Here is a 113,411-nt window from a genome sequence, read left to right on the forward strand (position 1 = left end):
GGCTGAATAGTATTCCATTGTGTATATGTATAACATATTCTTTATCCATTCATCTGTTGGTGGACACTTAGGTTGTCCAAATCTTAGCTATTGTAAACAGTGCTGCAGCAAACATAGGGGTGCAGATATCTCTTCAATATACTGACTTCATTTCTTTTGGGTATACCCAGCAATGGGATTGCTGGATCATACAGTAACTCAATTTTTAGTTTTTTGAGGAACCACCAAACTGTTCTCCATAGTGGTTGCACTAATTTACATGCTAGCAGACTCTCTTGATCGCCTTCTGGGTTTGCATGCATGAAGCAAGCAGCCATGCTAGGGAGACTCAGTGAAAAGAAACTGAGGGTGGCTGCTGGCTGTCAGCTGCAAGAAATTGAGGCTCTCGGTCCAACAAAACATAGGGAATTGTATGTTGCTAACAACCACATGAACTTGGAAGCAGATCATCCTCTTCGGTTGAGCTTTCAGATGAGATCACAGCCTTGGCCAACACCTTGATTGCAGCCTGATGAGAGACCTTGAAGGAGAGGACCCAGTTAAGCTATGCCCAGATTCTGTGAGCTTATACAGACAGTCCTTGACTTACTATGGTTCAACTTATGATTTTTGTGACTTCATGATGGGACAAAGGACGTAAGTATTCAGGAGAAACTGTATTTTGAATTTTGATATTTTCACAGGCTAGTGATATACAGTACAGTATTCTCTCTCCATGCTGGGCAGTGGCAGCAAGCCACAGCTCCCAGTCAGCCACACAATCAGAAGGGTAAAAAACTGGTACTCTATAGTGTACTGTGGTTCCAGATGATTTGGCCTGATTGTGGGCTAATGTAAGTGTTCCAAGCATGTTTAAGGTAGGCTAGGCTATGATGTTCGGTAAGTTAGATATATTTAATGCATTTTTGACTTACAATATTTTCAACTTATGGTGGGGTTCTTGAGATGTAACCCCATTGTGAGTTGAGGAGCATCTGTAAATGTGAACTGTTTTCAGCCATTAAATGTGTGGTAATTTGTTACACAGCAATAATTAATACACAGTTCTTTGGTTTTACTTACATCATTCCCCTCTTCCTAGGACTGCAATATAAGTCCTTGGAGACTGTTTTTAGCAATAAATATAGTTGTCAAACACCATTCTTTGTTCAGAATTGTCCCTTCTGTCCCACCAAGGCTCTGTTACTGAATCAGCTTGTGCCTGATTTCTTTAAAATAAGTTCTCTTTCAGGAGCTATCTCAACTCCTCATACAAAGAAAGTTTTATGGGGCCTGCATATATAATCTGCATTCTTAATTTAAAAAAAAGTTTCATTTGCATGGAACACCTGTCTAAGAGCATCACAGTGGTGCCAAAAGGCAGGGGTGGAGAAAGGGATTTATTCTTCTCATCACAGATATTCAACTTGATCCCAAAATAAAACCAGGAGTTTTTAAAAGACATAAAACTCAATAAATGGTATTGGATGGACAGTTGTGCTATGTCAATGGCATGCTTCTGAGAAACCAGTTTTAATAAGGAGGTTAATATAAAAGAGGTTAACCTAGAGTGATTATTTATGGACCAAGCTGCTCCTAGTAATTACCATTTGTTTTTCTCATGAAACATTATTGAGTTTATTCATTTTAGAGTTTGAGCTTGCTATTAAGCTCTGTTGTTTGTAGAATTTAATTTACTCTTTTTGAAAACCAGAACAGCATTTATCCAGCTCTGGCTTATAGACTTAAATATATTTAATCCTGAGAAATTCTCATATGTTATCCTTTTAGCATAATTGAAGCAAGTTTGGTTGTGAAGCGTGTTCAATTTCGACCAAAAAGACAGTGGGTAAGGGGAGGAGGATAGTTGATATGCTTTGGCTGTGTCCTGACCCAAAATCTCATCTTGATTTGTAGTCCCCATAATCCCCATAATCCCCATGTGTCAAGGGTGGGATTGGGGGAGGTAATTGGATCATGAGGGCAGTTTCACCCATACTGTTCTCACGACAGTGAGTAAGTCTCAACAGATACGATGGTTTTATAAGCATTTGGCATTTCACTTGCTTGCACTCACTCTGTCCTGCCACGCTTTGAAGAAGGTGCCTGCTTTTCCTTTGCCTTCTGCCAGGATTGTAAATTTCCTGAGGCTTCCCCAGCCATGTGGAACTGTGAGTCAATTAAAACTCTTTCCTTTATAAATTACCCAGTCTCGGGTATTTCTTCATAGCAGTGTGAGAACCAACTAATACAGTAGTTCTGTGCAGAATCGATCAATTTATAGAAATAGCTCTTGATGGGTAACTTGCTGTCCAAAGTAAAGTATGCTCCAGTATTTGACCCTAAACCAGACTATTCCTCAGTATGAACTTGCCCATGCCGCCATCTTCTGATACTTCAGTCTTTATTCCCCACCTCTCCTCCACCTCTGGTTTGGCATCTCAGCACAAAGAAACCTCCGTTGTTCAGTGAGGTGTAGAAGACTTAGACCAGAGGCAATATTTGAATTCAGATGAGGTGTCATGGTGGTTTCAAAAAATCCTTTTGGTCATGAGAACTCCAGCCAATGACTGAGGTGTGAGAAAGAGGATCTCATATCCCAGAGAAAAAGCTTAGAACAGGCTACAAAAGTTATCATGGGAGGTCTCTAACGTTTCTGTAGAATAGTAGGAAGGGAGGCCCAGGCTAAAGCCCAGGTGCACAAACGGGGTCAACAAAGCAGGGACAGAGGCTGGCATACTTATGGAAACACATATGCCCAGGGCACTTTGGATATTAAACCTAGATTTAGATCCTACTCACTGGAAGGGCTGAACTCCCGATATATTCCTGCATCTTTGATTAGCCTCATAGAAAGATGGGACTCAGGTAAATCCTTAGAGCACTAAGACAGACATGGAAAAGGCAAAATTGGGGGTGGAAGGAGGGGCAAAGACTGACCTATCAGAAGACCCAGCGTGTGCTAATTTATGTGGAGCAGTAGTTGGATTTAAGGTTGGAGATTCAAAGATGTGGATGGATTATTAATTAATTAATTAGCCCAACAACTGTTTTTTGTTTGCTAAGCAGAGGAGTCATAAAGTCTAGTAAGACATAGATCTGGCCCACAATGATCTTAAAGTCTCAAGTGGAAAGCAGATAAGCCTAATTCATCAACTGATGAGATGATAATGGAGCTGTGTTTTGAAGGACAGGAAGGAATTGGCTAGATGAAGATGACGGAGAATCCAGAGGAAACATTAGGTGGGACAGTCTGGAGACATGAAGCTGCCTGAAACATCTGGGGCACTGCAAAAAATTTTGAATGATGGGAGCAAAGAATGTGTGTATGCAAGTGGCAGATGATGCCAGAGAGGTAAGCAGGGTTCATATTCCACAGGGTTTTGAGTGATATGTTACAGAGCTTGGACTTGATCATGAAAACAGGAGATTTAAAATATGAATGCTATTTTAAGCAGGCAAATATTTTAATCAGAGAAATTATATGATGATTTGTATTTTAGAAACATACAGCCATTGTTGTGTTGTGGATGGGTCAGAGAGGGTTAAGATTAGAGGCAGGGAGACAAGTCAGGAGGTAAGAAGCAATGAGGACCTAAATTAAGATAGTGGTAGTGGGAATAGAAAATCATGAAAGAATATGAATAATTATGGAGGTATTTTTGATCAGAATTGATCAATAAAACGTGGATGCTAAGTGAAAAGAGAAGACTATGAATAATATCAGGTTTGTAGCTTGGAGAATGGGTGGTTGGAGAAATAGAGTTGAGAGTGGAAGTCTGAGAAACATTAATGTTTAAAGCCTAAAATTTAAGAGTATAAGAAGAAGTCCATGTGGGAGCCTAAGTACAGGATGTCAGAGCCATTGGAAGAAAGCTAGGAGAAAGTGGATACACCAAAGCTGAGAAAGTAAGTGTCAAGAAACCTGGAGTGAGCAATAGTATCCAATGCCACAAAGAAATCAAGTAAGATGAAAGGAAGTTATAACTTGAGTTGAAGAAGGCTGTGAGTGGAGCAGATTTGGAAGTAGGGGCAATTAAGTGGTCAATTTTGGACATTCTGAGGTTGAGAGGTCTATTAGAGGCAATAGAATAAAGGAGTAGAGAGCTGAGCAGAGGAATTGGGGCTAAAGATATCTTTAAGAGTTGTGGACATACAGATTTGTTTACAGTCATGAGATTGAATATAATTTTCAACAGAAAAAGTATAAGAAGAGGAGCTATTCAAGAACTAAATCTATCCTAATATTAAAAGGTCATGGAAAAATTGAAGAGCCAGCAAAGGACAAGAAAGATGAACCAGCGTGGTTTCAGGTTCACACTGAAAGTGTGGTGTCCTGAGAGTCAAACGAAATATGTCAAGGAAGAGGAGACAATTGATGATGTCAAATCCTCCTAATTTGTCAAGTAAGATAAGCAATTTTAATTTAACGAAGCGGAGGGCATTGTTAGATCAAAGTTCTAGATCAAAGTTCAAGACTCCTTCAACTAAAGTAGTTTCCATGAAGTAGTGAGGATAGACATATATTTGGGTGGATTTAACTGAGTATAGGAAGAGAAGAATTGGAGTCAGGGGATGTGATGGTTAATTTTATGTGTCAACTTGAATGGACCATAGGAGCCACAGTGGTTGTTGTTGTTGTTGTTGTTGTTTTGGCAAAAGGGTCTCACTCTCATTGCTCAGGCTAGACTGCAGTGGCACATGATCTCAGCTCACTACAGCCTCGCCTTCCAGGGCTCAGGTGATCCTCCCACCTCATCCTCCCTAGCTGCTGGGACTCCAGGCATGTGCCATGACGCCCAGCTAATTTTTTTGTATTTTTTTAGTAGAGACAAGGTTTTGCCATGTTGCCCAGGCTGGTCTTGAACTCCTGGCCTCTACACACCTCAATCCCGAAGTGCTGGGATTACAGGCAGGAGCCACCGCACCTGGCCAAGATTAACATTGGAATTGGTAGACTGAGTAAAGCAGATTATCCTGCCCAATGTAGGTGGGTCTCATGGAAATCCACTGAAGGCCTGAAAGGAACACAGGGCTGAGTAAGGCAGGATTCTCTCCCTGCCTAATGATTGTCAAGCTAGGATGTCAGACTTTGGACTGATACTCAGACTGGTACTCATACCATTGGCTGTCCTTTGTGCTGACTATAGATCTTGGGATATCTGTCTTCATAATCACATGACCCAATTTCTTTTTTTTTTTTTTTTGAGTCTTACTCTGTTGCCTAGGCTGGAGTGCAGTGGCACGATCTTGGCTCACTGCAACCTCTGCCTCCCAGGTTCAAGTGATTCTCCTGCTTCAGCCTCCTGAGTAGCTGGGACCAGAGATGAATGCCACAGCTAATTTTTGTATTTTTAGTAGAGATGGGGTTTCACCATGTTGACCAGGCTGGTCTTGAACTCCTGACCTCAAGTGATCCGCCCACCTCGACCTTTCAAAGTGCTGGGATTACAGGTGTGAGCCACTTCACCTGGCCCAATTTCTTGTAAGCTTCTTTATATCTATCTATTTATATCTCTTAGCAGTTCTGTTTCTATGGATAACCCAGACTAATACAGATTTTGGTACTGAGAAGTGAGGTGCTGCTGTAACAAATGCTTAAACATGTGGAAGTTGCTTTGGAAATGGGTAATGGGTAGAGGCTGGAAGAGTTTTAAGGTGCATACTATAAATATAGATATTAAGGGTGATTCTTGTGAAGTCTCAGATGGTAACAAAGATCATGTAGGAACCTGAAGGAGAGGCAATCCTTGTTATAAAGAGGGAAATAACCTGACTGAATTGTGTTTGTGTTCTAGTGTTTTTTTGGAAAGTAGAACTGGTAAGCAATGAAACTGGAAATTTCCCTGAGAATATTTCTAAGCAAAGTGTTGAAGGAGTATCTTAGTTCCTCCTGACTGTTTATAGTAATATGTGAGAGGACAGAGATGAACTGAAGAAAGGATTGTTAAGCAACAAGGAACTAGATCTTAAATATTTGGAAAATTCAGCCTATCGATATTGCAAAAAATGCAAAAGCATATTCTGAAAGGAACACCAAGGGTGTGGCTGGACTTTCACTCAATAAAGAGTTTATGATATTATAGGAGCAGAAGCACTGTCAGCTTGAACTGAGGGATGGAGGTTGGACAAAATGAAGAAAGGATATTTGACTTCTTGGATTTTGAAAGACAAGATGATAGAGCTATCTGGGTATAAATGTGCACTGTTCAAAGACAGAGAAAAATTGCCCTGAAGGCAATTCAGAGATTATCACGGTCACCATCTCAGTTTTAAAAGGCCAGGTGGCCTCTGACCAAAGCTTGGGAGCCAGGACCTCTCTGCAGAGCTGTGGGGCCAAGACCACCATGTACAGCCTTAGGGGGATGACCCCCTCACCCCAACACCACCAGGCCTAGAAGGCAGAGTGTTGAAGAGGATTATTCTCCAGGCTTAAGATCTCATGGAATACCTTGTTGGGTTTTGAACTGGCTTGAAACCAACTACCTTTCCTTCTTTCCTGCTTCTTCTTTTGGAATGGGAATGTTTATTCTATGTCTGTCCCACTATTGTATTTTGGAATCAGATAACTTATTTGGTTTCAAAGGTTCACAGCTGGAGAAAAATTTTGCCTCATAATGAATTACATTTCAAGTCTCGGCAATATCCAGTTTAGATGATTTTTAGAGAGACTTTAATAACAAACCTGCACATGTACCTCTGAACTTAAAAAAAAAGTTAAAGAAAACCTTATTAAGTTAAGAAAAAAGATTAGACTTTAAATGTTAGACTTTAGAGTTGAAACTGGAATGCGTTAAGACTTTAGGGGCACTGGTCACTTCCAAGATGGCCAAATAGGAACAGCTCCGGTCTATAGCTCCCAGCAAGATTGACAAAGCAGATGGGTGATTTCTGCATTTCCAACTGAGGTACCTGATTCATCTCATTGGGACTGGTTGGACAGTGGGTGCAGCCCATGGAAGGCAAGCTGAAGCAGGGCGGGGCATTGCCTCACCAGGGAAGTGCAAGGGGTTGGGGGATTTCCCATTCCTAGCCAAGGGAAGCCGTGAGTGACTGTACCTGGAGGAGTGGTACACTTCTGCCCAAATACTGCACTTTTCCCATGGTCTTCACAACCTGCAGACCAGGAGATCCCCTCCTGTGCCTGGCTCAGCAGGTCGTATGCTCACAGAGCCTTGCTTGCTGCTAGCGCAGCAGTCTGAGATCAACCTGGGATGCTGGAGCTTGGTGGGGGGAGGGGTGTCCACCATTGCTGAGGCTTGAGTAGGTGGTTCTATGTTCACAGTGTAAACAAAGTGGCAGGGAAGCTCGAACTGGGTGGAGCCCACTGGAGCTCAGCAAGGCCTACTGCCTCTCTAGATTCCACCTATGAGGGCAGGGCATATCTGAACAAAAGGCAGCAGACAGCTTCTCCATACTTAAACATCCCTGCCTGACCATTCTGAAGAGAGCAGTTGTTCTCCCAGCAGGGCATTCGAGCTCCAATAACAGACAGACTGCCTCCTCAAGTGGGTCCCTGACCCCTGTGTAGCCTGACTGGGAGACACCTCCCAGTAGGGGCTGACAGACACCTCATACAGGTGGGTGCCCCTCTGGGATGAAGCTTCCAGAGGAAGGATCAGGCAGCAATATTTGCTATTCTGCAGCCTCTGCTGGTGATACCCAGGAAAACAAGGTCTGGAGTGGACCTCCAGCAAACTCCAACAGACCTGCAACTGAGAGGCTTGTCTGTTAGAAGAAAAACTAACAAACAGAAAAGAATAGCATCAACATCAACAAAAAGGATATCTACACCAAAACCTCATCCGTAGGTCACCAACGTCAAAGACCAAAGGTAGATAAAACCACAAAGATGGAGAGAAACCAGAGCAGAAAGGCTAAAAATTCCAAAAACTAGAACACCTCTTCTCCTCCAAAGGAACACAACTTCTCACCAACAAGAGAACAAAACTGGTTGGAGAATGGGTTTGACGAGTTGGCAGAAGTAGGCTTCAGAAGGTCGGTTATAACAAACTTCTCTGAGCTAAAGGATCATGTTCTAACTCATTGCAAGGAAGCTAAAAACCTTGAAAAAAGGTTAGACAAATGGCTAACTGGAATAACTAGTGTAGAGAAGACCTTAAATGACCTGATAGAACTGAAAATCACAGTATGAGAACTTCGTGAAGCATACACAAGCTTCAATAGCCGAGTCGAAAAAGTGGAAGAAAGGATATCAGTGATTGAAGATCAAATTAATGAAATAAAGCAAGAAGACAAGATTAGAGAAAAAAAAGAGTGAAAAGAAATGAACAAAGCCTCCAAGAAATATGGGACTATGTGAAAAGACCAAATCTGTGTTTGCTTGGTGTTCCTGAAGGTGACGGGGGGAATGGAACCAAGTTAGAAAGCACTTTTCAGGATATTATCTGGGAGAACTTCCCCAACCTAGCAAGGCAGGCCAACATTCAAATTCAGGAAATACAGAGAACACCACAAAGATTCTCCTTGAGAAGAGCAACCCCAAGACACATAATTGTCAGATTCACCAAGGTTGAAATGAAGGAAAAAATGTTAAGGGCAGCCAGAGAGAAAGGTTGGGTTACCCACAAAGGGAAGCCCACCAGACTAACAGCGGGTCTCTCTGCAGAAACCCGACAAGCCAGAAGAGAGTGGGGACCAATATTCAACATTCTTAAAGAAAAGAATTTTCAACCCAGAATTTCATATTCAGCCAAACAAAGCTTCATAAGTGAAGGAGAAATAAAATCCTTTACAGACAAGCAAATACTGAGAGATTTTGTCACCACCAGGCCTGCCTTACAAGAGCTCCTGAAGGAAGCACAAAACATGGGAAGGGGCCAGGCGTGGTGGCTCACACCTGTAATCCCAGCACTTTGGGAGGCTGAGGTGGGCAGATCACGAGGTCAGATCGAGACCATCCTGGCTAACATGGTGAAACCTTGTCTCTACTAAAAATTATAAAAAATTAGCCAGGCATGGTGGTGGCTGAGGCAGGAGAATGGCATGAACCCAGGAGGTGGAGCTTGCAGTGAGCTGAGATCACGCCACTGCACTCCAGCCTGGGTGACAGAGCAAGACTCCGTCTCAAAAACAAACAAACAAACAAACAAAAAAAACCAAAAACCATGGAAAGGAGTAACTGGTACCAGCCACTGCAAAAACATGCCAAATTGTAAAGGCCATCGATGGTATGAAGAAACTGCATCAATTAGTGGGCAAAATAACCAGCTAGCATCATAATGACAGGATCAAATTCACACATAACAATATTAACCTTAAATGTAAATGGGCTAAATGCCCCAATTAGAAGACACAGACTAGCAAATTGGATAAAGAGTCAAGACCCATTGGTGTGCTGTATTCAGGAGACCCATCTCATGTGAAAAGACACACATAGGCTCAAAATAAAGGGATGGAGGAAGATCTACCAAGTAAATGGAAAGCAAAAAAAAGCAGGGGTTGCAATCCTGGTCTCTGATAAAACAGACTTTAAACCAACAAAGATGAAAAGAGACAAAGGAGGCCATTACATAATGGTAAAGGGATCTATTGAACAAGAAGCGCTAACAATCCTAAATATATATGCACCCAATACGGGAGCACCCAGATTCACAAAGCAAGTTCTTAGAGACCTACAAAGAGACTTAGACTCCCACACAATAATAATGGGAGACTTTAACACCCCACTATCAATATTAGACAGATCAATGAGACAGAAAATTAACAAGGATATTCAGAACTTGAACTCAGCTCTAGACCGAGTGGACCTAATAGACATCTACAGAACTCTCCACCCCAAATCAACAGAATATACATTCTTCTCAGCACCACATCACACTTATTCTAAAATTGACCACATAATGGGAAGTAAAACACTCCTCAGCAAATGCAAAAGAAGAGAAATCACAACAAACTGTCTCTCAGACCACAGTGCAATCAAATTAGAACTCAGGATTAATAATCTCACTCAAAACTGCACAACTACATGGAAACTGAACAACCTGCTCCTGAATGACTACTGGGTAAATAACAAAATGAAGGCAGAAATAAAGATGTTCTTTGAAACCAATGAGAACAAAGACACAACGTACCAGAATATCTGGGACACATTTAAAGCAGTGTGTAGAGGGAAATTTATAGCACTAAATGCCCACAAGAGAAAGCAGGAGAGATCTAAAATTGACACCTTAACATCACAATTAAAAGAACTAGAGAGACAAAAGCAAACAAATTCAAAAGCTAGTAGAAGACAAGAACTAAGATCAGAGCAGAACTGAAGGAGATAGAGACACAAAAAACCCTTCAAAAAATCAATGAATCCAGGAGCTGGTTTTTTGAAAAGATCAACAAAATAGACCACTAGCAAGACTAATAAAGAAGAAAAGACAGAAGAATCAAATAGACACAATAAAAAATGATAAAGGGGATATCAGCACCGATCCCACAGAAATACAAATTGCCATCAGAGAATGCTATAAATACCTCTATGCAAATAAACTAGAAAATCTAGAAGAAATGGATAAATTCGTGGATACATACACCCTCCCAAGGCTAAACCAGGAAGAAGTTGAATCTCTGAATAGACCAATAACAGGTTCTGAAATTGAGGAAATAATTAATAGCCTACCAACCAAAAAAAGTCCAGGACCAAATGGATTCACAGCCATTCTACCAGAGGCACAAAGAGGAGCTGGTACCATTCCTTCTGAAACTACTGCGATCAAAGAAACAGAGGGAATCATCCCTAACACATTTTATGAAGCCAGCATTATCCTGATACCAAAGCCTGGCAGAGACACAACAAAAAAAGAGAATTTCAGGGCAACATACCTGATGAACATTGATGTGAAAATCCTCAATAAAATACTGGCAAACTGAATCCAGCAGCACATCCAAAAGCTTATCCACCACAATCAATTCAGCTTCATCCCTGGGATGGAAGGCTGGTTCAACACACGCAAATCAATAAACGTAATCCATCACATAAACAGAACCAATGACAAAAAACACATGATTATCTCAATAGATGCAGAAAAGGCCTTTGACAAAATTCAGCAGCCTTTCATGCTAAAAAGTCTCAATGAACTAGGTATTGATGGAACATATCTCAAAATAGTTAGAGCTATTTATGACAAACCCACAGCCAATATCATACTGAATGGGCAAAAACTGGAAGCATTCCCTTTGAAAACTGGCACAAGACAAGGATGCCCTCTCTCACCACTCCTATTCAACATAGTATTGGAAGTTCTGGCCAGGGCAATCAGGCAAGAGAAAGCAATAAAGAGTATTTGAATAGAAAGAGAGGAAGTCAAATTGTTTCTGTTTGCAGATGACATGATTATATATTTAGAAAACCCCATCATTTCAGCCCCAAATCTTAAGCTGATAAGCAACTTCAGCAAAGTCTCAGGATACAAAATCAATGTGCAAAAATCACAAGCCTTCCTGTACACCAATAACAGACAAATAGAGAGCCAAATCATGAGTGAACTCCCATTCACAATTGCTACTAAGATAATAAAATACCTAGGAATACAACTTACAAGGGATGTGAAGGACCTCTTCAAGAAGAACTACAAACCACTGCTCAAGGAAATAAGAGAGGACACAAACAAATGGAAAAACATTTCATGCTCGTGGATACGAAGAATCAATATAGTGAAAATGTCCACACTGCCCAAAATAATTTATAGATTCAATGCTATCCCCATCAAGCTACCACTGACTTTCTTCACAGAATTGGAAAAAACTACTTTAAACTTCATATGGAAACAAAAAAGACAATGCTGGGCAAGAAGAACAAACCTGGAGGTATCACACTACCTAACTTCAAACTTTACTACAAGGCTACAGTAACCAAAACAGCATGGTACTGGTACTAAAACAGATACATATATATAGATGAATAGAACAGAACGGAGGCCTCAGAAATAACACCACACATCTACCACCATGTGATCTTTGACAAACCTGGCACACACAAGCAATGGGGAAAAGATTCCCTATTTAATAAATGGTGTTGGGAAAACTGGCTAGCCATATGCAAAACATTGAAACTGGACCCCTTCCTTATACCTTGTACGAAAATCAACTCAAGATGGATCGAAAACTTAAACATAAGACCTAGGACCATAAAAATCCTAGAAGAAAACCTGGGCACCACCATTCAGGACATAGGCATGGGCAAAGACTTCATGTCTAAAACACCAAAAGCAATGGCAACAAAAGCTAAAATTGACAAGTGGGATCTAATTAAACTAAAGAGCTTCTGCACAACAAAAGAAACTCTCATCAGAGTGAACAAGCAACCTACAGAATGGGAGAAAATTTTTGCAATCTATCCTTCTGACAAAGGGCTAATATCCAGAATCTACAAAGAACTTAAATTTACAAGAAAAAAGCAAACAGCCCCATCAAAAAATGGGCAAAGGATATGAACAGACACTTCTCAAAAGAAGACATTTATGCAGCCAACAGACATGAAAAAATGCTCATCATCACTGGTCATTAGAGAAATGCAAATCAAAACCACAATGAGATACCATCTCATGACAGTTAGAATGGTGATCATAAAAAGTCAGGAAACAGCAGATGCTGGAGAGGTTGTGGAGAAATAGGAATGCTTTTACACTGTTGGTGGGACTGTAAACTAGTTCAACCATTGTGGAAGACAGTGTGGCAATTCCTCAGGGATCTAGAACTAGAAATACCATTTGACCCAGTTATCTCATTACTGGGCATATACCCAAAGGATTATAAATCATTCTACGATAAAGACACATGCACATGTATGTTTATTGTGGCACTATTCACAATAGCAAAGACTTGGAACCAACCCAAATGTCCATCAGTGATAGACTGGATTAAGAAAATGTGGCACATATACACCATGGAATACTATGCCGCCATAAAAAAGGATGAGTTCATGTCCTTTTTAGGGACATGGATGAAGCTGGAAACCATCATTCTCAGCAAACTATCGCAAAGACAAAAAACCAAACACTGCATGTTCTCACTCATAAGTGGGAGTTGAACAATGAGAACACATGGACACAGGGAGGGGAACATCACACGCCAGGGCCTGTGGGGGTTGGGAGGGCTAGGGGAGGGATAACATTAGGAGAAATACCTAATGTAGGTGATGGGTTGATGGGTGCAGCAAACCACCATGGTGCATGTATACCTATGTAACAAAACTACACGTTCTGCACATGTAACCCAGAACTTAAAGTATAATAATAATAAAAAAATACTTTAGGGGCTATCAGAATGGCTTATTTTGCATACAATAAGTGTAGGGAAAAGAAAGAGAGATCAGACTGTTACTGTGTCTATGTAGAAAAGGAAGACATAAGAAACTCCATTTTGATCTGTATCCTGAACAATTGTTTTGCCTTGAGATGCTGTTAATCTGTAACTTTAGCCGCAACCTTGTGCTCACAGAAACATGTATTGTATGGAATCAAGGTTTAAGGGATCTAGGGCTGTGCAGGATGTGCCTTGTTAACAATATGTTTACAGGCAGTATGCTTGGTAAAAGTCATCGCCATTCTCCATTCTCGATTAACCAGGGGCACAATGCACTGCGGAAAGCCGCAGGGACCTCTGCCCAAGAAAGCCTGGGTATTGTCCAAGGGTTCTCCCCACTGAGACAGCCTGAGATATGGCCTCGTGGGAAGGGAAAGACCTGACCATCCCCCAGCCCGACACCCGTAAAGGGTCTGTGCTGAGGAGGATTAGTAAAAGAGGAAGGTCTCTTGCGGTTGATATAAGAGGAAGGCCTCTGTCTCCTGCATGCCCCTGGGAACGTAATGTCTTGTTATAAAACCCGATCGTACATTCGTTCTATTCTAAGATAGGAGAAAACTGCCCTGTGGCTGGAGGTGGGATATGCTGGTGGCAATGCTGCTCTGTTACTCTTTACTACACTGAGATGTTTGGGTGGAGAGAAGCATGAATCTGGTCTGCCTGCACATCCAGGCATAGTACCTTCCCTTGAACTTATTTGTGACACAGATTCCTTTGCTCACATGTTTTCTTGCTGACCTTCTCCCCACTATCACCCCGTTCTCCTGCCGCATTCCCCTTGCTGAGATAGTGGAAATAGCAATCAATAAATACTGAGGGAACTCAGAGACTGGTGCCGGTGCAGGTTCTCCGTATGCTGAGCGCCGGTCTCCTGGGCCCACTGTTCTTTCTCTATACTTTGTCTCTGTGTCTTATTTCTTTTCTCAGTCTCTCATCCCACCTGACGAGAAATACCCACAGGTGTGGAGGGGCAGGCCATCCCTTCAAATAAGGACATGCATTTTGGGGGGCCAGTGGTGGAATGTTATGGGCCAAATGTTTGTGTCTCCCCCACTTTCATATGTTGAAGCCCTAACCTTCTCTGTGATGTTATTTGGAAATGGGGATTTTGGGAGGCAATTAGAGTTAGATTTGGCCATAAGTGTGGGTCCTCACGATGGGATTAGCGGCCTTTTAAGAAGAGAAAGAGAGAAAGATCTCTCCTAGGGCACACACTGAGGAAAGGCCATATGAAGACACAGCAAGATGGTGGCCATCTGCAAGCCAGGAGAGAGAAACCTCAGAAACCAAATTAACACCTTCATCTTGGACTTCTCAGACTTCAGTATTGTGAGAAACAAATTCCTGTTGTTTTAGCCACCCAGTCTATAGTATTTTTGTTATGGCAGCTAGAGCAGACTAATACAAGGAATATAAGCAATTCTTTGCTTTTGTTTCTTTCTTTTTTTTTTTTTTTAATTTGAGTTGGAGTCTCGCTGTGTCACCCAGGCTGGAGTGCAATGGTGCGATCTTGGCTCACTGCAACTTCCGCCTCCTGGGTTCAAGCAATTCTCTTGCCTCAGCCTCACAAGTAGCTGGGATTATAGACATGCGCCACCATGCCCGGCTATTGTTTGTATTTTTAATAGAGACAGCGTTTCACCATGCTGGCCAGGCTGGTTTCGAACTCCTGACCTCAAGTGATCCGCCTGCCTCAGCCTCCCAAAGTGCTGGGATTACAGGCGTAAGCCACTGCGCCTGGCCAGGAATATAAGCAATTCTTATATTTTGCCACAACAAAGAGGAAAAAAAAGTCGTGGTGATGGGGCAGTTGCAGGTACAGGAAATAGTATCAAGGAAAATTTTGTGGAGATAAACAGCAGTTTGTATGCCAATAGAAATGAGCCAGAGAAAGTGAATGGAGCACTTCTCTTAGTGGATCACTATTCTGGGCACAGTGAAAACAAGACTAACAAGGCCTCTGCTCTTTTGAAGCTCACATTTAAATAGAGGCATGGTGCATAGTGTGTAAGGGAGACTGAGTCAAAGAACAAATAAACATGAAAAAAATTAAATGAGTTTAAATCCAAGTAATTTTAATGAACCACACCATTTGTTCTGTACAGCTTTCGAAGGCCTTGCTCTCTACCTTTAAGGACATATTTTTGACAGTCTTTTTAGGGCATCTCTGTTTGAATCTATCATTTGACACCTTCTCTGTTGAGAGCTGCTTTATAAACTGAGGAAGACCAAGGCTTCAGGTGAAGGACATCGGTGGCTAGAAGAAACTGGGACCGGGGATACAGAGGTTGCTCCTCACCCTCTTTCTCGTTCCTTTATTCTCCCCTGATCATGTTTGTTTTAATCTCTTCACTTTCAAAATCATTCTGTTCAAGAGAGAAGAAAACAGGTGTTGAGAAGTTCTATTTTCCACTGCCATCTTTTAATTTACCACCTGCCTCTTTTAGGCAGATATCTTCCTTATTTTTGTACTTTAAACATTCCTTAACAGGCAAGCCTTTACTAATCTTCTTAGCAGTCTTCATTGAACAATATTAAAATAGTCAATAATCATAATATAAATCCTGTTTATAGTTTCAACTTTGAAATCAATTTATAGGTAAAACATGGATGATATAGTTATGGTTACAGAATAGAATATAAATGTTATCCACCTGGACCATGTGGGAGTTATTGACAGAAGATAAGAAGGGAATGTAAATGGAATGTTGGAGGTCCTATTATCCTAATCTTCTTCTTATTTATTTATTTTAAACTTTATTTTATTTTTTATTTTTATTATTTTTTAAAGGCTACTCAAGTGAACCAGTGGGAGTGGAGAAGGGACAAAGAAATCTGTGATTAATTAGTTGTAAACATCACTGCACTTGGACCAGCCTTATTATCCTAATCTTGTATAGGAAAAATTCAAAGGATAATATATATATTTGAGACAATTATTAATAGAAGTTTGGAGCTGGGCGTGGTGGCTCATGCCTGTAGTCCCAGCACTCCAGGAGGCTGAGGTGGGCAGATTGCTTGAGCGCAGGAGTTTGAGACCAACCTGGGCAACATGGCAAACCCAAATTCTACAAAAAATACAAAAATTAACTGGGTGTGGTGGTGCATGCCTCTACTCCCAGCTACTCAGGAGGCATAGGTGGGAGTCCAGGAGGTGAAGGCTGTAGTGAGCTGTGATCATGCCACTACACTCCAGCCTGGGCAACAGAGTAGGACTCTGTTTCAAGAAAAGAAAGACAGACAGACAGACAGACAGACAGAAATAAAGAAAGAGTATTATATTAAGTTAAGAAAGAAAGGAAGAAAGAAAGAAAGAAAAAGACAGAAGTGTGAGTATTATATTAAGTTAAAAAAGTAGCCAATTCAGGAACTAAAAATAGTGACATGAACATACAAAGAGTGGAGATGAGCAGGGGAGAGTAGCAGGAAATTAATAAAAAATACCTGAAGGTATTATATAAAAAAGTAGTAGGAAGGGTATATTATTAAAAGAAATGGAAGTAGCCACCAGAAGAACTAAAAGAGACATATGTAAAAGATTCGCCTCCAGGTTCAGGGACTGGTGGTAGAGGACAGAGGAACACAGAACAATTACTTTTTATTACATATCCTTCTTTATTATTTGATTTTAAAAACAACTTGCTTCAGTTAGAAGAGTCTTTCTCTTAGAATAATGTATTTACCGAGAGCTTTCCTTGGGATGAGGTAGCATAGGCAGATAAGGTCTTTGTTAAAGAGATAAGCTCTTTGTTAAAACCACACCTCCTGCCTCCATTGTTTCTGCAGTACTGAAGTAATATCCTTAAGTTATTGAATGATGTCATAAAGTATAATTTTCATAACTATTTAAGTCCTCACACATTGCTGGTTGGAATGAGCAATGATGCACTTCGGAAAATAATTTTGTAGTTTGTTAAAATTTTAAATATAACTTATAGTCACATTCCTAGGTATTTACTTAAAAAGAATGAAAACATATGTGCACACAAAACCAGTATGTGAAGTTTATAGTGGCTTTATTCATAACTGCTCTAAACTGGAAACAACCCAAATGTCCTTTAGCTGGTGAATGGATAAACAAACTACAATACCTACAGTGGAATATTACTCAGCAATAACAAGGAATGAACTTCTGACACAGGCATCTTGGATGAATCTCTTAGGCATTATGCGAAGTGAAAGAAAATAGATGCAAAAGGCCACATAAATGATTCAGTTCATAGGATAGTCTGGAAAAGATAAATCTACATGGAGAAAAACAGATCAGTGGTGTTATGGATTAAATTGTGTAGCTCTAAAATTCGTATGTTGAAGTCCTAACTCAACAAATGGTACCTCAGAAGGTGACCTTATTTGGGTATAGGGCCTTTACAGAGCTAATCAGGTTAAAATGAGTTCACTAGGGTGGGCTGTAATTCATCATGATTGATGTCCTTGTAAAAGAGGAAAATTTGGACAGAGATATGCATAGAGGGAAGATGGTGCAAAGAGACATAGAAAGAATACAGCCATCTGCAAGGCAAGGGGAGAGGCCTGGATAAGATATTTCCCTCATACTCCTCAGAGTATGTAACCAGGAACCAACCCTGCCAAGACCTTGACTTTGGACTTCTAGACATCAGAATTGTGAGGCAATACATTTCTGTTAGGTAAACCACTCAGTCTGTGTTATTTGGTTATGGCAGTCCTAGCCAACTAATACAAGTGGTTTCTAGAGACGAGGTGAAGCAAGGGTTGACTACAAAGGGGCACGAAGGAAATATTTAGGGAGGTGGAAATGCTGTTTGTCTTGATCATGGTGGTTACAGGACTGCATGTGCTTTCAGAATTCATAGAGCTGTACATTAAAAAGGGCACATTTTACTTAACATAGAATTATATCTCTATAAGCCTGACATCAAAATCTAACAGAAAAACTAGATTGGAAAAACCAAAATTACTTTTAAAAATTGAAAATTGGAAAAGTGACCCAAGATACGTGTGTGTGTATGCGTGAAGATCTTCATATTAACATTGGTCATAATAATAAAACTGCAGAAGTAAACACTATGTCCAAAAGTAGATCATTCGAACAAATATTAGTTAAATCAATCAAAAGACAAAATTCTTTTCCTGGTGAATCTTACATTATAGTAGGTGAGGTAGCTAATACATAAATAAAGAAATAAACATATAAAAATGATGTCAGGAAGTGATAAATTCTGTGAAGAAAATAAAGCGAGGTAAGGAGCTCTATTTTAAATACAATACTGTGATAGTTGTATCTGTCAACTTCTCTGGGCTGTAGTCCTGTTATTCAATCAGACACTAATCTAGGTGTTGCTATGAAGATATTTTGTAGAGGTAATCAAAGACCATAATCAGGTGGCACCAAGAAAGGGAGATCATCCTAGGTAATCTGTGGGCCTGATTCAATCAGTTAAGAGCAAAGCTGAGGCTTCCCTGAACAACAAGAAATTCCAGCTCTGGACAGCAGCTTCAGCCTGCATATAAGAGTTTCAGCCTACGCTTCTTGACAGCCTACCCTGTGGATTTCAGACTCGCCCAGCTAGCCCCCACAATCATGTAAGCCAATTCCTTGCAATCAATTTCTTAATATGTATCTCCTACTGGTTCTGTTTCTCTAGTTGAACCCTTGCTGATCCAAGTAGTCAGGGAGGGTCTCCTGGATATGATACTTGAGTAGAAACAGAATGAGGAGGGTACAAATATCTGGTGTAGGGGCGAGGGTGGTAACGGTAGATTCTAGGAAGAAGAAGCATCTAGTGCAAAGACCCTGTCATGGAAATGTGTTTGGCTTCATAGAGGAAGAGCAAGGAGGGCAGAAAAGTTGGGGAACAGAGTGAGGCAGAGCATGGTAGTGCTGAGTTTGGGAATGGGGCAGGAGCTGGATCATGCATAGGTCATGATAAGGACTTCGGATTATATTCAAGTGAGCTGGGAAGCTAGTAGAGGGTGTTGAGCACAGCAATGACATGCTGTAAATTTAGAAGGGGCACCTAACCTGCCATGCAAGAGAAGATCAGGGAGACCAATTAGAGGGCTATCACAGTTGTCTAGGGAGGAAATACTGGTGGCTTGGAATAGAGTGGTGATGGTGAGGAAGGTTAGAAATAGATAGATTTAGGACATATTTTTATTTTTGTTTTTGAGATGGGGTCTCACTCTGTTGCCCAGGAGTACAGTGGTACAAACTCAGCTCACTGCAACCTCCACCTCCTGGGCTCAAGCAATCCGCCGACTTCAGGATCCTGGGTAGCTAGGACTACAGGCAGGCGCTGCCATGCCCGGGTAATTTTTTATTTCGTTATTTTTTGGTAGAGATGGAGTTTCACCATATTGCCCAGGTTGGGCTCAACCAATCTGCCGACTTCAGGATCCCGGGTAGCTAGGACTACAGGCAGGCGCTGCCATGCCCGGGTAATTTTTTATTTCATTATTTTTTGGTAGAGATGGAGTTTCACCATATTGCCCAGGTTGGTCTCAAAGTCCCGGACTCAAGCAATCTGCCAGCCTTGGCCTTCCCAAATGCTGGGATTACAGGCATGAGCCACTGCACCTGGCCTGATTTAGGACATATTTTAAAGGGAGAGAGAGAGCTGAAAAGATTTGCTAAAGGGTTGAATTTGGAGTGATAATATAAAAGTGGAATATAAAAAGAATGATTTCTAGGGTTCTAGCCTGAGAAACTAGAAGAAACAACATGGTGGTGGCATCTGTGAGGATAGGAACATTAGTGAGAGGGAGGGGTAGAGCAGCTCTGAAAGGTGGAAAGCAAGAATTCAGTGTTGCACATATTAAATTTAGGTGTCATTAAAATATCTAAGTGGAGGTGTCTGTTTGATACATATTTCTGGAGATATATTAAATATGTTTGTGTCATTGGCACTTAGGAAGTGAGCATGGGCCAGGCGCAGTGGCTCACGCCTGTAATCCCAGCACTTTGGGACACCAAGTTGGGTGGAGTGCTTGAGCCTAGGAATTGGAGACCAGCCTGGGCAACATAGCCAAACCCCGTTTCTACAAAAATACAAAAATTAGCCGGGCATGGTGGTGCACACCTGTAGTCCCAGCTACTTGGGAGGCTGAGGTGGTGGGAGGATGGCTTGAGCCAGGGAGGCAAAGGTTACAGTGAGCCAAGATCACACCACTTCACTCCAGCCTGAGTGACAGAGCCAGACTCTGTCTCAGAAAAGAAAAGAAAAAAAAAAAGAAAAGAAAAGAAAAAAAAGGAAGTGAGCATGGATGGAAAAGAGACTAGGTATGAAGAGTGTGCCTTGGACACACTAGTATTTGCAGGTTGGGAAGAACAGGTGAATTCAGTAAAGGAAACTGAGATTAAGTGGTCTGTAAGGCAGGCATAATACCTAGAGAGACTAGTGAGCAGAAGGTGCTTCCAGGAGGCAGGTGTGGTCAATTGTGTCAAATGACTATATTAGGGACTAAGAGCTAAACAATAAGTGTGGCTTCTCAGAGTCATCTGTGGACCACCTGCATCAGAATTACCCAGCAAGTTTCTTAAAATGAGATTTCTGGACCCACTTCAGGCCTACTGAATCAGATTCTCTTGGGGAGAACCCAGGAACCTGCACTTAAACAAGCACAAGATTAGGATTATTGGAAAACAAAACCGAAACAAAAGTACCCGGTGGTTCTTGTGAACCTGGAAGCTGCTGCCTGAGAGTCTTTGTTCATGGAAGCATATCAATCTTTTCTCTAGACTAGTGGTTGTCAGACTTTAACTTATCTCAGGATCCCCGATGAGCTCCTTAAAAGGATTACTGGTTCCCACCCCAGAGTTCCTGAGTCAGGAAGACTGAGGTGAGCCTCAAAGACATGTCTAACAAGTTCCCTAGAAATGCTGATGTTACTGGTTGGTGGACTACACTTTGACAACCATTGGGCCAAACATTTTAAAATACGCCCTTTAAAAGTAGAATAAAGATATAATTAAGAAATGTGGTCTCTACTGCAAGTCATAGACGTGTGTGGGATATCGATCCATTTCCCTCATCTTCATTTTCAGTTCCTTCCCCTCAAATTTTTTTTTTTCGAGTCTCACTCTGTCGCCCAGGCTGGAGTGCAGTGGCGTGATCTCAGCTCACTGCAACCTCCACCTCCTGGGTTCAAGCGATTCTTGTGCCTCAGCCTCGTGCGTAGCTGGTATTACAGGTGTCCACCATGCCCGGCTAATTTTTGTTATTTTTAGTAGAGACAGGGTTTCACCATTTTGGCCAGGCTGGTCTTGAACTCCTGACCTCAGGTGATCCGCTTGCCTTGGCTTCCCAAAGTGCTGAGATTACAGGCGTGAACCACTGCACCCGGCCCCCACAAAATTTTGAATTAAAGCTTTTATGATGTTGGCCAATCACAGAACTGCTTTAGCAGAGGTTAATTTGACCCTATGACAAAATTTAGAGATATCAAAAAGCCTCTTAGAAATTTTAAGTTTGAAAGACTTTTCAGGATGTCCCATTTTTTAGGTGGGGGTGGCAGGGGTTAATTTTTTTTTTTTTGACAGATGAAAGGCATTTAAGTAAAATAAAAATGAAAAAGGCCTTCTGACATTGTGTACTTGATGGTTCTGTCTTTGCCTATAACAAATCTCATTTTTGTTACCTGAATGAAACTGAATGAAAGAAGTAAATCCGCCCCAGTTCTATGTAATTAATTCCATCTATTTGTCATTTCTGACTGGAAAACTTCTTACTTCCATACCTTGTTTGATATGGAGAACAAATAATTGGATTGTCTGATAAGTCTGCCAAGAAACTGTCCAGAAACATCAAGTGAAATAGTCCCCACTATATGAATTTTATGGTTTGTCTAAACACTAACATTTTCCCCTTCTGTAGTTGTATGAAAAAACAAATATTGTTAGCATAGTAAACATTGCAATAAAGTACCAGAAAGAAAAACAGATCAGTATCTTTTAGCTGAGAACAACCAATACCCTGATAAATGACTGTATGGGGATTTCATTTGCATGTTAGTCCACAGAGTAGCCCAGAACCCTAAATTTATTCATAAAAGAAAATATTGATTAATTATTGGTCATTCTTCATAAATGTAGCTTTTGATGTGTATGTCTAATTATTTGCTTTTTGAATTTTACTAAAACTGGCTGGGCACAGTGGCTCAGGCCTGTAATCCCAGTACTTCAGGGGGCTGAGGCAGGAGGATTGCTTGAGTGTGGGAATTCAAGACCAGCATGGGTAAAATGGTGATAACCTGTCTCCACAAAAAATTTAAAAATTAGTTGGGGATGGTGGTGTGTGCCTGTGATCTAGCTACTTGGGAGGCTGAGGTGGGAGGATTGCTTGAGCCTGGGAGGTGGAGGCTGCAGTGAGCTCTGATTGTGCCACTGCACTCTAGCCTGGGTGACAGAGCAAAACCCTGTCTCAAAAAAAAAAAGTTATCTCCTAAAATTTTGTAAAATTACTTTTTTTTTCTCCAGGGGAGGAGAAAACATCAAGAAAACAAAAAGAGAAATATCAAAATCATTCTTTCGGTTCTTTTGTGGTCTTCAACCACTTTTGGGTTTTCCCCTTGCAGAAACCACAGAAATATTCTCTTAGAATAAAATAGTTTATCTGTTTAAAAAAAGAAAGAAAGAAAAGAAAAGAAAAGAAAAGAAAAATGTGATAAATGTGATCTCTAGTTTTGTGCAGGGGCAGTATCATAGTATCGTAGCCAGTGAGGTTTATCAAAGGTGTGATTATTGCTAACTAAAAACTTTTCCCAATATCCCTTCATGACAACTAAAAATAGAGTCGGCATTGGCAATTTTCGAATTTGACAGTCTATACGGAGACTGAACAAAGAAACAGAAAAAGAAATGTGGCCTCTTCCTTGGCTAAAAATGTTAACATAACGTGGTCTTGAGAAAAACATGGTCTATTTTTCTCAAGTTTTCTTTCTGTATTCACCAAATTTCATGTTGATCAGGGTTAAAAGAAATAGCACTGGTTCTTGCTTCCCTTGCCCTCGGTGGGGTAAAGTTATCAGTAATTCAAATCAAGAATTTATCCAATGCTCTGTTTTTAGAGAATTATTGCCAGCATCTTAAAATACCTCATTAGAGGCCAGAGAAGAGCAAACTTGGCCCTTTGGGGACAGCAAAAAACAGTCTGTTAGCTGTTTAGACCTAGAGAAGGCAGCTGAAAGTGTTTGGTTACCAAACAGCGTTCCTAAGCACCTAGATAACTGGTGTGATCAGTACTCAACCCTGCTGTTGGCTGATGACAGGGAAGAGACTGGAGTGAGAGTGTCAGGTGAGTGGTGAAAGAAGGAGAAACAAAACCAGGCCAGGATTGGAATATTAAAGAAACTCTGATTCTTAGTGTGCTAGAAGCCAAACTAGATTTAGGCTGAATGCAGTGGCTCACACCTATAATCCTAGCACTTTGGGAGGCTGAGGCAGGTGGATTGCTTGAGCCCAGGAGTTCAGGACCAGCCTGGGCAACATAGCAAGACCTCATCTCTACAAATAATAATAATAAAAAATTAGTCGGGCATGGTGGTGTGCGCCTAAGTCCCAGCTACTTGGGGGGCTGAGGTGGGAGGATCGCTTAAGCTTTGGAGATTGAGGCTGCAAGTGAGCTGTAATTGAACCACTGCACTCCAGCCTAGAAACAGAGTGAGACCCTGTCTCAAAAAAAAAAAAAAAAAAAAAAAAAAAAAAGCCAAACTAGATTTGCCAAGAAATAGAAAAATCAGATCGTTAGATCTTGATTGTTTATCAAAGTAAAACAAGGCAAAGTAAAATAGCAAGTCTGAATTTTTAGTCTCCTGAGGAATCATTTCATCCCCATCTTATACAAGTCATATGTGTGGATGTGGCCAGGCACAATGTCATAGTCTTATGCCGCGTTTGTTACTTTTATTAGGAACATGCCATTCATGTCATTTGTGTGACTGGCTTGTCTAATTCCCACAATATCAGTTGCTTTTATTTCTACTTCCTTTTATCCCTCAACTACTTTTTTCGAGACAGGATCTCGCTCTGTCAACCAGGCTGGCATACAGTGGCGATCGTAGCTCACTGCAACCTCAAACTTTTGGTCTCAAGTGATCCCTCTACCGTGTTAGGACTACAGGCATGCACCACCACGTTGGTTAATTTTTTTTTTTTTTGTAGAGACAGGGTCAGGGTCTTGCTATGTTGTCCAGGCTGGTCTCAAACCTCTGACCTCAAGCGGTTCCCCTCCTCAGTCTCCCAAAGTGCTGAGATTATAGGCATGAGCCACTGGGCCCCACCTCAGGTGCTGCTTATTATGCTCCCGAACCTTGGGACTGGAAGGATGTTTGTGGAAAATGTGAGGTTCATACAGGTCAAGTGCTATTCTTCTATCTCTTTTTAAAAATCATATATGTATTGTTTTGGTAAAGGATATTCTTCTGTTTCATCATTCATTGATGCAACAGGCATTTAAATGCCTACTATGTGCTAGACACTGCTATCAATACAAAAGCAAATAAAGGCAATATAAAAACGTTCTGCATTTTAAAAAATAATGGGGCTGGTCATGGTGGCTCACATCTGTAATACTAGCACTTTGAGAGGCTAAGATGGGAGGATCACTTGAGTCAGGAGTTCGAGACCAGCCTGGGCAACATAGTGAGATCCTGTCTCTATTAATTTCTTTAAAAAATTAAAAAATATAAAGAACAATGGGAGGAGACATGTAAAACAATAAGTGCAGGAAAAAGTCATAGATGACAGGATGGAGAGTGCACAGAATGTGGTGGGAAACAAGGGAGGAATGGCTGATCCTACTGTAAGTTTCATGGAAGACTTTATAGAGAAGATGATTTTTGAATTGGGTCCTGACTCACGGGTTCAACAGCATTCAATGTGGGGGTTTGGAGAGTGTCATTGAAGGAAGGGGAGCAGTGTGAACAAAAGTACCAATGCATGATAGAGCTTGCACATTTGGGGAATTGAAAGCAGTTTAGTTTGATTGGTGCTCAGGTTCCCCAAGGATAGACAGAAGAGGTAGATGGAACAACTATGTCATCATAGCAAGAAAACAGATGCAAAAGTTGGTCTCAAACTGCAGTGGGGACATCTTTTTCTTACAAACTAGATGTGATATAAATAACTTGTAGGGGTGGAGGTAGATAGTTGAAGGAGTGGACCCCTGCCTAACATTAATTTCATCTAATTTGCTGAGAGAAGGTGGAGCATGTGTATGTGTTGAGGTGGTTAGATAGATGGAGTAAGCTACAGGGATTCATAAAATCTTCTTGGCTGGGTGTGATGGCTCAATGGCTGTAATCCCAGTGCTTTGAGAGGCTGAGGCAGGAGAATTACTTGAGGCCAGGAGTTCAAGACCAGCCTGGGCAACATAGCAAGACCCTGTCTCTAAAAAAATAAAAATAAATCAGTTGGGCATGGGAGTGAGGCAGGAGAATAGGGAATTAGGGTAACCAAGGGTTAAGGCAGAAGCAAAGGAACAGCAGGTGCAGACAGTTCTAGGCAAGATTAGGCAGGATACAGGCCACATCAGCACTCCTGTGATAAGAAGACAGAAGTTTCCACTTCAGCTTCTGATTGACTGCAGGCCAAGTCTCCACTTCAGCCTCTGGTTGGTCGCAGGCCAGTCCTTCATAGGGTGTAACCAATGGGAGGGTTCTAAAGGGCACCAAGGGCTTTATAAAAACCCTGGGGACCATTGCAACCGGAGGGGGGTTGCTCTTGAGCTGCTCGCTTGAGCCTGCTTCCACTCTGTGAATTGTACTATTGCTTCTTCGATAAATCTGTGCCATCATTACTCCATTCTTTTGTTATTTTGTTCATCTTCATTACTTCTTTTGTTGCTGTGTTCACTTTATTCAATTATTTGTTCAACACGCCAAGAACCTGGACAAGACAACTCACAGGCAAGACCTTCCATCCGGTAACAGTGGCACATGCCTGCATGCCTGTAGTCCCAGCTACTCAGGAGGCTGAAGTGGGAGGATCCCTTGAGCTCAGGAGTTTGAGGCTGTAGTGAGCTATGATCATGCTGCACACTCCAGCCTGGCTGACAGAGTGAGACCCTGTCTCTTAAAGCAAAACAAAACTTCTCCATACTTTCCTCCACTGGGCCATGTTTTCCCATCTTTTGTTAATGAGTTTGATGACCTCCAACCTCAGAATCTTTTTATTTTATGACCTTTTGGAGGATGACAAAGGATTTGACAAAAGAGAAAGAGGAGTTCATTCCTAGTGCCAAAAGTGCAAGGGAGATGGAATAAATGAGGAATGAATAGATGAAGATAAATGGAAAGCATGAGCCTGAAAGCCTGGCTAACTAGTCTTTTTTATGTGAAAAGGGGTAGAACAAAATCCTATGGCATCTCAAAGGCAGAAGTTAGGAAGTAAAGGGCAGGAGGTGGGTACAAATGATCCACACATATCTTGGTTATACAAGGAGGTGCTATATGTAAAATTATAGGTTAAGGACACAAGAATATAGTTGGCTTTGCTGCTGCAGTGGCAAATGAGCAATTTGATGCATTGAATCTACGTGACAATAGGCATGTAATCCTCTGAATGCCCTGCGATGTCTGGAAGGGTTGCAGCTGTCATTGTTAATGTACCCTAAAACTTAAAGTATAATAATAATAAAATTAAAAAAAAAGAAAACAATCTTAATACTAGCCAGTGTTGAGGCACACTCGTGTAGCCCAGAGAATGTTGGGAAACATTATTTATTTCCTCTCAGGTTGCCTCCCGGTCCAGCCAGAGCTAGCATTGGATGAGCATTTTGGAGTTATCACTCATTTCTAGTCTCTCTTCCTCATTTTTTTCCACCTTTCCCTAGTGCTTACCTCAGTCCCATCTTCATGCATGCACCCTGGGTACTGAATCCATCCTGGTGATGCTCTGTAAGATCAAGTTTGAGAACACTGTCTGTGACACTCAGTCCTTCAAGTTCTCCTAGACATGGGCTGAGAGCTTTTAGATAATTCCAATATTTTCAATATTTATAGGCTCTTACAGAATTTTTTTTTGCCTTTTTTCTTTGAAGAAAGATTTCCATCAGGAAAAAAGAATTGAAGGAACAGAAGGAGTGAGTGATCAGAAAACCCTGTACAACAATACCAATTTCTGAAAAGAGCTTAGTAAATGTGAGTGACTATTTTAACAGTTGATTTGGGCTCTTTCACTTCCAGGGAAGGATGGGTGAGAGTCTGAATTCCAGGCAAAGGGGATGGTATTAGGAGAGGCATTGGCTTAAGAAATAGCACAAGATGTGCCATGGATTATAGGCAGTTGAGTGTTACTGGAGCATAAAATGTGAGGCAGGGACTGGGGAGAGATGAGATTGGAGACCCAGTTCTTGGAAGGCTTTGCCATTTTAACAAGGTTTTAATTTGTTCATTAGGCCCCTGGGACCTATTAAAGATTTTAAGCTGATGAGTGGTATAGTCTTATTTCAATTTCTAGGTGAGTAGATCTGACAGCTGGATAGAGGATGGATTTGAAGGGGAAAAAATCGAGAAGCAGGAAAACTAATTAGGACACTATTATAATTCTTTAGGCAAGTAATGATGAAAACCTAACTAGGAGAGGAAAGATTAGAGAAATATTTAAGAGAATAGGTGTGAAGATATTTTAGCTAATGGGGCTGTCTCCATCAGTTTAGGCTGCTGTAACAATACCATAGGCTAAATGGCTTAAATAAGAAACATTCATTGGTCACAGTCCTGGAGTCTGGGAAGTCCAAGATGAAGGTGCTATCAGATTCAGTGTCTAGTGAGGGAGTGCTTCCTGGCTTGTAGACAGCCACCTTCTCATATCATCACATGGCCAAGATAGAACAGCTCTCGTCTCTTTCTCTTCTTGTAAGGGCACTAATCCCATCTTGGGGGCTCTACCCTCAAGACCTTATCTAAACCTAATTACCTCACAAAGCCGCTACCTCATAATACCATCCCACTGGGAGTTAGGTTTTCGACATATGAATTTTGGCAGATCACAAATATATAGTCCCTAATGGGTAGCCTAGAAGGAGGAATCAAAGAGAACCCAAGGTTCCTGACCTTGGTGGCGCTGAGTATTAGGGCAGATGAAGAAATTGGGATGCAGGAAACGGTGCAGAAGTAGTTCTCGGAGAGTGGGTAGGGGTGGGGAGACAACGGACAGACACAGCAGACATCACAGAGAAACAGCTGCTCCTGTAAATTCTTCAAGGACTCTCAAGGTTTTTGGGAGAATCCATAAACTACAGAAATTATTTTCTCCATTTTCCCTAGCCAGCCTATTCAATGGCAGACTGTCTGGAGTGGTCTTTTAGCTAGCTGCTGGTGAAAGAGCTTACACCAAAAATGGAGAAAAGGGTGCACTATTCCCAGACTGCCTGCAGGTTTATTTGCTTTCCCATTTTTCTTATAAGTCCTGTTTTTTGCCTTTGTCCCTTGACAGTCTAATGTCTATCTTCCTCATGTAAGAAATAAAAAGCATGCAAAATAATTAAAGGTCTCTGAGTTATTCTTTGACAATATATCACTACATGAAAAAAATATGAAAAGAGTAACATGCAGAGAATGATGCTACTTATGTTACAAAACCAAATCCATATGTTTTTGCAAGTACATAAAACAAATGCTTAGGAGGTAGGACACTGATAACAATAATTGTTTTTTTGGAAAAAATTTGGGATTGGGTGGTATCAAATTACATTTTAAATTTACTCTGTTTCAATTTTTACAATAAAATTGTGTAGCTATAGTACTCGTCTAATTAAAAAATAATTTAAAGGCCAGGCATTGTGGCTCATGCCTGTAATCCCAGCACTTTGGGAGGCTGAGCGGTTGGATCACTTGAGCCCAGAAATTTGAGACCAGCCTGGCCAACATGGCAAAATCCCATCTCTATTAAAAATACAGAAGTTAACTGGGTGCGGTGGCACACGTCTGTAGTCCCAGCTACTCAGGAGACTGAGGCAGGAGGATGGCTTGAGTCTGGGAAGCAGAGGTTGCAGTGAGCTGTGATCACACCACTGCACTCCAGCCTGGGTGACAGAGCGAGACCCTGTCTTTAAAAAAAAAAAAAAGGCAGAAGACAAAAAAAATTGCACTGAACATTTTAGGAGAATCTGAGAATTTTGCAGAGTGGGTGGTGTTATTTCCATTTTCTCTTCAAAAAATTATTTTCTAATTTAAAAAATTTTTTATTTATTGTTTATTCTATTTTATCTTATTAGGAGGTTTTGATTGGTCTATGGCCAGCCCACTGTTGCATAAAAAGTCACTGAAGACTTGTGTGTGCCATTCCAGAATGCATCTGAACCACCACTTCTATCTTGTTCCATTATTGCTTTCTCCTGCTATTCTTGGTTGTCAGGATTCCTTATTTTGGCCACTTATTTCCACGCATGTTTTCCCAATGGTTGCTTTGATTAATGACCAAATTTAGATTTGCTCTTTTTGTTTTGATATTGCTGCCTTGTCAGGATACTACGTTTGGTATCTGCTCTCAGTTTTCATGGAACTTTTAAAGGCTTTTACTCCTACATTCAACTTTGGGACACTATAGGGTAGACAAACTTCTGCTTCCTCTCGTGTGCTGAAGGGTAGGACTCATGTTGCTTATGATTCACTCATGTTCTAGGATTATTTCCCATTCCCAAAATGCATGATGCTGTTTATACCTCTGTGAAATAACTGGTGTTTGTTGTCTCTCATTTTTCCTGTCTAGGATGCCCTTGTCCTGCTAGTCTGCTTGGAGACACCCATCTTGTGTTTTCTTCTCTGTGCAGACTCATGCAAGCAGCTGGGAGTTGCTTTCTCAGCTTCCATATGTTCCTACTATACAATCTTCCACAGCAAGTGGCACACCATTTACACTGATTATTTAATTAGATTTCTTTCCGTCTGTCCTGCTAAACTAGGAGCTCCTGAAAGGTGGACTTTGTCTTATTTATCTTTATGCTTTATATTTGTTAAATTTTAAATCCTACAACTTTGAAAATTTACCCAATGGAGAAAAATGATTCTTGCAAAAATGGTTAGATAAGCTACCAGCTTTCATGATAAATGTTACCCTGACTATATAATATTTTGTGCATAGTAAACTGACTTTTGGCCAGGCACAGAGGCTCATGCCTGTAATCCCAGCACTTTGGGAGGCCGAGGCAGGCGGATTACCTGAGGTCAGGAGTTCGAGACCAGCCTGGCCAACATGGTGAAACCCTGTATCTACTAGAAATAACAAAAATTAGCTGGGCATGGTAGCAGGTGCCTGTAATCCCAGTGATTTGGGAGGCTGAGGCAGGAGAATTGTTTGAACCCAGAAGGCGGAGGTTGCAGTGAGCTGAGATCATGCCATTGCACTCCAGCCTGGGCAACAAGAGCGAAACTCCATTTCAAAATAAATAAATAAATAAAATAAAATAAACTGATTTTAACTCAATCATTAAATTGATTCTCAATCTGCTTGTGGAGAGTACTGTTTCTTTCAGTATTGAGACTACTTTTGTATATATTAAAGGTTGTCACTTAACGGATCGGAATCTGAGCCATCTTGTAAATAAATGACATTTTTAATAGGTCACGTAGCTCAAGAGCTGCTAAAGCAAAAATTCTATAGTAAATGGTACCTTTTTATTGTCAAAATTTGGTAAATAAAAATTAGGTTATTGCTGAATAGATCTAAGTGCTATTTTGCTCTTTTCCTTGAATTTTTATTTCTTATTTGTTTTACTAGTTTCATAGATTTAATAAGAGAAATGACAGAAATGTGAATGTAGTATAACCCTAACTGATAGGAAACAGTAAAGGCTACTGATCATTATCACAACTTTTGATTTTATGTTATGTCTATAGGTAATTGACAGAGATTTTATTATTCGGCAGAGCTGAGTCAACATTTTAATATTTTTACTTTGATCAGTGTTACCATCTCTGTGGCACATAATCACAAAGCATTAATATTGTCTTGTACTTAATTAAAATGCCACAAAAGAAAATTACATAATTAAAGAGGATAAAAAATGTCTGCCATCCTTTCATTACAGTCAATAAATCTGGCCTTAAAATGAGCTGATATTCAAATAGAATTTGAAGAGAGGTAAAAAACAAAAGATGAAGCTTTCTATGTTTCTGCCACTTAAATTAAGTTAAGGCCTTCTAATTTAACATCTATTTTTTCAGTTTCTAAAAAGGGAAGTTGAAAGTAATGACAGATTAGAGAGAGTAATCGCTGCCCCACTGATTGCTTAGAGTGACTGAATTTTCATCCATTGTTATTGACTGCTTGGTATAATGGATTGAGAAGAGTTCTGACACCATCTCTGGGGTCAGTAGTAAAGAGTATTGCAAGTAATTAATGATGGCTGCTCAAGTGTGGGAATGGCAGCTTATGTAATGTGTGTTTTCTCACTTTGATGTAAGACATTAAAGATTGTGTTTAAGACATTAAAGATTGTGTTATAAGGAAGTCTTCGAGACCACTCCCATGCTAGTGTGAGGAAATATTCTGTCATAAGATAATCACAACAACCCCACTTATGTATCATCTTTTTTATACAAGTGAATAAAGTAAAATTAGGGGGTTAAGAAACTTGCCTGAAGTCAACCAGCTATTAATGAGCAGAGCTGGGATTTCAAGCTAAGCGAATTTGATTTCAGAAAGCATGATCTTTTTACCTGACCATGAAGTCATTTTTTAGATGGCAGAACTAATATTAGTTCAAATTGTCAGAAAAGTTCCATAGATAAATTGCGACTTTTCGCTAAATCTTGAAGAATGTCTGGTATTAAATAGGTGGAAAGAAAGGAGATTCTCAACAATGTCTGGATAGTTGAAAAAAAGAAAAGAAAGGAGATAAGGGAACAGCATGAACAAAGGTGAAAAGATGGGAATGAGTGTTTAATAGACTGAGTTAGCTGTACCAGCTGGAAAAGCAATAAGAATGCTCAAAGTGTGACCGTGGAGTGCTTTGAATGTCAGAAAGAGTACAGATATCACTGTATAAACCATGGTAAATCACAGTACATTATTGATAAAAGGAATCTTTTAGGAAGATTAAACTGAGGTTGGGCCATTGTGGACAGGATTGATGGGAGTGATGAGAGATGAAGTTAGATTAGTTAGAAAGTTACTGCTATAGTCTAAAGATTTAGAGCATAGATAATTATAGTGCATACCTTTTCTAAATTTTTATCTTCAGGCATTGAACTAAGCACTTTACATTTATTATCTCAATTAATCCTCAGAGCAGCATTATGAGGAGAGCAATATCATATTCATTTTACTGTGAGGAAACAGGTTCAGAGACCCCCAGATCACAAAGTTAGGGATGGAGTTTATCTTCAAATCCTAGGTCATCTGATTCCACAGCACCACATTGCCCTGCTTAGAATAAATAAGTGGGGAAAACACCTGCGTGTGAGTATTGAGAAAGAAGAAACTGATTGATAATTGACTTGATGAGATATTAAAAGCAGTTTGTTTCAAGATTTTGGACTGTCACCCAGTTTATTTCATAAACTAGGACATATCTACTCACAGATACAATTAGAAAAAGTTTATGAAACAACATTTATTTATCCTTATCATATATAATGTACTCTGACATTTTCTTTTCTATTTTACTAAAATGTTTTTGGTGGTGATTCACTAAAGATTTTTTTTTTTAATTGTGGTAAAATCCACATAACATAACATTTACCATCCTAACCATTTTTTAAGTGTATAGTTCAGCAATGTTCAATACATTCATGATATTGTGTAACCATCACCACCATCCATTTCCAGAACTCTTTCCATCTTGTAAAACTGAAACTATCCATTAAACAATAATTTCCTATTTCTCTGTACCCCCAGCCTCAGGAAACCACTGTTCTACTTTATGGTTTTGACTCCTCTAACAACCTTATATAAGTGGAGTCATACAGTATTTGTCTTTCTGTGACTATCTTTAAGGCTCATTCATGTCGTAGCATATGTCAGAATTTCTTTTTTAAGGCTAATGTTTCATTGTATATATTTACTATATTTTAGTTATTTATCTATTAGACGCTTGGGTTGCCTTCATGTTTTAGCTATTGTGAATAATGCCGCTATGAACATGGGTGTACAAATCTTTCTTTGAGACTCTGCTCTCAATTCCTTTGGGTATACCCATTAAAGATTTTACAGTCCACTGATAAATGGGCTGTGGCTCCTGGCTGAAAAACTCAGAGCTATAAGCTATGAAAAGGATAAAAAATTGAAAATTATTTCTAGTTTTAGTTTGAGTGTTGAAGAGAATGGGTACCACTGATTGATAAACAAGGAGAAATTGTTTCCTGAGGCTGCTGTAACAAATTGGTATAAACTTGGTGGCTAATACAACAGAAACTAAGTTCTCACATTTCTGGAGGCCAGAAGTCCAGAGACAGTATCACTGGGCCACAGTTAAGGTGTCAGTGAAAACATATTCCTCCAGAGACTCTAGGGCAGATTTTTCAGAATTTTTTCTTTCCTCTTCCAGGTTTTTTTTTTTTTTTTTTTTGAGACGTAGTCTCACTCTTATTGCCCAGGCTGGAGTGCAATGGCGCCATCTAGGCTCACCGCAACCTCCGCCTCCCGGCTTCAAGTTATTCTCCTGCCTCAGCCTCCCGGGTAGCGGGGATTATAGGCGCCCGCCATCACGCCCGGCTAATTTTGTATTTTTAATAGAGACGGAGTTTTTCCATATTGGTCAGGCTGGTCTCGAACTCCTAACCTCAGGTGAATCTCCCTCCTGGGCCTCCCAAAGTGCTGGGATTACAGGCATGAGCCACCGTGCCTGGCCGCCTATTCTTAATAATTATTATCATAAACTGCAACCATGTGTAATCTCCCTCTGCCTTTCTTTCTTGAGGGCACTTGTGATTGCATTTAGGGCCCACGTGGATAATCCAGAATAATTTTTTCATCTCAAGATCCTAATTTAAGAACATCTGCAAAGTCCTTTTTTGCTGTTAGGTAACATTCATAGTTTCCAGAGATTTAGAAGTGGATATCTTTCTGGGGGCCATCATTCAATCTACCACAAATGTTGAGAGAAGAGAAAATATAGTGAATTCAGTTTTTGAATGGAAAGATGTTCAATTGCCTTGAAAGCAGTTAGGAAAACAGTACTTGCATTTACTAATATATAAAAGGTGAGTGTTGTGATTATATATTGGGTGTTTATTAATATCAACATGATAATTGAAGCTGTGAGAGTACGTGTGCTTATCCAAGTACAAACTGAACTCACCTTCATAAAACATACACTCTTGGGTATTGGACAAAGAGTATGCTGAGGTCAGATATCTGGAAAGCAATGAGAACTGTGTGTCTATCAGGTTATTTATCTATTAGGTAATTATCAGTCTATCAATCATCTATTCATGTATTACCCACCTAGAAAACCACAGTATATTAGAGTAAATGTGGAGCTACTTTATACAAGTAGGGCCTAGCACAGGATCTGCCATATATTAGGTGCTTGACAAAATATTTATTGAATGTAGTGCCTCTCAATCTTTGTTTTGTTTTTTTTTTTTTTTTTGACTGAGTCTTGCTGTGTCACTCAGGTTGGAGTGCAGTGGTGCAATCTCCTGGGCTCAAGTGATTCCTCCGCCTCAGCCCCTTGGAATAGCTGGGACCACAGGTACGTGTCACCATGCCCGCCCAGAAAGTCTGGCTTATTTTCTGTCTCTTCTTGTCCATCAGAAACCTGAATTTAGAATTTGGATGGGAACTCAGAGAATATACAGTTCTGCTTGTAACTCCTTATCTTTACTGTTTTGGTAACAAAAATAGAGAGGATAAGTGATTTATCCAGGATGATCTAATGCTCTTTTCACTACATACCTCTGCCTTTTTAGACTTATTTTAAGTTAAGCTTCTTTTGAATTTTTGTGTCAACTTGAAGAAGCTGCACTATTCTTCACTAGGAAGAGGTAGTATTCTAGTTCTTTTCTATCTTGGCATTTATTTTCTTCGAAAGCAAAATGCTTTGTTCCATTAGGACCCAGAGTCATCCATCTAATCGAAGCCTTACAGAGTGGATTGAGGCATTGTTCTTGCTTCTGGCCACAACTTTGGAAATGTGTTGCTGCTCTTTTATTTTTTTATTATCACTATGGGGAAGAAGAGGGCTTTTGGGATTTCATAGCTAGGATTAGGGATGCTTATATATTCTGCAATGCAAAGGACAGTCTCCTACAACAAAGACATCTCTCTCTCTCTCTTTTTTTTTTTTTTGAGTTAAAGTCTCCCTCTGTCACCCAGGCTGGAGTGCAGTGGCTCAATCTTGGCTCACTGCAACCTCCACCTCCTGGGTTCAAGCGATTCTCCTGCCTCAGCCTCTGAGTAGATGGGAATACAGGCACCCCCCACCATGCCTGGCTAATTTTTGTATTTTTAGTAGAGACGGGATTTCACCACATTGGCCAGGCTTGTCTTGAACTCCTGACCTCAAGTGACCCGCTTGCCTCTGTGTCCCAAAGTGCTGGGATTACAGGCATGAACCACCATGCCAGGCCAGAAATATCTCACTTGAAAATAATTAATAGAAGGCCACATCCTATCCCACCAAAGAGCTATCTTCTATGTATTTGCACTGGAGTAGGCTTTTATGACTTCAGACAACCTCCAACTGGCTTTATAATGAAAAAAAAAATGGTGAAAATTGTGAAAGTTGCAGATACCGGGGTGAAATCACTTTTGTCATACTCAGACAAAATAGGACCAGGAAGGCCCTCCCCCAAAAAGGAGGTTCATGCTTACATGTCTGAGATAAGAACTGTTTCCAAGAACTTTCTAAAAACCCTTTCGGTCCTTCATACATCTCCTACTTTGATAGTTTATCATTAGGCATTCTTTAGGCCTGCAGGAATTCAGATAAGATGATCTTGGAAGAACACTTGCCCACTAACGTCATCTCTACCAAAGAAATGACAATAACTCTGCCTTTGGAAATAAGGAACTGTTTCTAAGCAGTTTATGTAAATCTTTTTTGCTAATAATAGCTTCCCTTACCCTACCCAAGCCAAAGGCACTGATGGCTTGCCATTTCATACATTCCAGATTATAATCCTTATTTCTATTTTTGAGTAAACCCAACACAGTTAGAGACAATTTTCTCTTGTGTCTTTTTTTAGGTGGACAAAATATTTTGAAGAGTTTAATTTTATCTAGATTATTCAAAACTAGTTTTCAGTAATAAGGTTAGCTCTTTCTGGAAGACACAGACAGCTCTAGCTAAGGGTGAGGACGAAGGGGCGGATATTCTTCAGGATCTGTTATCATAGGGAGGTCACATTATTTTGAATAAGGATTGGGTTGCGTTTAGAGGAGCATAATGTGAGGTGACCTTGAACTGGTGGGTAAGAAAAATATGAAGATGACTGTTACTACCACTAATTAAATGTTGAGAATGGCTTTGTGTTGTCAGAAAGTAAAACATGGATTCACTGACCAGAGTTTGGTCAGAAGTCCATGGATAATTTTGGAACAATGTATTATTTATAGCACTGCGAAGAAGGGACATTTCATTTAAAAAGCCACTATCAAAACTTTTTGCTATTGACTTCTATTTATTAAATACTTATTTTTGTGCCAAGCACTGTAGTTTATAGAAATTATTTCGTTTGACCCTCTGTTATTTGGTAAATGCAACTGATAGCAGTAACTTAAGCATACCCTGGGGTTATCCTTTCCAGCCTACCGCCACTGAATTCTCCCCTGTGCGTAAGCCCCCAGTAAAACCTCATATCTCATTTGCTAGCTCTGGGTCTCTTTGTCAGCCTTTTGAACCTGCTGCCATCCCCACTGGAAATGATAGAGGTTTGGCACAACATCTGTCTGCGGAATCTGGCCATTCATTCATGCAGTTATAAGTAATAAGTAGGTAAGTAAAGATTTTTTTGAGCATAGGAGTTACAAGATGTGAGTTATACTTGAGAAAGATTAGCTCTCCCAGGCTGGGCACAGTGGCTCATGCCTGTAATCCCAGCACTTTGGGAGGCTGACGTGGGCAGATCACCTGAGGTCAGGAGTTTGAGTCCAGCCTGGCCAACATGGTGAAACCCCGTCTCTACTAAAAATACAAAAATTAGTTGGGTGTGGTGGTGCACACCTGTAATCCCAGCTACTCAGGAGGCTGAGGCAGGAGAATCGCTCGAGCCGAGGAGGCAGAGGTTGCAGTGAGCCGAAATTGTGCCATTGCACTCTAGCTTGGGTGACAGGGCAAGACTGTGTCTCAAAAAAAAAAGAAGATTATCTATCCCATATTATGTGGGATAGCTAATTAGATTGATGAGAAACTGGAAGCATTTAGTAGATAATGACTGTAGTTCAGTTGAGACAACAGTCCAGGACATAAACCAGAATAGTGGCAGTGGAGATGGAGAAGAGGGGGTGAATTTGGCTGTTTGGGTGAGATGAATATAATTAAAGGCCAAGTGAGAATAAGTTTATTTTAGATGGTGGGTTTTGGATGTATTGAGTCGAGGCTGTGTCTAATCAACTGGAGACGTTCTCTTTGAATGTAAACTTGTTTGAAATGCTGAGTATAATAGGGCAGGCAAGTTCCTAAGTTTGGTCCATCAGACCTCATTCAGACTTGGCGGTAGTGCTCAGTGGAGACAGTGGTTCTGGCTTAGGATCCTGTCTACCACTTCTCTGTCTAATCTTCAGCAATTTACTTAGCCACGCAGGTCCTTAACATTCTCAGCTGAAGGATGTTCATAATGGATAGGATAATATATGTGCCTTGGTTAAAATGAGTGTTCAATAAATGATAATTATTGTTCTTGCTATACTTTATTTGCCTTCTTCATTCTCATTTTCTCATGAATATACAGTGGAGTTTTCCAGTGGCTACATCAGGTGTTACATGATATCACAAAAGATTGAATGCAAGCAGATATGAGAATCCAACTGTCTTCTATTAAGCCAGACATTAAAGAGATTTGCAACAATTTAAACAATGATACTTTTTCTTTTTTTTTAGACTAGTCAAATGCTATACTTTTTCATTAAATTTTTTATTGTTGAAAAACAATAATATAAGCAACAGAAAAGATACTGTGTTAACATGTAACTATTATTGTCACTTAAAAACAAATTTATGAATATTTAACTTTTTCTGTTAATTTTTAATACAAAAAATATTAATAGATATCACCCACATAAAGAAACATCTCTGATGTACATAATAATCTTTCAAAGTTGTGAAGGGACCTTGAAATAAAAAAAGTTTGAGAAGTGCTGATATAGAGGCATGAGAATGGTAACCAGTAGGGTAGCTTTAACTTCTTAGGATCTAAGCTCCATTAAACTAATTTTAATAAAATTGGTCTCCTTTGTGACAACTGATGAGTTGATGAAGAGTCTGGTAGAGGTGATCTGGAAGGGAATGATAAGGTGGAATTATAGCTGGGGACATGGAGAGAAATGATAGTCTCAGAAGGGGTGGTGTTTTATTTATTTATTATTTATTGAGATGGAGTCTTGCTCTATTGGCCAGGTTGGAGTGCAGTGGTGTGATCTCTGCTCACTGCAACCTCTGCCACCCAGGTTCAAGCATTCTCCTGCCTCAGCCTCCTGAGTAGCTGGGATTACAGGCGTGTGCCACCACATCTGGCGAATTTTTGTGTTTTTAGTAGAGACAGGGTTTCATCATCTTGGCCAGGCTGGTTTTGAACTCCTGATATCGTGATCCACCCCCCTCGGCCTCCCAAAGTGTTGGGATTACAGATGTGAGCCACTGAGCCTAGTGAAAGGGTTGTTTTAGACAAAGCTAGCCTCTCTCTCCATTCAGTTCTTCCCACTGTGTCGTACCACTTCCTAAGAGTGCTTTAGAATGTAGGATTCTGATAATATAGTTGAAGAGTTTTTGTTTTATAGACATATCATACTTTTGGCATGCAATGGGGACAGTTCCTGGAAAGGGTCTGTTATCTGCAGAAGGCTATTTCACCACTTGAGGCTTTGAAGAACTGAAGATCAGCTGACTTAGTTTAAAACTATTCATGTTCCCAGCAGCTTTAGGATAGCAAACCAACTCTGGGTCATCTTTATTTAAAGCCTCTCTTTAATAACCTGTGGAGAGGGGCTTTTGTTAATTGTGACTAGTTCTTTAAGAGAAAGCGTAACGTGATGGTGTTCCTTTCTCTGTTCTCTCTTTAAAAATGGTTTAAAGAATTTCCTGGGGTTGATTGATAACCAGCATTCACAGGTCAAGGCATGGGTCATAATCTATTTTCCAGTCTGCATATGTTGAAAGCGCCTTTGCAAAAAGGCTTTTTGCAAAGCCTTTTATAACTGAGGAAATTATGACAGTGAATGAGAACAGACCTAACTGGCTCCGTCTTGCTTCTAATCTTTAAGCTGTCCTTGTTCATGCCTGGGCATATGCCAAACTAACTTTGGGAAGGAATCCAGTTCATGTTTTGACTCTGAAACAAAATTGGTAATAGCCCTTTCCTGAATAGACCCCCTTCTTGCCTGGGGACCAGTCTGCCTTTGCAGGACCAACAAATTAGCTACAAGATTAGAAATTATGGTTTAGGGGTCATGCAGCCTCTGGCTCCAAGAGTCTGAACCTCCCCAAATTGCTCCTGGGGATAACATCACTATTGTAAAACCTAAGATCAGTGCTTGAGATATTTTGCAGACCCTGGACTTGGTGGATCAGCTGATGCCACACAGACCGGTAATTGGGCTCACCCAGTTCTGCCATCCCACCCAGGAACAGAAGACAGCAAGAAAACCTCATGTCGACCCCCCATAATTCCATCTCCAATCTGACCAATTAGCACTCCCACTTCCCAAGCCCCTACCTGCCAAATTATCTTTAAAAATTCTGATCTCCGAATCCTGGGGAGACTGTGTTGAGTAATAATAGAACTCTGGGCTGGGCGCGGTGGCTTATGCCTGTAATCTCAGCACTTTGGGAGGCTGAGGCAGGTGGAATCACTTGAGGTCAGGAGTTCCAAACTAGCCTGGCCAACATGGTGAAACCCTGCCTCTGCTAAAATACAAAAATTAGCTGGGTGTGGTGGCGGGCGCCTGTAGTCCCAGCTACTGGGGAGGCTGAGGCAGGAGAATCGCTTGAACCTGGGACGGGGAGGCTGCAGTAAGCCGAGATCATGCCACCGCACTCCAGCCTGGCCACAGACAGAGACTCCGTCTCAAACAAAACAAAACAAAACAAACAAACAAAACAAAAAACTCCGGTCTCCTGCACAGCCAGCTCTGCGTGAATTACTCTTTCTCCATTGCGATTCCCCTGTCTTGATAAATCGGCTCTGTCTAGACAGTGGGCAAGGTGAACCCTCTGGGCAATTACAATGTCACTCAAGGTCTGAAATGGAATGTTTAATATTTTCAATTACATTAAAGAGAAGAAAAAAAGTAAAAAACAGGAAAACAAAAAACAAAATAAAAAAATAAAAAAGATTTTAAAAAATTCAATTACATTGTCTTTTCCTAGCCCTAAAATTTTTCTTTTGCAAAAGAGTCTTGTGAAACAGATTAAAGGCTTAAAAAGAAACAAAACTCCTAAATTTCAGGTTGTAATTTGCAAAATAAAAGATTTCTTTTGCATTATATCATTCACACTGCAGAAAGGTTTCGGTTCTATGCAATCTGATCTTTTTCCACTTTTTAAAAGTTAATTTGCTTTTACTTAGCACTATTATAGAACAGGTATTTTCAAATAGTTTTGCAGTTAAACACAAAAATTATAATTTTTGTGGCGAAGTAGGTACTAGTTGGCAAACAGTGTTCCTTAGTGTAAAACAGAATTCTAAATTTTCAGAAATGGAGTCCTAAAACTAGCACTGGTCTTGCAAATCAAGTTCTGCAGCTTAGTTTGGGAAAGGTTCCCTTTTGGCTCAAGGCTTAACTGGCTCCACCCTGCTGCTGAAATGTGATACAAGTTGTAACAAAACCGGAAGTTGGTTAGGCTGCCTTCGCTTCTCAAGGTAAGTGTCACGTCTTTTTCCTTAATGTCAAAGCTCTTTGTAAAGCGTTAAAAATCAAATCCAGCTTAGCGACAGACTGGAGAGCGAGCGCCTGTGCTGACCAGGGCAGTCGGCCAGGCAGAACGGGTGCTGTATTCCTAAACCACGTTCTGGAGCTTGAATTGAGCTAATGAGCGTTCACTAACGAGTTAGGTTAATATGTCCCGTGACTTTGACTAACAAGCTTTAATTCCAAGATATGGGTGGTTATAAGTAGAGACGTGTTTGGGATCCTGAAAATCATTGACTTTATTCTTGCAGGAGTTTTTTTTTTTTTTTTTTAATTTTAAATTTAAAACTGTAGGAACTCTTTTTTTATATTTAAAGCTAATGGCATGGTTACCTATATCAGGGTCACTTAGAGCCTTATTTGGTTTTTAAAGTGGCTTTTTATCTAGAACTTTTAGTCCCCTTACCCCCCCACTCCCTAGCCCTGGTGTGTCTTTAAAATTTCAGAAAGACTCCAGGGTGGCAAGGTGTTATCACTGCACTTATTTTTGTGTGTGCTTGTCATACTGCCCTAAAGGGTAAAGGGGATTTTTCAAATTGTAAATGTGTTATTAGGAATATTTCTTAACATAGCTAAACTTTTCAGTTCAGATATTTTCATTTGCTTCTGTATTTTTATTTTTATTTATTTATTTATTCATTTATTTTTGAGACGGAGTCTCGCTCTGTCCGCCAGGCTGGAGTGCAGTGGGCGATCTCGGCTCACTGCAAGCTCCGCCTCCCGGGTTCAAGCGATTCTTCTGCTTCAGCCTCCTGAGTAGCTGGGATTACAGGCGCCCGCCACCACGCCTGGCTAATTTTTTGTGTTTTTAGTAGAGACGGGGTTTCACTGTGTTAGCAAGGATGGTCTCTATCTCCTGACCTCGTGATATGCCCGCCTCCGCCTCCCAAAGTGCTGGGATTACAGGCTTGAGCCACCGCGCCTGGCCTATTTATTTATTATTTTCGAGACGGAGTGTTGCTCTTGTGGCCCAGGCTGGAGTGCAACGGCGGGATTTCGGCTCACTGCAACCTCTGCCTCCCGGGTTCAAGCAATTCTCCTGCCTCAGCCTCCTGAGTAGCTGGGATTACAGGCAGGCACCACCACACCCAGCTAATTTTGTATTTTTAGTAGAAACGGGGTTTCTCCATGTTGGTCAGTCTGGTTTCGAACTCCCAACGTCAGGTCATCTGCCTGCCTCGGCCTCCCAAAGTGCTGGGATTACAGGCGTGAGCCACCGCGCCCAGCCACTTCTGTATTTTTAAAAAAGTGGTAAGATTTGAGTATTATACTGGGATAGAACTGAAGTTGGGGGCTTAATTTGATCTATCAGCTTATTGAAAACAAAGACCTTTTAAAAGATGGTTTTGTTAGGTTGGAGAAGTGAGTTTTAATTCGTCATTTAGTTAGCCAGTATGTTGATTTTTTTGGTGAAGTGTACTCTCTGTTTCACACCTGTCAGCTTTTTTAATATTGGATTTTCTCAAAATTCACATAACAATCACACTGTATGAGTACTGTTTTGAAGGTTGTCTGCTAGTCAGAATGAATGGAGATCAATGTGTAGGACACCTTTACTGATATCCAAAGGTTTACCAAAAGACAAGTCACCAAATGTGGCAGAAAAACATGATAAAATTTATTAGGAAAAACTAAAGCTTATGGAGTGAACAGTTATTTCAGGTTGGTGGAATTAGGCAAGAATCCAAGAAAGGAAGACAGTTTTATATGGGAGACTTTGTTAATGGTGGTCATTATGCTAGATATTTTGGAGATAGTATTTTATTTAATCCTCATGCAAGCCATTGATATTGGTGGCATTGTCTCTAACAAGTGAGAAAACTAAGACTCAGTAAGGTTAAATAATTTGTCCAGGGTCACTATGGTGGTGCCTGCTGGATTACATTAATGGACAGATTCAAACCTAGGTCTGTGATATTTCAAAGTCCATACACTTCATTGTATCATAGGACAGTAGTTGACGGCGTTTTAAATGGATCTTGAAAGAGGGGTAAAGGTCTTCTTTATCAAAACAAACAAAAATAGTAAAAGTAACATAGAATGTTTGAAAATAGAAAAAAAAAATCTAACCACCTTCAAATCAGTTTCTGTACAGTCTTACATGTACATACTTTGTAGTGTTTTTTGAAATTATAAAACACTACATGCTTTAAAAAAAATGCACATTATAAAGGGCATTAAAGAAAGGAAGCCCACTCTTCCCATCCTGAAAACACATACCTTCCTAAGGGGTAAACACTGTTGAGAACAATTGGAAGCATGTATAAAGGTTTTTTTCTTTTCCTTTTAAGTTATGTATATTTTGGTACATTCCATATCATTTTGCAGTTTTCTTGTTTTGATTCCTCAGTGGAGCATGAGCATGTATCTTCTTAACATGCAGATTCATGTCTTGGGATTTTTGTGAAATGAGTTCATACTTGCAAAGTACTTAAAACAATGCCTACCTCCTAGAATGCACTCAATAATTATTAGCTGATGTATTTGTTATCTGTTTACTCTATCTCATTTTTGTTAACGTTTAGCAAGTATTATATAGTTTGGGTATAGCGTAGTTTATTTTTGTAACCACTTAAATTTTCCAACATTTTTGCTACTGGAAATAATCCTTGCATAACTGTATGGGTTTTTCTGTAAGATATATTTCTTTTCTTTTCATTCTTTTTTTTTTTTTTTGAGACAGAGTTTCACTCTTGTTGCCCAGGCTGGAGTGCAATGGTGCCATCTCGGCTCACCTCAACCTCTGGCTCCAGGGTTCAAGCGATTCTCCTGCCTCAGCCTCCCGAGTAGCTGGGATTACAGGCATGCACCCCCAAGCCCGGCTACTTTTGTATTTTTAGTAGAGAAGGGGTTTCTCCATGTTGGTCAGGCTGGTCTCGAACTTCCAACCTTAGGTGATCTGCCTGCCTGGGCCTCCCAAAGTGCTGGGATTACAGGTGTCAGCCACTGCGCCCGAACTGTAAGATACATTTCTAGAAATGAAATTTCCAGGTCAGAGGATAAACATTTTTAATTTACTAAGATATTGTTAACATCTAAAAATGTGACAGTTTACCATTGTCCCTGTGTATGAGTGCTCGTTTCTTCACATCCTTGCTTATATCAGATATTATTACTGTTTTGCATATTACATGAAATAATGGGGAATACACAGTTCTACCTAGTTTGAGCATAGTGTACAGAGATTATTGTATCTTATTTTTCAGTGTAACATTTATTTTTATATGGACAGGAATTTAACCAAATTCCTGTCCATATAAAAATAGGGGGTCCCATTTAGGGGAAAAATAGGGGTCCCATTTAGAAGGCAAAACTTCAGGAGAAAAAGAAGCTTATTCCTGGAATAGCAGATGGCACATTGTTATTACAGTATAGGGAAAAAAAATTCTTGAAATTTGGGTTGTGTAGAAAAGTATAAAATATTAAATGTCGAGTGCCTTTGCTTCTTAATCTAATAATTCTTGGGAAGCTGCTGAGTGTTTTGCGGGGAGAGGAGAGGTATAATGAGAATTGTACCTTAGGAAAATAATCCTGTGTTGAGGAGATACAGAAACAGGGAGACCAGTTGAAAGTGTTTTATTAATCTGAGTGAAGGTAATGAAGTCTTCATGCTTGGAGGTGGTGGCAGAAAGGAAAACACTAGACAAATGTAATAGAATGGAAAGTAGAAGAGAGTTGCAAGAGGGATAGGTAGAGTGCAGAATTGGTGGAGGTAGAATCTGCAGAGCTTGTGTGGAAGTTGGGGACCAAAAGAGTGTTTGGAATCCAATCCTGAGAGTTCGGGGTTTGAAATCCTGCTGATGAGAAATGTGTTGACAGACCACCATCAGATTAGGAAAGTGAGGTTCAAAAACTAGTCTGGAGGAAAATATGAATTTCACTTCAGACAAATTGAGTTTTTTGTTATCTAAACAGAAGTCCATACCCAGTTGGAAATCTGTGTCACAGCATTGTAGAGCTGTAGGGTGGAGCAATTGAAAGATTTAAGAAATACTATCCTAGAGGTTATAATTGAGGCTGTGGAAGTGATGATCCTACAGAGAAATAGGGCAAAAAAAAAAAAAAAAAAAAAAAAAAAGGGGGAAAAAAAAAGAAAGAAAGAAAAGCCAAGAGAAAAAGTCTTGGAGAAGGATATCTTCATGAAAGAGACGTAAAAGAGGAACCAGACTTAATTAAAATATTTTTACAATGACTATTTCTGACATTTGATTTTGATTCTAGTTAGACTTCCTTACTGCCTCCAAAAAATGTGGTGGAAAAACGTGATAAACTTTATTAGGAAAAACTAACGCTTACGGAGTTTCTGTGGAGAGAGCAGTCCCCCCAAAAGTCCATTCTCACTTTTTTATTTCTACCTTTGATTCTCCCATTGCTCCAATTCAAATCATGCTCATTCAGAATCCCTCTTTTTCCATAATCCCTTATTTACTTACTGTGTCAGCCTTAAGGGTCTGATTTGAAGCTATGGATAGTTTGGTGATCAAAACCTCACAAAGTAGGCCAGAGACCATACTTTTCACCTCTCATTTTCTGTAACTTTGGCAAGTGTCTTAATCAGTGCCCTATTTTACATATGGGGACAATAGTACCTCCCATAGTTCCCTAGGTTGTTCTGAGGAATGCATACTAAGTCCTTGACATGATGTCTTGTAAGCCCTTAGTAATTGTTAACTCTTCTACTATTATTTCTTCCATACCTCTAAATTACTATAACGAAATGCAGTTTTAAAATTTCTGTCCTGTGTGATCTTAGGCACTATTTTTTTTTTTTTATAAGCTCTGTGAGCTTCAGTTTCCATACCAGTAAAAACAACAACAGAAAAAACCCTTGTATGTTTCTTCCAAGGATTAGCATTCATACATGTAAAGCAGGACTGTGATGACTGGAATAGAGCAGGCACTTAATAAATAGTAACATTATTCAATTATAGGTTAATAGTATTTACTATTGTTTTATCTATTAGTTTTGGGTCTTTAGAGAAGGGGCCATTCCACTTAGCACTGAATTTTGTTTTAAGGAAAGAATTATTGTGAGGGCTACATGGAGTGATCCAAATGAAACCTGTATATCATGTAATAAGATATTTGTTTCCAATCATTTTTCCAGAAAATGAATAAAGAAAATGGAAAAATTGGTCAGGTGAGGTGGCTCGCGTCTGTAATCCTAAGACTTTGGGAGGCCAAGCGGGAGGATTGGTTGAGCTCAGGAGATCAAGACCAGCCTGGGTAATATAGTCAGACCCTGTCTCTACAAAAAAATTAAAAAATTAGCTGGGCATGGTGGTATGCACCTGTGGTCCCAGCTACTCGGGAGGGTGAGGTGGGAGGATTGCTTGAGTCTGATACGTGGAGGTTGTAGTGAGCCGAGATTGCACCACTGCTCTCCATCCTGGGCGCCAGAGTGAGATGAGACCCTTCCCCCACCCCCCCAAAACAAAATTAAAAAGAAAATTGAAAGATTACTTGCTGATGGTGCTGTGATTAGAGAAACTAGGATTAGATTGTAGAGTTTCAAATTACTTTGTTTTCCCAGTGTTTTTTTCTTCCTTTCCCCTTACTTTGTCTTACTTTCACTCAAACTCTAAAATCTTTTTCAGAAGTCTTTCCTACTGGCCAGGCGCATTGGCTCATGCCTATAATCCAGCACTTTGGGAGGCCGAGTCAGGTGTATCACCTGAGGTCAGGAGTTCAAGACCAGCCTGGCCAACATGGTGAAACCCCCGTCTATACCAAAAATACAAAAATTAGCCAGGCATGGTGGCAGGTGCCTGTAATCCCAGCTACTTGGGAGGCTGAGGCAGGAGAATCGCTTGAATCCAGGAAGCGGAGGTTGCAGTGAGCTGAGATCACACCATGGTACTCCAGCCTGGGCGACAGAGCGAGACTCCATCTCAAAAAGAAAGAAGTCTTTCCTACCATCTTAAGTTGTCAGATCTGACAGATCTTAAATTGGTATTGAATATGCCACTTTTATGCTCTTTGTTTTTTAGAACCTTCTCTGAAAATGTCATAACTCTGATTGTTAATTTAAAAAAATCATTTTTTCTTCACTTCCTTCTGTGAAAATGGAGTCTGAAACATTTTTATCTGGGGAAGTGGAAATACTTGACCTATTTTTCAATTTCCCTATAATTTGAGTTTCAGCTATCAAAGTCAACTTAGTTTTTGGCATAGAAGTTTTCTATGAAGGTAAAATTAAATTACTAGAAAGAAAAGGAGCACATTTTCTGAAATATTTTACGTTTGAACAAATTAAATACAAATGCAAGAAACATGCAAAAATCTCAGTTTATCTAAGCCCAATAGTGTTCAGAAGAAATTAGCACATATTGAGGAGATGGAAAGTTAATAGTGATATTATAAATAGTGGCAATTACCACTTACTGACAACTTGCTGTTTTCAGGCATCTGTGGATTTTTACATTCATTCTTTCTGGAGTTTTAGTTCTATGAAATAAATCTCTACATTGCTATTCAGTCTCTTATAAAGCAGATTTAACATTCTGAATTAGGTAGGCGAACTTAGATTTCAACCTTTGTCCCAATAACTCCCCACTCACTTTGTTTGTCCCTGTGAAATGTTGATCCTTGCTGGACCTGTTTACTTTTCACCTTCTCTCTAAACAGGGAACAGTGATGAACAGTGAAAAGAACATGGCTATTGCAGTTAGATTTTGGTTCAAATCCTAAAAGTATGTGTGATTTAGGGTATATTCCTTAACCTCAGTTTCCTCATCTCTAATAAGAAGATAAATCTGCTGCTTATAAGGATTCCATCAGACGTGGTTTCTAACTGCCAGGTCATCACCGAATGTTCATTTCTTTTCGTCTTTCTCTATGTCTCCTTTCCTTTGACTCTACAGTAAAACTACAATCCTTTTCTTTCCCTTTGTCCACAAAATTTTATTGCTGTCTTTATATATCTTGTGCTTAGTCTTAACTTGCTGACTCTGTCAATCTCCTTATCCTTCTGTGGTTTTACCTATTTTTCTAAAAGTCTTCCTACCTAACTCTGCTACTCAGCAGGTGAACACCTATTTCCACCTCTATCCCCAGTCTAGGTTTTTGGTGACAATGCTAAGCCCACCAGGTTTGCCCCAAATCCTAGATGAAATGCTGAGCTAAGAAATGTACACTGTCCCCAGATTACTGGAGGAACCCGCCCCCAATATTTCAACGTAGGTTCTTTCTATTTTCAGTAAGTGTCAGCTGGCTGAGAAATAAAGAGAGACAGTTTAAAGACAGGAATTTTACAGCTGGGCTGCTGGGGGTGACATCACATATCTGTAGGACCCTCATGCCCCCTGAGCCTCAAAACCAGCAAGTTTTTATTAAGGGTTTCAAAAGGGGAGGGGGTGTAAGAACAGGGAATAGGCACAAAGATCACATGCTTCAAAGGGCAAAAAGCAGAACTACTAATAAGGGTCTAACAAAGATCACATGCTTCTGAGGGAACAGGACAAAGGGCAAAAGCAGAACTACTGATAAGGGTCTATGTTCAGCCGTGCACGTATTGTCTTGATAGACATCTTAAACAACAGAAAACAGGGTTCGAGAGTAGAGAACTGGTCTGACCACAAATTTACCAGGGCAGAGTTTTGCCCCAACCTAGTAAGCCTGAGGGTACTGCAGGATACCAGGGCGTATCTCAGTCCTTATCTCAACCCCGTAAGACAGACATTCCCAGAGTGGCCATTTATAGACCTCCCCCCAGGAATGCATTCCTTTCCCAGGGTATTAATATTAATATTCCTTGCTAGGAAAAGAATTTAGTGATATCTTCCCTACTTGCACATCTGTTTATAGGTTCTCTGCAAGAAGAAAAATATGGCTTTTTTTGTCCAACCCCGCAGGCAGTCAGACCTTATGTTTGTCTTCCCTTGTTCCCTAAAAATCGGTTATTCTGTTCTTTTTCAAGGAGCACTGATTTCATACTGTTCAAACACACATGTTTTACAGTCAATTTGTACAGTTAACACAATTATCACAGTGGTCCTGAGATGACGTACATCCTCAGCTTATGAAGCTAACAGGATTAAGAGATTAAAGACAGGAGTAAGAAATTATAAAAGTATTATTTGGGAACTGATAAATGCCCATATTAAAATGAAATCTTCACAATTTATGTTCCTCTGCCATGGCTCCAGCTGGTCCCTCTGTTCAGTGTCCCTGACTTCTCGCAACACCAGATTAGTTTCTAACTCAGTTTGGAATTTCAATTTCATTTTCTAATAGAAGCAATATGTGAAAGAAAAACCTAAACTCGACCTCAATTCATTATTAAAATTAAGCTGAAAGCTGAGTCATGCAAGCAACTGCATTTCCTTTTGTTTCAAAGCAGAGAGCTACAGATAAAAGGTTAGATATCTCCACAGGTAGCTACTGTATGTTCACCTTATCTTATGTAAAGTGCCAGCTTACTGAGCATAAGCCAATGCATACTTGTCTATTCCCCTACCTGCTCATTTTGTCTTGGAACATCTGAATGACAAGTTCCTCTTTCCCCTCCAGCCCACTTTTCCCCTTTAGATACTGAAGCCCTCAAAGTCATCTTGGGAGAAAGGCACAGACAATAGACTGTTTCTGTGATTCTGTGTTTTTTTTTTTTTTCTCCCAGGCATTGTCCTTAGCCTGGCAAAATAAATTTCTAAGTTGATTAAAACCTGTCATAGATACTTTTTGGTTTCCAAATATTATAAATGGTGGTTCTGTTTTCAGGCCAAAAGCCTAGAAATAAAAGCATGTTTAAGACATAAATTAATTAAAATATACTGCACTTGTGCCAAAATAAAAGAAAATAATGCCATTGTAATTCTCATAATAAAATAAAATGAAAACAATATTTAGTAGGAAGTGGCTATTTACCTTAAACATTGTAGAATGTACTTGATGGAAGAAAAAAACAAAAATGCAACCAATGGAAATTCTGAAAGGAGCTTCCAAGTGACTTAAGGATTACTGCGTTTTTATATTATGGGTAGTTAAACAACAACCTTTCTCATACAGAAGATTACTGTGAGAATGCTAATTTATTTGCCATATTTATACTTTTTGTTCAGGCTCACAAATGGAATGAAGTGAGAATAAGGCAAAATCCAGCTTCTATCTCCAAAAATTTTCCCTGTTGCTTAGCCTGTTTATTCCTTTGATTCTGAGAACTTTTCTTTTTTACTGAAATTCTTGATACTCTTAATTTAGAATTTGATTCAAGGCTGAAACTTAATGGTCCATGCATGCCATAAAGTAATGTTCATCAGACTGCAGGTTAAGATCCATTGGTAGATCGTGAAATAATGCAGTAGGGTGTAACCAGCATAAAACAAAAAAAGGAAGAAATAGGAAACATACACATCTATAACATGTAGTAAAGGTAAATAATGTTTCATGAAATGTTTGTTGGGTTATAATGTAAAAATATTTCTTACTTTGGATGTAGTAAATGAAAATTAAAACCACTATATATTGCAAAAAAAAAAAAAGAGACCCTTTTCCAAATTATGTAGATATTTTATAGTGAACTATTTTGGCTAAGTTTTTGCTTTTTTGCATCTCAGTCTTCATAATTAAGAATTCCTTGTTGCCGGAAGGGGAATATCACACTCTGGGGACTGTGGTGGGGAGGGGGGAGGGGGGAGGGATAGCATTGGGAGATATACCTAATGCTAGATGACGAGTTAGTGGGTGCAGCGCACCAGCATGGCACATGTATACATATGTAACTAACCTGCACAGTGTGCACATGTACCCTAAAACTTAAAGTATAATAAAAAATTAAAAAAAAAAAAAAAGAATTCCTTGTTGCCTCATACCTATGCATTAATTAAGACTCTCGGTACCTGCTTCACTCATATCTTAGGTAATGTAGAGTGGGTGTAACTGGGCTGAGTTCCCACAATTTTTTTGTGTGCATGTCAACTTTTGAACTCCTTTGATGCTTTAATTTAAAATAAATGACTAACAAGAGCTAGAACTTGAATGCAATATAACTAGACATGATTCACTGTTTGCTAGCTTAATCATCTGACATGGTTTTAAAAGATTGTTTTCCTCCTTTTTTCTTATTCTCACATGTTCTTAGAGTTGCACAATACTAAGACGTTTAATGACCGATTTATTTTAAAAAGTCTTTTGTTAACACATACTCCTTTTTCCAATGACTTTCTTACATCTAAATATTTTTGATTGAATTCGTTTTGTCTGAATTTTTACTTTGTAATAAATATATTCTCTTGATTAACATAACTTGCTTCTGTGGCCCACAATCAAATAATAATTACATTTTCATTTAAGTACAAGAATTTTGTATTTACATAATGAAGAATATACTTGCTTTGAGGTTTTATCTTTATGTGAGATATATGTAGAACATGGTGTTAGCAGTCATCATACCCTTTTACTAAGCACTTGTCTTTCAGGTAAGAAAGAAAACTGTACAAATCTCATCAGGTTTGGGAATATTTTAGTTACAGAATCAGGATAACTGCTCTTTTGGTTTTTTAAAATAGTAAATCTCTCTGTCTTGGGTGGACAAAATAAATCTTTTTTGTTTTATCTTCTATTTTGTATAGACAACAGAATGGGAATATTAAGAAAATCATACATAATTGATAGGAGTCCTTTCTGTGCTTAAAGGGTGATTTCATAATGTAATAGCTTATTGTTGACAGTTGATAATTTTAACTTAAATGTTTCCATGACTAACTCCTATTCTGTCATAATTATGTGATCTGTTAATATAGGTTGGCTAATGAATTTGTGTATTAGTTTGAAAAAAAGTTGTACCATAAAACATTAACTAGAAAACCATAATTAGCTATTATAATGAAAATTGAACTTTACCTTGAACAGTCAGCATTTGACAGAGGACAAAGAAGTTGCCATTGTACAGGTTCCTCTCTGACCTTGTTATATTTTCCTAATCGATGATGGGTGGTGGTGTCTTAGTCACTTCCCTTTCTTGTCTTATACTTCTTGCTCAAATAATTCCCAATATGCTTTTCCACTTTGCTTTTCTAAAATCGTAAAATTTTAGAATTGAAGGTGGCCTTGAATGTCTTCTGGTTCACTTGGTGTATTTTGCAACTGATGAAACAGATTTAGTGACTTGGTTGATGCTGTTCAGCTGTTTAGTGCACAGCAGAGACTGGATATCAAGTTTTGTTTCCATTTTCACTGACAGAAAGTTAGTGCCAAATAAATATTTGTTAAACTGAAATAACTGTTTTCACTATACCATTCTTTAGGTAGGTGGCACATGACTACATTTAATCTTCTTAATAATGGCGAAGTCGATTAAATAGTGATCTTCCTTCCCTTCCTTCCCTCTCTCCCTCTGTCCCTCCCTCCCTTTCTCTCTCTCTCCCTCCGACCCCAGGCTGCAGTGTCACAATCATAGCTCACTGCAGCTTTGACCTCTTGGATTCAAGGAGCCCACCTTCCACCTCGGCCTCTTGAGTAGCTGAGACTACAGGCATGCCACTGTGCCTGGCTAATTTTTTTTTTTTTTTAAATTTTTGGAGAGACAGGGTCTCACTTGTTGCCCAGGCTGGTCTTGAACTCCTGGCTTCAAGTAATTCTCCTGCTTTAGTCTCCCAAAGTGTTGGGATTATAGGTGTGAACTACTGCACTTGGCTGCAGTTATTTCCTTAAATATTCTGTTTCCTATAATAATCAACCATATTATTATTATTATTATTTTCTCCACGGAGAAATCTTAAGCTCCTTTTATGTTGTAGATATTTTTCAGAAGCTCTTGGTTGGTTCATTTGTTTCTTTCACTCCTCCTTAAATGAAAAGAATTCTCCCCAGCTTTCATGTTTGATAAATAGTGGGGTATATGGTACTGTTGGACCCTATGCTGTTTACTTAGTAGCTCCTGGCATTAGGTGCAGGGCTGGTTAAAGTGTATATTTCCCAGCACAATATCTGGCGTTTAACAGGATTTCCTGTAGTTTAATTTAGTGAGGGATTTGTTTACATAACTATATATGTGTTTAATGCTGTAAATTTCCCCTTAAGCACTGCTTTTGCGGCATCCCACAAATTTATTCTCTTAAATTTATTAAATTGTGTCTTATGGCCCAGAATGTAGTCTATCTTGGTGAACATTCCATGTGAGCTTGAGAAGAATGTGTATTCTGTTGTTGGATGAAATAGTCTATGGATATCCATTATATCCAGTTGACTGATGTTGTTGAATTCACCCATGTCCTTAATGATTTTCTGCCTTCTGGATCTGTGCATTTCTCTCTCTCTCTCTCTCTCTTTCTCTCTCTCTCTCTCTCTTTCTCTCTCTCTCTCTTTCTCTCTCTCTCTCTCTTTGAGACAAAGTCTCACTCTCTGTTGCTCAGGCAGGAGTGCAGGGGTGTGGTGTGACCATAGCTAACTGCAACCTTGAACTCCTGTGTTCAAGTCATCCTCCCTCCTAAGCCTCTTGAGTAGCTGAGACTACTTGTGTAGTCCACTGCACCCAACTATTTATTTACTTACTTATTTTTTGTTTGTTTTTACAGACAGTCTCATTATGTTGCCTAGGCTGGTCTCGAATTCCTGGCCTCATGTGATCTTCCCGCCTTGGCCTAACAAAGTGCTGGGATTATAGGCATGAGCCATGGTACCCAGCCTGGATCTGTCCACTTCTGATAGTGGATTCATCTATTTCTCCTTATAGTTCTATTAGTTTTTGCCTCACTTATTTTGATGCTCTATTGCATTGTTATGTCTTCTTGGAGAATTGACCCTTTTATTATTAGGTAAAGCTCTCTTTATCTCTGATAACTTTCCTTGGTTTGAAGTCTACTGTCTGAAATGAACGTAGCTACTCCTGCTTTCTTTAAATTAGTGTTAATGTAGTATATCTTTCTCTATGCATTTACTTTTAATCTACATGTGTCTTTATATTTAAAGTGGGTGTCCTGTGGAAAACACATAATAGGGTCTGTTTCCTGATCCACTTTGACAATCTGTCTTTTAATTGCTACATTTAGACAATTGACATTTAAAGTGATTAGTGATATAGAGGGACAGCTTTTTTTTTTTTTTTTGGAATCTTGCTCTGTTGCCCAGGCTGGAGTGCAGTGGCGTGATCACAGCTCACTGCAAGCCCTGCCTCCTGGGTTCACGCCATTCTCTTGCCTCAGCCTCCTGAGTAGTTGGAACTACAGGTGCCCGCCCGCAATGCCCAGCTAATTTTTTTTGAATTTTTTTAGTAGAGATGGGGTTTCACCATGTTAGCCAGGATGGTCTTGATCTCTTGACCTCGTGATCCACCCGCCTCAGCCTCCCGAAGTGTTGGGATTATAGGTGTGAGCCACCGCGCCCGGCCAGGGATAGCTTGTTTTATGGCACTTCACTTTATTGTGCTTTGCAGATAGTGTGTTTTTTACAAATCGAATGTTTGTCTTTTTTAAAAAAATCAAATTATAAAAAAATTTATAAAATTATTAAAAAAAGAAAAAGAGAGGGTCTTGTTATGTTGCCCAGGCTGGTTTCGAACTCCTGGGCTCAAGCAATCTTCCTGCCCTTCCCTCCCAAAGTGCTGGGATTACAGGCATGAGCCACCGCACCCAGCCTTTTTTTTTTTTTTTTTTTTTTAATTGAGACAGAAGTCTTGCTTTATTATCCAGGCTGGAGTGCAGTGGTGTGATTGTAGCTCACTGCCACCTTGAATTCTTGGGCTCAGTGGATCCTCCTGCCTCAGCCTCAGCACGTGCCACCACAGCCAGCTAATTTTTTCATTTTTTGTAGACATGAGATCTCACCATGTTGCCCAGGCTGGTCTTGAACTCCTGAACTCAAGGGATCCTTCATCCTCAGCCTCTCAAAGTGTTGGGATAATAGGGTTGAGGTTCCCTTGAGCCCAGAGTTTGGAGACCAGCCCCCTTGTCCCGTTCCTGGCTACAAATTGAAGGCTTGTGGCAACTCCTCATTGAGCAAGTCTGTTGGCACCATTTTTCCAACAGAACGTGCTCACTTTGTGTCTCTATGTCACATTTTGGTAAATTTCTATTTTATTATTTGTTATTTATTATTTTTATTTTTAATTAAAAAATAGAGATGAGGGTCTCATTATATTGCCCAGGCTGGTCTTGAACTACTGGGCTCAAGCGATCCTCCCAACTTGGCCTCCCAAAATGCAGGGATTACAGGTGTGAGCCACCACGCTTGGCCACACTTTTGCAAGTTTCTAAACTTTTTCATTATATCTGTTATGGTGATCTGTGATCAGTGATCTTTGATGTTTCTATTGTTTTGGAGAGACACAAACTGCACCCGTATAAGATGGCAAACTTAATTGATAACTGTGTATGTTCTGACTGCTCTACCAACTGGCTATTCTCCAATCTCTCTCCTTCTCCTCAGGCCTCCCTATTCCCTGAGGCACAACAATATTGAAATTGGGCCATTTAAGAACCCTATAATGGCCTGTAAGTGTTCAAGTGAAAGGAAGAGTCATGTATCTTTAACTTTCAATAAAAAGCTAGAAATGATTAAGCTTAGTGAGGAAGGCATGCCAAAAGCCAAGAGTGGCTGAAAGTCAGGCCTCTTGTTCCAGTCAGCCAAGTTGTAAATGCAAAGAGAAAGTTCTTGAAGAAAATGGTTACTCCAGTGAACATATGAATGATAAGAAGGCAAAACAGCCTTATTGTTGATATGGAGAAAGTTTTAGTGGTCTGGATAGAAGATCAAACCAACCACAACATTTCCTTAAGCCAAAGTCTAATCCAGAGCAAGGTCCTACCTTTGTTTAATTCTATGAACGCTGAGAGAGGTAGGTCCCTAAGAGAGAGGTCCCTGCTCTATCTCACCATCCCTTATATCTTGCCATTTATTTTGCTGATATAGAAGCATACAAAAGTAAGCATATATAAACATATACAAATAATTATATGTATTATTATTTTGAACAAACTTTCATGTTAGACTAAGTGGAAGAAAAACATTTTTACTTTACCTTCACTTATTTGTTTTCCAATGCTCTCCTTTCTTTATGTAGATCTGAATTTCTGACTTTTATTGTTTTCCTTTTCTCTTAGGAATTTCTTTTCACTTTTCTTGCAAGATAGGTTTTACCAGCAACGCATTCCCTCAATTTTTGTCTGTCTGAGAAAGTCTTCCTATTTCTTCTTCACTTTTGAGAGATAATCTTTTGGGGTGTAGAATTCTATGGTGCCACCTTTTCCTCTCAACACTTTAAATATTTCACTCTACTCTCTTCTTGCTTGTGTGGTTTCTGAGCAAAAGTCAGATATAGTTCTCATCTTTGTTCCTATCTTTTTCCTCTGGCTTCTTTCAGGATTTAAAAAAACACTTAGATTTCTGTAGTTTGAAAATGATATGCCATATTAATCAGGGTTTTCCACAGTTACAGATTAAAATAAGATTTTATTTATATTTATTATAGATATTTATTATGGAAATTGACTTGTGATTCTGAAAGCCCACAAGTCTCAAAATCTGTTGTCTACAAGCTGGAGAACCAGGAAAGCTGCTGGAGTAGTTCAGTGTAAGCCTAAAGGCCTAAGAACTGGGAGAACCCATAGCGCACCTCCTGGTCAGGTCTGAGGGCCTTGGGTTGGGCAAAGGATTGCTGGTGTAAGTCCTGTGGTTTTAAGGCCCCAGGACCAGGAAACTTGATGTCTGAGGGCAAGAGAAGAGGGATGTCTCAGATCAAGAAGAGAGAGTAATTCCCTCTTCCTCTGCTTTTTTATTCTATTTAGGCCCTCAGAGGATTAGATGATATCTACCCACTTTGGTGAGGTGATCTTTTTACTCAGTTTCCTGACTGAGATGCTAACCTCTTTTAGAAATACATTCATAGACACTTCCAGAAATAATATTTTATCAGCTATCAGAACATCCCTCAGCCCAGTCAAGTTGACATATAAATTAATCATCATATATACCTAGATGTAGTTTTTTATTTATTATTTATCCTACTTGGTATTGTGTATCTGATAATAGTTTGGGGGAAATTCTCAGTCATAATTGTTTCAAATAATTCTTCTGTTTCCTTCCCTCTTCTCCTTCTGGAATTCCGATTCCAGGTTTGTTGTACCTTTTGTAGTTCCACAGTTCTTGGATCTGTTCTCTTTTTTTCAGTCTTTTTTTTTTTCTTTTCAGTTTGATATTTTTCTATTGAGATATCTTCAGGCTAAGAGATTCTTATCTCAGATATGTCCAGTCTACCCATAAGCCCATAGTTCACTTCTTTTAAAGTGTTTTTGATCTCTAGCATTTCTTTTTGGTTCTGAGAATTTCCATCTCTGTGCATTTGTTCTTGCATGCCATCTACTTTATCCATTGGAGCATTTAGCATCTTAATCATAATGTTTTAAATTCCTGGTCTAATAATTCCAACATCTCCATCATACCTAAGTCTGGTTCTGAGGCTTGCTCTGTTTCTTCAAATTGTGTTCTCTGCCTTTCAGTATGCCTTGTAATTTGTTCTTAATAACTGGACATGATGCAGTGGGTAAAAGGAACTGCTGTAAATAGGCCTTTAATAATGTGGTGGTAAGGAGAGGGAGGAGGAGAACTGTTCTGTAGTCCTGTGAGTAGACCTCAGTATTTTAGTGAGCTTATGCCCCTGGAGTGTGAACTTCACAACCGCTTCAAGGTTCTTCCCCCACTTAAGTGAAACAGGATGGCTAATGTGGGCAGGAGTTGGGTATTTCCCCTCCTCCAGGTCATGTAGGCTCTGATAAAACCCCAGCAGGTTAGGCTGCAGTTAAATAGTTGCTCCTGATTGACGTAACTAAAAAACAATAATTTTTTCTAGTGATTCTAAGGCTGCTATTGTCTATGACCAGATATATGATATAGAAAACTCCTTTTCTATAAATAATAAACTGCCTCTTAGGTGTTTCCCATCTGCAACCTGTCCATGGTGTTAACTTTATTTACTGCCATGTATCATGTGACTGCTCATCACCTCCAGCCTTGTTGAGTCCTGTGATTTGCAGGTTTTGAATATATGCATCAAGCAAAGTGGTTGGTCTGGGCTACAAGAGGGTGGGACTGAGGTAAAGTAGCTGGTTTTCTATTATCCAGATGCTAAGAGGAATATTGGAGCCGTGGGAGGGAAGAAGATTGTGTGGGCTGACAATTGTGTTTCTTAATTCAGAAGTATCTGGGCTACAGGTAGTAGAATTATTATCTCTACCAATTGGTTCTCTGTTATCCTCAGTTTTCAGTATTGCAAATTAAATAATCCACCCAGTCATCATGATCAGTTTAATAGGAAGTTGGGAAAAGTCTTATCATAGATTTCTTCAGGTGATGATATTTAAATCCAGAAGAAACATTTCTTCTTTGTTCTTTAAGCTTTCTAGGATGACGTGGAGTAAAACCTTTTGCTTTTATTGACTAGTTTATTATTTCCAATTGATAATAAAGAAAGCTATTATTTATTATCTTCCTTGTCAGATTTTGAGCTATATTTTCATTTTTATTTAAACAACATTAGGCCAGGCACAGTGGCTCATGCCTGTAATCCCAGAACTTTGGGAGGCCAAGGTGGGCGGATCACCTAAGGTCAGGAGTTCGAGACCAGCCTGGTGTAACTCCGTCTCTACCAAAATACAAAAATTAGCCAGGTGTGGTGGCGCATGCCTGTATTCCCAGCTACTGGGGAAGCTGAAGCAAGAGAATCACTTGAACCCGGGAGGCGGAGGTTGCAGTGAGCCGAGATCGTGCCACTGCACTCCAGCTCGGGCAACAGAGCGAGATCTCTGTCTCGAGAAAAAAAAACAGCATTGAAAAGAGATGTTTGTTTCCTTATTTTTCAGGTAAGGAAGTGGAGGATTAAATGATTTGCCCAAAGTCTCACAGTAATTTATAGAGCTGAGATTGAAATTCAGGTGAAACTTCACATATCACATTCTTTTTATCAGGTATGTTGAGAATATGGTTTGCTGAACACAGAAAGCAAGTAGTTATCTAGAATTACGGTCCTGTTGTGTAAAAGCTTTTATATTTTAATTATATATGACAATAATGGGCTTTTACCCTTCTTTTTGAGATGGCAGTTTCTGGATTTACTCTTGGTACCTGCATACTTCTGTTGCACATTAGTTATGTGGCTAATTATCCCAATGGAAAAGTAACACAGTCATGCCATGGAATGATTCCTGAACATGGTCATAGTCCACAGTCTGTTCCTGTTCATGACATTTACGTGAGTCAGATGACATTCAGGCCAGGAGATCAGATTGAAGGTACCGTGCTGGGATTAACTGTTTACATTTTGGATTTCACTCTTTTACTGTTTATTGCATCTTTATTATTACTTGATTTAGACGATTTCACTTAAATCTGTTTTCTTTTGTAAGTTACTATCATACTTCTTATTTTTGGTTCCAGATGACTGTATTACTTAAGTAGTCTGTGTATTTCCCATCCAGAACAGGCTTTAAAATAAGTTTTTATCGTTATTTACTATTTTTATTAATTGTGCTATCACTTCAAGAGAAGAGAAAAATGAAGTTTATTTTATCTTGTTTAAAATATAATAAACCCTTGTCCTTCTTGATATCATATAATTTTAAGAACAATTCTCTAATTTCTCTGGTAAAATATAGGCTGATTATTAAAGATAAATCTATAACAGCATTTTGCAAACTTTATTTTTTGCAACTCTAGAAATGCAAAATGTTAACAGGTACTCTGTTACATAGAGAGTATATAGAAAAATAAGTTTGGAATATTCTGTATGATATATAATATACCTTAGAGTTCACACTGTACAGTAGGATATTAAATATCCTAAGAAATTTGCAGTAAAGAAACAAGTATTTACTTTCATCCAGTGTTTTTCTTTTTTTGTAATTCAATAAGAATTTATTGAGTGTCACTGTGAGCCAGACACTGTGTTAAATACTGGAATTCAAAAGAAAACACCTCATGTTTTTTCGTCTAATGAGGTCAAGTAAACATTTTTTTTTTAAACTTTTGTTTTGGGTTCAGGGGTACATGTGCAGGTTTGTTTATAGGTAAATTCCATGTCACAAGGGTTTGGTGTACAGATTATTTCATCACTCAGGTGATAAGCATAGTACCCAATTGGTATCATCTAGCATTTTCCAAACTAACAGCCTTATGGACTGCCCCTGGACCATCACCTATTTTTCTTTTCTCTTTGCGGAATGGCTATTAATATCTCACAGAGTGAATATCTTATGGAACGCTGGAAAAAGTTTTATGGAAAAAGTTTAGAGCTTCTTTGCCTATAGGATGACTGTTTTCTCTCCAGGAGTACTTTTGCATATGTAGACCTCATTGTAATTGTAATGTACAACCTCTAAACTTTTTTTTTTGATATTACTAAGCTTTTTAACCAACCCTTTTGTCTTTTTCTCAGTTACTTTGTCAGGGCATCCATTTAAAGGCTTTCTCCTAGAAGCGCGTAATGCTGAGGATCTGAATGGCCCTCCTATTGGCTCCTTCACATTGATTGACAGTGAAGTGTCACAACTTTTGACCTGTGAAGATATACAGGTTTGTGTTTAGAGTTGATCCTTGAACAATGTGGAGGTTACAGGTGCAGACCCCACCCCTGGGGAAATTGGAAATCTGTGTATAACTTTTGACTCCCCCCAGACTTAACTACAAATAGCCTATTGTTGACCAGAAGCCTTACTGATAACAAATAGTTGATTAACACATATTTTGTATTTATATGTGTTATATACTGTATTCTTACAATAAAGTAAGCTAGACAAGAGAAAAATCTTATTAAGAAAATAAGAGAAAATATATTTACTATTCATTAAATAGAAGTGGATTATCATAAAGGTCTTTATTCCCATTGCCTTCATGTTGAATGGGCTGAAGAGGAGAAGGAAGAGGAGTGGCTGGTCTTGCTGTCTTGGGGTGGGTGGAGGAGGTGGAAGGGGAGGCAGGAGAGGCACCACACTGGTGTAACTTTATAGAAATACATTGTAATTTCTGTCTGACTTTTTTGTTTTTTCGTTTTCTTAAAAATATTTCTATATGGTACCAATTCTTCCCCGCTTTGCTTTAGTTTCAGTGCTATATCATAGGAGGGTCCATGTCGTAGAAGAAGGCAAAAGCATTGTTGAATAATTGGAACCCTTCTGCCAGGTTGTCTAATGTCAGTTTGTTTTCTGGGACTGCTTCTTCTCCATAGTCCTCATCGTCATCTGGCACTGGTTTGGAAACACTCACCATCAAGTTGTCTTCTGTTAATTCTCCTGTTGTGGTGTCTATTAGCTCTTGAATTTCTTGAAGATTCATGTCTTGAAACCCTTCGTCCCCCATCTTTTTTTTTCCATATTCACAGTCTCTTTTATGATTCCTTGATTGGCTCTGTAAATCTTTAAAAGTCATGCACAACATCTAGATACAGTGTTTCTTCAGCAGGAATTTATTGTTTTGGGTTTGATGGCTGTCTTGGCTTTTTCTGTAATAATGATAGTATCTTCAATGGTGTAATCCTTCCAGACTTTCATGATGTTCTATCAGAGTTCTCTTCCATAGCGTTGACAATACTTTCCATCGAGTACTGTGTGTAAAGAGCCTTACATGTCCTTAAGACTTCCTGAGCTAGAGACTGAGTTAGAGACATTGTATTTGGAGGCAAGGAGGCTACTTTAGTGGCTTTGGTGTTGAGCTCATGGGGTTCTGGGTAGCAGGGGCATTGTCTAATATTGTATTAGGCTGTTCCTGTGTTGCTAAAAGAAGTGCCTAAGACTAGGTAATTTAACAAGGAAAGAGGCTTAATTGGCTTACTGTTCTGCAGGCTGTACAAGCATGGCACTGGCATCTGCTCAGCTTCTGGGGAGGCCTTAGGGAGGCCTCATGGCCTTTTACTCATGGCAGAAGCTGAAGCAGGAGCAGACACTTCACATGGTGAAAGCAACAGCAAGAGAGAGAGTTAGTGGTGGGGGAGGTGCCACATTTTACAACAACCAGGTCTTGCTCACTATCTCGAGGAACAGCACCAAGCCATGAGGAATCTGCTCTCCTGACACAAACACCTCCCACCAGTTCCCACCTCCAACACTGGGGATTGCAATTTAACTTGAGAGTTGGGTGGGGACAAATATCCAAACTGTATCAAATATCAATAGAACATTTATTTATTTATTTATTTAGAGACAGAGTCTCTCTCTGTCATCCAGGCTGGAGTGCAGTGGTGCGATCTCAGCTTACTGCAGCCTTTGCCTTCTGGGTTCAAGTGATTCTCCTGCCTCAGCCTCCTGAGTAGCTGGGATTATAGGCGCCCACCACCATGCATGGCTAATTTTTGTATTTTTAGTAGAAATGGGGTTTCATCATGTTGGCCAGGCTGGTCTCGAACTCCTGACCTCAACTGATCCTCCCGCCTCGGCCTCCCAAAGCACTGGGATTACATGCATGACCCACCGTGCCGGCCAAAAGAACCTTTAAAAGGCAGTCTTTTACTGGCAAGGTGCTTCTTGTCTTCAGAGGTAAAACGTCCCTGGAGCCAATCCAGACAAAGATTTCTTATTGTCCAGGACTTCTTGTAGTTAACAACCAAAACAGTGGCAGCTGATGTTTACCTTCTCCCTTCAAGGCTTGGGGATTAGCAGCCAGCAGCTTTATAGGTAAGAGCAGTCCTGATCATAAACTGACTGCATTTGCACAAAATAGTAGAGATAGCCTGCTCTTTCTTGCCTTAAATCCTGGTGCTTGCTTCTCTTATTTACTAATAAGTGACTTTGTGGCATTAATTTCCAAAATCGGGTACTTCTGTCTGCATTAAAAACCTGTTAAGGCAGATACACTTTCTCCTCAATGATTTTCTTTTCTTTCTTTCTTTCTTTTTTTTTTTTTTCTGAGACGGAGTCTCCCTCTGTCGCCCAGGCTGGAGTGCAGTGGCCTGATCTCAACTCACTGCAAGCTCCGCCTCCCGGGTTCACGCCATTCTCCTGCCTCAGCCTCCCAAGTAGGTGGGACTACAGGCGCCCGCCACAACGCCCGGCTAATTTTTTGTATTATTATTATTATTGTTATTATTTTTGGACGGAGTTTCACTCTTGTTGCCCAGGCTGGAGTGCAATGACGGGATCTTGGCTCACCGCAACCTCCGCCTCCTGGGTTCAAGCGATTATCCTGCTTCAGCCTCCTGAGTAGCAGGGATTACAGGCATGTGCCACCACGCCCGGCTAATTTTGTATTTTTAGTAGAGATGGGGTTTCTCCATGTTGGTCAGGCTGGTCTTGAACACCCGACCTCAGGTGATCCGCCCGCCTCAGCCTCCCAAAGTGCTGGGATTACAGGTATGAGCCACTGCGCCCGGCCTTTTGTATTTTTAGTAGAGATGGGGTTTCACCGTGTTAGCCGGGATGGTATCGTCAATGATTTTCTTAATGACGCCTGGGAACTTGCCTGTTGCCTCTTGGTCAATAGAAGCTGCTTCTCTCGTTATCTTGACATTTTAAAAGCTAAACTTTTATTCTAAATTATCAAACTATCCTTTGCTGGTATTAAATTCTCCAGCTTTAGACCCTTCACCTTCCATTTGCTTTACGTTGTCATATAATGACTTTGCTTTTTCATGAGTAATATTAGTCTATAAGTATCCCTTTCTTATAGCAATTCTTACACCTGCATAAAAGCTGCATTTCCGATATGAGATGAAAAGGTCTTTCACAAAAAATGTGAGGTTTTTGCATCTGTTGGCATAGCTGCAGTGACAGCTTTACGAATTTTCTTTTCTTTTCTTTCTTTTTTTTTTTTTTCACAATGGTTCTTATACTGGATTCATTTATCTTGATATGGCAGGCAACTGCAGCAGCAGACCTTAATCTACAGTATATATCAAGCAATTCAGCTTTTTCTTGTAATGTCATGAGTTTTCTCTGCTTCTTGAGAACTCTTACCGCATCACTAGTGGCACTTCGTATGCGCCCCATGGTGTTATTCAAGGTTTACAGTAGCGCACAAAACACGATAAAAGCTGGGTGCAGTGGCTCATCCCTCTAATTCCAGTACTTTGGGAGGCTGAGGCTGGTGGATTGCTTGAGCTCAGGAGTTTGAGACCAGACTAGGAAACATGGCGAAACCCTGTCTCTACAAAACAATACAAAAATTAGCTGGGTGTGGTGGCATGTGCTTGTAGTCCCAACTACAGTTAATTTTATGCAGTTATGATTTAATACTGCATTTTTACATTTGTTTATATGTCTCTGTGAATGGCACGTGTGTGGTCTGTTTGTGTATGTATGTTTTGATAAATTTTAACCTTTTGTGATAGGTGTGTGCATATTTTATGGTAGTAAATGATAAAATAGACTAATACCTATATATTTTGTGCATTTAACACATACCTAACTTTTTAATTTTTTCAGTATTTCTAGCCTATGCAGTTTGTCTGAGTTTTTCCAAATTGTTGAAAACCTCCAAATGCTTTTCTAATATATTTATTGAAAAAAAATCTGTATATAAGTGGACCTATGCACTTCAAACCTGTGTTGTTCAAGGGTCAACTGTAGTTCGAAATTGCTCTCTGTCAGTTTTTTTTGGGGGTCTTTTCACTATAAGGTGGTGGTTGCAAGATAAATGATGACATTAACCATGTATTGTAAACATCTAAATGGATTCACAACAATCAGACTTTTTCCTTAATTTTATGTGCAATATGTTTTTACACATCAGCACCCTATAAAAGGTAAAGTAGTTTGAAGAATTTATAGCTTGTGATGTTTTATATGAATATTGGCTCTTAATTATATTAATTTTTGAAGGGTTTTAATATTGAAGACAGAGATCTAAGAGTATGACAGGCGTCTAATTTTTTTTTTCATTTATTTACTCATTCATCCATTTATTTTTACACCAAAAATGGTCCTGAATGGGAGGGATAGGTGATGGACAAGACTTAATTACTCTTGCTCCTTGAAGAACGCCTTACTTTACGTATAAGCACATCTATGAACACATAAGTAGAACCGTGTGATAACTTTGGTTAGAAGCATACACAGTGAGTGGGAAGCATAGCAGAGGGAGCCACACACAGCCTGGAAGGAATTGGGAGAGAGCTTCTTGGAGGAGGTGATCTTCAAGTAAGGCCTCAAAGAATGAGTAGGAGTTGGCCAGGTGCATGAAAGTGGGAAACAAGATTGTTCTAGAGAAAGGAATGACTAAAATATCATGCTACGTATTTGAAGGCAGGAAATTTTTCTCTTTCGAAGAATCTTCTGCATTCTATCTGTATCTATTAATGGAAGAGATATAAATTTATAATGTACATGAAACAATGAGCAAGCTCTATCTAGTGTTAACGTACCCAGTGTTCACAGCTCTCTTCAGTTCTTAGATTTCTGTGGACTCTCATTTATTCACAGAGCCAGCTGCTAGTATGTTCTCAACCAATCAACATTTCATTTATGGAGTGCCTGAGTCCTTCTTCTAAATAAAATAGTCTTCACCAGAATGCTAATGTCATGCAATGATAAATTACTTTGCAAAATGATAGAAGTTCCAGCCCTGCTGAGCTATTGAGTGGCTGAATGGTAGCTCTTTTCCCTTTTATTTCAGGGATCAGCAGTGAGTCACAGAAGTGCATCTAAAAAAACAGAAATTAAAGTCTACTGGAATGCTCCAAGCAGTGCTCCAAATCACACACAGTTTCTGTGAGTATAAGAGTTTATAATTCTGGGCCAGGCATGGTGGCTCATGCCTGTAATCCCAGCACTTTGGGATGCCAAGGTGGTGGATCACTTGAGCCCAGGATTTTGAGACTGGCTTGGGCAACATGGTGAAACCCCATCTCTAAAAAAAGGAAAAAAAAGTTTACAACTCTGTAACTACTAGTATAATTGAAACCATAATTAGTCTGTATCATTTTCTGTACCTATTGGACATTCACACATGTAGGAGAGCTTTGGTATAGTAATAACACCACCTTCCTGATGCAGGAGTTTGTTTTGCTTTTTACCAGTGTATACCTATCACCTAGCTCAGGACCTGTCACCAAATACACATTTAATAGACATTTGTTGAGTGAATGAAGTCTTGTACTGCCTTAATCCTAATAAGAGCTATCAATTAATACTTGAGTCTTTATGTTATATAATACTACTTTTAGATTGGCTCCTGTATTAGCATGAGAATACAAATGAAAGTCTTGAAATTTGGATGACTCTTACTCTTTTGCAGTGTTACAACTTGCAGATTAGACTCTCAGAAAGACTGCATGCCTCTCAAATTATGAAACTCAGTAGAATTAAAACAGAACTTTTTCCTTATCCTACATACAAGGGGAAATGGAATGTTATAATGCCATCTAATGATTCCTGAGGGGTGATATGGACATATATTTTAAGGGAAGGATTGCTATCCTGACATGACTGTTTTCTTCACTTTGTGCGTGGGTCCCCAACACACAGTAACACAATTCTGCACTGGTATGTTAGATGGAATGTGAAAAAGGGGGTGTGACCCCAGTGAAAGCTGATGGTTACTGATGCAGCCTCTATTATAGCTTCTTGCTGTTGTTGCTTGCTACACATGCCCTTTGGAAGAATTGAATACTGCACTCTGAAATGACTTGTAGTATGTTCTTCATATGCCAGGAAGTAGAAATCTGTGCAGTTTTGTCCCTGGGTCTGACATCATGGCTATTGTGAATATGCCCCCAAAACAGACAAATAAGAAAAGAGGGACAGAAGGAGAGAAAGCAATAAAAATTTGTCAAGTGATGGGGTGGGAGAGAGTGGTTAGAGATTTGCCTCAGGCAAAATTAATAGTCCTGTTAGGTAGTAAGTCATGTTTTTCTAGTTTAGTCTCTCTTTTTTTTTTCCTTTAACGTCTTGATCTGATTGTGACAGGACACAATTAGGGTTCTAATCTCACTGGTATTGCATTTCAGAGTCACAGTTGTTGAGAAGTATAAAATCTACTGGGTGAAGATTCCTGGTCCTATAATTTCACAACCAAATGCATTTCCTTTTACAACACCTAAAGCTACAGTAGTACCTTTGCCAACGTTACCTCCAGTTTCCCACTTAACCAAACCAGTAAGTAACAATTTTATTTTCTCTGTAGAGATGGGGTTTCACCATGTTGCCCAGGCCAGTCTCGAACTCCTGAGCTCAAGTGATCCTCCTGCCTTGGAGTCACAAAGTGCTTGGAATTACAGGTGTGAGCCACTGTGCCCAGCTTAAGTAACATTTTTATAGCTTCATTAAATGTAATCTAAATAATATGTGGCCAAATATAATGTCCATATATTATAAAATACAGAAGAGAAGGTAAACAAAATAAGACATTACATAGGAGTAAAGTGCTGTACTTAGTTTTCTCTATGTGAGCAAAGAGGTAAATTTGTGATTGGAAATTGTGGTTCTGTGTATTTTGTGTGGCAAAGTGCATAGAGAAGTAGCTGTGCTGGGTAGTGGTAGCACGTTTTGGAGTCCTCTGTAGGAATCTGAAGGAAGCCTTCATTGCAACCTTATGACTTACAGGTTAGAATGAAGGGAATGCAAGACCCTGCATGTTCAAGGTTTGGTCATGACATTCACCTGTAGTCTCTACTGGTGGTGGATACGTTTTCATTTGAAAATAAATCTGATGAAGCAATAGTTTTTTTTCTTTCTTTTAAACACAGCCAGATATCAAAAGAAGAGCTTAAGTTAAATTTAGACAAGATTTGGAGGAGATTCTTGAAATGGTGATATAACTCTTAGATCTCATTTCATTAAGGTCAGAGAGTCCTAGGGAATTGTATATGCTGAACAGCAGAAAATGTCTTGTAAATTCATCAGTTAGAATTTCATCTAGGCCCTCTGATTCAAAAGATTTATGATTGACAAGACATATCTTGGAAAGTGTTATGCATATTAGAAACATAAGGAAGAAGAGTTTTACTGCAGGAAATTCTGATAAGTTAGACTTCTCAATTCAGAAGTGGATACAATAAAAAAAAAAACATGTTGAGAAAGATTGTTTCAGTTGAAAGAACAAACATGGGCCTAAATACTGACTTGCCTAGTTTTCATGTGTCTTTGGGCAAATTATTTAATTTTCAGTCTCAGTTTCCTCACCTATAGAAAGAGATGTAATAATATTTAGCTCTTAGTATCACTGTAAGAATTAAAATAATGAATGTAAGTTTTCTATAACTGTGTCTTGCATTTAATAGATATTCAGTAAACATTAGTTCCTTTTCTTTTTCCTTCTTTTTATTATCCTTTTGTACCTTTTTATTCACATAGAGAAGACAAAGTAATGCGCTTTGCTCCTTATTTTGTTTTCCTTCTCTTCAACGTCTTATGGCATATGGGCACTATATTTGATTACATTATTATGATTGTTGCACTTTCATTTGACCATACAATTAGATCTGTTATTTGTACTAGCTCTCAGTTTAGGCTTAATCCTTATTTAATTAAAAGCTGCTTTAGGGAAATACATAGTCAGTTTGGATCTGAGCTTCCCAGTAGGAATCTGTTGACAATATTGTTGTCTTTCCGTATATTCAATCAAAGGCTCTTGTTGGAACTTTTATTGTGTCTTTGTGCCATGTTTATAATCTCTAATTATAGGGAGGTTCATTCAGAGTCAAAGGTTTATAGCATTTTTAGAGCTCGAAGATACCTCAGGGTCTATTTCTTACAGTTTTCTTGTTGTGTAGTTGAAGGTTCAGGGATCCTGAGAGAACAAGTCCTTTGGCAAACATGATGTAGGGAAGGGGAGAGCAGAGACCAAAGTCCAAGTTTCTTAATTCCCCAGTGGCTTGTTCTCTTCACCCTAGTATGATCTGTCTTTACATTTCCATGAACTCTAGTTACATAATGTTTAGCTCTCTTCTGAAATTTACTGTCACAGCATTCGAACAAAGTCTGCTCATTTATCAGATTATACAGCTGATTTTTTTTTCTAAGACTCTTCGTCTTATATTCCTTATCAAGAAGCTCTGGATTAAGTCATCCGATTGTTGCTTATTTCTCCCCCCAATAAATCACTATGGTTATTTGGAATGCTGGTAAATTGGGGCAACTATTTTTTTCTTATGTCATTTTAGTACGAAATTTGAATCAGAATTCTAGAAGCAGAATCCACAACCTAAATATAATAGCTTTCTAAGTATTTATTTGTTTGCTTTTTAAATCTTCATCTCTGAGAACTAGAGGATACCCTTTAGGCAGGAACGTTAGTGTCATTTAAGTCTTAGGGACTGAAATATTAACTCAAAAATTTCTCAAAACTTATCAGAAACTTTGCTCCAAAACATACTTAATGTGAAATGTTTTGTGTACTACAGGAGCTTTAATACTCTTGCACAATTACAGCCCAACAAGTGTATGTTTTCCAAATTTTAATTAAAATTAATTAAGTTTAAAAGTTCATAACCTAACTACTGCTCTGATCGTTTTTAATTTGGGATGTGTCTTTTGTTTCCTTATTTGAATGCTTATTATGGAAAGGTATTCTCATTAATTTGGGAGCTACCCGTACTTGAAGGTAGTTATTCTTCTGTCATTGCCAATGAACTGCTTGTTTGATAATTAAGATTTTTTTTTCCTCTGTCATTTTTCTAGTTCAGTGCCTCAGATTGTGGGAACAAGAAGTTCTGTATTAGGAGTCCTTTGAACTGTGACCCAGAGAAGGAGGCTTCCTGTGTCTTCTTGTCCTTCACAAGAGATGACCAATCGGTGATGGTTGAAATGAGTGGCCCCAGTAAAGGCTATTTATCCTTTGCATTGTCTCATGATCAATGGATGGTTGGTACCTCTCACTTACATAAGTGGTAACAAAAGGAGAATCACGGCTAGGCATGGTGGCTCATGCCTGTAATCCCAGCACTTTGGGAGGCCGAGGCAGGTGGATCACGAGGTCGGGAGTTCAAGACCAGCCTGGCCGAGATGATGAAACCCCACCTCTACTAAAAATACAAAAATTAGCCTAGCATCGTGGCGGGCACCTGTAATGCCGGCTGCACGGGAGGCTGAGGCAGGAGAATCACTTGAACCTGGGAGCCGGAGGTTGCAGTGAGCCAAGATTGTGCCACTGCACTCCAGCCTGGGCGACAGAGTGAGACTCCATCTAAAAAAACCCCCCCAAAACAAACAAACAAGAAACCAAAAGGAGAATCACTGAAACTGTTTGTTCCAGGGTCAAATGATCATCCAGGAGAAACTAACTTAGAACAGATTCTAAGTTAAACAGCTTTGAGTACTGTATGATTTTAACAGTTGAGCAATTACTTCCAAGAACAGGCTGTCCTAAGGAAAGTTTGGAAGATCATTTTATTTCCAGTGTATTTGCCATTTTATGTCTGTCTATCTCTTTGCGATAAAGTAGGAAATACAGTTAAGAAAAGTTGTTCTGCATAAAATGTCATGTTTTTTGTAATGCTTTTCAAACCAGAATTGTTTATTCAAGTGGCCAGAACTAAAACATGTGTTCCTGCTCTTTTGTCCTATTTTAGTAGTCATCAGTGCCTTTCCTAAAAAGAGAATTAAACTTGTATATCCAGGCAGCATGTATTACAGTAGGCTCCTTTGTCAAATCAGCAGAAGGCAGCATTTATTTTAAGCCGATTCTCACTCATCCTGGGTAGTGCTGAAATGGATTAAATGATTCTGTAGGTGGCAGCCTTGTGCTGTGGTGTGGAAGAGCAGAGGCCTGCATAAGCACCTCGCTTTCCTAGGGAGCAGGAAGAGTATTGTGGCCAGGATGTGTATAAGTCCTGTTCAAGCAGAGTGGGCCTTGGGACATAGGGATGACCAGAAATGGAGAAAGCCCCTTATTAGCACAGGCAAGGGGTCTTGTCTTGAGAGTTTTCTTCTTATCAGGATTTAAACTTAACACCACTTCTTTAGGGAATCATATTTCAGAAAAAGAAAAGGAACTCTGACATGGCTGTAATAGAAAAACTAATGCTCGTCCTGAAAGTGCACTTGATCACATTGGCCCTGGAGCAGTGTTTGCAAGTATTGTAAGACGCTGGATGTAACTAACTTTCTTTTTTTTTTTTAATTGTCCTAATTCTTTTTTTTATTCTTTTTTATTTTTATTTTATTTATTTTTATTTTATTTTATTATTATTACACTTTAAGTTTTAGGGTACGTGTGCACAATGTGCAGGTTTGTTACATATGTATACATGTGCCATGTTGGTGTGCTGCACCCATTAACTCGTCATTTAACATTAGGTATATCTCCTAATGCTATCCCTCCCCACTCTCCCCACCCCACAACAGTCCCCGGAGTGTGATGTCCCCCTTCCTGTGTCCATGTGTTCTCATTGTTCAATTCCCACCTATGAGTGAGAACATGCGGTGTTTGGTTTTTTGTCCTTGCGATAGTTTGCTGAGAATGATGTAGGATACCATTTCAGTATGTATATATGACCTACATATTTCACTAGACACCTCTAGAATGCACTTCTATCTTCTTTCATTAAACAAAAGATATACCTTAAGTCTGTGAGATACAAAAGATACCATGTACTTAAAAAAATAACATATAAGAAATAATGAATCCTTCCCCTTCCAAGTTGCTTGTATAGGAAATTTTATACTTGCTCAGCTGATGCACTGATTGTTCAAAACATCTTCCCCACTTCCTTTTGTGATTGCCATCAGACCTGTAGCATATTCTTTTGGATATTCTTAGTGTTGGCAAAAATGAACAATGTTTAGTGTATAAGGTGAATGAGGTTGAGTTGAAAATAAAATGTGACTATAAAGCAATAATGATAGGTGGTGGTAGTGCTGCTGTCATGTGAATGTGATAAAACTGGCTAGAAAGGAAATTCTGAAAATGAGTCCAAAAAGGATTAACCTGTTGAATGAATGTATAGTTTCATTAAGGTTCATCTCTGAGTTACAGCACTCATTTAGATATATGCTCTAGCCACTTAAAAAAAAATCCAACTTATTCCAGTCACTTTATAGCCAAGATTCATGCTATAGTATACCGATACATTTCCTTTTACTGGTTACATAAAACCTGTAAGCAAGAGGGAAAGACTGTTACTGCATTCAGTATGGTAATGAGTAGCCCACAGGTAGGTCAGTTATTCTGTTCTAAATTGTAGGCATTGATGGCACAAAAGCATTTATCTCTAATTCAAGATATATTTATCTTACTTAGAAATCTTATCTGTTTCCAGTATAGTACTCATCAAAAATGTTTACAAAAAAGGCTTAATTACGCAGGTGCAGTTGATTTACAGAGAAATCCTGTTTAATGATTAAAATAATCTGTACACCTGTTTGACTAACTTGGGGGAAATGAATCATCCTCAAAATATATTTTTAAGTGGTTATTTCTATTTTTGGTTATTACTTTTAAAACTTTCAGGTATTTTTGTGACCTGCTATTTCTTTGGAGTGTATAATGTAAATTTAAATACTGAAGGTATCTGATGTCACGAATACTCATTCGATAACCTAAATTATACCCCTTTTTCAATTTGGCTTGTAAATTAATGTTAGCAATTATTTTGGTAAGTTAGCCCTCATCACTAAAATCAAAATGTGTAATTTACCCTATTTCTGATAATAATGACTTGCTAATGTGTGAATTTTAACTGAATTTCCAAGTACAATAAGTCCTCACTTCATGTCGTCAATAGGTTTTTGGAGCCTCTGACTTTAAGTGAGGCTACATATAGCAGTTCCTTGAATAATATCATTTCCTTCAATATCGTTTTGTTATGACATTGATGAGGAAAGAATATTGGCCATGTTGTATGTTGTTTTGCTTAAAGTCACAATTTTCAAGAACTTACCTATGAGTTTAAGTGAAGATGTACTGTACATAGCTCTTTCCTATTTGAGATATTTTGTTAAATAATGTAAAGTCTATCAAGTATGCGCATTATTAGCTTCCTTCCTTCTCCTTCCACTGCACTGTATCATCTTACTCCATACATGATCTCTCCATGCCCCAATTCCAGGATGTCCCCAATCCTGAACTCCCTTGGACTCCAGACTGTGATTTCCAGCTGCAGGCTGGTCTCGTCCAGATGTGTGTTCCTGGACAGCACAAAGCAACATCTAAAAGACTGAACTTTTTATTATGCCCCCTGATGTCTCCTTGTCTTCCCCATTCTTGGTGATCAGCAATGTTAGGAAAGCAGCTACCATTGTTGATGGCTTGTTTCTTGTTGGGTACTGTCCTAGGCAATTTATAAACACATCAGTTACTGCTGCCAGCATCTTTTTTGGTATTCAGAGAAATGTTGGTTTTGACTTGGATTCCTTCCTTTCATCCATCTTTCAGGTCCTTCCTTCTGCCATTTCCAATTTTTTGTTTTGAAAAGTTTTAAACCTCAATAAAAGTTAAAAAGATAGTACAGTGAACACCCATAAGCCCTTCACCTAGATTTGCCACTTTATCTTTCTATTTCTATCTACCTAAGTTGATTTTTGTGGTGTATATAAATACATATTTTTTTCTTGAATTATTTGAAAGTAAATTACAGATAGTCATGACATTTCATCTCTAAGGTTTTCAACATGTGTCTTCTAAGAACATGGACATTCTCCTACAATTACCACAATATTTTTATCACATTAAGAAAATTTAACATTAATTTTATGTAACAGATGATCTGTATTCCAATTTTCCCAGTTGTCCCAATAAAGTCCTTTGTTTTTAAAAAATATTTCTTATTCAGGATCCAATCAGTTATTACTCAGGGCATTTAGTTGTTATATCTCTTGGATCTCCTTTACTTTAGAACAGTTACTTAATTGTTTTTCTTTTTTATAAATTAAATTCAGGCCAGTTATTTGTAGAATATTCTACAATTTATATAATAGATTTATGTTAAGACTTTTTGGCACAAATGCTACATAAGGGATATTATTTCCACATCAGTGCATTATTTCATAAGTTTAATAATGTCCAATTGTTCTATTATTGGTGATGCTATGTTTGATCACTGGTGTCTGTCAGATTTCTGTATCATGAAGTCTATTTTCTTTTTGTAATAAGTAATATGTGGGATGATACTTTGAGTCTGTATGAATAATCTGTTCCCCAATAGCCTGTAACTAGGTTTTTGCATTTATTGATGTTTCTCCTATGAATCAGTTGTTATATTTGTGGTTGCAAAATGGTGATCTTCTAACTTACTTATTAGCTGGCGTTCTTATGAAAATACGAGTTTTCTTTTCTCTGCACTTGCCCTTCCCTTTTATATAACACTGTGGACTAATGGGTTTCTTTTGTCCATTGTGTTGTAGTTTATTACCACCATGCATTCTTTTAGAGGGTCATATTGATGCCAATGCGGCCAATGGGAGCCCTTTCCAGCAGGCTTCTGTGTCCTTTTGATGTGTCTCCACCACTTTTGAGCATGTCTTTGTTTCTGGTGTAACAAGATGTTCTCCATTCATACTTTCATGCATTTCATCATTTCTCAAAAGAGCTTTATTTCCTTTTAGTAGGAATAGATCTGGAAATCAAGATTTGGGTGCTAATATGTTCACTGCTACTGATCTCCAGGTACTTCTGATTCTATCTTTGACATACCTCTTTCATTCTCTTTGTTGCATTGTCACTATCTCTGACTTGGCTTGTAGTTTTACTGTCTGCTTCCTGGACTGCTGTAGTAACCCGCCATTAGTCCTCTTGCTTCCATGATTTCCTCTTTCATTTCATCCTTCACACAGCCATTGGAATTTTCTCCCCAAGCCACACTTAAGATCATCTTGGCTGGGCGTGGTGGCTCATGCCTATAATCCCAGCACTTTGGGAGTCTGTGGTGGGAGGATTGCTTGAGCCCAGGAATTCAAGATGAGCCTGGGAACACAGGGCGAGACCCTCATCTCTACAAAAAATTCATAAAAAATTAGCTGGGTGTAGTGGCATGCAGCTGTGGTTCCAGATACCTGGGAGGCTGAGGTGGGAGGATCACTTGATCCCAGGAGGTCAAAGCTGCAGTGAGCTGTATTTGCACCACTGCATTCCAGCCTAGGTGACAGAACAAGATCCTGTCTCAAAAAAAAAAAAAAATTGTCTCAAAAATATCCCTCCAAACCTTTGGCAAAACTTTAGTAATTATAGAATTATATAGTAATTATAGAAAAACTGTTCTTTTCTTAAAGCATGGTGCTCACTACTTTGGGAATACTTCTAGAATTTTCAGTCTTAGAGCTCTCTTTTTATCCTTTATGTATTTTAGCTAGCAAAACTACCTGTTTCTTAAAATTTTCATATTTCTATATCATTGGTCCTAGAAGTTCTTCAACTTGGAAAACCTTTCCTTTAATCTCATCTTTACCTTGTCCTCCTATAAATATGTTTTATCTTCTAAGGTCTGCTTAATTACTGTCTTTTCTGATAAGCCATTTTCAATTCTCTGGCCATACATAATTTGTCTTTTCATGTCACTTTACCTATCTGTCTGGCTCGATAAAATATAGCTTTAGGTTATAAGAGCCATATTCTTATAATAAAGTCATTTTTGTTTCTCCCACAGTGTCCAGCTTAATGTTCTCTCATAGGATGCTCTCTAAATGCTTGACTTGAGAGGGGCAAACTGGGGAGAGAGCTTCAGTACAACCCAGGGATTTGGTGGAAGTTCTTATATGGTGTACTTTTATGCTTTCAAACTTGAGGTTTCTAGAACTGCCTGGAGCCTGAGGTTGGAGTAGCACGTTCACTTACTCTTCATTTGGAATAGTGAGAACTGAGAGTTACCTGCTGTCTATCCCCATCATCTTCTCTAATATTTGGGAGGTCTACTTGTATTGATTTTATTTGACTTCTCATCCTCAGTTTGCCTCAAATCAACCATTATTTGTATTAAAATTTTTTGTGTAACAAAAGAATTTCTATGTCTCATTCATGATGGATATTATAGAAAACATGCATTGTTTAAATCAGGGTTCAGGCCCAGCATGGTGGCTTACACCTGTAGTCTCATCACTTTGGGTGGCTGAGGCAGGAGGATTGCTTAAGCCCAAGATTTCAAGACCAGCCTGGGCAACAGGGCGAGAATCCATCTCTACTTTTTTAAAAAATAAAAAATAAATCGGGGTTCAAAAAACGTTTTCTGTAAGGACCAGGTAGTAACTATTTTAGAGTTCATGGGCAATATGGTCTCTGTTGTAGCTACTAAACTCTGTTGTAGTATAAAAGCAGCCATAGATGATATGCACATGAATAAATATGGCTGTGTTCCAATGAAACATGGACATTGAATTTCAGTTTGATTTATTTTCATTTGTCATGAAACATTCTTTTCACCACCTAAGTATGTAGAAGTCATTCTTAAACTATGAGCTATATAGAAACAAGCTTTAGGTTGAATTTGATTTGCTGGCCATGGTTTGTTGACTCCTGGTTTAAGTCATGATTGCTCCAAATTTCTTATCTGGAATTGAGCTAATTCTGATTTTACTGTAATATGTGTAACAGTACATAATTACTTTGCTAAGAGTACATCCTTGAGAGTTTTTAAAAGTGGAACATTTAAAAATAAAGTTGAATCTGAAACTATAGAAGTATGTTAGAATCTAATATTGGAATTTATAGCAAGATTTGTTATAACTGGGTAGTCTTGGACCTTGTTTAAGGAATTGGGTGACTAAAGCACATAAAGAACCTTGTTAGATAGTTTATGGAGAAACCAAGTGAAAGACCAAACCATGGATAATAACTTAAAATCGAGATTATTCCTTTGTGCCATTGTTTAAATGTACTTTGAAGTTACAGTCTGCTTCTTTTTTGGTATTCTTTTTCATTCTTTTTTCCCCTATTAATTGACAGTCTGCTTTTTGATTATCACTTTATTTTATTCTATTTTATTTCTCTTTTTTGGAGGCAAGGTCTCCCTCAGTTGCCCAGGCTGGTGTGCAGTGGCACGATCATGCCACACTGCAGACTTGACCTCCTGGGCTCAAGTGATTCTCCTGCCTTAGCCTTCTGAGTAGCTGGGACCACAGGCATGCATCACCATGCTTGGCTGATTTTTTTTTTTTTTTTTTGAGACTGAGTTTCGCTCTGTTGCCCAGGCTGGAGTGCAGCGGCGCGATCTCGGCTCACTGCCAGCTCCGCCTCCCGGGTTCACGCCATTCTCCTGCCTCAGCCTCCTGAGTAGCTGGGACTACAGGCGCCCACTACCATGCCCAGCTAATTTTTTGAATTTTTAGTAGAGACGGGGTTTCACCATGTTAGCCAGGATGGTCTGGATCTTCTGACCTCGTGATCTGCCCGCCTCGGCCTCCCAAAGTGTTGGGACTACAGGCGTGAGCCACCTCGCCCGGCCCGCTTGGCTGATTTTTAAAAAATTTTTTTTAGGATGAAGTCTCACCATATTGCCGAGGCTGATCTCAAACTCCTGGCTTCAAGCAATCCTCCTGCCTTGGCCTCCCAAAGTGCTAGAATTATGGGTGTGAGTCACTGTGTCTGGCTTGATTATCACTTTAAAGAATAAGATCTAACTTTCAGAGTTAAGGATCCTTGGAGACTAAAGGATAGATAAGAGGTAGATTGTTTGACTGATTCCTCCTTGAGTGCAGGTATTTTTGCCTCAGTTATATAACATTAAATCTATTGAATATGTACACTATGTAGCAATATTTCTTTACAGTGTCTTCCATCTTAGAAGTTACCAAAAAATATCCAGTACAATGCAGTGTATTTGGTCATTAAAATATGTAGGATATAGATATTTATTAATAAATAAATATCTGGAGTATTGTTTATGATAAGTTAATTGAAGAAAGGTAACAGAACTCTATATTTTCCCATTTGGGAAGGAAAAAATAGGTATAATACAAATAGGTTTGGATGAATATACATGAAAATATTAAAGTGGTGTTCGATTAGTGATGGGTTTATGAACATATAAACATGTTATATATCTATCTTAATCTATTATTTTACACTGAAATTCTAGTGCTTTTGTATTATAACAAAATTATTTGCAACTCGCAAATCAGATAGCCGGTTCTCTAGAATTCATAGCATCATTCATGATTCAGTAAATTATGTTTTCAAAGCACCACATAATATTTGGTTTCCTGATGTACTTTTTTAAAAAGAGAAAATAAAATGCTGAAATTCCTTTGAGCTTTTTTTCTCATTTGCAATTGTTTTTCAGGGTGATGATGATGCTTATCTGTGTATTCATGAAGATCAGACTGTGTACATCCAGCCTTCCCATTTAACGGGGCGAAGTCACCCTGTAATGGACTCCAGGGTAGGTGTGAAAATTCTGGGAACCTCCACCTGGAGACCCGCTTTCCGGCTGTGTGGCTCTCACTGGCGTGGCTGTGCTGCTAGATTGCCTCCAACCCCCACAGTTCCACCTAGCCTGAGCAGGGGCCTGCCAGCAGGGCTCCTCTCATAATGATTTCTGAGAAACTTTTCTACACTTCAGAAGTTTCTCTTATAGGAAAAGATGAATTCTTGCTTGTGTCACTTACATCCTTTTGGTTGTATCTTACAAAAAAGTACTTTATGGTTTATTAAGATGGTCAGGGCATCAGCTTCCTTTCAAAAGCTTACAGACGGGTTTCTAAGACAGAGGATGACATTAGTGACAACATTTCTTGACTAGTGAGAAAGAGGAGCACATTTGATGAAGGCTGGAGATGCCTTGGACAGTTGTCTTAAGTGCCCTTTGTTGGCATGTGTGTCAAAGGTGGGCTATTTCTGGTAGAGAAGTGTCTTTTTTGCAGGACAGTTGACAAGCAAATGAGCTCTGAAAGAGCAGTAGCTATCACTTAATGACATAGCAAATGAGCTCTGATGGAGCAGTAGCTATTACTTAATGACATAACTGTGCACAGCCTTCCCATGGGATTGACTCCCAAGGCTGGCTTGGAACTTCTCCCCAGTTGCATGTTGCATTTTGGCCACTAGGGTAGTACTTGTTAATTGTTTATTTCAATGTTTTTGATTGTATACTAGTGGCCAGATGGAGTTAGTACATCTGTTAAAATTTCTAACCTAGGTAGAGGAATTGTGGAGTTCTGGCTCAAAGTAAAAATAATATTTTTTCTTTTTGCCAAGTGGGATAAAGACAAATAAACTGGGAGAAAATGTTTCTTGTTCTCTTCAAAGAGGAAGTGGAAAAACAATGACACTGCAGACAAAGCATGCACATACGATCTTAGAGAAAGGAAACTGAACAGGGCAGGATTTTGATCATATCTTATTTTTAGCAAATCTTTGGAAAGTGCTGAGAAGACCCATTGTGTGTGTTTGTAGGATACCCTTGAGGATATGGCTTGGAGGTTGGCAGACGGTGTTATGCAGTGTTCTTTCAGAAGAAACATTACCCTTCCTGGAGTTAAGAATAGATTTGATCTAAACACAAGCTATTACATATTTCTAGCAGATGGTGCAGCTAATGATGGTAAGCATATTGTTAAACTGTCTTTTCAAGTGTCTTTTTCTCTCTTCCCTCTCTTTCCCCCATTTTTGGAAAAACTACTGTAATTGCCCATTTTTAAGGCACACGCTTTCCTATAAATGTCAAATTTTGCCAGAAACTGGATAAAGGTAGAAAAATTTTGCTGGAAACTAGATAGAGGTAGAGTGTCCATTGTGTTATAAGGCAACACTGCTCAAGACAAAAATGGCTTCTGATTAGTAAAATGCATGTGACCAGAAGAACTATAAATACCTAATAAGAAGCCACGTATTTGGGCTTCCCTGAGTGTAGTGATAGTAGATTAACATTGCAGGGGACCTAGAAGCAGTGACTTTGAGGTTGTTGCAAGAGATATTGGCTCCTGTGGGGAAACTTGCCCAATATGAATCTCATCTCCTTAGACCTGAGCTTTCTCTAGGGAGACGGGGAGGGAAAAAAGAGAATAGCTCCTGGACAGCTGAGTAAGCTGCTGTAGGACCTCCCACTGAGGGGAGAATGCCTCACACTGCCTTGCTGGTGTGGTATGTTTCCTGTCTCACATCTTTCTACGTGACTCTGATGCCAAGTACAGCCTAACATAGTTTTATGAGTCTGAATCTTTATTCTCAAGAAGACTACACTGGTGGATATTGCAACACATATTAATAGGAATAATTCGATTTTGTTTCAGGTCTTGGCTAATGATTTTTGAGGAACTGCAGGAAATGCCAATGTAGCATTTAATGACTCATCTCTTAGGAGATAACATTGCTCCAAAACTTTGAGAATATAGCCCACTTTGAAAATGGTGAGAAGGTAGATGTCTAGAGTGGAGAGACAGAGATGGGGTAAAAGAAAGGAAGAGCAGGAAATGTGATACAGGCAAATTGTGAAAAGCCTACAATTCTATCATGTGTTTTAGATTTTCTACTCTTGGTAAAGCAGACTCCCAAAAGTTTTGAAGCAGAATAAAATATCTGCTCAATGTTAAAATTTAGGAACATTTAAATTAATTAACTTGCTTCTTTTTATTAATTTATTTTTTTTGCTGAAGGAAGAATGCTAAAGGAACATTTTTAGATTTAGATATAGGTGATACATGTAGTTATCTTAGTCAAATCATTTGCTCTTGTTTGCACCAGCAACAGCAAATATGGCTTGAAAATAATTTCTTAATATGGCTTGATAATAATGAGTAAAAATTTCTTAATATGAGTAATAATTTCTTAATATGGCTTGATAATTATGAGTAAAAATTACTCAGTGCTTACTGAGTGCCAGTCAGTGGCTAAGCATTTTAGATAGATTCTTCATTTTTATCTTCATAAAATACAAGCTAGAGGTGTATTATTATTATCCCTTTTATCTAGGATGAAATTCAGACTTAGAAAGGTGAAGTAATTTGCCTAGACAAGTAAACGGTGCAGTTGGAATTTGGCCTTTAGAGCCTGTGTATTCAGTACTTTAGAACATGGGAAATGGACTGGGTGCAGTGGCTCACGCCTATAATCTCAGCACTTTGAAAGATCGAGACAGGTGGATTGCTTGAGCCCAGGAGTTCCAGACCAGCCTTGGCAAAACCAAGTCTCTATTCAAAAAAAACAACAACAAAAAAATAGAAATTAGCTGGGTGTGGTAGTGTGCACTGTGGTCCTAGCTACTCAGGAGGCTGAGGTGAAAGGATTGCCTGAGCCCAGGAGGTTGAGGCTGCAGTGAGCTATGATTGCACCACTGCGTTCCAGCCTGGGCAACTAAGGGAGACCCTGTCTCAAAAAGAAAAGGAACATGGGAAATGTAGGGAATTAATTTTTAATGAGGAAAAGGTCAAGTATTTGTGTTTCTAAACAGCTACTACTAAAGTGCAGATCATTGTGTTGTTGTTATGATTGCAGCTATCACTTGTTGCATATTACATGTATCTCATTTATTTCTCACAGAGGCTTTGCATGTAGGTATTTTGTTGCTTTTTTTAGAGATAAGGAAACTGGGACCTAGTAGGGTCAAGCAACTTGTTCAAAATCAAACAAGTAGCAGAGCCAGGAATTAAACCCAGGTTGCTTCCAATTACAAAAGTTGTATCCTTTCTATAATATCAGACTGCTTCTTTTGGTGTCTGTATTAGTCTGTTCTCACACTGCTATAAAGAACTACCCGAGACTGGGTAATTTATGAAGAAAATAGATTTAATTGATTCACAGTTCCACAGCCTATACAGGAAGCATGGCTCGGGAGGCCTCAGGAAACTTACAATCATGGCAGAAGGCAAAGGGGAAGTAGCCACATCTTACATGGTGACAGGAGAGAGAGAGAGTGAAGGTGGAAGTGCCACACGTTTTTAAACAACGAGATCTCCTTAGAACTCATTCACTATCATGAGAACAGCAAGGGGGAAGTGTTCCCCCATGATTCAATCACCTCCCACCAGGCCCTTCCTCCAACACATGGAGATTACAATTCAAAGTGAGATTTGGGTGGGAGCACAGACCCAAACTATATCAGTGCCCAACATGTTATAGATACTTCATAAATGATTATTGATTCAAATGGATTTCTTAAATTGCTAGGGGATTTAATGGTTTATACTTTTTAAAGTTTTATACTTAAAATTATACTTTAGAGGAAAACTATTTCATTTAAATGGAGGAATTCTGTTGTATAATAAATTTTAAATGTGTGGGTATACAGCAGGTGAAATGTTTCTTCATAGGTTAGCAATGTAGAAATCAGAACATCTTTTCTTTTAAATGATAGTTCTAACACTCCCTCAGAAACACCTAGTTGATGGATGATCCATGTGAAAATAGAGAATTATTCCCCCTCCCTTGCCGGCTGATGTTGCTGTGCTGATGGCATGGGAGGGAAAATCTCTGTCTTGGCTCCTCTGTGGTGTTTCTCCAAGTGTCGCGCTTAATGTGCTTCGGAACCACCTGGAGTGACTGCTAGCAATGCAGATTCCTGAACTCCACCTCAGACCCACTGAGTCTCTTTTGTTGGTGCATGGAATCTGCATTTATAGGCATCCCAGGTGGTTTTATGTGTGCTGTAGTTTGATAACTTACTGCTCTAGGATGGGGTTTTCCCAAGTAAGCTATGCACATTGCAAGGCAGTCGAGGGGATACAGGGAACAATACTAGAACTTTGTTTAGTTTTACTTTTATGTCATTAAAATTGTAAATATTTTAATATATTTTATAGTGTACATCAGGGATCCCCAACCGACGGGCCATGGACTGGTACTGGTCTGTGACCTGTTAGGAACTGGGCCGCACAGCAGGAGGTGAGCAGTGGGTGAGTGAGCATTACTGTCCTGTCAGATCAGCGGTGGCATTAGATTCTCATAGGAGCACGAACCCCATTGTCAACTGCGCATGTGAAGGATCTAGGTTGTGTGCTCCTTATGAGAATCTAATGCATTTTGATCTAAGGTGGAGCAGTTTCATCCCAAAACCATCGCTGCCCTTCTTCCATGGAAAAATTGTGTTCCATGGATCTGGTCCCTGGTGCCAAAAAGGTTGGGGACTGCTGGTGTACATAAGATATTAATACATATTAATATCTTAATATGTATTAGATATAATAGATATTAATACAATATGTATTAGGTGTAATAGATATTAATACAATATAATCCAATAAACATGAATCTGTTTATTAACAAAAATATACATATATTTGCAGCACAAGCTAATTTTTTTTTTTTAACTGGTACAGTGGAAAGCACACAAAACAAAACACTCCAATAAACAAACCTGGAGATTGCTATTCCTGGGAATGAATTTTCCAGTCTTTTTGTACTGGGGAACAAAGGACAGTTATCACATAAATCATTGCCTCTTCTATTACTTAGCTTTATGTATGTGGACCATTTATAAATTGAAATCTGCTTAAAAGCAGTAAGACTTTGTAAGGTTTAAGCCAATTTTCAAAGCTATCATATAATCTCTGTAACCCATATAAATGTAAAATGTATCCAATTTCAATAAAGTCTCCTAACAATCTATCCATTTAAAACCTTTTTCTAACTGCTATTTTCTTCATGTTGCTGACATTGTCCTGTCTTGGGATAAGCAGTCATGTGAAATACTGAGTGTTTAAACTGAAAGATAGAAATCACTTGGGTAATTAAGTAATTCACAATGAGGAAATCTACCAATTTTAATAATTAATGAAGTAGAGACACAGCTGTCACATGACCTGTTATTTAAAGAATTTAGGAATACTGTAGGTAACCTGTTACTGCTGGTTCTTGCACTAAGCATGAACTCCCTTTGAGCAAGACTGCAAAATTATAATGGAGCCACACAATGGAACTCTGAAATCATAATGGACTTCTGCTTTCATGAAGGTTAAGTTCATACTTAGTTCATGGCTCTATAGTGATTCAGAGTTTAAACACATTTTCTTCCAACTTGTCTCTCAGGCTTGTTGGGCTTGGAGTCTCTTTTTCATCACTACCACTCAATGAATGCAAGATTTTTGCTTCCCCAGTGCCTTTCTTGTCATGTTTGATAGTTTTCTTGATCATTTTCTTTTTGACACTTTTGTAGCTCCTGACAGTTACTGTCTTTTTCTTCTTGACATTCTCTTCTCTAGGCATTCATTACATAAAACTCTTCTTTCTCATTTTCTGCTTTATAACAAGCCATGGTAAAATAGTATTCACTGGATGAGTAACCAGGTGTCCTAACACCATTTTTTGAATAGTCCATGTTTTCTCACTGCTTTAAAAGCCTCTTTATCATATACTAAAAATCTATCAATAAATTGAATTATTTCTAGTGTATCTGTTCCTCTGTTGATATATTTGTCTATTCCTGCATTAGGTAGAATTGCTATTGCTTTATAATAGGTTTGTGAGTTTTGATAGAACATGATTCCCCTTCTGGCCTTCTTTTTCAAGAATTTTTGCTTCTTCATATGTATCTGTTCTTCTAGATAAACTTTAGACATAATTTGTCAAATTCTTCTTTTTTTTGAGATGGGGTCTCACTCTGTTGCCCAGGCTGGAGTGCAGTGGTGCAATCACTGCTCACTGAAGCTCGACCTCCCGGGTTCAAGCCATCCTCCCACCTCTGCCTCCCTAGTAGCTGGGACTACAGCCATGTGCCACCATTCTCAGCTAATTTTTTGTATTTTTTGTAGAGATGGGGTCTCGTCATGTTGCCCAGGCTGTTCTCCAACTCCCCGGCTCAAGCTGATTTGTCAAATTCTATTAAAAATCCTGTTGGGGTTGTGATTGAAATTGTAATGCAATTTTAGAGCAAGTTAGAGAATAATAACTCTGTGCAATAGTGAGTCTGTCTATGCAGGAACACATTGGGATATTCCATTTATTCCAATCCTGCATATGTGTCTTTCAATGAAATTTTATGGTTTTCTACATATCTTCATATAGGGCATATATATATATATATATATATATATATATATGGTTACTTTGTTCCTATGTATTTTATAGTTGTCTAAAGCAAATTATTGTGAATGGAATTGTTTTTCATACATTTTCTAAATATATTGTCATATAGGAAAGTTATTCATTATTGAATATTTATTTAAATTTTAAGCCTCCTAATTTCCAGTTGATTATCTTGGATTTTTCTATATAAATGTCATATCCTGTGCAAATAATGACAGGTTAATAGCCCTCATTTTCTTTCTTGTCTCATTGCATTGTTTAGTTCTTGCTGAATAATGTAGAATGGTAAATGAGGTGGCAAGAATTTTTGTGGTTATTTTTTATTTTGATGAAAATGCCTCCGATATTCAGTGTTAAATGTCTTGTTTGTTGTATTTTTCTTGTGGATATCCTTTATGGTGTTGAGGAAATATTCTTTTGTTTCTAACTTTAATAAGAATTCATATGAATGTATGCTGAATTTCATCAAATGTCTTTTGGGCAGTGATTGAGATGATATTTTATCATTACTTTAATAGATTTCTGGACAGTGAATGATCCTCACATTCCTGGAATAAACCTTACTTGGTCATGTTTTATTATTCTCTTAATATATAACTGTTTTGATTTACTAATATTTTCTTTAAGCTTTTTACATCTATATTCATAAGTGATTTTGGTTTATGTTGTGAATGTGTGCGAATGTGTGGGGTGCTTGTGTGAATGTACACATGCGTAGTTTTGATTTCAGGGTTATACTAAACTCATAGAGTAAACTCTAGAAGAGTTTAAATAAAAAAGAATTTTTAACAGGCGAGGCACAGTGGCTTATGCTGTAATCCAAGCACTTTGAGAGACCGAGACGGGCAGATCACTCGAGCCCAGGAGTTTGAGACTAGCCTGGGCAACATGATGAAACCCATCTCCACAAAAAATACAAAAATTAGCTGGGCGTGGTGGTGTGTGTCTGTGGTCCCAGCTACTTGGGAGGCTGAGGTCGGGGGATCTCTGGAGCCTGGGAGGTCAAGGCTGCAATGAGTTATGATTACACCACTGCACTCCAGCCTGGACAATGGAGTGAGACCTTGTCTCAAAAATAATAATAAAATAAAATAAATAAACAAATTAAGGAAAAATTTTAATGGTATGGTAGAACTCACCCATGTAACGGTCTGGATGTTGGATGGAAATATTTGACTAATTAAAAAGAATTTTTCGACCGGGCGTGGTGGCTCACGCCTGTTATCCCAGCACTTTGGGAGGCCGAGGCAGGTGGATCATGAGGTCAGGAGTTCAAGACCAGCCTGGCCAAGATGGCGAAACCCCGTCTCTGCTAAAAATACAAAAATTAGCCGGGTGCAGTGGCAGGCTCCTGTAATCCCAGCTACTCGGGAGTCTGAGGCAGGAGAATGGCTTGAACCTGGGCGGCAGAGGTTGCAGTGAGCCAAGATCATGCCACTGCACTCCAGCCTGGGCGACAGAGTGAGACTCCATCTCAAAAAAAAAAAAAAGAATTTTTCTATTGTTGTTACTCTCCATGATTACTACTACTTTGGTCAATTTTTGTAATTCTATATTTCTCCCCCCAAATTCACCTATTTTGTTTAGATTTTGAGATTTTTGGGGGCTGATTTAAAGTTGTATACAGTGTTTTTATATAAAATGGTCTTCTATATTAGCAGCTATGTCACCCTTTAAATTTCCTTTTTTTTTTTTTTTTTATTGAGACGGAGTCTTGCTCTATCTCGCAGTCTAGAGTGCAGTGGTGGGATCTCTGCTCACTGCAACCTCTGCCTCCTGGGTTCAAGTGTTCAAGTGAGTCTCCTGCCTCAGCCTCCTGAGTAGCTGGGATTACAGGTGCCCACCAGCGCACCCGGCTAATTTTTGTAGTTTTAGCAGAGACAGGGTTTCACCATCTTGGCCAGGCTGGTCTCGAACTCTTGACCTCGTGATCCACCCACCTCAGCCTCCCAAAGTGCTGGAATTACAGGCGTGAGCCACCACACCCAGCCATCCTTTAAATTTCTAACATTTTGATGTTTCCTTTCATTGTGTGATCAGAGTTGCCAAAAACTCAATGGATTTTAATTATCCTTTTAGAGGACTGACTTTTCTGATTTTTAGGGTTACTAGCTTAAGTTCTACCTTTATTTTTAATCGATCTTTTTTTTCTGGTTTCCCAGATTATATTTTGTTACTTTAAATGCACCTTGAATGAAATGATTTCTGTGTGTGTGTGTGTGTGTGTGTTAGGAAATGCTTTTAAGATGATAAAAACTTTTTTTGAATAGTACCTTGATTGCATCACACGTTTTGTTATGAAGTATCTTTATTGTTATACATCTTGATGAAGACATGTGATTTTAGTTTTAATTTCTTATTTAATCCAAAGGTTATTAAAAAGAGTAGTTTTATAAATATCTAGGTGGACAATTTTCCCCCTAGCTTTTCAATGTTAATTTTTAGTTTTGTTGCATTTTGGGCAGATAATATAACCTGTATCCTTTTATTTCCTTTTGGAAATTATTGAGATGTAGTTTGAGGTCTAATATTTATCATTTGTTTTAGACAAAGGTTCATATATATATATTTGTTATATTAAATGTCTCATTTTTGATGCAGCACAGTATTCTAAAAATATGTATGTTCCAGAATTTATTTACTCATTCCTCTAATGATGGATATTTAGTTTGTTTGCTTTTTTATTTTTTGCCAGCATAGAAAACATTGCTATAAACATTCCTGTACATATATCTTTGGTAAGATAGATTCCTAGAAAGAACACACACAGATCCACACACATTTGGAATAATTCTATACATTCACTGATTTAATTTTGTACACAATAAATGGTAATAATGAAATAATTTATCCTTAATTTGCTTATGTCACTACTATTTGGAATTTTGGTTTGTCAGTTCAGATTGACCATGTGTGAAATAATGTATCATAAAATGCTTTTCTTTGTCTTCCAACCATCCTCTTTCCCCCAGCCCAATTTCAGTTAGTTTATTCTCGGATTTTATATGCAGGTGGTGGTCAATGGCTTGTAGATTTTTAAAAAATATGTATTCTCTTTCAATGTTTTTTTAACATTTTCAATGATTTGTGACCATATTAACAGCATTTATTTTAATTTATTATTTAACTTGTCTCTTTATACCACCAGTTCTTTTACTATACATTCTCCATTCCTAGTTGTCATTTTAATTCATCTCTTGGTTGGCTACATTCTTTAACTTTTTTCAGGAAGTCTGTGCCCTTGCATATATCTTTATGTTGCTTTTGCATATGAATGACATCTCTGTTGATATTTAATTATTTTTTATTACCTTAAGAAATTTTGTTGCCATGCCCTGCCCGTATCTCAATTCCTTTTTTATTTGAGGCAGTAATTATTCTTTGTCATGTTTAATTTTGTTTTTAATTTGCAGGTCGAATTTACAAGCACTCTCAGCAACCTTTGATTACCTATGAAAAATATGATGTGACAGACTCTCCAAAGAACATAGGAGGATCCCATTCTGTACTCCTTCTGAAGCTTCATGGTAGGTTACATGTGTAACTACTTTGTGGAATCAACTTACCTGCTGACTCAGTGCTGGCTGGATTAGGAATGGCTGTGGGTATAATGTAGCTAATTTTTATAAAGCATTTTTTTTTTTTTTTTTTGAGATGGAGTCTCGCTCTGTCACCAGGCTGGAGTGCAGTGGCACGATCTCAGCTCACTGCAAGCTCCACCTCCCGGGTTCACACCATTCTCCTGCCTCAGACTCCCGAGTAGCTGGGATTACAGGAGCCTGCCACTGCACCCGGCTAATTTGTGTACTTTTAGTAGAGACAGGGTTTCACCATGTTGGCCAGGATGGTCTCGATTTCCTGACCTCGTGATCTGCCCGCCTAGGCCTCCAAAGTGCTGGGATTACAGGCGTGAGTCACTGCGCCTAGCCTATAAATCTTTTATGTTTAAACACTAACACTTGCAGGCAGCATCATCTTTTTTTTTTTTTGACACAGCTGTTGGTAAGCATCATCTATCTTAATGTTTGCTAATTTTCATTAAAAATGGAGACTAGGGCTAATTCAGTGGTTTTAACCTTAGCTACACACTAAAATCACCAGTGGAGCTTTTAAGACATCTATAATTTTGAAAAACTATCCTAGTTGTTTCTAACTGCAGCCAGGGTCAAGTGTTACTGGGTTAATTTAACTTTTATGAGACCTTAATTTTTACCATTTATTAAAATAAATGCTAATAAAAGAGTGGCCTGTGATTTTGATTAATTATAACAGTAGTTTGGTTTCAAAGGTACAATTTTATTGTTGCATTGATCAATGTACAAGTATTTGAGAGCATACAAAGTATGTAGTGCTGTACTTAGGCATCATATATAATACCTAAATGAGGAATAGAATGAAGTTCAAGAACAGTAGCCTAAAAACAAGGCTCTAGGCCGTGCGCGGTGGCTCATGCCTGTAATCCCAGCACTGTGGGAGGGTCTGGTGGGCGGATCACTTGAGGTCAGGAGTTTGAGACCAGCCTGGCCAACATGGCGAAACCCTGTCTCTACTAAAAATGCAGAAATTAGCCAGCCATGGTGGTGTACGCCTGTAGTCCCAGCTACTTGGGAGGCTGAGGCAGGAGAATTTCTTGAACCCAGAAGGTGGAGGTTGCAGAGAGCTGAGATCGCACCACTGCACTCCAGCCTGGGCAACAGACTGAGACTCCATCCCCCAAAAAACAAAAAACAAAACACCCAAGACTCTTAATATACTCTGGTTCTACAGATGAAAGTTGATTTCATTTGAAAACTAGCCTGGCTTATAGTTAAAAAGATGGGATTTAAAAGTATGGGAGTAGTGTAGGGTATACTAAACTACTGTAAACTCTTAGTGTTTTGGGGGAAACTTTCCTTATTTGGGATATTCCCTTTATATTTTCCAGAGTTATCCATTATAGTCAAGTTTTCGATAAATGCCATCACAGTTAAGCTTGAAAGTAACTTTATTTTTGTTGATTTACTTCTACTCATGTTGTAGCTCCAGTTTGGTAGTAATTGGATTCAGAAATAATGTGCCTAATTGTTTTTCACTGCCTTTTGGAGTGAGATGTGAGAAGATTTTGAAATAACTACACACAGGCAGTTATTAGTACAGTGGTTAAGAGCACAGTTGCTGAAACCAGATAGGGTTTGTATTCCAACTTTGTAACCTCAGAAGAGCTACTTAATTCTCTATGGCTTTGTTTCTCCATTCAGCAAAACTGGAATAATAGTTTTGCTATTCATAATCATAGGATTGTTGTAAAGATCAACTAAATTAGTATATGTAAAGCATTTAGAATGCCTGGCACGTAATAGGAGCTGTAGAAGTGTTTGCTGTTCGAAAGAGTAATGGTAGTAAAACTATAATGTATAGCATCTTTTTAGGTTGTACTTATGTCAGCTGAATGTATTTTGCTGGCTGTTTATATTTTCTGAGCATTTGGCTTGGTCATTTAAGCGATGGCTTGATTTGTTTGTGATTGTCTACTATTGCATTTATCTCACTTGTAGGTGCCTTAATGTTTGTGGCATGGATGACTACTGTTAGCATAGGTGTACTGGTTGCCCGGTTCTTCAAGCCAGTTTGGTCAAAAGCTTTCTTGCTTGGTGAAGCAGCTTGGTTTCAGGTAGGTGAGGGAAAAAAGTTCAATGCAATATTTATAGTATTTGAACATTGCAACATGAAAACATATGAAGTATGTGTGTATGTGTATGCGTTTTGTGGTTGCAGTTGTAGGTTTGGGATCCTCCTTTTTCCCTTCGATTTCCTGATCAATTGAGAGTGGACACAATGTGCTTGATAGAGATAAGAATACAGACAGTTTTAGGAAGAGTCGGGCTGGACTGGAGAATGTGTCAGGGCCATGTGAGTCCCTTTGTAATATAGACTGGGACCCAAATGACCTTTACTTATACCTCTGTTTGTAGAGGGAGATGTGGGAAGAGCATTCACCCACTGCACTGTACTGAGTAAAGTCAGGCCAAGGAATGCAGAGGAGCTGAAGAAAGAAATAGTGGGGGCTTACTGTGTTTCAAAGCAAGGGTCACTCCTCTGGTTGTGGGCCATTGAATGTTAGATTAACTCATCAATTGGGATCATCTATCTCCTGTATGGGTGGAAAGAGAAACTGAACGTGTTCTTTTTCATGCTCTTCCTTCCCTTGAGATGGGGAGGTAGTCTACTAAAAGGAACATAGCAAGAGCCAATGAGTATCCTTCAAAACAAAGCAAAACAAACCTTATCTTTCATGGGTCATGGAGTATAGATATTTACATATGTAGTGGAAAATCACTGAGTTCATGTTGACTTAGAATGTACATGCCTGTAGAAAAAAATACTGCTTGTTCGAACAGTTTTGACTTTGTAAGAGGGTATCCTTGACACTTAATATTCATATAAATTTGTAGATCGTAAGGTTTACCTTATCGAGCCTCATTTCTCACTATTGCCTGGGAAGGCCAGTCTGATTTGTTCTCGGTACTGCTACCTGGCTCACCTTGCTCCTTTCTTTCTCTGCCTGTGGTTTGCTGCCAGGTAACTACTTTCTTGCTTGCACTTGCGTGCCTTTGCTCTCGTGCTCTCTCTCTCTCATCTGCTCATGTGGATATTCCCAGCTCGAAGACTGTGTGTATTCTCTTTATCAACTCAAATCCTCCACTGCCTTTAAATTTATGATGCTGATGATGTGTGTATATACATGTCATAGTTTTATCTCTGTCTCTATCTCCATCCATCCATCCATCCATCCACCCATCTATCCATCCAGCCATCCATCCATACACACACACATACACAGGGTGCCTCCTACTTTCCCCAAGATAGTTTTGGTCTGCACCAGTTATCCTGGCATAATCAATAAACAGTGGCTATTTTCACACTTATTCTCCTAATTTGTATCATAAATTATATAGTTCACATATTTTTCTTGTATTCACTCAATTATATCTGAAGCTCCTCAGGAGACAGTATTTTTTGTTTGTTTGTTTCCTTACTATCTCATTGCACCTGTCATAGCACTGTGCTCGATGGTGGAGCTTAATAAATATCTTTGGAAGGAAATGAAGGACTTGGCAAGTAAATATGCTCTGTGTGTGAAATATCCATTCCTGCTGCTCTGTGCAGGTGAAGTCTTGGCAAACACTTTTGAATGATGAGAATGGCAGCTTAGGGTTTTCTTTAAAGTTTAATTGTATACTAAGTTTTTTTTTTTCTTAACCTGGCTACAAACTGTGATTAGATGTCAGTTGAATGCATGCCTTCAGTGAATCTTACCCCATAGTCTTTTCCCCATTTTCCCCATTGCAACACCACCTTTCTTTTACATGGATAAGTGTCTTCTTAATTTGTCATTTTACCTTGCAGGTGCATCGGATGCTCATGTTCACCACAACTGTCCTCACCTGCATTGCTTTTGTTATGCCGTTAATATACAGGGGAGGCTGGAGTAGGGTAAGTATATCTTAAATAGGGTTTTTTTAATAAATCCATTTTATGTCAAAACAGATTGCTGTTTTATTTTCAAATGATGGGTAAAAAGATATTTCAGCATTGATCCCTCTTTCTTTCCCTTTTGAATCATTGGATGGCTCTTTCACATGGTTGGAGGTTGGGGTATAGTGAGGATGTCAGTACAGATTACTTAGTAATGAAATGTATTTTTAGGGTGCATCATGAGTTATATACATGCTGTAGCCTTAGTGAATTTTTTCTCACTATAGAGTGGTGACAATTCAATGTGTGATATCTAAGGAACATGAACAATGTGAGTGGTTTTCTCTAACTAGTACTGTGATGACCACTAAGCTAACATAATTTGGATTTCTACTCGGTACCCAGCGGTGCTAAGTGCTTTATATGTGTTATCTAATTTAAATCTCAGGCTGGGTGTGGTGGTTCACACTTGTCATCCCAGCACTTTGGGAGGCTGAGGCGGGAGGATTGCTTGAGCTCAGGAATTCGAAACCAGCCTAGGCAACATAGTGAGGCCTCATCTCTATATATTTTTATTAAAAAATCTTTTAAATCTCAAATATAGTAGGTATTAATAATAATCCCATGTCACAAATGAAGAAACTGATGCTTATTCCCAAATCTTTATCTCCAGTCCAGACTTCTCCCGTGGCTTGAAACTCACACATCTAGCTCACATTGCATGCAGGACCTTGACTTGCATGTCTAAGACATTAGACTTAACATGTCCAAAATGGGACTTCTGATCATCTTTTCTCCCAGGCCTGTTCTACCCACTGCCACCTCCATGGTAGCTACTGGGATTCCATTGTTAGATCAAAGCCTTGGAATTATCATTAACTGTGCTCTCTTGCACATCCCATGTCAAATCCACTGGGAAGTTCCACTGGCTCTACCTGTAAAGTATATCCACAGTCCAACACTTGTCACTGTCATCAGATACTACTGTAGGAGTGTGAGCCTCCATCATCTTTTGGTTGGCCATTGCAGTAGCCACTTAACTGGTCTCTCCACTTCAACCCTTGCCCATGCACAATCTATTTTCTACAAAGAAGAAAGTTATTTTTTTAAAAATGTAAACCAGGCCGGGCATGGTGGCTCACACCTGTAATCCCAGCACTTTGGGAGGCCAAGGCAGGCAGATCACGAGGTCAGGAGTTCGAGACCAGCCTGACTGATATTGTGAAACCCCATCTCTACCAAAAACACTAAAATTAGCCAGGCGTGGTGGCGCACGCCTGTCATCCCAGCTACTCAGGAGGCTGAGGAAGGAGAATCACTTGAACCTGGGAGGCAGAGGTTGCAGTGAGCTGAGATCGCACCACTGCACTCCAGCTTGGGTGACAGAATGAGACTCCACCTCAAAAAAAAAAAAAAAAAAAAAAAGTAAACCAGACCATGCCATTCTTGTACCTCAAACTAGTTTCTCTAATGTCTCTCAATTTTATTAAGAGTAAAAGTCAAAGTTCTTCCAGGGACCTTCATGACTGCCTCCCAGTTATTCTCTGAACTGACCTCCTCGTCCTCTCCATCTAGTCCATCTCCTTCCATACCAGCCTCCTGGTTGGTATGCAGACATGCCAGGCATGCTCCTGCTTTATAGTCTTTGCCATGATTCTTCTTTCTGCCTGGCAGACGCTTCCATTACTTCCTCACCTTCCTCAAGTTTTTGCTCAAATAGAAGCCTCTCAGAGAGCCCAGCCCTGCTCTATTTTTTCCCATAGCTCTCTTTATGCCATTTCATATAATTTACTTACTTGTCATATTTTTTCTTGATCTCCCTTCCAACACTACTATGTCAGCTCAGTCAGAGCTGGGATATCCACTGGTATGTTCAGAACAGATTTAAGTATATAGCAGGTACTCAGTAAACATTTAGTGAATGAATGAATAACTCTTATTGAGAATAAGTGACATACGTTAAGTTCAGAGCCTGTGCTTTTATTATGCTTTTCCAGTTTTATAGCCAATGAGAATTTGATATCAAAATTTCATATTTCAGAGCTTGGGCTGGTGCTACAGGGATAAGATTGATGAATCCTGGGTCACAGATATTACTAGGAAAGCTCCCTCCTGCTTTTTAGGTAGTTTATGGGTCAGTCAACCTATCTTTTTAAAGAAGTTATGAAGATTTTATGATATGAATTGAGACATGAGAACTTTTATTTTATTCAGACATTTGGGACAAAGGTCACACTTATTTTGTAATTGTCTAGTTTATAGCCTTTGCAATTTATGAATACGATAGAACAAAGTTTAAGAGCACCATTCTAAAGCTGGATTCCTTGGATTCAAATCCTGGCACCATGACTTATTACCTGGGGCACCTTGAGCAAGTTATTTAACTATGACCCTCAGTTTACTCACCTGTAAAATGGGGGTGGTATAGTATCTATCTTATAGGCTTTCTGTGAGCATTGGGGTTAAAATAACTGAAAGTACTTAGGACAGTTCCTAGCACATTCTAAACACATGCAAGAATCTTGTTGCTGCTGCTGTTTTATTTTTTATTAGATAGAACCCTTTATATCTCTAAAGTCATGGTTATAATTTTACCCATGCATAACTGAGTCCATGGTTTGAGAATGTTTTCATATTGTTCTTTTGTTAGCCTTTAGTTCCTATTTACAAGGACTTCCTATCATGGCTTAGAAACCACTATGTCCCTGTTTCTAGGTCACAGATAGAAATCTGTGCTACCGAGCATGGGCATCACGGAAAACAGACAGTAGTATCCCTCCATCCAAATGTGTCACAGGTTAGAGCATCTTCTTAGCCCTTCTCTTAAGTGTTTAAATGAAAAATCATTGTACAAAGTGGTCTAATCCAAATATCTGCTGTTCTGAGCAGGCACATGACATCACTAAGGGAGGAATACAGCAGAAACTATTGTGATACTCTCAATACTTTTTCTTGGGTTAGATCTTCATTCTGAACTGAGGTGATAAGCTCTTAATACAGTGGCTATATAGGTTATTCACTGAATCAACAAACATTTACTGAGTGACAAAGACTCTGTTAAGCTCCAGGGTTACAGGGAGTCATATAGAACCCACAGTTCAGGGAAACATAGAGGGCTAAACCAATTATTACCACACATTGGGGTGACTGCACTTGACATGGGGACACTAACTAGTCCCAGCTGGGCTGCAGATGGCTGTTCTGATGTTGGTGGCCATCTATTAGGTTGGTGCAAAAGTAATTGTGGATTAAAATACTTGAAAAAACTGCAAAAACTGCAACTACTTTTGTACTAACCTACAACATCCTGATGGGGAAAGGTAGCATTCTGTACATGGATTCCACCACAACCATGTACATACTCTGTGACCTTGGACATAGTTCTTGATATCTCTGAGCCTCAGTTTCCCCATTTGTAAAATTGGGATATTGATAACCAGTTGTCAAACATTGTAGTGAGAATTAGTGTGTGTAAAGTGTATGCCTGGTACAACGTGTATACTCAGTGAATGTTGCATATTATTATTATCATCATTATTGAATCTTTAAAGCCATGGAAAAATACTAAGAATACATCTGTGTGTATTATTTTTAACTTGAGGATTTAAATTGATGAGAGAGATTGAGGCTATTAAAATGATGTAACTTTGTTTAGCATGCAGGTTACCACCCATACCTCGGCTGTATAGTGATGACTTTGGCAGTTCTTCAGCCTCTTCTGGCAGTCTTCAGGCCACCTTTACATGACCCAAGGTACTTAGAGCCTTTCTATATAAATGCTCTCTTAATGCAGATATCATTAGTTGGCAAACTAATCTGTTTTCAAATGGAAAAATTTTGCATTTTATAAAATTCAGTGATAAATTATAGTTACTTTGAAATACTTTAAAATGCATTTCAGATATCTAATTCCCAGACAATAAGGAAATTACATGCTTTTTATTCTAGTGGGAATTAATTATAGTTCCATTGCTTTTAAGAATACTGACTGGTTCTTATTTTGGTAGAAGGCAAATGTTTAACTGGACTCATTGGAGTATGGGAACAGCTGCTAGAATAATAGCAGGTAAGAGATTGTGATGCCACTTATTCATATATAATTGCTAGCTGCTTATATTACAAGTTGTAATTTGGCTTAAATGATTTTTAGATGCATTAGTAATTGGAGTAATTGGTTGTTGAGAAGAAATCAGCCTTAAATGCTGAAATCCAGAAAGTAATTTCTAGAGGTAATGATTTAAGTCATTATTTCAGTTTTAAGTTTAAGGTCTTTACAATAACTTTAAAACTCTCATTTAAAGACTTATTTTAGTATTTGCCTTTGCCAGCAGAATAAGCTATGCTGATGGCCAAACATTTGAGTAGCTCAAATTGAGGGTCATTTGTGAATTGGGTTGAGGTGGGTTGCTGGGTTCAAGCTTTCCATCTCCAGGTCCTTTCCATGGGGCTTGTATCTTCCAGGGCAGGGTGGTTTTCAAAAGTCAGGAATAATTATGCAGTATATTTTGATACCTTGTATAATAAACACCTAAGTAGGTACCTTCTACCTTAACACTGCTATAGTCTATGGGATTCTTTGTCAGAGGGGGAGTCCAATCAACTGTGGTTTCTATACTTTTCTCCTTTCATATATTGCAGACTTAAAACAATCTGGAAAATGTGGGTGCATCTCTTTTAAGGATTGGTAGATTACGCAGCCATAAAAAAGAATGAAGTCATGTCTTTTGTAGCAACATGGATGCTGCTGGAAGTGATTATCCTACATGAATTAATGCAGAAACAGAAAATCACATACCACATGTTCTCACTTATAAATGTGAGCTAAACAATGAGTACACACGGACATAAAGATAGAAACAATAGACCCTGGGGACTCCAAAAGAGGAGAGGGAGGAATGGGGGAAAGAGTTGAAACACTACCCTTTGGGTACTGTGTTCACCACTTGGGTGATGGGTTTACTAGAAGGCCAAACTCCAGCATTATTATGCAATATGCCCTAAACCGCCCCCCACAATTGGTAATTCATAATCAATTGCCCATCTTGCCCTATCTAGCCTCATAATTTTAAAAGTCTAAATTAACTATTTGGTCTTAGATATTAATCTTCTTTTATCTCAAACTCTTTTAGTATGTTTTACTTGATAATACACATACACAAACACACAATTGTCTCTCTTGGTGGGACTACATTTGAATATAACTTTTTTCTTTTGTATGTAGTGGCAGCGATGTTCCTGGGAATGGATTTACCAGGACTGAATCTTCCTGATTCATGGAAAACCTATGCAATGATTGGATTTGTAGCCTGGCATGTTGGGACTGAGATTGTTCTGGAGGTACATGCTTATCGGCTCTCTCGCAAAGGTAACCTGCTAAAAAAGCCACGTTATGTAGAATCACTTTTATACAAACCATTGGAAAAGAATGAGTTTCCTGATAGTAATGGCTGACTGTTACATTGTTAGCTCACTAAAAATTTGTGATCACTCAGCCAGTGGTAGAAATTGTGATTTCCTGCCTTTGTTTTTTTACATTTGTTACTATTAGAAGTTGTGAATAAGATATAAAGGAAAGGTTTTAGGTTTTAGGCAGGGAGTCTTCCTTGTAAGTACTTTCACTTTGCTGGTCTGACTTAGAGCCAGTATGGACTGGGAACTCTGAATGCCTAGAGCTGAGGAAACCCTGAGATGGAGGAAGAAGAGACTCAAAGTCAACACTGGATGGAGGTGCAGACAACTTTGACCTATTTGACAAATTTACTGGGTGCTATCATTTAGGTTGTCATGTGCATAATTATATAGCTAGGAGCAAGCCAGCCAGATAGGAAGGACTGATTTTGCTTTTGCTCTTTAGTGACAAGGTTTGTTTTGGTGCCAGGCAGGGTCAGGATACCTATAGCCACCATTAGGAGTGGAGAAATTAGTAAGGAATGGGTATCATTTAGCCTGGATTCTAGGCTAAATGTCCTTTGTGTCCTGCCTGGTTTTCATCCACCAAAATAAGTGAAGGTGGCCTTCTAAAAACAAAAATTCTTTGTTGTCTAGTGTATATGTTGTAAACTTAGGAGAGCCTGGGGTGGCTTCAGGAGCTGAGTAGTACATATCTGTCCTGCTACTTTTGATCCTTGATAGGCTTATATATGTGGGGCTTTTGATGACCACTGAATTATGGCTTACTGTTTTTTTGTTTGTTTGTTTGTTTGTTTTGAGACAGAGTCTCACTCTGTCATTCAGGCTGGAGTGCAGTGGTGTGATCATAGCTCACTGCAGCCTTGAACTCCAGAGCTTAAGCCATCCGCCTGATTCAGACTCCCATCTAGCTGGGATCACAGGGATGTGCTATCATACCCAGCTAAGTTTTTAAATTTTTTTAGAGACAGAGTCTCACTTTGTTGCCCAGGCTGATCTCAAACTCCTGGGCTCAAGTGATCTACCCGCCTCTTCCTTCCAAAGTGCTGGGATTGCAGGTGTGAGCCACCATGCCTGGCCGATGGCTTACTGTCTAAAATACATATATACTTAAAACCTGGATAGTTATCGTATGTTAATTAGTTTGATTTAGCTATTTTATAATGTATGCATATATCAAAACATCATGTCATACACCATGAATATATACGATATTTTGTCAATCAAAAATAAAACCAAAGAGCTTAGATCGTTATGACTTTGAGGTGGTGTTTAATGACTAGAAGAAGGCATATTTTAAGTTATTTAACAAATGTGTGCTCTTGCCAGATTGTCCACATTTGTGAGAGGCTTAATTGTTCAGGAAGTCTGCAATAATTAGTAGCTTGGAGTGGGAGAATTTCTACCCTGGAAATTGGGGTGAACAGTACAAATCAGGTTTTTTTAAAAATTTAATTTACCTGCATAACGCTGCCCTTAAAAACTTATGTTATTATTCTTGACAGTTGAAATATTGGATGATGACAGAATTCAGATCCTTCAGTCATTTACTGCAGTGGAAACAGAGGTAAGTCCTTTTCTTGTTCATTGACACAAACCTTAATGGTAATACTTTTTTTTTTTCATATCTCAATTTTTCTTTCAGGGTCATGCTTTTAAAAAGGCAGTGTTGGCAATTTATGTCTGTGGGAATGTTACTTTTCTCATCATATTTTTATCTGCAATCAACCATCTATGAGCAAGCAAAGACCTTGGCTTTTGCAGGCCAAGTGATAATTATCATCAAACCAAAGAAACTTGAAGCCTGTCCTGACTGCCTGGAGCATATTTGTGAATTCTCACTTGGAAGACTGGGATCATGTCTGTAGAGGAATTCTGAAGTCCAGCCTTTAGAGAACAACATTCAAGAGGGTCATATAGACTATAAATTAATGTCATGCCCTATACGTAATTCTGGGTCTTAAAGGAAAGATTGTACTTCAGGAGAAGTAACTCTCAAATATTTCATGCCAAGATTTTAAGAATGTTGGTATTTAAGAAAATAAATAGTGATTTGGAAAATCACAACAGATGTCACTAGGATAATAAAGAGATATATTACGGTATATATATATGTGTGTATATATATATATATATATATATATATATACACATATATATATATATATTTTTTTTGAGACAGAGTCTCGCTCTGTCGCCCAGGCTGGAGTGCAGTGGTGCAATCTCGGCTCACTGCAAGCTCCGCCTCCTGGGTTCACGCCATTCTCCTGCCTCAGCCTCCTGAGTAGCTGGGACTACAGGCGCCCGCCACCATGCCCGGCTAATTTTTTTTATATTTTTAGTAGAGACAGGGTTTCACCATTCACAGGATGGTCTCGATCTCCTGACCTTGTGATCCGCCTGCCTCAGCTTCCCAAAGTGCTGGGATTACAGGCGTGAGCCACTACGCCCAGCCTATGGTAAATATATTTTGAACTACAAAGGTGCTGTGGTACTTTAAAGAAAAACTATTTTTACTAGTTTATCTGAATGGTCTGTGGGCTTTATTTATAAACTGTTTTTCAGTTTAGTTTTTTGGACATATCCTTTGCTCAGTGTATTTTGTTACTTCTCTAGTAAAGGTAGAAGTGAAGCAGATGCCATTGTAGGTTTTACCAGCATTTAAATATATTATGAATTGCTTAGCAATGAAATGCAAGTATGCATCTTTTACTTAAAGATACTATTTATGTATTCAGCTACAGAGATGAAATAGCATTTTATGTGTTAATTGTTTTGGCTATAAAATTTAAGTCCTTATAGCATTTGGGGATTATACACTTGGATTTCAAAATTGATAAAACTCACCCTTGTGAACATATCTAATAGATATTCTGTTTACTTGTAGAAATAATATAATGTGTCTGGTTCTGTTTTGTTAGACATTTTTTATGTTCTACTGAATCAGAATAGTCAGTGTTATATTCCTTGTTTCAAGAATTCATCTATTTTATGGCCACATCTCATATGTGCTATGAGGACTTCTAGCCAGTGGGTGGCGCTGTAATACCGAAGTACTGCACTGCTTTGTTCCTGTTTCCTTGGGCTGATTCCTTTCTAGTATTTAGGTAACATTACCGGATGGCATTTCCCTTAAATTCCACCAACTCTTAATCTTTATTTTAAAAATATCTACTTTTTTTTGGGTGGTTGGGGTAAGGGTTAAAACCTTAAATTAGTAACCGCTGTTTATTTTCCAGTTTATTTGTTTTCTGTGATTATTTATAATAATTGTTTGATATTTGTTTTTACAGTCCCCTGACCCTGTAATAATGAATGCAGCTATCTTAGGCAAAGCAAATAAATAAACTGGGCATTTTTAAAATAAAAAATTTAGGAAGTCATACTTTATTTCTTTAGGTATTCTTTCTGATTATGTTATAGTTTCTGCTTGGCCCGAGAACCCAATTTCTATATGGTGTGAATAATAGCCTCAGCTATGTAGCCTACATCTTTATTTTATTAATATTTTTCAACAATTTTCTCATTATTTCTTTTTTTATATTTTTATTTTTTGAATTTACTTAACCAACTTTCTACTAATAGCCTACATCTTTTACTGGGTAAAATAATGTGGAAGTTTAGTTTTTGTTCCTTTTATAGGTGTTTATCATAAGCGGCTTAGGGCTTAGATATGAACTTTCTGTGTTCATATTCTATATGTGCCATGCTACTTATAATCTAAATTTTCCTTTTGAAGGTCTTTATTAAAAAAATTTAGTATAGCAAATTAAATGTGTACTAAAGTTATTTTCCTCCAGTTTTCTATACTAAGGAGCTTAAATGTTAATAAATTTCTCTTAAGTTATATTCTACATCTGACAAAGAAAAATTCTCTCTTTTTTTTTTTTTTTTTTTTTGAGACAAAGTCTCACTCTGTTGTCCAGGCTGGAGTGCAATGGTGCAATCTTGGCTCACTGCAGCCTCCGCCTCCTGGGTTCAAGCGAGTCTTGTCTCAGTCTCCTGAGTAGCTGGGACTACAGGTGTGCACCACCAGTCTCGGCTAATTTTTATATTTTTAGTAGAGACGGGGGTTTCACATGTTGGCCAGGCTGGTCCCAAACTCCTGGTCTAAAGTAATCCACCCGCCTCAGCCTCCCAAAGTGCTGGGATTACAGGCACGAGCCACTGTGCCCAGCTGAAAATTCTTTTAAGGGAAAGATGAGTCTTGATGTGTTTGGTCTTCAAATATGTGGGCTTGCTATATTTCGAGTGTTGAGGCTAAGATATTTTAACTTTTTCTTTTTCAGTGCTTCATATGTTGGCACTATTTTGGTCTTTGCCAGCTTACATACAGAGTTCCCTGAAGAAGCCTTTGCCATTTAATCTTTTTTTTTTTTTTTTTGAGACAGGGTCTTACTCTGTTGCCCAGGCTGGAGTGCAGTGGTGTGATCTTAGCCCACTGCAGCCTTGACCTCTTGGGCTTTAGTGATCCTCCCACTGCAGCCTCCAGAGTAGCTGGAACTACAGGCACCAACTCCGTGCACCACCACAGCCAGCTAATTAAAAAAATTTTTTTTTTTTTTTTTGTAGAGAAGGGATCTCCCTTTGTTGCCCAGGCTGATCTCGAACTCCTGGGCTCAAGCAATCCCCTTGCCTCAGACTCCCAAAGTGTTGGGATTATAGGCATGAGCCATTGCACCTGGCCCCAAATAGACCAAATCTTTTGATTAGAACCAAATTATTATTATTCTGCTTATGGGTGGTTGGTATCCACAAATTGCAAATGCCTAGTCTTCACTCCTCTCAGTTTTTCTTTTTGTTTCTGTAATAAACACTCCGGGCAGTTTTTCAAAAGTTATTTCTTTTGATAGTAATTATTGTTAAATTAAATGCTTTTATATCTTTAGCAATGTTGCCAAAAACAATGAGCAAAATCATGTTTTCTTCTAAAGAAGGGATGCAATATGAAATAAAGATGTGTGTGCTTTTCAGAAAGAAATGAAAGAAATTCTAGAAAATTGTGGTTGGGCTGGCATTAATAGCTGAGGCAATAAAAAAATTCTCTGGTCTGCAGAAATCAATCTTAAGGGCAAAGGTAGTCTATAGTATGGGTTATCAAGTAAATGAATCAAATTCATTTTAGTACTTTATTTTTGTCAAGGATTTTGTCTCTAATGTGTGTTAAGCAATACCTCATCCCTTCCACATCCTGCACCAGTCCAGGCTGCAGTGGGAAAAGACAAATGCAGCAGATGCCAACTAGGAAGCTCTCAGGGCACATGTAGTGTTTGGCTGAAATTCTATTTATCTGTATATTCTCATGAGGCAGGGAAAAAAAGAACAAAGGTCCTTGTTTAAGATAATCCATTATAGGTTGGAATGAAAAGAAAGATTCTTCTAAGAGTCCTTTTTAAATCAGATTAGGATATTCACAGTTCCTATCCACATCCTGCTTCTTTCTTCCTTGTGCAGCCCCTACCAAGCTCATCTCTGCACCCAGGTCACAGATGGTTACCAGCCTGGAATGCCCTTCTCAGTGAAACGGGAAATGTTCCCTTGTCCCCCTTGCAGGGTGTGGAATGGGGATGTGGCTGGCTTCTTCAGTGCCCCACTGCTCAAATCTAGGGGAGCATACAGATGGGCAGGCTGTGGGGCTCCGACCCCACAGCAATGTCTAGGGGTGAATGTTTGCAGCTGAAGCCCCAGTGGGCATGTGTTACCACGTGCTCTTTTAGTTTAGCTGTCCATAGTTAGCTTGTGTTAGCTCAATTAGACCCCTGCCTTATTGTAAGGACAGAGGGCTTTCTGTATCCCTGGGTTCTTGCCTTGGTGTACCAGGAGAATCGGATCACATCTGGGCTTGGAGAACGAGTGCAAGGTTTTACTGAGTAGAAGTAGCTCTCAGCAGATGGGGGAGCCAGAAGGGAGATGGTTTTCCCCTGGAGTTGGGCTGCTAGACTGCCTGGGCTCTCCTCTGATTGCCCCGGCCAAACTCCGCCAACTGTTCCTCCTTCCGCCAGTCGTGGCCTGTCGGCATGCCGGGATCTGACGTGTGCTCTTCCTCTGGCGTGCTCCCATCCACATCCTCTCGCTGTCCAGCTGCTTGTGTCTTCTGCGATGTGTTCCTCTCCACGTCCAGCTGCTTGTGTGTCTGCCTGCTAGAATCTTGGAGGTTTTTATAGGCACAGGATGGGGGCATGGTGAGCCAGGGTGGTCTTAGGAAATGCAACATTTGGGCGCTGAAGGCAGGGGTGCCTGTCCTCACTTAGGCCTGTGGGCACGGGTTTGGGGGTGGAGCCCTCGCCAGGGACCACGCCCTCCTCTACCCAGCACTTCCTTTCCCTCCTTTCCTGTTATTTAAAGGGACCACGCCCTTCCCAGCACTTCCCTCCCGTTATCACTTACAAAAGCTAGTTTATCAAGTTCTAGCTCCTTCCCTGACTTGCTGTCCAACATTGGTATCTTTTTGTTTTGACCATCCTTATAAATGGGATGGGAGGCAGCTGATCCTGTAAATTAAAAAGGACTGGAAATTAGAAGACCTGAATGTGCATGTTTGCTTATTGGTTTACAAGCTGCATGTCCTTGGGTAAGTCACTTATCTTCCCTGGGCTCTATTCTTTCATCTGTAAAGCCCATCTCACAGAGCAGCTGTGAGGATCCAATGAAGTGATGCCAGCAAAAGGTGCTTGCTTCGTACATGTTTTTGATGATGTCTTTGCCATTTGATTGCAGTGTTAAACTTAATAAATTTTGCATGTAAAATGTGTACTTTTTATAAAAAATATTTGATGTTCATCTTGAAAACATTATGCTGAATAAAATAAAGCAGACGCAGGACGACTATTGTATTAATATGATTTCACTTATATGAGGTACCTAAACTAGTCAGATTTACAGAGACAGAAAGTACAATGGCGGGTACCAGGAGCTGGTGGGAGAAAGGAAATGGGAAGTTAGCGTTTTTTGTTTTTGTTTTTTCCTTTTTTGAGATGGAGTCTCGCTCTGTCGCCCAGGCTGGAGTGCAGTGGCATGACTGGATTCTAGGCTAAGTGGAGCTGCAGACAACTTTGACCCGTTTGACAAACTTACTGTGGGCTCAGCTCACTGCAACTTCTGCCTCCCGGGTTCGAGTGATCCTCCTGCCTCTTCCTCCCGAGTAGCTGGGATTACAGGCATGTGCCACCACTCCTGGCTAAATTTTGTATTTTTAGTAAAGACGGGCTTTCACCATGTTGGCCAGGCTGGCCTCGAACTCCTGACCTCAAGCGATCCGCCTGCCTCAGCCTCCCAAAGTGCTGGATTACAGGCGTGAACCACCACGCCTGGCCAAGGTTAGGGTTTAATGGGCACAAAGTTTGTTAAGGAAGATAAAAAGTTTCAGAGATGGATAGTAGTGATGGTTGTACAACACTGTGGATATGCGTAATGTACTGAACTGTACTTTAATAGCATTTATCATTATTATGTATTTTTTGCCACAATAAAAAAAGTGGAAAAAAGCTAATGTTCATAGCAGTGCTATTCATGGTAACCAAATGTTGGAAACAGCCCACATATCCATCAACTGATGAACAGATAAATTGTGGTATATAAATACAATGGAATATTATTCAGCTATAAAAAGGAATAGAGTGCTGATACATGCTATAATGTGGATGAACCTCCAAAACATTATGTTAAGTAAAAGAAGTCAGACACAAAATTTACATTTTATGATTACATTTATATAAAATATCCAGAATAGGTAAGTCAATAGAGAGAAGAGAGATTGATGGTTACCAGGCGCTGGGTGTGGGGCAAGAAGGGAATAGAAAGTAATTGCTTAATGAGTATAAAGGTTTTATTTTGGGGTGAAATGTCTTGGGACTAAATAGAGGTGGTAGGTGACAAATTGTGAATATAAGAAATGTCACTGAGCGTCCACTTTAAAATAGTTTCACGTTATGTGAATTTCATCTCAGTAAAAAGATTATCTTGTTACTGCTCTTGGATTATCACTTTGGGTAGAAAAAAACTGGGGGTTTTGCTGGCCATAAATTTGGTATCCATCTAATTTATTATTTTCTTGTCAAAGAAGTTAATGTAATTGTATATTATGCCTGGCCATATACCTCTGTTTTAGGGGAGAGGAAGTTCCTAGAGCACGTGCTAAAGAGTATATCTTTTTCATGTGGTATCTTATTCACATGTAAAAGAAATTGTACTGTGCTCTGGGTTTTCTATGAAGACCTAAACACACTTTTGGATTTTTCAATTAAGACATTGATGTATGGCAGTCAAACTCTTGGGATAAGAATTTCCTGAAATCACACATTCTAAATATCTGACTTGCACGGCATGTAATGTCTGAGTAAGAGCCTACCAAATCAACCCTTCTCCAGAAAACCAGTGTAAACTTCAGAAAGCAGCTGCCTGAAGGCCTCAGAGAGTGAACACAGGGCTAAATCTTTGTGACCTTGGGTTAAGCATTGATTTCTTAGATATAATACAAAAAGTACAGGGATAAAAGAAAAAAAAGATTATATTGGACTATGCTATAAATAAATACTTAAGTGCTTCAAATGACAGCATCAAGAATATGAAGACAGCCCACAGACTGGGAGAATGTATTTGTATCTGCAAATCACATAAGAAATAAGAATATGTATTTCTATAGTATCGAATATAGAAAGAATTCTAACAATTCTAGGAAGATTCCTGGAGAGAAATCCACATGCAGAGGAGGAAAACTATTTGGAGTGAGCTCTGTTTCTACATTTTAGCATCAGGGCAGTTGTAGTCAGTAGAGTGCTGGGTGGCAGAGGATCCAGTGGAAAACCTGCAGTTTCTCTAGCATAGGAAATCAGAGGACTGATGGCCGGGGCAACTGAAGCTGCTGGAGTCAGTGGGTGATCCTGAAAAGGAAAATGCTAGAGAGGGAATCCCCAATCCTGTTTGCCCACATCTCTCTCTGATTGACCCTTGAACACGTGTGAAGCCTGATAAAAAGCATCTAAGGAAAACCTACAACTGACATCACTTAATGGTGAATGACTGAACACTTTGCCCCTATGATCAGGAACAGGACAAGTGTATGTCTGTTCTCGTCACTTTGCATCAATGTTGTATTGGAATGGCTGTAATAAAAAAAGGTAATAAGTATTGAGAAGGATGCAGAGAATTTGCATAAATATACACCACCTTTACCTCTAAGGTATGAATTATATAATAGTCATTTAAAGATTTCTATGCTGGAAGAATTAACACAGGAAGAGTATATATTTTTAGTGAGGAATATCTGCATTTTTATCAAAAAATACAATTTTCTATATCTATAACCTTTGTGATTTTTGAATTACATACATATTACAAAGCTACAATAATCAAAATAGTGTGGTACTGGCATAAAAACAGATATATAGATCAGCGAACGGAACAGACAGCCCTGAAATAAGCCCTCTTGTCTATGGTCAAATGATCTTTGATGAGGGTGCCAGGATCACTCAGTGGGGAATGGGCAGTCTCTTCAACAAATGGTGTTGGAAAAACTGAATATCCATATACAAAAGAATGAAGTGAGCCCTTTATGTTACATTATATACAAAAATTAATACAAAATTGATGAAAGGCCTAAGCTGAAGACCTAAAACTGTACTCCTAGAAGAAAACATGGGGAAAAAGCTCATGACATTGAATTTAGTCATACAACTTCTTGGATATGACAACAAAAGGCATAGGCAACAAAGCAAAAATAGACAAATGGGACTACATCAAACCCCAAAACTCCTGTATATCAAAAGAAATAGAGTGAAAAGCAACCCACAGAATGGGAGAAAATAATTGCAAATCTTATATCTGATAAGGTGTTAATATGCAGAATATATAAGGAATTCCTGCAACCCAACAACAAAAAACCAAGTAACAAAATTTAAAAATGGGCAAAGGACTTGAATAGATATTTCTCCAAAGAAGATACACATACGGCTGATGAGCGTATGAAAAGATTTTTAAAATTGTTAATAATTGAGAAATGCAAATCAAAACCACAATGAGATATCACCTCATATCCATGAAAATGGTTACTATAAAAAACCCCCAGAAAATAACAAGTGCTGGTGAGGATTTGTAGAAATTGCAACCCTTGTGCATTGTGGGTTGGAATATATAATGGAACAACGGTTACAGAAAAGAGTATGGATGTTCCTCAGAAAAATTAAAAATAGAATTACCATATGATCCAGCAATTCCACTTCTGGATATATACCCAAAAGTATTGAAAGTGAGATCTCTGTGAGATATTTGCACATCACGTTCATTGTAGCATTATTCACAATAGCCAAGAGGCAGAAGCGACTCAAATGCCCATGTATGGATGAAGAAAATGTGGTATAAACACATCGTAAAATATTATTCAGCCTTAAAAAATAAGGAAATTCTGTCACATGCAACGACATGAGTGAACCTGGACAGCGTGAAGCTAAGTGAAATAAGCCATCACAAAAAGAAAAATACTGTATGGTTCCACTTAGATGAGGTATTGAAAGTAGTCAAACTCATAGAAACAGAAAGTAGAATGGTGGTTGCCAGGTGTGGGAAAGGAGAAATGGGGAGATGATGTTCAGTGGGTATAGAGTTTCAGTGTTGCAAGAGGAAAAAGTTCTAGGGCTCTGTTGCATGACAACGTTAATTTTCTTAGCACTACTGAATTGTACATGTAAAAATGGTTAGGATGGTAAATTTTATCTTAATGTATTTGTACCACAATTAAAAATAAAAATTAAAAAATTGTATATGTAACTAAAAAACCTTCCCAGAAAGAAAACTCCAGGTGCAAATGTCTTCACTGATGAATTCCAGCAAACATTTAGGAAGAACTAATATTGAGAGTACACAAACTTTTTCGGAAAATAGAGCAGTAGGGAACATTACCCAACTAATATTATAAGGCTTGCATTACCCTGATACTAAAACCAGACAGAAGCATCACATGAAAAGGAAACTACAGACTATATTCCCCGTGACCATAAACTGAAAATCCATAATTTAAAAAAGTACTTAATGAAATATTAGCAAATTAAATTCTGCAACTTACACAAAGAGTAATACATCAAAGCCAAATGAGATTTATGCAAAGAATGCGCTGTTGGCATAACATCTGAAAAATTTGTCAATGAAATTCACCAGTTTAGACAAAAAAGGAGAAAACCCTTTTGATGATCTCAGTAAATGCAGAGAAAGCATTTGACAAAATTCAAAACACATTCATAGTAAAAACTTAGCAAACTAGGAGTGGAAGCTTCCTCAATGTAATAAAGAGCATCCAGGAAAAACCTACAGCCAAAATTATATTCAATGGTGAAAGATAATACTTCCCCTCTGAAAAATCAGAACAAGGCAAAGAATGCCTGCTCTCTGCATTTATATGTAACATTGTACTGAAAGCCTTAGTGCAATAAAGCAATGAAATGAAATAAAAGTCATAAGATTAGGGAAGAAGTAAAGTTGTTTTTATTTGCAGACAACCTGATCATTAAGTAGAAAATCCTAAGGAATATATTAAAAAATGCTAAAATTAATTGAACTTATCAGAGGTGTAGGACACAAAGTCATTATAGAAAAGCATTTTCAAAATAGATGAGCAGTTTTTTTAATTCATCCTCCTCCTTTACTTCCTCCTCGTCTTCTTCATCTTCCCCTTCCACTTGTTTTTGGGCAACTTTAGCAGGACCTTTTGCACCATCAAACTTTCTAGACTTACAGTCAGCAACATCCTTCTCATACTTCTCCTTCAGCTTTGCTGCCTTGGTGATTGATATGGTTTGGCTCTGTGACCCCAACCCAATCTCACCTGGAATTGTAATCCTGATAATCCCCACGTGTCAAGGGTGGGACCAGGTGGAGGTAATTGGATCATGGGGGCGGTTGCTGTTCTTGTGATAGTGAGTTCTCACGAGATCTGATGGTTTTACAGGTGTCTGGCATTTCCCCTTTTGGCACTCACTCCATCTTGCCACCCTGTGAAGAAGGTGCTTGTTTTTCCTTGCCTTCTGCCATGATTGTAAGTTTCCTGAGGCCTCCCCAGCAATGCGGAACTGTGAGTCAATTAAACCTCCTTCCTTTATAAATTACCCCGTCTCAGGTTTTTCTTCATAGCAGCATGAGACTGGACTAATGCAGTAAGGTAAGGCTCCTTTTCACTGTCATTTAAGTTATTCCACATCTCATCCAGCTTTTTTGCCACATCTTCAATAGAGATGTCAGGCTTTGTGAATTTGATCTTGGGCAGAATTCTGAACAGAACAGGAGGAATCCAGATGGTGGTCTTTTGTGGGCATTAAGATCCTTCTTCTTGCCTCCTTTAGCTGGTATGTAATCCTTCATTTCCCGATCATAGCATAATTTATCCGCCTTTGCCATTTCATCAAATTTAGACTTCTCTTTCCCAGACATGGTCTTCCACCTCTCAGAGCACTTCTTGGAAAATTCTGCAAAATTGACAGGGACCACTGGGTTTTTCTTCTTAGGTTCTCTGCGCATCTGCACAAAGAAGGCATAAGTAGATATCTTGCCCTTTGGTTTCTTGGGGTCATGGATCAGCAAACAATATTAGAATGAAAATTCTCTCCAAATTGATCTATAAATTTAATTCCAATCAAAAGCCTAGCAGCCTCATTTGAAGGGGTTTACAGACTGATTCTAAAATTCACATGGGAAGACAAAGAACCTTAAATGGTCAAGACAATATTTAAAAAGACAAAGTAGCAATGAGCATGCCTAGTGCCCAGATTTTGTTTTCTGTATCATTCTCCAATAAAAGCAACAGAAACTCTTGGATAAGTTGCTGATTCCAGAACTGGGGTAAGAAATACATAGGATGAGATTGGGTCATCTTGTATGCCAGAAAGTAAGGAAAAAACAAAGCAAAATCACTTACAGGGATATGTCAAAGGGGCACAGGAGCCTACTGAATGAGCTTTCAACAGCCAAAGCTGGACCAACTTGAGCAGCAAGTTGTGTTGGATTATAACCCATGGTTTGTACCCTGGTACAAAATACATACTTAGCAATTTTCAGAACTGTCAAGGTCATCCAAATACAAGGAAAGTCCGAAAAAGAGTCACAGCCAAGCAGAGCAAAAGGAGACATGACAACTAAAAGTACCATGGTTTTCTTTTTGGGATTTTGGAACAGAAAAAGGACATTAGCTAAAGACTAAGGGAATCTGAATAAAGTTTGAGACTTTAGTTAATAATATTGTATCACTACTGGATTGTTAATTGTAACAGATGTACAATGCTAATGTAAGAAGTTAAAATAGGAAAATCTGGGTACAGGGTATGTGGTAATTTTGTGCTGTCTTCTCAATTTTTCTGTTAATCTAAAACTGTTTTTAAAGTGTATTAAAAAAACAAGATAAGATTGGAGGACCTAACCCGACTCGATTCCAATATTTATTATAAAACTACAATATTAACCAGTATAAATAAAGTGTGCAGTATTCATGAGAGATATGCAGATGAATGGAATAGAGCAGAGACTCCATATGTAGGATCTCACTTCTAGGACCAACTAATTAACAAATGTGTCCAGGTAATTCAATGTGAAAAATAATAGTGTTTCAACAAATAGAGCTGGACCAACTGAATGTCTCTGGGAAAAAAATACCCTGAACTTTTATTTCACTTACCCTTCCCCAAACTTTTCCTTTACTTACTTCTACTCCACTTAACTTGAAATGCCCCATTGACCTAAAATGAGCACTAAACATACAAAACACCAAGATATGAAATGATAAGGGTATATGGTGTCTACCTTCATGTGTGACACCTCAGCCAGACTTGATGATGGGCAGGACACCTGGTTCTTTTAATTCGCTGACAAATTGAGTCCTCACATGACTGTGTTAGACATGTGACATGTACCTCATTTTATAGATAAGGATACAGGCTCAGGTAAGTTGTTTGTTGCCCAGGGTTATACAGCTAGTGTGGCAGACACTGTTGGTGCCTGTGTCATTTCCCCATGGTCCATTTTTGCAGCACCATAGCTGCAGTGGACAGTTCCAAGTGAGTTCAGACTTACCATCCTTCTAGAGGCATGTTCTGTGCTTCTTTTTTCTTTTCACTCTGGGCACTAAGGGAACCTGTGTGACTCTCATGCAAGTGCAATCCAGAAGTGTGGGGGAATTTATGCTCCCTCATTCAATGAGGGACCTGAGCTGGTGGATAAATGCCCTAAAGTTCTCTCCTTCAGACAGACAATGTTAGCTGCTTTCTGTACACTCTTTTTGAGATTATAGTAAAATTCAGTCTCTGGTGCCTAAAGCATTGACTTCTATTACATACCATTATATTTACCATTCTTTCCTGTGCTTTTCTTCCTACTCCTGGGATCACTTCTCAAACTACTGTACCCAAGTCCTAATTTCAGGCTGTACTTCTTGTTGGAACCAAGAGTGGCTCTACAGAGCAGATGCTCTGAATGGGACTCTGGAACTGGACAGTCCACTCACTGGTCAGAGGGCAATGAGGACTGTGTGATAAGTTAATGGTAACAACCTTTGGCTGTCTGTACTATTATAGTTACTAAGAAGCTGAGACTGGGTAATCTTGTAATGCCAGAAAGTAAGGAAGAAACTAAGCAAAATCACTTATATGGATAAGTCAAAGGGGCACAGGAGCCAACTGAATGAGCTTTTAATAGCCAAACCTGGACCAATATGAGCAGCAAATTGTGTTCAATTATAACCCATGGTTTGTACTCAGGTACAAAATACCTGCTAAGTAGGTCTCGATTGCTGGAAAGGCTGTAGTTACATAGCAGAAGGTGAACAGAAGGCAGTACCTTGTCTCTGTACTATTACAGTTACTAAGACTCTCCCTTATACTGGATTGAGATGAGGTACAGGTAAAAAGGGAAGAGGTAGGTTATAAAGTAGCTCTGCACTTGACTAGTACGGGGCAAAATATTATCATGTACTGACATGTGCTGTGAAGTTGGCTGCTTTTTGATAATTGCCTTAGAATCTTTGAAGAAAAAGAATTAGGCTCAGACCAGCCAACTATTTCGGGGCATTCCAGAAAGCCAGGCAGGCATCATGGCAATGTTTAAAGAGGACTATGTCTGCTGTAGACAGAAGGCAAACTGTGTGAAAATAAAACCCATGCTTCAATCCTAAGGGTGGCAGGGCAACAAAGGAACGTGCAGGTTTGAGAGGTCACTTATGCTAAACTTAGAGCCATGAAAGGGAAGGAGTCCCTGGACCTGGAATAGGGGTATTTGTTGAAAGTAATTTACTTCAAAAATTTGAACCTCCAGTTTTCCCAGAACATTTCAGGCCACCAGAAGTAGCTCTCTCCCGCTAGAGAACAGCTGCCCCTTGCAAAACCACTCAGCTGGAATGGAGGCTTTGCAGGTTAATGCATGTCCTCCTCAGAATCATCTGCTTCTCTGACCTCTCATTACCTTCAGACCAATAATTAAGATAAAGTGTGATCATACATAGTCCCAGCAGGGAAATTCAATTTCTGTCCTGGGAGGAAACAGACTCTCATGGAAAGACTTGGAC

The 113,411-nt window shown here is 39.0% G+C and overlaps 1 protein-coding gene, 1 non-coding gene and 1 pseudogene across 4 annotated transcripts; 2 read left to right on the forward strand and 1 right to left on the reverse strand.

The window, feature by feature from the left end:
* Positions 1-22,952: 22,952 nt before the first annotated feature.
* On the forward strand, positions 22,953-23,098 carry LOC112206938 (U4 spliceosomal RNA). Its single transcript, XR_002941416.1, has one exon. It is a non-coding gene; the product is annotated as a U4 spliceosomal RNA (small nuclear RNA).
* An 18,086-nt stretch (positions 23,099-41,184) lies between these two features.
* On the forward strand, positions 41,185-104,704 carry FRRS1 (ferric chelate reductase 1). 3 transcript variants are annotated; one of them, XR_010153061.1, is made up of 18 exons: positions 41,185-41,235; positions 59,074-59,178; positions 59,307-59,502; positions 60,645-60,781; positions 65,810-65,904; positions 67,143-67,290; positions 69,814-69,996; positions 78,342-78,440; positions 79,454-79,601; positions 88,429-88,542; positions 90,550-90,665; positions 92,402-92,488; positions 96,126-96,223; positions 96,478-96,536; positions 97,109-97,286; positions 97,692-97,835; positions 99,385-99,446; positions 99,525-99,943. XR_010153061.1 is itself a non-coding variant. In XM_016923123.4 (17 exons), the coding sequence occupies exons 3-17, from the start codon at positions 59,307-59,309 to the stop codon at positions 99,615-99,617; spliced, it is 1,779 nt and encodes a 592-aa protein (XP_016778612.1). In that variant the 5' UTR covers positions 41,185-41,235; positions 59,074-59,178; the 3' UTR covers positions 99,618-104,704. The 3 variants fall into 3 exon arrangements, 2 of the variants coding, with proteins under 2 accessions (XP_016778612.1, XP_009424361.1); XM_016923123.4 differs by lacking the exon at positions 97,109-97,286 and having other exon boundaries at positions 99,525-104,704; XM_009426086.5 differs by lacking the exons at positions 59,074-59,178; positions 97,109-97,286 and having other exon boundaries at positions 41,207-41,235; positions 99,525-99,983.
* Positions 104,705-109,365: 4,661 nt separating this feature from the next.
* LOC100613681 (high mobility group protein B3-like) lies at positions 109,366-110,875 on the reverse strand (annotated as a pseudogene).
* Positions 110,876-113,411: the final 2,536 nt, after the last annotated feature.

The sequence above is a fragment of the Pan troglodytes genome, chromosome 1, assembly GCF_028858775.2.
Source record: "Pan troglodytes isolate AG18354 chromosome 1, NHGRI_mPanTro3-v2.0_pri, whole genome shotgun sequence".
In the NCBI taxonomy this organism is placed as follows: Eukaryota; Metazoa; Chordata; class Mammalia; order Primates; family Hominidae; genus Pan; species Pan troglodytes.

What these genes read in the sequence shown, in the direction of transcription:
- FRRS1 (XM_016923123.4), top strand. Translation starts at nt 59,307, where the DNA reads ATGGCAGTTTCTGGATTTACTCTTGGTACCTGCATACTTCTGTTGCAC. An exon ending in TTTCCCACTTAACCAAACCA is followed by an intron (nt 67,291 to 69,813) that starts GTAAGTAACAAT and finishes TCATTTTTCTAG; the next exon opens with TTCAGTGCCTCAGATTGTGG. An exon ending in ACTCCTTCTGAAGCTTCATG is followed by an intron (nt 88,543 to 90,549) that starts GTAGGTTACATG and finishes TCTCACTTGTAG; the next exon opens with GTGCCTTAATGTTTGTGGCA.